Raw genomic sequence first — 144,179 nt, forward strand, 5'->3', positions numbered from 1 at the left:
GATAATGTTGACAAAGAAAAACCTTTGGAGTTAGGTCCATATTCAAATTTCAGCTTCACTTATATGACTTAAGAAAAATCATTAAGTACTTTAAGCTCCATGTTTCTCAATTATAGAATAAGAATATTAATAATGTCAATGGTATTAGACTATTTGGAGGATTTTAAAGTAGTAAGGGGGTCCTCAAAACAAGTAATTCTTTTCATCATCCTCTCCTTCTTATTATGTTTTAATCTGAATTTTAAAGAGCCTTTTTGAAACCACATCTTAGTGTCAATATTAGATGAGGATTTTACTGTTGGTCTTATTTTGTCTAATTAATCATGAGAAATATTTGGGAAAAAAATGAGAAAAAAAGTGAAGATACTTTGAATATCTAATATGTGGCAATGTTTTTTTCATGTATTATTTTAGCTGGCATATCTTGGGTCCTCATGTCTATTCAAAAATATATACACATATAGAATCAGTCTTAGAATCCTATCCTCTAATTACTGACAGCACCTAAACATAGTTAAATCTCAAAACATATTTATTCATGGGTAAATAAACTAGTTGCCTCATATATTCTTCAACAGCTCTGATAGGGAGACTGACCTTGCATTTTACCTATAAGGACTCTGAGCTAATAAGACCCCATCCAACCAAGGTCTGTCTGAGTCCATCCATGTGCCATTCATCTTCAACAGATTTTTTCTTTAAACTTTAGACATTTATTTCTCACCGTTCTGGAGGCCAGGAATCAAGGTTCTGTCAGACTTGGTTTTTAGTGAGGGCTCTCTTCCTGATTGCAGTTGGTCATCTTCTTGCTGTGTCCTCACATGGTGAAGAGGGAGAGCTCAGGACCTCATCTAGGCAATACTACCTGCTGAAGGGCTCCATCATATTATAGGTTAATACCTCAACATATGAATTACAGGTAGGAGGATGACTTTCAGTTCATAACATACCACTGACTAAAGTGGTAAAAAGGATTACTAACCCCCAAATGCTCTTCAATTAGATGACCTTTAAAGAATTTATTTATTTATTTATTTTTGCTAAGTGTCTCTCCATTTATCAGCCATACTTTTTCTTCCTTTTGGTGAATCTCCTCTTACACTTTCAGAAATTCTCATCTTGGCTCCAGGATGGAGAATGTCACCCAAGCCTAAGGCAATCATTAAAATATTGCAACCTCCCAAGTACAGCGATTGCTTATAGGTGCAGAAATCACAAAGAAAATTCAAATGAGTGGAAACAAGGAGACTTTGGCAGGAACTTCAAATGTAGAGACACATGCTTTTTCCCCTTCCTGCCCTCACCTGAACATAGGACGAAGACAGACTGTGGTCATAGCGGCTGTCTTACAATCGCCTCCACAGATCTTCATGCTCCTTAAGTCACTTCTTGTAGGTGTTGCCTACTTATCTATCTGCCTACCCTGTCAATCAGTTCGGAAATGTTTTTCAATTCCTCAGACTCTAAGTCATATTCTAGTCTTTTTCTTTCATAACCCAAATCCAGCCCACCACACACCCTTGGGTTGCTTTAGACCACAGCACCATTACCATGGTGGTCCATGTGAGCACCATCTTGTGCCAAAGTTATTGTGAGAGTCTCTCCTTTGGAAATGTAAATCAGGTCATTCCACCCTTCCCAGAAAAACTCTCCCAAAGTGTCTACAATGCTGACCACTCTCAACCTCCAAGCACAGTCTTTAAGGAGGTCTGCACTTGCCATTTCTTTGGTCAGGAACCGTCCTTCCCCGCATAATAACATGGGGCCTTTCCTTTATGCCTCTATTCAAGTTTTACTTTGTCAGTCAGGAAGGGCATCGTCACCTCATATAAAATAGCAAGTCCTTACTTTCTGGGAATTTTACATCCCTCCTTGATGCTTTGCTTTTCTCCTCCTTGCTCATCTGCATCTGATGTACACTATGCTTTAACTATTACTTGGTTATCATTTGACTTTCCTAAGTAGAATAAAACCATCATAGGACATATCTGATTTTTTTTCATTAATAAACTCTATCTCAAACAGTAGCATCCAAAAAGTTGACACTCAATACACATTTGTTGAGTAATGATTACCTCACAGAAAGATTAAATATTAAGTGATTTCAGCTTGTGGTTTTCCTCTGGCATTTATGAGTTTTTTATATTTGACTTACACAGAATCTCAAAATTTAAGTTAAAATTAAAAATGAATTTGAAATTACATAACGGCTGAAAAATAAGTGCTATCCCCCTACAAAATCCTTAATTTTAAAGTTTACTTAGATTAAAATTATTTCATTTTATTACCATTACTTAAAGAGTTTTATTTAAATACTTCTCTATACATATTTCTCTCTGCAAGTTGAAGTTAAAATTGTAATTTCCCACTTCCTATAGTGGCTACTTGTTTTTGATAATCAAATATCTTGTTGATATTAGAATCATAGTCATTAATTCACAGATTATCACTTTTCTTGAAAATATACTATAGCTGGGTATGACGGTTTCCACTTGGGAAGCTGAGGCAGGAGGATTGAGAGTTCAAAGACAGCCTTGCCACTTAGCAAGGCCCTAAGCAACTCAGTGAGACCCTGTCTATAAATAAAATACAAAAAAGGGCTGGGCATATGACTCAGTGGTTAAGTCCCCTGAGTTCAATCCTTGGTACCTCCCACCCCTCAAAAATTATAGACCACAATTGTAGTAATTGTAAATATTTGCTTTGGTGATTTATAAAACAACTTAAACCTCTTATTCCTTACAATGTCATCATAAACATCAAATTTATTATATGTCACATTCAATAACAACGTTGAACTAATAACAGAAATAAATAAGGTAAATAATAAAAAGCAAATTTTTAGTTTTATTCTGTATGTGTGTGTGCGTGCGTGTGTGCCACAGTTTCAGGTGCAGAAATCCTTTTTGGCCACCTCACTATTCTGATCTTACTCCATCGGACTCTTGTGGGCTCCCATCTAAATCATAGGGTTTGTATCCATATCTCATTTTTTTTGGATTATGTCATAGTTAAGATTACAAATAGAGTCCCTATTTTGTTGTCTGTCTAAATGGAGTCTAAATATTCACTACAGCAATTTGTAGCACAAGAGAATGGTTATGTTAAATTTTAGTGAGAAGCATATTAGTATTTAAAAATTCAATAAACTTTCTGATATTTTTTCTAAGTATAGTATTATACTTCTGAACTTATTAAAGCTTAAAATTATATAAAGATCTCTGGAACACCCTCTAAAGTTAAGTCTCTATCTATGCAAATTTAGTCAATAAACGAAATTACCTGAAGTGTTTATTACAAACACAAATCTTTGGGGGTTCCCATATTCTTCTTCCATTTCTATCAGAAATTCTCAGTCTTGTCAATCCTGATGGGACCCAACCAATCGTTTCTACATCTGTGTCAATGTTTATACCTGTGTCTAGATTTAGGTGCAAGATCTAGGTATCTCTCTCCCTATCTGTGTGTGAAGATATGTCAAGCTATAGAATCACATGAGCTACAGTAGCATTTCTTTTTTTTTTTTATTGGTTGCATTTCTTATAGTGTGTGTGAATGAACTAATCTCCCAATCAACTTTACAATGGAGAGCTCATAGTCAGATAAGATCATGTGTCCTGCATGCCTGTAATATTCAGCGCAAAGTAGTATATAGTTTAGGCTCTGAAAATTCCTGTCATTCATGAAATGGGAAACTTTGTTTAAAAGTTTATCAATCTGCTTCATCACGGAATCCCATTATCCCCGCCACAGCAGCTGCTAACATTCCTTGAAACCAAGGAACTGACATGTTACGTTCAGTCTTTGTTACACAACTGAAATTCATCAGACTATTCTCAAATAGAAGAGGAAGACTGTTTTTTATAGAAGACATGAGTTTTGAAATATTTCAATTCCTCCCCGAAGCCCAAATTTATTTGTATACTAAGGTAAAGTTCAATCATTATGGTTTTCTTAAAGTAAGCAAGAGGTTATTTTTTACTTTTTAAAAGAAACAGGTTATAATAATGCTTCATGGCCATAAAAGAATATTTGTAATGATTTATTCATGGAATTGGCACTTTGTTAGGATTTGGGGGGTGTTACCCTTTCCTGGGATCCACATCATTTTGTTTATCAGGTGCTCAGGGCTAGTTTTACTCCTAGTAAGTTTGTTTACTAATAGTAGCATAGAAAGCTTTATTTTAAAAGACGCTTAATTCAGCTATGGCAATAGCTTCTTATTCTTTGTCTGTTAATGGTTACAAGTATGGTAAAATGAATCTAAAGAGTACCATGTCCAAAGACTTCCCAACTTCTCGCCATTATCTTCACAATTAACAACAACAACAACAACAAAAAACAAAAAACAAAACAAAAAAATTCTTTCTCTTTCTACATTTCTAATTTTTTTGTGCTTACAACAGAGTGCAAAGATAGCAAGAAGGCAGTGTTTCTCTACCTCCTTTCCTTCCTTCCCTCCCTTCTTCTCCCCCCCTGTCTTTTTATTTGGTACTAGGATTGAATTTAGGGGTACTGACCACTGAGCCACATCCCCAGCCCTATCTCATATTTTATTTACAGACAGGGTCTCACTGAGTTTCTTAGTGCCTCCCTTTTGCTGAGGCTGGCTTTGAACTCATGGGCCTCAGCCTCCTGACCTGGGGGATTGCAAGAGTACGCCACCGCTCCCTGACCTTCTTTCCTCTTTTGCTTACACTTTCTCATTCTCTTTCTTTGATTATTTATTTACTTATTTATTTTTGGTACTTGGGATTGAACTTAGGGGCTGGGTTCAACTACTGAGTCACAAGGTGTTACTAAGTTGCTTAGGGCTTCAATAAATTTCTGAGGCTGGCTTTGAACCTGCTATGTCAACTTATATTTTTTTAAATTGTACAACCTAATGTTTTTTAGGCCTAAGTTTTAAGATATCTATTTTTATTGTCTGCCTTATATACAAATGCTGATTATATAGGCCTTTCCTTTTTCCATAATCTATTATAGAAATACCTATGCTACAAGAAAAATTCTTTGCAAATACAATGTAAAAGTCAGGTCTGTGGAGATACAGTATAGAAGGCTTTGTCTTTCTTTATTCTTCTGCCAATCAATGTGTTAGCATGTTTGTCACAAAAGAAAAATGTAATGGAAAATTAAGGTCAGTCTTGCCTGCTGCTGCAGAACTATAGTGAGCATTTGATACACACTTGTTGTAACAGAGGCACTATGATAACACTTTCTCAAAAGGGTTTCCCAAAATCATTCAGGGATGTGTGTTCCTGTATTCCTCAAGACTGATGCAGGCTCTAAGGACAACTTTTCCAGCCTCCTTAACTCATTGTGATTTCTCTGACTGAGGAAGGCTAACAGAAATGGAATTCAAAGATATGGAAGAAAGAAAAGGAATAATATCAGGTAACCACCTCCCACCCCCCACCACCCGCTTATTGTGGTCAAGCCTTGGGTTTCCAGATGTGGCAGAGCTGAAGGCAATCATGTTCAGATGGGATTCCTCAACACTGAATCTTTTGCTTCACACGCATTATTAATTTTATAAAGAAAACATTTTGCATGAAGTTTCTGTGGTTAGACCATACATCCAACATGAGTAGAACAATCTTTAGCCTCTGAGTTTCTGTTAAGATTTCTGGGGCTCATGGCCTTAGCACAAATTGTTTTGTTGTTTGTTTACTCTTAATTGTGGAAAAGATTAAGGATACAGCTTCTGCAATTCAAGTTGCTTATACATAATTGTTTGGGCATATTGAAATGCAGAGAAATGAAGCACCTTAGCAAGATTGTCAGGTGTCAATTCCAAACATAGTGAAGAGGAAAGACCACATCTCCTGAACCCCATCTCTGGCTCCGTTATCTGAAGCCTGCTTTCTCAGGACAAGTCAGTGACAGCTGGGTGTATGATCAAAGTACAAAACACAAAGCAAGGACAAGATGGGAGGGATAAGGATATAAGCTATAAGGATATAAGGGTGATATTTTCCGACCTGTTCCATTATCTTTGATTCTTAAGTTTTCATGCCTGATTTCATACAAATACTTAGAATCACATGAAAGAATATCCTATACTCACTTTGTTCTGGTATGTTCTTCTTAGCCTGTTTTAAAAGTTTGATTATCTCCTGTTCTCCAAACCACCAACTCTGCTTTTTCTTTTATTTTCTGTTTCAGCTTCTCTGTGGATGAAATTCTCAGTATTTCTTTTGCTCATTTGCTCTTTTCCTTGATGTGTTGCATCAGTCCTCAGCTATTTAAGCTTAATTAAGTATGATTCTATTGCTTCTCACCTGAAGTCACGTTCCCACTATTCAGAAAGAATCAGATAATTTTAAAACCAGGATTAAGAGTTCAGAAATATGGTCAAAGACTTAAACAGATATTTCAAAGAAGAAGATATGCAAATAGCCATTACACACTGAAAAAATGCTCAGTATTATTAGTCATCAGGAAGACACAAAATTAAAACCACAATGAGATACTACTATCTACCTATTCAAATGGCTGAATACAAAGATGGACAATACTAAGTACTGACAATGATGAACAGCAGATGACACTCTCATATATTGGTGGTGTCAGAATAACAGGACACAAACATTTGAGAACATTTCAAAAGTTTTATATGTAGTACAATATGTAGATACTACAGTGCACGTAATTTTTCTCCTAGTTATTTACTTAAGTGAAAGAAAAATTAGAACACAGAATTGCACAAGAATGTTCCTAACAGTTTTATTCACATGGCCTAAAACTAGAAGTGGTCCTGATGTTATTATAGGAGAATGGATGAGCCCATTGTTGTATATCCATACGATAGAATATCACTTAGCAGTAAAAATGAACAAAATTATTACAACAATATGGATGAATCTTAAAAATGCTATCCTGTACAAAGGAGAACAGCTACAAGAGTACACTATGTGATTGCAAATATATGAATTTATACAACAGGCTAATCTAGAGAGATAGAAAGCACATGGATTATTACAGGGTACTAAGGGTAGGGGAAATTACTACAAAAGTTACCAGAGAATTTTTTTGGGAAATGTCAGTGTTCACCTTGACTGTGAAAGGGGATACATGGATATACACATTTGTCAAAACTCATCAAAATGTATATTTAAAAATGGGTACATTCATTGTTTGTAAATTATAACCGAATATCAATTTAAAAATTAAATAAAACTCACTGGGGAAAGGGAAGCATCTAACAATGATAATAACCAAATCCTAATTAAGGAAGTGCAGGGATTTGAGCCAGTTTCCAAAAGATGCCATAGGAAAATGTATAGTGAATTCAGCTGTATTGTGACCAAAGCACACAGTCCTTGAAAAGCAGAATCAAATACCGTGTGTTATGTGCCTATTCTGTGTTTTGAATTCTTCAAAATACCCTGTGAGCATTTTCTTGTTCAATCATCAAAACATCCCTGTGAAGAGGACACTTTAAACAACATTTTAAAGATCGGACATTTCAAGGGGACAGATATTTTGTGGAAGATTACCCAGGCATAACATATATCATATAATTAAAGTACAGGAGGTTTTAATATTACATATTCACACAGGACTAGTACATTCTCCTTCCCCCCCCCTTATCAATAGAAAAAGTTTGATGAAGCAGGTAGAGCAGACCATTTATTTGTATTTTCCAGTAATATGATTTGAATCTGATTGCAAGAGTAATATTACTACAAAATGTTTAAAATGATTTTAGTAAGTTTGACTAATTTTTTTTATAGATAGGAATATAACACATTCACTACATTTTAGAACATTAACAAAAATGGTCAAATATACAATAAATGAAACCTCAAGATGACAAAAATAACTGAAATTCAACTTAAAGTATCTTAAGGATTTTTTACCTTTTGAAGAAAAAGATTAAAATATTACTCTTTTATTATATCCTCAAAGGACTTAAAAATCAGAAATATCATCTTGGTAGATTTCTCTGTGTTCTTGAGAGTAACTATCCAAACGGTTTAATTTTTTTTCTTTCTCAAATTCTTGTTTATTAAAAATAAGTTTGATATAAAAAAGTCAAGTTAACAGATCCTCCAGAAGCAGCAAATATCCATAGACTTCAGTGTCAAAATGTTGTGGATGCTCTCCCCTGTCTTCAGGGAAGTCCTGTGTTTTTTCTTAATTCTTACATTACCCGAATTGAACCCAGTTGCACTAAACCACTGAGCTACATCACCAGATAAAATACATATATATCATGTAAAGTACACACACGCACACACACACACATATATAATACATATATATAATTTTTAAATTTAGAGACAGGGTATTGCTAAGTTACCTAAGGCCTCACTCAGTTGCTGAGGCTGGCTTTAAGCCTATGATCCTCCTGCCTCAGCCTCCCTTTTTGTTTTTTTTTGTTTTTTTGTTTTTTTGTTTTTAGGACCTGGGATTGAACTCAGGGGCACTCAACCACTGAGCCACTTCCCCAGCCCTATTTTGTATTTTATTTAGAGACAAGGTCTCTGAATTGCTTAGTGCCTCACTTTTGCTAAGGCTGATTTTGAACTCACGATCCTCCTGCCTCAGCCTCCGGAGCCCCTGGAGTATAGGCATGCACCATTACCCTCATATAACATCGTCAATTTCTATAACTCTGGATGAGAGTGTGGAACTCACCTTCAGGTGTTGTGCACTTTGAAAGTTCTCCAATTTAACCCACATAACAATTTCCTCCTCTCTCCTTTTAATTCGCATATACCTTAATAAAATTGAAATTTGATTCAATATTTGACGACTAAATGAGAGAGACAATTTCACATATTGATGTATAAAAAGCAGTTCTAACTTTTGAGGTTAAAAATTTCTAGTCTTTAATTTTTCTTGCCTACATGTCTCCATTCGTTATGTTAGAAGAAACAAAAAGGATAAGATGAAAAATGTGATATTCAAAAATAGGAAGTCATGATTTTGGTATCCTCTTAAAGAAATGAGCCACATAGTGGATTAAACTTGTTGTACTGGGGAGGGGTAAATAAAAGACCGCAAGGACATTTTTGTTTTTTGTTTTGTTTTTTAATCCTAGTTTATTAGAATAAACATAATATTGTGTCTCTTGGTTACCCAATTCCTGTTTCCAGATACGACTGAGTTTTGGGCACAGCCTAGTTGGCTTGGTTCGTCACTTTTGATATAAGCAGGACAGTTTGTGTCCTGTGTTTACCCCATTTTCATGCATCTAGTTTAGAAAGTTTTCCATTAGGCATTTTTCCTCTGGATTCTGACTCATTAACTAGTTTTAATGCTTAATGGTCTCTCTTGTGGCTAATAGGACTTAGGTTCTGGGAAATAAACCTAAAGTCATATCACAAAGTGCTCTTATGTAACAGTGCCTAACACTTTACCAGTGATGAGCCCCTGATGTCTCTGATTATAACCTGTGATTTTCAATGGGAGATTTAAGATAATAAATTCTCTTCCTAAAATTATGAAAAAAGTAATGGTCAGATAATAGGGGGGAAATATATAAAAATGTCTATACTCATGTATATTCATATAAACACTGAATGGAAAGCTAAAGACAAAAATGAAAACCAGGTTTCACTAAAATGGTGAAATGGTAACATTATCACAATCGCTTACATTTTATTGTAGTATTAGAGCAACCTGTAAAGCCACCTTGCAGGTGAGATGCCTTTCGTTTTCAGAAGCTACATTTGATTTGATATTTTTAAAAACACAGCAGGAGAAGCATTGTTTTTACAACCCTCGATTGTTTCACCACTAGAACACTAGAGGTCACTGTAGCGAGTATTTGTGTCGCTGTCACTAGCTGATCTTTGTGTTGCAGTCTCAGTAATTTAAATTCCTTGCAGTTTTCTGTTTACTTCAGTAGCTGTTGGTTTAAAGGGAATCTGATCTTCCTGATCTCGTGGGTTGTATATCTCTACATCTCTCTATGGTTTTAGATAGGTCTAACTGCAGTTTTCTATTTCAGAAAGGCAATGTAAACCAGGAAAAATACATGATAGATGAGAAAGCTACATTACCCATTTCTACCCAAACTGGAAAGTATTTGCAGTTTTTTACTTTGCTCTGGATGTTCTTTGTCCTACAGTTGAGTTCCAATTTCAATTTCTAAAGTTGTTATCCCACGAAAAAATAAAGTTTAGGTGACAGATTAACATATCACTCCGATTCCTAATTGGTTCATTAAGGCCTGATGTGATTGCAAATGATGAAGAGAAGATGTTTGGGGAAGGCCAGGAGGTGGGGTGCTGTTTGCCAGCTCCTTCAAGTCATCATCTCAGTCAGGAGGGACCATTTGTGATCCAGAGGGGATCTTGGAAGCAGGGCCCTATGCCAGCCTCTTGAATGGCTCTAGGACACAGTCCAGTCTTCAGAAGTCAAAAGCTGGGTTTGTGGCTTTAACCTGTGGAAGGTAGTCTAGCAAAGGGCCGGGTTTAATTGGTATTTATTGTTGCTGGTGTTTTGGGTTCCAGACCTTTGATAAACCTTTCCCAGCACAGCAAACCCATGGTTAGCTCTGCAGCAGTGAGGAAGCTGTGGCAGCAGAACTACAATTACCCTTCACTGGCAAAACAAAACATAAAAAACTACGAGGAAAGCGAGCTCTCTACACATGCAATTTTTAATGACAGTTGGCAGGTGAAAACAATACCCCTCAAAATGAGAACGTATTCCTTGTTCCTTTACACTCACCAGGGAAGAGACATTTATCAAAAAGGGCTAATTATTCATACTGAAGTGAGGAGAATAAAAGGAAGAATGTAAAAGACAAAATATCATAATTAAAAAGTAGATCGTTTCAAATACTGGGATTCAAATGTAAGTGTTGTTGCTGTTTTTTTTTTTTTTGTTTGTTTTGTTTTTTAACAAGGGTACCAAATCCTAACTCAAAATTTTCTGTGTCATTATCTGGAAGAGATGGTGTCAGTAATGGTAAACACTCTGTCTTAAAAAGCTGCAGATTCTAGCTAATTGTAAACAGGCAAGACATTCACCTGTTCTAAGCCTCAATTTCTGAAAAATTCAGAGGCCCCTTAACAGTCTGTAAGCGGAGTGCTCTGTCACACTGTATTTTGAGACCCTTTGGGTCTCTAAGCTCTCTAATTACAGTAGAGCGTGTTTAGTAACTTATCCTTGAACATACTCTGCTTAACATGTTAGTAAAAACAGGAGACTGGGGAAAGTTCATTAGAAGAAGATTAAAGGGAATGAAAGTCTAGAGGCAAGAGTCCAGTTTTTAAACTAGAAAAATATAGTCTTTGGGAGAAGGACAACATGACATGGAAGACTTAGCCATATTCTGGAGAAAAGGCCGGATAAAGATAAAGAATGGAGGAGGAAGGGAACAGAAAAGTGATAAAGGCAAGAAGGGGCTTTGTGCATGAATTATCTAGGAAGACATCTTTAAGAGGTAGGATGAAGTATCCAAATTGACAGGTCAGCCTTGTGGGTAGGAGTGGGGTTGGCCAAGTCTCCCTCCTGCTCTTCCTTGATTAGTTACCATTGTTTGTGAATTATTGTGCCTCGTGCTTGAGGTTTGACATTTGCTGGTAAATATAGAGACTTATAAATTTGGACGGCAGATAGATCTTCCCATCTTTGTTCCAAAGCATTTTCCTTTCTCAGAAGTTATGCTTTGAATTTGGAGACTGCTATGAAGGGAAAACTCTCAAGAGAACCAAGGCATTGTTGTTTGTGGGACACGGTTGAAACCTGGGCCAAGGCCCAGAAATTCTGATGCTGTGAATCTCCAAGAGCCTGCCGGGAACCTCTGGGAGTTGCTCATATTGAAGACTCTCAGCTGGAATATATTCTGTATGTTAACATTTTTCATTGTGTCAGTTTCCATTTCGAATTACTTGTCAGGTTGGGAATACTCTGATATAGCCTTTTCCCCTGGTGTTACAGTATTTATTCTTCTTTTCTAAATCTGAAGCCACTAATGAAATGGTATGTGGGTTGAAGCCTTGCTTCTCTCTCCTCCCTTGTCATCTCTTTCCCCTGAAGTCTTGCCGTGTTTTTAAAGCTTCAGATGCTCTTGGAAACTTTATCTTGGGACTTTTGTTACTTGAAATTGATTTTCTATATAAGGAAAGTCCTCCTGGGTCCGACCTCTATCTTTCTTTCTTCTCATCTTTACATTGACACCAGCTGTTACCAGGTGGTGAAGATGATGGGATAATGAGCTTTTGCTGGAGATAATTCATTCCCTGCAGCCTTTTTTTGTCCTGAACTGTGCTGACATTCTCGGTGGCCACTGAGGGGAGCCACATACCCATATTCTGTCAGCCTGAACAGTGTCCCCTTTTAAGGAAGTTGAGACCATATTCAGCATGTACCAATATGAAAATTAAATTGCTAAATGCCTTCGGAAAGAAAACAGCGATTCACTTTGGCAAAATCTTGTGTTTAAGTTTGAAGCAGTAATTTAACTTGACTTTCTCTATTTCTATCTTCAGAGGATATGGAAACTCATGCAAAAGGGGCTGCATCTTTAAGAATATATGCAAACTACTCATATCTCTCCTTGAAAAAAAGCATCCTTCTTTCTTCCTTCTGAGGCTGCAAATGGCAAGCCAGTTAAAACTTCTATGAGCATACATTGTAGCTATTAGAGCACTATGTTCTCCAGGAAGGTTAGACAAACAGCATTAAAGGGGATGTCTTAAATTTCATTCTCTTTGATTTGCATCTCTTGGCTATCTCCAAATTGAGTTTGTTTTTAGTTCCATCACCAAAACCTGACCTTTACTCATAGTGTTAGGAGATTATTGAATCTATGGGAAACAGAAACATGAGTGGTGGGAAGAAATATCTGGGATATTGCTACTCACATCAATTTATAATAGTGGTAGTACTGTGTTTGAATACAGTGGTACAAAATAAAAAGTCCGAGAAGTAGTGATGAAATGAAATTTAAAAATGACATACTGAGCTGGGGTTGTAGCTCAGTGGTAGAGTGCTTGCCTAGCACACTTGTGGCACTGGGTTTGATCCTCAGCACCACATAAGAATAAATAAAATAAAATAAAGATATTGTGTCCATCTACAACTAAAAAAAATGGCATACTAACTCAGGAACTTATTCTAAGTGTCTTCTTTTGAGGAATGAGGTCAAGTTTATATTGAAAGATATTGGACATAGGATTTAAGGAGGTTGTAAACCCAGTGATTTGAAGCTTTGAAGAATATGATGCAAACAGAAAGACCTGTTGTTCTGATACCTTTGGTTTGACTCACCTGAGCAGGAACCATCATTTGATTAGACTGTGGTAGTGTCTCTTAATTTTCCTGTAAAGTACTTTTACTAATCTGGCTCCTTTTTTCATTTAATTGTGTTATAATCAACTACCTCTTTGGAGAATAATAATCTGGAATTTTAATCAGGTTAACTCTGTCCCACATTAATGTGAACTTTAGGTTAATGCCCATTATATTTGAAAAAAAAAATCTTCTTTGGAAAAAACACATTAAAATTTGATACTTTTAGAATTGTATAACCTAAAAGATTACTAATCCAAACTTTTCTGTTTTTCTTGATTAAAAACAATCATGTCCAGAATGTTTATAAATACGCTTAACTTTGGAAGATAATCCAGAAGTGATTGGCAAATTGTTTACTAATTAAGATATTATTGTATTATTGTATTAAGGAAACACAGTTGGTAAATCATTTCAAGGAAATAGTTTGGATGAAAACTTGCATTTGTTAAGGGTTTGCTCTGCACTAAGCACTTTATTTATACATTTATTCATTTACTCCTCACAATGCCAATGAAAATGATACATATTTGACAGAAAACTTAAATACAGATTTTAAATAACTTGCACAAGCACATCAGTTGATGTCAGAGGCATAGTTAACAGGACACTTACACCAACATTTATTCTTTTAATTTTAAAGAAAAAAAATTTCTTATTTTATTTCAGTACCATTCAAATTAAACTTTTATATGTGTTAATGTAATTTATGATTCTGTTAATTTTAGAGTGGTATCTTAAAATAGTTCAAACCAAATCCATGTTTTCTGCATATGTCGACTTCCATAGAGAAGCTTGCCCAGCTAGTCTCTAAAGGCAGTGCTGAGTAATTGTTCAATATTTCCCTTTCCCCAGAACTCAGACTTTTAAAGTTTATTAAAATTATAACAGTAAAAAATAATTGTAGGCATCTTGCTCAGGTATTCAATCCAACTTTACTGAATATTATGGATAATTAAATTTGATTCTAATAAGCTGCTTCTTCCAGTTTCAATGTTGAGTACTATTTTATGACTTAGAGGTAGAAGAGTATTAGAGAAATATTGGGGTATGTGTGATTTTATTTCTTAGGTACCTCCAATATTCAATTGAAGCAGACCTTTTATTAATAATAGAGAGAAGGTGGTCATAGTGGAGAAATTAACCAGAAGAGATACTGAGGAAATATTAATAAAAACCCAGAATATTATAGCAAGTGAAACATTATTCTTTTCTTAATTTATATTTTGGATCAATATCTAATGATATTTAGCAGAAAAGTTTAGCTTAACAAATGATGGTTTAGCAATAAGTACAAAGTAAAAGATATACCTTATGGTTAAGGGTAGTCCTTTTAAATGACAGTAGATTTTGTTTCAAATTTTCTGGACCAATATCACAGTCTAGTCAATAAAATAGCTAATATGCTATCTAAGTATAATAGACTGATTCATTTACTTTCTATCGTTCTTTCCTTCCTCCTTTCTCTCTGTCTCTCTCTCTCTCTGGTACTGAGGATTAAACCCAGAGGCACTTTACCATGGAACTACATTCTCAGCCCATTTTTTTTTAAATTTTAAAACAGGGTCTCACAGAGTTGCCTGGGTCTTGCTAAATTGCTGAGGCTGACATTGAACTTGGGATCCTCCTGCCTCAGACTCCAGAGCTACTGGGATTACAATTGTGTGCCAGTGTGTTAGGTTAATAGATTAAATTTTAGTCAAATACAAGAGCAAGTTCATTTTACCTACATAAACTTTCCCATGAGTATATTATTTTCCATGTCCCCATTTTAGTGGTCTAGGAAAAAACTTGTCTTGAGTAATATAACTTCTAAAGATCAATTATTTGTAGCCTCTAAGATAGTCTAGATCATGGATTTTTTTAAACTAGAAAAGAAAACCTACAAGGAACTAGAAAGCATATGTTCATATTGGTTGTAAATCCATTTCTACTTAAGATTTAAGACAAAAAAAGACAGTCCTAATTTCCTATAGCTTCTAATTTTGAAAAATTTAAAACTATGAAGAAATTCACCACATCAATAAACTTAAAGATAAGAACCATATGATCATCTCGATAGATGCGGAAAAAGCATTCGACAAAGTACAGCATCCCTTTATGTTCAAAACATTAGAAAAACTAGGAATAACAGGAACTTACCTCAACATTGTAAAAGCTATCTATGCTAAGCCTCAGGCTAGCATCATTCTGAATGGACAAAAGTTGAAGGCATTCCCTCTAAAATCTGGAACAAGAGAGGGATGCCCTCTATCACCACTTCTATTCAATATAGTTCTTGAAACACTGGCCAGAGCAATTAGACAGACAAAAGAAATTAAAGACATAAAAATAGGAAAAGAAGAACTTAAATTATTACTATTTGCGGGTGACATGATTCTATACCTAGAAGACCCAAAAGGGTCTACAAAAAAACTATTAGAACTAATAAATGAATTCAGCAAAGTGGCAGGATATAAAATCAACATGCATAAATCAAAGGCATTTCTGTATATCAGTGACAAAACTTCTGAAACAGAAATGAGGAAAAACACTCCATTCACAATATCCTCAAAAAATAAAATAAAATAAAATACTTGGGAATAAACCTAATGAAAGAGGTGAAAGATTTGTACAATGAAAACTACAGAACCCTAAAGAGAGAAATAGAAGAAGATCTTAGAAGATGGAAAAATATACCCTTTTCATGGATAGGCAGAACTAACATCATCAAAATGGCGATATTACCAAAAGTTCTCTATAAGTTTAATGCAATGCCAATCAAAATCCCAATGGCATTTCTTGTAGAAATAGATAAAGCAATCATGAAATTCATATAGAAAAATAAAAGACCCAGAATAGCAAAAGCAATTTTAAGCAGGAAGTGTGATCAGGTGGTATAGCGATACCAGATTTCAAACTATATTATAGAGCAATAGTAACAAAAATAGTCTTGCTAAATTGCTGAGGCTGACATTGAACTTGGGACAGCATGGAACTGGTACCAAAACAGGCGGGTGGACCAATGGTACAGAATAGAGGACACAGAGACTAATCCACAAAGTTACAACTATCTTATATTTGATAAAGGGGCTAAAAGCATGCAATGGAGGAAGGATAGCATCTTCATCAAATGGTGTTGGGAAAACTGGAAATCCATATGCAACAAAATGAAACTGAATCCCCTCCTCTCCCCATGCACAAAAGGTAACTCAAAATGAATCAAGGAGCTTGATATCCAATCAGAGACTCTGCATGTGATAGAAGAAAAAGTTGGCTCCGATCTACATATTGTGGGGTCGGGCTCCAAATTCCTCATTAGGACACCCATAGCACAAGAGTTAATAACAAGAATCAACAAATGGGACTTACTTAAACTAAAAAGTTTTTTCTCAGCAAGAGAAACAATAAGAGAGGTAAATAGGGAGCCTATATCATGAGAACAAACTTTTACTCCTCGCACTTCAGATAGAGCCCTAATATCCAGAGTACACAAAGAACTCAAAAAATTAAACAATAAGATAACACATAACCCAATCAACAAATGGGCCAATACCTAAACAGACACTTCTCAGAGGAGGACATACAATCAATCAACAAGTACATGAAAAAATGCTCACCATCTCTAGCAGTCAGAGAAATGCAAATCAAAACCACCCTAAGATACCATCTCACTCCAGTAAGATTGGCAGCCATTATGAAGTCAAACAACAACAAGTGCTGGCGAGGATGTGGGGAAAAGTGTACTCTTGTATATTGCTGGTGGGACTGCAAATTGGTGCGGCCAATTGGGAAAGCAGTAAGGAGATTCCTGGGAAAGCTGGAAATGGAACCACCATTGACCCAGCTATTGCCCTTCTCGGACTATTCCCTGAAGGCTTTAAAAGAGCGTACTACAAGGATACTGCCTCATTGATGTTCATAGCAGCACAATTCACAATAGCTAGACTGTGGAACCAACCCAGATGCCCTTCAATAGATGAATGGATAAAAAAATGTGGCATTTATACACCATGGAGTATTATGCAGCACTAAAAAATGACAAAATCATGGAATTTGCAGGGAAATGGATGGCACTAGAGCAGATTATGCTAAGTGAAGCTAGCCAATCCCTAAAAAACAAATGCCAAATGTCTTCTTTGATATAATGAGAGCAACTAAGAATAGAGCAGGGAAGAAGAGTAGGAGGAAAATATTAACATTAAACAGAGACATGAGGTGGGAGGGAAAGGGAGAAAAAAGGGAAATTGCATGGAAATGGAAGGAGACCCTCATTGTTATACAAAATTACATATAAGAGGTTGTGAGGGGAATGGGAAAAAAACAAAAAGAGAAATGAATTACAGTAGATGGGGTAGAGAGAGAAGATGGGAGAGGAGGGGAGGGGAGATAGTAGAGGATAGGAAAGGTAGCAGAATACAACAGTTACTAATATGGTATTATGTAAAAATGTAGATGTGTAACCGAAGTGATTCTGCAATCTGTATTTGGGGTAAAAATGGGAGTTCATAACCCACTTGAATCAAACATATGAAAGATGATATGTCATGAGCTTTGTAATGTTTTGAACAACCAATAAAAAAAAATTTAAACAGCACAACAAATACTCACATATCCTTCACTTATGTTCTGAAATTGCCAATATTTTGCCACATTTTATGTCTCTCTCTTTTAATATCTCTCTCTTCATACAATCCCTTTAAAAATCTATTTGAAAATAAATTGGAGGCATCAGGACACTTCTAGACATTCTAATATGTAACTCTCAAGAAGAAAAGAACTTTCTAATACATAACTGCAAAACCATCATCACACTTGAAAAAAATGTACAGTAATTTATCAATTTTATTGAATATCCAACACATTTTAAAATTTCTTCGATAGTTCCCTGATGGTTTTGGAGGTTCTTCTCAGTAATGCTTGCAGAGAAGTTTAAGTTAGCTCCATGGAACAGGAGGCTGATAAGAGCTACTGGACTCTGTTGCCTCCATATTTCTAGTGAGACCATTTGCTCAGTCTGGAAGACTTCAGTGCTGCTTAGTTGTACAGATCAACCTTGCCCAGCCTACACCCTGTGGATATGTAGAGAGCCTTATCAATGGTGAAGGGTCCTTCTCTCCTGGAACATTGGTCAGCCAACTTAGAGGTCATCTGTCACCAGTCTAAATTCTGAGATTATGAGAGTTATGCAGATGAATGCATTCTATTCTTTTTTTGCTTTAAGTCTGTTATTCATTATTTTATATCATGATATTGTTTGTCTGTCATCTCTTTGAATTGCATTACTGGAGACTTAAGCAATTCCTTTTTTTCCTATACATGATCCAATATTGGCTTACAGATTGCACTTGGTTTTAATCTCTTTAGTCATTTATAGAGCAGTCCTTTATCCTCGCCCCCCCCCACCCCAACAACAGGAACTTTAGAAGAATTGTGGGCAATTTTCTCTTAGAATGTAATACATTCTAGATTTGTCTGATTGCTTCCTCATGGATATAACTTGTTTCTCCATCCCACATATTTCTAGTGAATTGGATATTTGGTCTATATATAAATTTGATAAGCTTAAGTTTAAACATGTATGGCAAGAAGATTTCATAGATGATGCATACTGTGTATTATATTTTTATCAGGAGGCATAGAATATAAGGTCATCCCACTGTGATTGGTTAGACTGCTGACCACCAGAATTGATATTGAAAAAGGTATACCTTTCTGTTTTTTAAAAGCATTATTTAATCTGGTATATGACATGTTGGCACTACAAAGCTGTATTTCACCCATTGATCTTAGCTCCCTTTAATAATTCCTGCTTGAATCGTTTATTATATTGGGGGTGGGGGGAGTTAAATGGTGATTTCTAATTTGATTATCTTTTTCAACATTTATTATCTGGGATTCTTTTTATTAAAAAAGACTCTAATTCCCCTCCACTTCCCACCTTTTGAAAAATGCTACAGACTCATGCATTTAAGAAAATTCATTGCATTATAACCAATTGTTATAGTTATCCTTATTAATGACAATTGGTCTAAATAGTCAATTCAACCAAAGCCCACTCAAGTTGGTTCCATTAACCTTTGATATAATTCAGATGATAGGCAGTCACTGGAATGCCTCCTGACAATCCCTGCTTCTTCGTATGTAGTCTACCATTATCTGCAAGGCAGATGTTCCAGGAACCCCAGTGTTGGCCTGAAATCTTGGATGGCACTAAACATGACATAAACCATGTTTTGTACCACATATGCATGCCTATGATAAAGCTGAATGCTTAAGCACAGTACAAGATTAATAATAACAATAATAAAATAGAATAATTATGACAATGTACTGTAATAACAGTTATGTGCATGTGGTCTTTCTCTTTCTCTCAAGATGATCTGTACTGAATTTACTCTTCCTCTTTTTGCAAGATGATAGAATGTCTATGTTATGAGGAGAATGGAGATGAATGACTGAGCACTGACCATGCACTATGGCTAGAACTTTTGCATTTTGAGGTACAAAAGCAAAACTGGTATGAATTTCTTTTTTCTTTTGTGCAATATCTTGGATAAAAGATTTTCTTACCCTAGATCTTAGCAACTTCAACCTACCTTTTTTCCTCATAAATTGAGAACTTTCACCTTTTTACTTAAAGGAAGCACTTTGTGACTTCTCTTTGGCATATCTGGTGTCTTTGTCTTTTTTTACCTTACTATGACTGAATACTTGAGATTGGGTAATTTCTAAAGAATAGAGACTTATTTGGCTTATAATTCTGAGGGTTGGAAAGTATAAGAGCATGGTGCTGGTGAGGGACCTGTGCTATTTTCATGCATAACAGAATAGGGAAAAATAAGAGGATCCATATGAAAAAGAAAAGAGGTCCAAGTTCCTGTGATAGTTAATCCATTACTGTGAGGAGGTATTAAAACATTCATGAAAGCCCCGCCTCCATGGTCCAAATACCTCCTACTAGGAGGTCCCACTTCCCCACACTGCCACAGGGGAAACCAAATTTCAACCTGAGTTTTGGAGGGGACAAATCATATTTAAATAATAGACCTGAATTTTCAGCATCCCTATTTTTGTGCTTTGCAGATATTATTAAGTAAAGTGAGTGTTATTTGTACAAAAGTACTGCATTACCACAACAGTCAATCTGATAACCCAGGTGGCTACTAAGTGACTGATGGATGCATAGCATATATGTCATGGATATATTGGACAAAGGAATGATTCAGGTTCCAAACAGGACAGAGAAGGAAGAGTATGAGATTTCATCATGCCATTCAGAAGTTTTACATTGTGAAATGTAGAACTTATGAATTATTTATTTCTGCAATTTTGAATTCAATATTTTTGGATTGCTTTTGACTTTGGGCAGTTGAAACTGCAGAAAGTAGAATTGGGGGAAAAGGGGTCTACTGTATCCATACCATTATGTAATTCCTCTCCTGAGTAGGGCTGAATTTAGTGACTTCTAACCAATAGCACTGGGTAAAAGTAGAAGGTATGCCGTGTGTGAGATTAGGTTATTAGAAAGCCTATGCCTTCTGTTGTGCTTACTTTTTCTTACTCTTTTCTTCTTGCTAATGAAGGTCAGCTGCCATTTTAAATTTTCCTGTGAGGAAGCCACACAGCTAGACAGTGAGAGAACCTGTGATCGATATTCAGTAAGGAACTTAAGTTTTCAATTCACAGCCAATAAGGAAACAAACATTGTCAGCAGCCACATGAGTGAGCTCACAAGCAGATCCTCCCCAGATGACCCTGTAGCACACTGAGCCTGGTTGACAACTCCATTACAGTCTTGTTTGTTAGGGATTCTGATTCAGAGGACCCAGCCAAGATACCCTCATATTTTTAGTTCACAAAACTGAGATAATATTTGTTGTCCTAAGACCCAAAGTTTGGATGGTATTTTTCAGATTTTCCAGATTCACTTTGTATTTTCCTCAACCCATACATAGAATAAATGTTTTTCTAACTCCCTCAATTTATTTATTTATTAGTAGAGAACTGAGTTTAAAATATAAGATCTGAGCACAAAATATGCTAATTGCTAAAGAGAGGTCGTCGTTTCTACATCCATCAATGAATATAGCTGGAAACCACACATAAAAAGTCTGGTACTCATGTTGATATTTCTAATTCACACTTAGTATCCCATGGCTCTTATCTTCTATTACTATTCATTATGCCTCTTTTATGGTAGAAAACCTGTTTTCTTATTTCAGCAGCAGAGGATTCACATTATAAGGAAGTTGAGTACTAGGCATCATAATTTTAGCAATGACAGTAAGTTCTCTGGCTTTTAGGAATATTCCCTTTTGTAGTGCCTTTATTTCTACCATTTAAGATTTATTTGGGGAAGACCCATGCCAAAGGTGGCCCCCACCCAGGACTGCCCACCCCACCTGGGATCCCAGGCCCAGGTTAGGCCCAGAACCACCTCCTGGGCCCACATGAGATCCCAGGCATAGCCCACCTCCATCTTGGGACACTGCATTCATCACCATAGCCCTACCCATGCAGTAGCCTCCACCTTGCAACAACAGACAGCTGCATCTCAGAACAGGCAACCTAAAGCCATTATAAAGGCCCACCCTATCAGCTCCATCTCTGAAAATGGTTGCATCCATCTTGGGACACTCCCACTGCTATCTGAGTTACCTCCGCTATTGCTGCGACCACCTTTAATTGCAGTAGCATCCATCATGCAACACTGGCAGGGTCTGGAAGCCAGACACCAAGATGAAGTACAGATAATCTGCATGGTCACTATAAGATTATTAGAAACCTCTGATCCACACTGTAAGAACGGAAGATGCATAGGCAACATGAAGAAAGAAGGGAAGAAAGTGCCCCAAACAAACCAGGATACTACAATAATAGAATCCATGGATGGTGCAGTTGATGAAATGTTGGAGAAGGAGTTCAGAATATACATAATTAAGATGATCTGTGAATTAAAGAAAGACCTAAATAAGCAAATAGAGGCAACCATTGATCACACTAGCAAAGAGATAAGAGACAAATACAGGTAGGAAAATATTACTTCAAGAAAGAGAAATTAAAATAATAATCAGAAATCCTTGAAATAAAGGAAACAATAAACCAAATTAAAAAATTCAATAAAAAGCATAACCAACAGTCTAGATCTAGCTTGTAAGACAGAATGTCAGATAATGAAAACAAAGTATACAATCTTGAAAATAAAGTTGACCACATAGTAAAGATTATAAGAAACCATGAGCAGAACATCCAAGAATTATGGAATAGCATCAAAAGACCAAATATAAGAATTATTGGAATAGAGGAAGGCACAGAGATTCAAACCAAAGGAATGCACAATCTCTTCAATGATGATATGAGAAAATTTCCCAAACATGAAGAATGAATTGAAAAAATCAAATATAAGAGGCTTATAGGAGACTAAATATACAAAATTACAACAAGGCACATTATAATGAAAATGCCTAGCATACAGAATAAAGATAGAGTCTTAAAGGCTGCAAGAGAGAGGAATCAGATCACATATAGGGGGAGACCAATTTGTATCTCAGCAGATTTTTCAACCCAGATCCTCAAAGTCAGGAGATCCTGGAACAACATATTACAAGCTCTGAAAGAAAATGAATGCCAACCAAGAATCTTATATGCAGCAAAATTAAACTTCAGATTTGATGACAAAAGAGACACCTTTCATGATAAGCAAAAGTTAAAAGATTTTACAGTGAGAAAAGAGAAAACCTGCACTATAGAACATACTCAGCAAAATATTCTAGGAGGAGGAAATAAAAAACAACAGTGAAAACCAGCAAAGGGAGGAACTGTACTAAAAGAAAAGCCAATCAAAGGAGAAACAAAGTCAATTTAAAAACCAAAAATAAACCAAAATGTCTGGGAATACAAATCATATTTCAATGATAACCCTGAATATGAATGGCCTAAACTCATCAACTAAAAGACATAGACTGTCAGATTGGATTAAAAAAAAAGGAGACCCAACAATATGTTGCCTTCAAAGAGACTCATCTCACAGGAAAAGACATCCACAGACTGAAGGTGATAGGCTGGGAAAAAAACATACCTCTCACTTGAACCATATAAACAAGCAGATAAAGTGGAATATCAGATAAAGTGGAATTCAAACCAAAGCAAATGAAAAGGGATAAAGAAGGACATTTTGAACTGCTTAAGGGATTCATACATCAACAAGACATAACAATCATAAATATCTATGTGCTATTGGGGCATTTTTGTATGTCAAACAAACTCTTCTGGAATACAAGAACCAAATAAACCACAACACAATAATACTGGGTGACTTTAATATACCTCTCTCACTACTGGATACATCTTCCAAATAAAAAATAAACAAAGAAACTATGGAACTCAATAATACAATCAATAAATTGAACTTAACAGACAAATATAGGATATTCCATCCATCAAGGAGTGAATACATTTTTCTCAGCGGCTCATGGATACTTCTCCAAAATAGACCATAATATTATGCCACAAAGCAAGTCTTAGCAAATATGAAAATATAAAGAGGTACTACCCTGTATCCTATCAAAACATAATGGAATGAAATTAGAAATCAATGATAAAAGTAAAAAGAGAAGCTACTCCAATAACTGATGACTAAACTTACATTAGTGCCAAAGAAATTAATTCTGGGTATGTATAGCACAGGAAGTATATATAGGTATGTGTAGCACACTGCTTTAGGAAGCTCATCCTGGGCCAGTGGCACATCAGGCTTTGCAGAAGCCAAACATGTATGACTGGGTGAAAAAAGCCAATAATCATGGATTTTCATGGGTTATTTGCTACATATAAATGTTAATAAAATACTAATTAAATTAATTAAAATAATTTAGTAAGTTCTTTTTTTTTTTGCTTATGAACACAGTCACTGGCACAATGCATGTTATTCTTTCAGAGAAGATAGTTCTGATTTGCAAAGTTGAAATATAAACTAGAGATTGCTATCTGCTGATCACCTAAGGCACTATAGGCACAGAGAATGGAGGACAAAGCGTCTGCTGTCAAACAATTCTTAGCCTAAGCCCATCTGAGCCATTACCACGGACACAGGCATCAATAGCAGTGATGTTTTATACGGTAGTGTCAACCATGGGATATCACTGGAGAGTACCCATTTAGGAGACTACCTTGTGGACTATTTGAGTGCTTCAGTCTTTTGTAACACTTGAAGCAAAATGAATTTATATACTTACTGTCTTGTCATTGTGTGATAGATAACAGTGAAGTAAAGGACAGATGAAGCTAGCCTAGTTCCCAGGCCTTGTAAACAACAATCAATTTGATGAAGGTATCCTTGCAGAGCAGTTTGAGTCATGGTTAAGTGATTGTGACATGTCTGAAAGACAAACTGATGTCAAAGACGAGAAGAGCTCTCTGAATAGATGGTTACATATAGTTTTATAAAGACATCTGGAAACTTTGGTCTGGGAGAGATCACTTCACAGAGAAATTATTCCCATCTGAGAGCACACTGGTGATAAAAACTTTTAAATATCTTATAACTAAATCTTCTATGTGCTCAAATTGCCACCTGTTTTGTGATCACCAGAGTCTATAGTCTGCCAGACATAAGGCTAAGTGGATATCCTAGCAGGGAAATGCATGCTTCTTCCTCTCTGATATTTGACTTCAAGTTTGTTTCCAATATTCACTCAAAGTATGATAACACCATTAGATTTGAAAATTGTCATGTTGTGAGATTTTCTCCCATTAAAAAAAAACTATAATAATGGAGGTCAAAAAGAATGTGTTCAGGAAAGCTGCAAGAGAACACACTCTTTTATTTGACATAGGATGCAGAAGTCTGTGTGGTCTAGCTCTTGATTCTCTAGTCTGATTTCTTGCCACGTTCCAACATGTGTTTATTTCTTTTTTATTCACCTAAATCAACCAATTGACAATAGTCACCTAATGTTCTATATATGGCTTATATGCTGTCACTTCACTGTGTCCTTTGAGTGCCTGCAACACCCAATAGAACATTGCCAAGAAAATTACTTCACTATTGGCCCAGTTCGTCTTATGAGAGGCCAACATTTCTTTTTCTTTCTAGTTCTGTTTCATTTCTTTTTCTTTCTGATCCTGTTTTTTCCCCCTTCTCTTTATCTGTTCTTCTCTAAACCTTTTTGAATTTATCTCTCTTGTAATCATTGGGTTCTCCAGAAAGCGAATATAGAGATGAGTTAGGAGAGCAAAAGTTACAGGAAGCAGAAAAGGAGAGAGAAGTCATGAAACTTAATGCTGATGAAGTCAAAAGGAACGTGTGAAGCAATGGTCACCCTGTCACGTCCACAGCCCAGGTGTGCCAGGTCAGTGGGCTAGAGCACGGGAAAGCCAAAGAAAGTGCCCAGAGCATGAGAGACATATGGCTTATTGGAGAAAGCTTACAAGAGATCAATGACTGCTCCAAGAAGAGTTCAGGGGCAACAGGCTGACAGCACCTTGGTCCCTCACAGTGGCTTTCCAAGCAGGACCTCCTCTCCCTCATTTTTGTCCAGTGATGGCTGGCAAGATGAGTGATTCATATTGCTTCCATAGAGCCCTAAGTTCCATGCCCATCCCCACTCAGTGGATTTTTTATATTAGGCTGTAGAAGCAGCGACATGGTCAACATCAGCTTGCTAGTGACTTATATGAGCAGCATCTCAAGCAGCAACTGTCCAGTGTACATGCAAGAAAGTAGCTTTCTACATATAACATTAGGTGCCAAGTTCCCAGTGTGCATGGGAGAAAGTGAGGATAAAATGTGTGTGGATATTCCAAACCAGGCCTGCTCTCCTTGTTCCCCTAACTGGTCTAGGATTGGGGGAACAAAAGTGGGGCATGTGGGGACATGATGCTTTATTGACTCCCTCTATGTTGGGATATTACATCCCCTTTGAGGAGTCCACATTGGGTAGAAATAGCCAGCCCCCTGCCTCACTGTCTTGTTCAGTCATTGGCTTCCCTCTGGCCCCAGGAAAAAAACCTGACTTCAGCTGGACAGCGAGAGGAGACCTAGTTAGAGCTGATGTCTGGTGACTGCCAGTCTCAGGCTTTCCTCTTTGCAGCTAGACAACTTGTCCTTTCTTTAAGAGGATTTTTTCTCTGCCACATCCTGCCCCTCAGAATCCCAACTTCATGCATCAGAGTCTCCAACATTCCCAATTTCTGTTTCCATCATTTGGTATGTTCTTCCTGTATGCATTACAAAGGAGTCTTAAGATTTTCCATTTTTTAGAGTTAAGAGAGCAAAAGTAACCTTTTCTCTGGCTGATTTAAAAAATCCCTTGTAACATGACTTTGTTGCCCTATCTAAGGGCTTTGCATCTTTTCTCTGTCTCCTCAGTCTAACACATTTTGAGAAGAAGAAAGAGGAAGGGAGAAGAATGAGACAGATCAAAGGTCACTTTGTCCTTGGAAGACCTTCCAATCACCTTCCCTCCTCTCTCTAGACTGAATTTACCAGCTTCAACTCTATGTGCATTTGAATGGCTTATTTACAGCACTTGCACCTTGTGTTTTAATAGCTGACCAGACTGGACACTTCTCAGGGGCAAGAAAATTCACTGGCTGTCTCCAACACTTAGTTTTGCAATACATGCTTCCAATTTTGAGCTCTGTGCTACAATGCGGTGCCAAAGTCGCTGTGATACAAAGCTGTATTTTAATTATCTTCATTAGAGAGCACCAAATGGTTGAAATATAGTCAGGACACAATCTTTAAAAAGCTTTTTATAATGCATATGCATATGAAATAGAGAAAATATAGAACCATTTTAGGAGAAAATAACTTTTAGAATAGTATCATCTAAATATAATTAATATTTTTTATTTCCTTTGTGCCTTTTAATGTGATTTAGCATTTTATGAGTTGACATGCATTAATAAATCTAGTTTTCTACCTAATATTACATCATAACACCTTCCATATTGTTCAACATTCTTTAAAAATTATTTAATTAGTTTTCTAATATTCAAAATTAGGTTGTTTCTAATATTTGCTTTTATATGTAAGTGAACATTACCTAGTTATTTTCTAGAAACTTCATGCCAATTTATCTTTCCGCTAGCTATGTGTGAAAGACTTCCCAATACACTCGGCTGTACTGAACACGTTATTCTAAAACAAAATGACAAGTTAGATAATACATTATTCTCTCCTTGATTTAACTTGTATCACTATTTTTTAATAATGTGAGTATTTTTTCATATTTTATTAACTATCTTTATTCCATCTTCTATTTCTATGAACGAGGTTGGCTCTATTACCTATTTTCAATCTCAGTTTTAGTATTCTTATTATTGTTCTGCATGGGATTTTAATATGGTAAATATTATTAAATGCCTGCTATTGTTGGTATAAATTAAATTCTAAGTTTGGACTGTCTTAGAATTATTTGAAGTTTTGCTCTTAGAGGACTTTGAATTTTACATGGGTAAATTTCATATTTGCTAATGACACATTCCATTTGTTCCATATGTAGAAAGCTCTTATCCACTCTGAGCTCAGTTAAATAGTTGCTAATTTCCATATGTTTTCTTCTTTTATCTTTAGGTTAGATTTATTTTCACGGATGATGTCTTGAAATTCTGATCCAACTTAAGTCTTTTTCTCAGAAGCTGTGGATAATTTATCCATACAAATTAATTTGTGGTACTTCTTTTCCATCTGTTATGTTTTCATTTATTTTGTTGGTTTTAAAATGGTTTCTAATGTTCTGTTCATTCATTTGTCAGTTCTTGAAACAACATTAACAAATGTTTCATAGGTACTTGAAACCAAGGCGTATCCTCTGTTACTGGAAAAATAAACATGTGCACTCATACATTCAGTATTTGTTTCAGGTTAAATCCACATACCTCAGAAGTCAGAAGTCAGGTAATTGAAACAAATGCACTTAGTGGCCAGATGTGATTCCACAGAGAGTGGAGCCAATCAAGTAGCAGGAGAGCACTTACTTCATGTGGAGACATGAATCTCAATTCTCTCTCTCTCTCTCTCTCTCTCTCTCTCTCTCTCTCTCTCTCTCTCTCACACACACACACACACACACACACACACACACACACACAACACACACCTCACACAGAAGTATTGAGACAACTTCTTCCACCTGATCTCTGTTTACAGAGTATATTTTGCTTATTTTCTCTTTGTGTATTGGAGGGGAGATTTTATTTAAAACAAAACAAACTGCTTTTGCTTTCTGAGAGGAGGCAAGAATGATGTTTGTACACTTTATGGGGGAAAGAGACTGAAGGGAGAGGAAAGAGAGCAACTTGAACTTTCCAAGCTTCTATTAATTCTTCTATATTCAACTCAAAGTGTTGGGCTATTTGTTTGAGAGCATATTATCTAATATTTGCACTTGTTGATGGAGAAATTACCAGGGAAATAAATAGTGAGGTTATAGAGTGGCAATTGGAATGGAGGGAAGACTAGATAAGACCTTGTCTTTCTTGAGAAGAAATATAATAAGAAGCAAAATTTACAGCTATGTGCATTGAAGTTTAAATACCACCTAAAAATAAGTGGAATGTGATTTAATGGAAAAATACTTGCATTAAAGGGCAGAACAAAAGAACCCTTCCAGGACTCTAAGGATAAGGAAAGTAAATAAAATGAAATAAAGAAAAAGGATAGTACCAGTTAGCACTCACTTAGGTTTTCAACCATATGCATACAAAGTTTTAGGCTCTTTACATTATTTTTTTTCAAACATATACAACATCTTTTGCACAGATGTGGAAGTAAATCAGTTAAGATTGACTTTATCACTGAGGAATGATTGCAATAGGTGTCAGATGAAAGATTGCCTAGGACACCAAACCACTGATTATAGTTTAAGCAATGATTTAATCTCCATGGAGTAGTACTAAGCAGTAGGGTCTTCTAGGAGCTGATTAGCTCTCATGAATGGGATTAGGTGCCCTTAAAGAAGGCTTCAGAGAGTGGCCCTTCTACCTTCAGCTATATAAAGGCACAGAAGTCCCTTACCAGATAACAAATGCTGGCACCTTAATCTTGGACTTCCACCTTCCAGAACTGAGAAAGAAATTCTTTATAAATTACCCAATTTGGGGGATTCTCTTATAGAAGCACAAAGATACTATACTTACCAATATATAAAGACATGCCAGCAAAATGATCCAGAGCCTCAGCCTTGATCTACCACATGCCCTCTGTGAGAGACCAGCTCTTTCATTGTCTTTCATGAGAAAAGCCCACTCTCAGCAGCAACCTGTTGGGATAAACTGCAAGAATAGAATGAACCCCCACCAAACAATAGGAAGTCCTATCACAGGGACTGAGGGAGCACTGAAGGGGAATTGGGAGGAGAAAGAAAGGAGACAAAGGAAGAAGTTTTGTTGTTGTTCTGCTTTGTGGAAATCTAAATAAGCTGTGTTTATTAAGGGGAAGATCCAAACTAGGTGGAGTATAATAATGAAAAGTTTTCTCTTCTGTAATCACTGCCCTTCATTTATCAAACCCTCCATTCTCTAAGTGTTTGTAGACAGATTCTATGGCTTGGACGCTCTCAGATTTAAAAGCTCAACTCAGTCATGTTAAAAGTTCTCCTCTTACTTTATCTAAAGTGTTTCTAAATCTAATATCCTCTTAAAAATCAGGATTCAAGGTTCTTTCAGTGGGAGGTTGACTTGGTCTGTTCTTGAGCTCCCTTACATTCACCCCACATCCAGGTTCTAATTTCTTCAGTGTTGGGGGTCCAAGAGGAAGGAATAAAGGGCCCCAAATCAATCTGTTTTAATTTGGTATAGTTCTACTTCTTCCTTTGTCGGTTTGTAGTGGTTTATTCTGCTCTCATACTGATCCTGACAGGTTGCTGGTAGTGGTTTCTTAACTGTGAAAGATGTTGACAGAGTTGATCTTTCATGGAGAGTGTGCTAATGCTTTGCTTCATCCTACAAGAATTCCCTAGGGCACATGAATGGGACATCTTCTCTTGAAACAGGTTCTTTTAATTCCTTCTCCTCAGTTCTTATCCACAGTGGTATACCCAATATCCTCTCCCTGATGGAATGCCTTTGGCTGAGGATAGCCCTCTGGGTTGATATTATAGTAAAAGGGCTCAAGACTAGCTCCTTTTCTGTTGTTCCCTCATTTTACTGGAAATTGGCACACCCTTCCTACAGCAATGGATGAGTCTTGGCTTTTTCATTGTCACTCTTGCCATTATCTCTGTTTACCTCAAACTGACCGGTCAAGGAGTCTTAACAGACAGTTATTCTCTACATACAAGGCCAACTGCTCATCTTGGAGGCACTAAAATGTTCTATCTGATCTGTGAACCCCGCTTGACACCATAGTTTGAGGTCTGGGGAAGTACTTTTTGCATAACCCAGAAGCCCAATGACTTCAACATCCTTCCTTCTACCACATCTAGTCATCTCCTTACAAAGATGTCTGGGGAGGAGAGGGAGATGGGACCTAACTGGGAGTTGTAGGCTAAATTCTTCTGTGGTTCATTAGATTTTGTGAGAGATGCTGAATCCGCAGTCCAACTCTTTGGCATTTTGTATAGTAATTCATATTTTTCTTCAGGTTTGAACACTGATCAAGTGAACACTAAATCATATAGTTTCATATCCATGTTGCTTAACTGTTCTGGTCAATATTGTTGCATGAGAACAGCGTGGACTAGAATGACCAAGTTCCTGTGATTCATATGGAATCTAAGCACTGGAGTCATTCCATTTCTTAGAATCCTCACTCTGTTCTAACCACCACTCTGGAGAATTTGACTGAATCATCTGGAAAGGATATGAATCAACAGACTTGAATCTTCACTCATATATTAAAAACAGGATTTTCTTAAAGTCTATTTAATGTTAAGCTGTTAAATAGGCTCAACAAACAAACAACCCACAAAAATCCTCAACCCCAAACCAAACCACACCCCACAAATAATAATAATTAAAACAAAAACCAAACCAAACAACAACAAAAACACACTGGTATTTGTAATGTATGTTGACTTCTCTGGTTCTAAGTCTTCTCACTATGCAGATTTCAGCCTACTAATATGAAACTACTGCATGGACAGTAGGGATCTACATAATCCACTTTTATAAGCCAGTACAACCTGGCTGCAGCACACTATTGATTATAGTTTATTTGGCATGATTCTATGGAGCCTCATGGAATTATAGTATTAGTGTAGTCCCTCCAATCTATTGCTATCTGTAATGCTACCTCTAATATTTAAAAAAATAGAAATTTATTTCTGAGACATAGCTTAATGGAGTAGATCTGAAAATAGAGCATTAGGAAAAACATTGATATGGTATTCTTTAAGATAGCAGGAACAGGATAACAAGGCAAGAAGCTAGATTTTATTAGAGAAATGAGCAATAAATTCATAGTGGTGGGATATCCAAAGACTAAAGACTTTCAAGAATAGGTTGCCTACTGTGTGGTTGTAAGTAGTTTGCTTGTCAGGGCTGTAATATTAATCCATTTCCCCAAACTTTCACTTAAATCAACTATAAATGAAAAAGGCTCTGGTGAGCTGTTATTAGATAAATGTCAAATAATGGTTTGTGTCCCATGTCTGGGACTATGTGTGGTAGGTAAAAGAGAATTAAACATCGGGCAAGAAAATAATGAGATTCATGGAGCAAGGACAAGGCTAGAAGGAATCTTACGAATTAAAGACATGGAAATTCCCAGAAGTCTTGGGAATGTCATTGAACCTTGGCTAGATGTGTAACAGGGCATTTTCCAATTTTACTTTATATTTTTTAAAGAAAGATGACCTTGGCTTTCATCTGGATAGAATTTATTCTATAGTTAACAGTAATTATCACCTTATTTTTTTTTTGTTTGATCTTCCAAGGTTGATGTTTGCTACCAGAGGGTGTTTACTCACAAGTATAACAATTTTGTTCTTAATACCTTGATGTTATACTACTTAAGGAACAGAAACTCATGTTACTATAACTTATTTGTGGATTATCAAGTCAAAACCTCTCCTTGCCTCTCCAAGAATATGGTGTGCTTTTTCATGTGTTCAGATCTCATTTTGCATCTTTCTGGCAATTTAAGTGTATTTCTCAGCAGGTCTTACATATCTTATTAAACTTATTCCTAGGTCTGACAGATACTTTGAGTTTTCTACTAATACTATTTCTTCCCTTCTTTCCTTGTAGTGAAAGCACTGAATTTTAACTGGCACCTTGCCTCTCATAATAAAGGATATCTATTGTGCAGCTTCTCTTTCAGTTAATCCTGATCATATGACTAAATTTTGGACAAATGGATATAAGTAGAAGTGGGATGGGCAATTTTGAGGAGTGTTTTTTTAAGGAACAGGTGTGTTCCCTTCCCCTTTCTTGTGATGGGAATGGGGCATCATATTTAGAGAAGACAACTGGAAAGAATTGAGGATCTTTATGATCTGTACAATGGCTATTCCAGTCTTGAGTTCTTGATCACTGGACTTTTCTCTGAAACAATAACTACTTTTATGTCTAACCCATTGTTTATTTGGAGTTTCTGTTGCATGTATCTGGACCTAATGTTAATTTACATGCTAAGCACTTTTTTTAAAAGTCTCTTATTTGTATGGTAAATGAGATATTTTTCTCATTATCTCTTCTAATTCTTATTTCTATGTGTGAAATCTATTGATGTATTCCCTTTGTGCCTCACCACTTGACCGAATCTTCATATAATTGGCAATAGTGAGCAATAAAGATGGGATACAGGGTAAAGGAGAAGCACTGCTTTATTCAACAACCTAGCACTTGAAAGATGTAAGGTGCGAGGTTATGTCAACAATTTGAATTGATTTGTTTTAGTAACTGTTTAGAGTTTTATAGGAGAAGAACAATAGGCTCACTCAGCTAACTTAGCCTGCACTGTGAAAATCAGACAACTCACAGAGCTGCACTGAAATAAAACCACATCTCCTACAATTAGAGAGCCACCTGTATCAAAAATCAGGCTTCAAGTTAGATTGTAAGACTTGCAAGTTATCAAAGAGTGAATTCATAGCCTAACTAGTTTCAGATGCTAGAGTCAAAGACCTGTGACATTTGGGTAGATGCTCTTGAGAGCACAAGTGTTCTTGTAAAACCTCCTGGAAAGCTAAAGGGGCCTTCTTCTCTTTGCTAGGGAACAGTAGTCTCCTCTTGCCTGGAAGTAAAGATTTATTGTAAAAACAGCTTGTTTTATTCTCCTTTCCTTATTCTTTCCCAAGTCAACAAGGCCAGGTCTCAGCATGCTCTTTCTAGGCAATTACCACCTCTGCAAGAGATGTGTGATGCAGTATGTGTCCAATATTGACCAGGAGGAACCAGAACAACAAAACAAAACAAATCAAAACAACAACAACAAAAAACATGTTTGAGAATGGATCTTGAAGCTGCTGAACCAGGAGAGGAAGAATATAAAAGTCAAGTAGGAAAAAGTTTTGTCTTTTAACTTTTTTCTCCACTATAAAACATTTTGTTAGATGTATTATTTATTAACTTGAGTTTTCTTACTATTTTTCTTTTGTGTTTAAGAATATCTTTCCATATGATTTTGAACGAAGAATGCGTGTTTTTAATTCTACCAATATTTGGCTTCACAGTTGTTATGGTTTGGATATGAGGTATCCTTGAAAAGCTCATGTGTGGGTCAATGCAAAACAGTTTGGAAGTGTTTTGATTGGGTTATGAGACCCTTAACCTAATGAATGTGTTAATCCACTGATAAGGATTAACTGGGTGGTAACTGGAGGAAGTAGGTCCCTGGGAACATGCCTTTGGGGTATATATCTCATCTTTGTTGAGCAGAGATCTTTCTGTGCTTCCTGGTAGGAGATCCTGAGTTGCTCTCCACCACACTCATCCACCTCCACCATGATGTTCTTCCTTACCTTGAGCCTGAGAATTGGAGCTGGCTCTCTATAGACTGAGACCTCTGAAACTGTGAGTGCCAAATAAACTTTTCTTCCTTAAAATTGTGTTTGGTAGGTATTTTGGTCCAGAAGCAAAAACCAAACAAACAAACAAAACAAAACAAACAAAAAAAACTGACTAAAAAATAGCTTAAATAATTTCTCTTAAGTCTCAGCATAAATTCATTTGGGATCTTTGAGGGTTGTAATTGCTAAGGCAATGTCTCAGATCATCTTTTTTTTTTACTTCTAAATCTTAGATGCTTATAAAAATTTTAAATTATTCTTATGCTTTAAAAATTCTAACATGTATTAAGTATTTTAATGTATGATTTAAGGAAAAAATGAAAAAAGGAGAAAATAAGTGACTATTACAGTTTCCTAAGTAAGTAGGATAATCTATGATCCAAAGTTTATGTGGAAGGGCTGTCTATATCAGAGGCAAAAATCATACCTATTTCAACAAAAGACAAAAAGAGAGGATGAGTGAGTACATTGGTAGGTAATGTCTCTTTGGTGGTAAAATGGCAGAGAGTTCAGAAAGTTTCTGTCTGATGTCTTAAATTATTTTGGTGCAACAGGAGAAAGTTAATTTCCTGAGATTAACAGTGTATAGGGGTGGATGGTTGGGAGTTGGATGTTGTCGATTATTGGAAAAACCTGGAAATAGTTATTGCAGAGAGAACTGACCAGAGAAATAGGAATTTATCTTGGCAATGTTAAAGCTCTGTTTGTAGTAGATGATTCCGGCCACACACAAATGATACTTACTTGCATTTCCATTGGATTATTTTCACTAGTGGTAGGCTGTTTTCAGTGGAAAGGAAGAGAGAGTTAAGAGTAGGTAGTCTTTAGAGTTTGAAATTTCAGAAAAGGATGACGCACACACAAAAAAATCAAAGAATCAAAAGCATTAGGGTATTGGCAAGAGTGCTGTGCTTGGGGAATGAGAAAGTGAAGAAAGGAGAATACTTACATACTGGAAGAGCTGTGGTACAAGCATCTACAAGCTGGAGGGCCAATAAAGCCCAAGCACTGTTGGGGGAGGTTAATAAAGACAGCTGGAAGGTGAATCAGTTATAACTGGTGAGAAAACAGGATCCTTGAGTGGGTATTTTTGGAGGTAGAGGATTGTGATTGGTGACAAAAACTGGGGCATAAATCCCCTTGTGGGTGATTGTTGGATGTAGAGATGAAAATAACTTCATAGAAAGGTCTGGTAATTGAGTGTTGATGGAGTTCCTTTGGGCAATTGGTAGTGGAAAGGAAGAGTGTGGGCCAGATGACAAAGGGTATAATTTTATTTGGTTACAATAACAAAAAAGCTGTAGAGAATGGTAAAATTGCATGAGCCTCTAAGAGTGGGTTTTATATAAATGGTGGGGATAAAAATGGTTTGGAGTAATGATACAGTCCTAAGGGCTCTGAATTCATGGGAAAGGAATAGAGAGAAAATATTTTCTTTTTGTATTCGTTTGGGTAGGAAAATATTTTCCCCAAATTCAGTTAGATCAATCTTATTGTTTGTAGAAATTCCTCCAAAACTCTGACAATGTCATTATTGCTAGAATGAATGCATTTTACTGGGCACAGTGGCACACGCCTGTAATCCTAGGGAGGCTGAGGCAGGAGTATCCAAAGTTCAAGGCCAGTCTAAGCAATTTAGAGAGACCCTGTCTCAAAATAAAACATGAAAAAGGGGGCTGGGGATGTGGCTCAAGCAGTAGTATGCTCACCTGGCATGCGTGCCGCCCAGGTTCGATCCTCATACAAACAAAAGATGTTGTGTCCGCCAAAAACTAAAAAATAAATATTAAAATTCTCTCTCTCTCTCTTTTTAAAGAAAAAACATGAAAAAGGGCTGTGGATGTGGCTCAGTGGTTAATCCCTGGTACCAAATATAAATAATAAACAAATAAAATCATGTTCAAAAATTAATTAATTGATTAATAACAAATAAATAAATTAATAAATCAACAACAAATGAACGAATAAATAAATTAATAAATAGATTGTGTTCAATCCCTGGTACCAAAAATAAATAATAAATATATAAATAAAGAATGAATGCATTTCAAATGGGAAATTAAAAGAATTCAAGGAGCTGCCAACCCACCACCATTTTTAAATAGTAAGTTTAAAGAAAGTCTGTAATATATATGTCAATGAATTATGTACATCAGTAAAAATCCATTTTTAGTTTAAGATTTTTGTACTATTCTTCAGCTATTAATGATTTGTGATAAAATGATGTCAATGAAACTGGAAAATTCAATAAAATTCATAACCAATTTCTTTTTAAATACAAATCTGGCTATTAAAAGTGACCAATATGTTAATTTCAGTACTACTTTAAGAGCAAAATTGTTCAGCTTTTCAATTGCTGCTACAGCTGTTTTCTTTTATTTGATTCTATTTTTGCCTGTTATGCCATAGAGACAATAAATAGAAAATTCTAAAACACATGGCTACTATGTATTTTGTAGTCTATTTTAAAATACATAACCCACTGCATCAGATGTATTCTGGAACTAGTTTTCAGAAATAATTTTGAAGTGATGTTTAATATAGATGCAATTGGAAATGATACTGGTATAGATAAAAACTAGACAAACACTAAGGTGAGCAGCATGCTTTTCTGGAAGCATTTGAAGAGTTCCTGGGGCTTTATATAATTTTTTAGGTAAATTCTACCCTTTTGTCAATAATATTTTAAATTTCAACTCAGTCTCATGTTTTCATGTTTTCTTCCTGTAAAACCTCTATGTTTTCCCTCATTTTTTACCAGATCATACTTTATCTTATAGGTCTTATGATATTACAAGGCTGATTCTTGTTCTTTCTAAGTAAAACTAAGTATATCAAAATTTGACATAGGAACCTCATTAGGATAATCAGCAGGTATATTTAAGTAGCTACCTGCTTCAAAGTTTATTTCTTAATAAAATCCATGTTTGTTTCTAAGATTATAATGAAGAGTGCTAATATAGTGAGACATTTAGCCCATCATTTTAATACTTTCAGATTTAAAGTTTCTGTTGATGTTCTAGAAAACATGGAAAGCTTGAAAATCAGAGAATTGACTTACTTGTTTTTCTTTGTAAGAGTAACAATGTTAAAAGAAGATATTTAGTTAGGATTTTTAGCAAATATGCATGGCATTAGACTAATGCAGTTCATCAATCAAATACATGTACATGTTTTGATATTTTAAATTAATTGCTGTTTTTTAGCAAATATTTGTGGAATCCTTAATACATTACAGACACTGCGGAGGTATTAGACACGAACAAACCAGACAAACTTGCCTTCAAATGAGGAAGATAGATAATAAGCAAATAATAAATGTAAAATATTTTAATTTTAGAAAAAAGATAAAATTTAGACAAAGACAGAAAACAAATGCATAAATGTATAAAAAGCATAACTTTCAAAAATCATAAACACTAAGGAGAAGAAATAGCATAATAAGAAAATAGAAAATGACTGATAGGGTCATATTAGAGATATTATTTCTTCACTTCAAAAATATAAAATCAAATCTGTGATATTTCCTGCATAAAAATGTATGTAAATTTATTATGGTTGGTGTCCCACAAAGCTTATGTGTGAGGCAATGCAAGAAAGTTCAGAGAACAAGTGATTGGGTTAGAGCCTTACCCCAGTCAGTGAATTAATCACCCCATGGGATTAATTGAGTGTAACTGAAGGCAGGTGGGATGTGGCTGAAGGAGATGGGCATTGGGGGTGTGGCTTTGGGGTATGTATTTGTTTCTGGCAAGTGGAGATTTCTCTTTCTGCTCTCTGATCATCATGTGAGCTGCTTCCCTATGTCACATCTTTCCACCATGATGTTATGCCTCACTGCTAGTCCCAAGGAATGAAACCGGCTGTCTATGGACTGAGACCTCTGAAACCATGAGCCACCAAATAAACTTTTCCTCTTTTACAATTATTCTGGTTGTAAAGGTTCCTCCTTTACAATTAACTTTTCCTCCTTTACAATTATTTGCTCAGCAGTGAGAAAGCTGACTGAAACAAAGTTTTAAAAATCTTTTATCTCCAACTCTGATGGATATAAAAATGCTAATACCTATCATTTTCCCCTCTAATTATTATTGCTTGTAATTCTTTCTTAGAATTTTGCATTTGCATATTTTGACTATTTCTTTCTTATGTAACCATTTTGAACAGTATAGTAAGGGGCAGCCAGACACGTAGTTCCCATCTGGTACCTGAGAAGACATAAGAAAAATATGATTAAGTTGAATGTTCACATAGTTAGCAAAGAGTGTGTTACATAGATCTGTAGGAGACCTAGATTTTGAAGTACACTTTTTTCCTTCATTAATTTCTATTTATAATACTTTAGTCTCAGTTCCCTCATCTGCAAAACAAAGAAGATTTTCTAATTTTCTAAGATTTTCTACTACCGGTATAACAGGTGGTAGGGAGTACAGGACATTTTTTAGTAATTTTTCAGGTATATGCTGCATTAATTGGGAGGCAAAAACCATGCTAGTTATTTGAGCAAGGAAAAACTAATGTAGTGCTAAGATGTAGAGAGAACGCTAAATAGAAAAATAGAAGAGGGGAGCAGTCACAATCTCTAGTGCTGAGTAGAGTAGCCCAGGAGGGAAAATCCTTAGAAGAGGTCCCTAAGTCTGAGGGTCACAGTGTCTGACCATGGGTGTGTCCATGGGCAGTGGGAAGGTTTGCAGAGGTGTCACCTATTGGGTCCAGCAAGCAGGAAACTGTCCACTGGGGTTCTAGCTAACTTCATGAAGAAGCTGCCTGCTAGGCTGTTCAGAACTTTCTTGCCAGGTTGCCTGGGAGACCTACCAAGAGGGTGAATGCCACCAGGTGTTCTACATGCTGATATTTGAAAGAATCAATAGGAAACCCCACCTCAGAACCTGGAAGAGAAACCCCTGGCTCTCAGAGGGTTCCTCTAACAATTCCTGCTGACAAGTTTTAACCTAGCACTTAACTTGGTACAATCTGGCAAAGAAAAACTGTTTGTAGGATCCAGCTCTGCAGTAACAGAGCATGGCCCACAGGGGAGATTTGGAGCTAGGAGACAATAATTGGTAAACCAGCATGCTGAGCTCCTCTTCTTTTTGAGGTTCTTCCTTCCTTAGGAAAACCACCTACATTTACCCAGTGCTTGGCAAAAAGATGAAGTCTCGCTTTTCCTAAACTTCCTGAGAGAGTAGTCACTAGTCACATGACCTCACTAAATGCAAGAAAAATGAGAAATGTCTTCTACTGTGTACCCAGGAAGAGGAAAATTACAGAGGTCCAAGAGACTATAATCAGAATATTGTTGGCCTAGGAGAAGACAACTGGATCAGGCCAATAGGACAAAGAATAGATCAAATTGTATGTGTATGAATGTCACAATGAATCCCTCTATTATGTATAATACACCAATAAAAATCATGGAAAAGAATTGAACGTTGATAGAGCATGTGAAAGCTAAAGATAGGCATGTCCATCCACTCTTTGAAATGTAGCTCACAATAAGACATAAAAGCTCCATTATAAGAATGTATCTAGGCAATGCTATTAGTTTTAGGATTTCTTGGTAGTCATTAACAAAGACATAAAGCCCATGAATGGCCATGAAGAATTAAATAGTGGAATCAGTTATGCTGTATCATATTAGACAATATAAATTTATAATAAAAATGAATTAAATATTTGCTTATGAACTGGAAGAAATATCTTCAGTGAGAAATGTAATGTGTATTGTTTGATGCCAGTTTTGTAAAGCACAAACATCTAAGAATCTTATTTCTCTTATTCTAGTATAAATTTATATGATCAAAGGGAAGAATATTAACATTGATTACCCAGCATGGAGATGGAAGGAGGAGGAAAGAAATCATTAACTGTTTCTTTATGTATCTTAGCTTATTCCCTTAGACACAATATCATAAGATTATTTTCTAAGATTAAAAAAATAAGACATGAGTTGAAAGAGTAAACTTTTCTCTTTTTTTCAAATTCAAATAAATAAATGCCTTGGGTCTGAAATCCAGGCAACAATAAGCTGCCTCTTCCCATGTATCCACACCCACATTTGAACTGTGACTTTGGCTTGCCTATATTTTGTCTTACAGCAGCTTTCCACCTGCCTGTCTTTGAACCACCTATAAAAGGAAACTGACCTTAAGTTCAGTGGCATTGCATACATAGACCCATTTGCATAATAATAGTTTATGGCTGAAAATGTGCTTGTATGTTGATACTGAAGGTGTAGAGAGGTTGTGTTTCTGTATAGCTAGTGTGTAATATTCAGGCTATTCTGACATATAACAATTATATATATGCTTATTTGTGTGTGTGTGTGTGTATATATATATATATATATATATATATATATATATATATGATATCTCTCTGTATATTTCATGAATAAAAACACCCCAAAGAGGAAGAAAGATTTAATTAGATTATTAAAAATAAAAAATTAATATATAGTCTAGTATTTCTTATAGATTTCCCTAGAAATAATCCTAAAGAAGGACAAAAAAGTACACATAGTAGTGGGGAGGGAAATTCAGCCTATAGGATCCCTTTTATGTAGGAAATTTTTTTGGAAGCTCATTTTGTCTATTAAAAATTAACGAGAATTTTTCATTCTACTCCACAGTATATTCAAATTTACTTTGTCCACTTAATATTTTAAAGTATGTACAAATAAGTTAAACGTACATTTCTGACTCCAGTCCCCCAAACAGTTAGCTATTGCAGGAAAAGCATGATGTTTATCATGCAATTTTAGCCCAAATGAATAATTGGGTACCTACAAAGACAAATGTATCTTGTTTGCAAAGGGAGGCACCTAACAAGATGGTACCATCAAATGGTCAAGGAGGAAGTGCACTAATTGACTTCCTGTCTCCACCATCTTCCTGGTTGTGTTCTCTAAGGCTTGAGAGACAACTTTCTCCTAGGTCACATTTGTAGCAGAGACTGGCTGGATGCTCTCCAGCCTCATTTCCTCTTCTGGGGCAGAGGACTGTGTGCATCAGCTTCCCTTGCTGGTAGGTTGGAGACCCGGGATCAGGTGGTAGCCTGAGAGATGATCAGAGAGGAGTTGAACTGTCTGCGGATATGGCTGCAGTGGTTTTCCTTACTCTCATACATTTGTTTGAATGCAGAAGAGCCCACAAATGCCTCTGAAAGCTGTAGTAGATGGTAGTGCAATGAGAGCAGAGCAGCCAGCATCCTGAAAAGTCTGTGTGCACATCTTACCTGTGTTAAACCACTGACATTACCCTAATACATGTAGGCAAAGTATCTTACTTACAGCAGGCTTTATAGCAATCCAAAAGGTTAGTTTTTCCCCCCTTTTCTTTTTGGTACTGGGGATTGAACTCAGGAAACACTTACCACTGAGTTACATCCCCAGTCCTTTTTATTTTGAGATAAAAACTTGTATTTTTTTTTTACTTTATTTTTTACTGTAGTAAGCCATAGATAACATAAAATTGATTATTTTTTTTACCATTTTTAAGGGTATGACTTAGTGCCATTATGTACCTTCCCACTGCTCTGCACCACCCTGCATCTGCAGAATATGTTTTAAACTAAAACTTCCCAAACTGTAGCTCTGTATCTATTAAGTAATAACTCCTCATTATTCTCCCCACCCTCCAGCCTCTGGCAATCATCATTTTAATTTTTGTCTCTATTAATTTGACTACTCTTGGCACCTCATGTATTTGGAATCATAGACCAGATGTCATTTTGTGACTGACTTATTTTGCTTCATGGAGCATTTTCAGGTTTTGTCCTTCCTGTAGCATGTGTCAGGAATTTACTTTTTAAAGACTGAATACTATTCCATTTATGTGTACATCACATTTTATTTATTCATTCCTCTGTCCATTGACAAATTGAGCTGCTTCCACATTTTAGCTATTGTGAATAATGTGGATGTGAACAGCAAATTCTTGTTACTTGATATACTCATATGCTTTTAATTCTTTCGGTATATATTCAGAAATGAATTGCTGGTTCATATGGGGTGTTAGTCAGTTTTTCCCTGCTGTGAATAAAACACCCCAGAAGAACAATTAGAGGAGGAAAAGGTTCTATAAGTGTTCATGGCTTTAGAGGTCTCAGTCCATAAATGGCTGACTTTATTCCTCAAGGTGTGGGATGAGGCACAATATCAAGATGGAAGAGCACGTGGAAGAAAAGCGCTCAAGAAAGCAGCAGGAAGCAGGGAGCAAGAGAGCCCTGTTCAACAAGGACCAAAAATAAGCCCCAAAGACGTGCTGGAGGGATCCACCTCCTCCAGCTGCCCACCACTTGCCTAAAGTTACCATCCAGTTAATCCCCATCAGGAGATTGATGCATTGATTAGGTTAAGACTCTCATATCCCAATCATCTCACCTCTAAACTCTCTTGTATTGTTTCACACATGTGCTTTGGGGGGATACCTCATAAATTTTGGGGGAAAACTTGTGTTACCTCATAGCAGCCTCTCCATATTACATTCCCACCCTCAGTGTTCAAAAGCTCCAGTTTTTCCTTTTCCTCTTCAATACTTGCTATTTTCTGAGTTTTTTTTTTAATAATAGCCATCCTAATGTAGAAGTGATATTTCATTGTGGCTTTGGCTTGCATTTCCCTAATGAGCAGTTATATTGACCCTCTTTTCATGTACTCATTGATATATTCTTGAGAGAAATGTCTGTTCAAATTCTTTACTCATTTTTTTTAGTTATGGAATATTTGTTTTTTATTAAATTATTTACTCTAATTTGTTATACATGATGGCAAAATGCCATTCATTTTATATTACACATATAGAGCACAATTTCTCAAGTCATACAAAGTAGTTTCACACCATTCATGTCTTCATACATGTACTTAGGATAATGATGTCTTCATTCATTTTTTAAATCCAGTTGTTTTGTTCTTGTTGGGTTCTATAAGTTCCTTATAAATTCTGGCTACTGCTTCTTCATCAGATTTATGATTTGCAAATATTTTTTTCCATTCAGTGTGAATCCTTTTTTAGTCTGTTGATAGTGTCTTTTGTTGCACAAAAACTTTAATTTTGATAAAGTGTATTTATTCATTTGTTGCCTGTGCTAAGTGTTACATCTAAGGAATCACTGCCAAATCCAATGTCACAAAGCTTTTGCTCTTTGTTTTCTTAAGAGTTTCTTCTAAGTGCTCTACTACTAGGTCACCTCCCACATCTCTCTCTTTCTGTTTCAATACATCCTTTATCACAGCATTGAACTGAAACTAGAGGAAGAAAAGAAGTTGAAACCACAGTGTTCCCAGCTGAAGGTGGATAAATACAGGCTTTTTGCCTGATGTAGTTGATGGAGCTTTAGAAATACAGTCTTCAAACTTGCCTGCCAAGTGACCTTTTGTCAATGGCAGTCCTCGGTTTATCTCCAGCTCTTTAGGCACTAGGCACTATTTACAGGCAAATCAAAACAAAATGAGTGTTCTTGATTTTTCAAGGATGGGTACATTTAAATGATTCTTTAAAATTTGTTCTTATCGGTATACTATTGATAAAATTTTTTAAGAGGGAAAGCAACTTAAGCAAAGATTTTGGTATCAGTCTTTTTCTGAGTGTAGCATTTATGTCAATCTAAAGTGAAGAAATGGTCCAGAGACATGTCTTAAAAGGCTAGATAGGAGCCCTGTGCCATTTGGTGCTAGGCCCCACTGACAGATTTACTGCCAGTTCAGAGCCAGAGCTGAGGCTCTGAGTGATGGAAGCAGCAGGTGAGGGCTATAGCCTGGAGGACTCCCGGGCTCCACGCACATGTGCATTGGGCAGCATCCAGAGTCAGGGAGGGACTGACCTGTTTATGGTCAGGGTTTTGTTTTCTTTTATCCTTTATGTAAGAAGATATTCCAAAGTGACCAAACCAAGTATTGACATTTTAGAAGCAGTTCCATGATTATGCCTTATAAAAGTTCTGTAGCATGAAAAAAAGAATCACAAATGCCAAAAAAAAAAAAAAACTAACCTATTTGCACACTTTGTTAAATAATAAGCACTTCATTCAAACTAATGACAGGGCACGAACATGAGTGCTTTTGGTCTCCTTTATGCAAAATAGCACTGATAGTAAAATAAAATAGGCACAGTTTCGAATTTAACAGTTCATAATTGGTTAACTTTGAATTTAAAGACCATGCTAGTGTTTGTTAGAGATCTGCTTTTTTTTTGTGGTCTATATTTGAACTATTTTAAAGGTTGTGCACAACAGGAAGCAGCAATCTCGGGACCATTTTAAAATTCTGCCCACCACATTTCCTTTGAGATATATATTGTGTGTAATCAAACATGTTGGTAATTATGCAATTTGAAGATGTTTTAATGCTAGTATTTTGTTTTAATAACAATTATTAAACAATGCAATACTTTAGGTACCAACTGGTATTCACCCTTTCCTGATTCTGCAGTGCTTAACGCAGAGCCTGGCTCCTATCTCTAAGTGTTCAGTATGTCTCAAGTCTGTGTTTAAAGGGAAACTCCAGAGGCATTCATACCAATGCTTTTATTCTTTTGAGTCGAGAGCTCTTAATTCCATTCTCACTTTGTGACCCACTTAAAATGTTTATATTTGATGAGTGTGAAAAAGCAGCAGAACTAACTTTGCTTGCTGATAGGTTAATGTGTTGGTTGTTGGGACACTTTTGAAATCTGATGATGAACTTTTGCCAGGAATCAATGTTTGCAGATTGACTGAGTGAAAGCACCATGTAATTTTCTTATGGAATATTTGGAGTGTTTGGGTTGGCAGGGTATACCAGGGTGGCATCACAAGTTGACCAGCTACTAGGAAACTTCTAGACATGGAAGAAAAAAAAACCCCAGACATGCAGCTTTTAGTGAAATGCAACTGATCTGACTATTGTTTTGTTTCTGTGATAAAATGCAAAAATCTTTAATGTAGCACATCATAATACACTGTAAGTAGAGTTTTATGAGTCTGTCTCTCTTTGGATCACAAAGTGTGGTAAAACATCTAATATCTTTATCCAGTATTTAATGACTATGCTCCTGGGTTGTCAATAATTATTTATTAAACAAATAAGGCAAACACATGCAAATAAAGCCTTCTATATTGTGTCTGGAAAAACATGTATATGTGTGGTTTTACATATGTATAATTTTGTATACTTACATATATATATGTAAGTATACATATTTATATAATGCATTTTATATAGGTATATTTTTTTCCCTTTGGCACATAGTAGAATATCATCCAGTGTCATGGGCTATTTGAACTATTCAATGAAGATAAATTCAAGATTTAACAGTTCAAGAGCTTTGAGAGTTGCTGAGACTGATGCAGAGTAACCTGTCATAAATATTTTCATTCCCCTCTTTTTGGAATGTGTATCAATTCACGTTTTCTCCTATACTTTGAAAAGAGAATAGCAAAAAATCCAAACATTACTCATTGAGAATGACATTGTTATTCATGGAGGAAGGATGGGACTTAAATCCACTGATACACCTTATCATGAGAGGAAGGCTTGAACTTTCTTGTTTTATGTATCATGTGGCATCATGTTAGCTATCCTTCCAACCCATACACATGAAAAAAGAACTCCAAATTAGGGTACAGTAGGAAATTGTAGAGGAGCACACTAGGATACACCTTCTTAACAGGCTGCAACAGAAGTAAGTTTGTTTGAGATCCTTTCTTTCAGAACCTGGGAAGATGGGGTGGAAATATGAAGGGAACTTGCCTTGTCTCTCTTACTATGGACTTGGAGAGCACAGTCATCTATTCTTTGTGTCTTTTAAAATTTTTTTAGTTGTCAATGGATCTTTATTTATATGCAGTGCTGAGAATTGAACCCTACGCCTCATACATTCTAGGCAACCACTCTATCTCTGAGCCACGGCCCCAGCCCATAGTCACCTATTCTTAATTGTACTAGCTCTATGATTCAGTTGCCTTAATGCTTTATCTCTGTCCTGAGCAAACTTATGTATTTCCTAATGTGTATTTTTTTTATCACATTAGGTCATTTTTCATCATCAAACAGTTTATTGGAGATTTTAGCAGAATTATAAGTTGCTTAAGGATAAGTTGAATGGAAAGTTAATAATATATATAAAAATTGAAATCACAACACATACTTTTTGATAGAATTGTAAATTGTATACATACAACAAAATTAATTATTTTATTATAAACATGGGTGCATGTTAAGTTTTGGTATTTAGTATGGTCACTGTCAGTGATTAAAAGTCTTTTGACTATTTTTAAATACTCTATGCCTCCCCCATCGATACTGTGTAGATTTTGGAAATGAGAATTGAATCCTGTGTCACTCACAGCTATTTTTATCTCCCCTATTTTTATCTTCCCCTCTCTCAGGGAAGAACTAGTTTTTGAGTTCATTTATTGTCTTTAATTACGGCTATGATTAGTTTTAATTTTTTAGTAAGACATCAAATGAAGGTAAATGAGAACTCTCCTCCCTACATCTACTTATAAAGCTTTTGAGAGGACTACTAAAGGGCATTGTGGCTCCAGTCAGAATGACCACTATCAATAATAACAATAATAATCCATGCTGGCAATGCTGCAGGGAAAGGTGAACTCATATATTGTTGGTGGTACTGCAAATTAGAACTGGAAAGCAGTATGGAGATTCTGCAAAAAACTAAGAATAGAACCCCATATGACCCAGCTATCCCACTTCTTGAAATTGATCCAAAAGAGCTAAAATCAGCATACTATAGTGATACAGGCACTTCAGTGTTTACAGGAGCAAAATTCATAATGGTCAAGTTATAGAGTCAACTTGGCTAAATGAATAAATGCTGTAGATAGCAAGTGTATTTCTTAAAGCATCATATTTTCCATAGTTCTTGAAAATAAGTTTAACACAGAAATACATTTCCACAATATCCTTGAAAGTTTTAAATCAAATGTTTGAATTTTGTTTAACGATAAGGTTTCAGACTATAATTTTTGTGTTTTTATATTTAACGGTAGTGAACTAGATGAGAAGGAATGGGCTCCAAATTCACTACCACTGTCAAACCTTTAGTCCCTTATTTGTTCTTTTTTTTTTTCTTTTGGTACCAGGGATTGAACCCAGGGGAGCTTAACATCTCCAGCCCTTTATTATATTTTTATTTAGAGATAGAATCTCCACTGAGTTGCTTAGGGACTCACTAAATTGCTGAGGCTGCCTGGAAGTCCTCCTGCCTCAGGCTCCTGAGCCACTGGGATTACAGGTGTGTGCCACCATGCCCAGCCCAACTGATAGGATTTAAAAAGCAAAAACAAGTATAAAGTCAAGTTTCCAAGCAGAAAAAAAAAATTTATTTCTACTAGAAAGATGGTATTTGACGATTTAAAAAAAAATTGTTGAGCAGAGTGCTGGAGTTACATTTCCACTCTGTTAAATGTAACTCCAGCACTTGCAAGCCTCCTGTGATAATCCCTGTGGTGGTCTGAGGGGTTCTACTTCCTGGGTGGTATGCTGTGCTTAGCCTCGCCACATCCTTGTGTTGTATTTCAGAATATGTGTTTCTTCCAAGAACCATTTACTGGGGCACCTAGTACCATAAAAATGTGTTCACTTATATTTGAGTGATAATTTAGAGCCAGTTGTCTTCAAAATGAGGCCCCTCCTCTAGCAGAATCAGCATTATCTGGGAACTTGTCAGAAATGCACATTTCCTGACCCACCCAGGACTTAGTGAATCAGAAACTCCAGGGTGAGGCCCAGGCCTTGTATTAACAAGCCCTCAGGTGATTCTGATGCACACTGGGGTTAGACAACCATGCCTTGGAGTTCTCAGTGTTTTCATTTTGGCTTTAGGTAGAAGGGTACTAGGTTTGTTTTGTAAAGAAATCTAAAGCTTAGAGAAGTCAATTGAAGTGCTCAGTTTTACCCAGATCTTTTGCCCCAGTTCTTCTCATTCTTTCCATGTATATTGCCACCCTGGCTTGTGAAAGTAACTCAAACTACAAAAATTGAGCATCTGAGACCCAGGTGATTATTTCACAACCTCCTGATGGTGGATGCTGTCTGGATTTCAGGAGTAATCTGCTTCAAGGTACAAAATAATTTTGCTACTCTTCAGTGAACAGGCAGGAAGCATGAATCTTCGCATCACTGTGATTCCTGTCAAATCCAGGGAATCAAAACAGGGTCTTGGAGACAGCAGACTAGGGACCAGAGCCTTCTATGGAGATGTCCATTTTACCTGCCCCTTACTTTTGCCACCTTTAGGATTTTCTCATGGTGATGATGATAAGGTATAAGGTAATTTATGGTCCTACATGATACATATAAACTTACTGGAACCTAAGCAATTGGACATAGTGTAGGATAAGAATAGTGAAAATGAAGCTATGCGCTTTATGATATACAGCATTTATTTGGAAAGCTAGCCATGACTTGCTATCTGTGCTAATTCCACCTCAAAAACAGTCCTGCAAAGTTCTAATTCTAGACATGTTACCTTGCCCCTTGTGAAAAATACAACTTAAATACAAAGTGGAAAAGATAATCAAGTTTCTCCCCTTGTAGGACATCAATTAGTATAAAAGCACTTCCAGAAGAAAAAAATCTAAATTACATTCATGTAGTTGTCTCTTGCTATTTTGCCATGTATATATGAATGTAAATAAATATATAAGTATATGTACATGAAATGCTTGAATTGCTGAAAAATATAACTTGGGAATGGAAGAAGGCGACTGATTTTACTACATTTTAAGAATATGTACCTTAAAATACTTCAAAACTAGGTTTTAGCATTTTAACAGTAGCTTTTATCCCATCTCTTATTTTGTGACTTCCAATGTAATTTTAGAAAAGAATATATCATAACTCAGGAAGAGTAATTTCATATTTGTTTATTTTTTATAATATTGCATTTAAAATGATAAAATTAATAATTATATAATTTTGTATAATACTTTTTGATTATTTAATAAATGTATCTACATAGTTTTGTTTAATACTCAAAATAATTGCGACTTCAATTTTTTTCTTTTTTCCAACTTTATCAAAGAATTATCTACAAACAACAATTGTATGTATTTAAAATGCACATATAGTGTCTGGATATATTGCACATTATCCACAATCAGGCTAATTAACTTAACCATCACTTCATTGTTACATGTGTGTGTATGTGTGTGTGTGTGTGTGTGTGTGTGTGTGTGTACATTTAAGATTTACTCTCAGAAAATTTTAAGTATATAATGCAGTATATTTTTAACTGTAGTCCTCATGCTGTACCTTAGATCTCCAAAACTTATTCATCCTATGAAATCATGCAGCATTTGTCTTTCTCTGATTGGCTTATTTTACTTTAGTTTAATATCCTCCAGATTCATCCATGTTCTTCCAAATGACAGGTTTTCTTTCTTTTTTAAGGCCAAACAATATTTTATATTATATATATATGTATATATATATATATATACACACACACACACATATATAATTTCATGTATATATAACATTTCATATATATATATATAATTTATTCTTCTGGTTGCTAGACACTTAGGTTGATTCTGTATATCTTGGCCACTGTGTTTAATTCTGTAATGAACATGGGAGTTCAGATGTCTCTTTGAGATACAGATTTCATTTCCTTTGGTTATAAACTCAGTAGTGGGATTGTTGCACCTCTTGGTAATTTTATTTTTAATTTTTTAGAAACCTCTTTACTGTTTTTGCTAATGACTAGACCAATTTATATTCCCAGTAACAGTATACAAGGCTTTTTTTTTTCATCTTTGCCAACACTTGATTTATTTTACCTTTTTGACTGTGGCCATTCTGACAGGTACAAGGTGATATGTCATGGTTTTGATTTGTCTTTCTCAGATGATTAGTGAGGCTAAGCATTTCTCATATGCCTGTTGTATATGTATCCTTTGGAGAAACATCTGATAATATCCTCTGCCCTGTTTTTCAAATTGGGTTATTTGTTTTCTACTTTTTGAGTTGTCTGTGTTCCTTGTACATTTAGATCATTAATTGATTATCAGACGTGTGTCCTGCAAACATTATCTTCTATTCCATAGATTGTCTTTTTACTCTGTTGATTGTTTCCTGTTTTGTGTGGAAGTTTTTGATGTGATACCATCCCACGTGTCTGTTTTTTTACCTTTGTTGTCTGTGCTTTTGGAATTATATAAAAAATATTATTTAGAACACTAGGAGGAAACTTTTTCCCTATGTTCTTTTTAAGTTGTTTTACAGTTTCAGGTCTTACATTTCAAGACTTAACATTTAAGTATTTGATTCATTTTGAGTTTATTTTTGTGTATGCTATGCTATAAGAGTTCAAATTTGTTCTTCTTGTGTGTATATCCAACTTTCCCAACATGTTTTATTGAAAGACTCTTTTCTCCACTGTGTATTCTTGGCAATTTTTAAAAACAAGATTGACTGAAAATATGAAGATTTATTTCTGGGCTCTTACTCTATTGCATTGGTCTATATGTCTGTTTCATGCCATTACCATACTATTTTGATTACTATGCATAAAAGGAAAGAAAGGATCTGTTGCACATATACAATATATTTCTGAAAACTTGGCCTCCTAAATATATAAAATTCATACAAAATTATACACTAGACAATATAAGGAGAAATTGCCCTCCCTGATCCTTTTTTAATTCTGTGCAACAATGCCCAAGAACATCTTAAAGATCTTTACTAGCTCCACAGCCCAAAGTCCCAATTCTAGTACCCACAGCCCTTTTTGGATTTCCTATAAGTCCTTGTTCATAGTCAGGTTTAAAATGGTGTTTCCAAGAATACAACTAATCCCATAAAGTTCTTTGTAGAAGATTAGATCAGTGCTAAAAATCCTTGATGCAGCTCTGACCCAAATTGGACTAAGACAACCTGCTGAACTAAAAGGGGACTTTCCAAATGTCACCAAATTACTTAAATCAATCAACTAAGAAGTTTAGTTGATTTGGAAGCTTATTTTTCTTCTAAATGTAAAAACTTTATCACTAGGTGAACATCAATCACAATAGGAGTTAAAATGATTTTGAGGATTGAAAGTTTATTTATAGTGTCCAGAATAGACTCTGGCACATAGGAAACACTATCTGTATGTGATTACGATTATCAGTGTATTATTTATCAAATCTTTAAGACTGCATTAAGTGAGATGGTATAACATACTATCTAAATATTAAAATAATGCTCAGATGTGGTTGTTTGCTATGGATGAGAAGAAAATTAGGCAACAAAGTAGTACTTCTACCATTCAGCAGATAATTAAAAAATTATTATGTAAACTTTCCAAATAAATGAAAAATAATCCCAAGATCGGTTTTCTAAAGTTATGAAGCCCTGGTTTGCTGTTGCCACTGGAGCCACTGTCGACAGTAAGTCAATAATTCTGGAAAGCAGCATGCATTCTTTGTAGCCCCAGACTGGAAACATAGGAACCATCTAATTTAGGGCAGTTCTGTTGCTAATTTAATTTTCATGTTGCTGAGCCTGTGATGCTTAAAAAAAAAAAAAAAATATATATATATATATATATATATATATTTAAAATAGATATATACTATATGTACCTATATACATATATATTTTATTTTATTTGGGGGGGGGTACCAGAGATTGAACTCAGGGGCAATTGACCACTGAGCTACAACGCCAGCTCTATTTTTTGTATTTTATTTAGAGACAGGGTGTCACTGAGTTGCTTAGCGCTTTTGTGAGGCTGGCTTTGAACTTGTGACTCAGCCTCCTGAGCTGCTGGGATTACTGGCATGTGCCACCATGCCTGGCTTATTTACATATTTACTTTAAATATATGTATTTTACATTTTTTAAAAAAATATATATTCTCTCTATATAATATATAAGTATATACACACACACATACACACACATGCACACACAGTCTCTAAGACTGCATTCACTTTTGACACCATTTGCCAGGCTTGGGGGTTCCCAAGACCTTTGCAGTTTCACTAGAAGGACTCAGAACTTACAAAACTATTTTATTCACATTATATTTCATTACAAGGAAAGAATACAATAAAAAATCACCCAAAGGGAGATATTTGTGGGTGGAAAGTTCTAGACAAGGGGCTAGATGAGGCTTCCACCTATCCTGTCCTCATGGAGTCAGGTACAGCATGACTTTTCTGGCACTGATGAATGACAGTACAACTAGGGAAGTTCATCTGAACCTGGGGCTCATACTTTTTATCAGGGCCTAATCATATACTTGACACCTGACTATCTGACCTTTAACCTCCAGTTCATTCTGAAGTCAAGCAGATTCCTTTAGTCTCCAGGTCCTCTGAAGGTACAGGTGATACTATGTGGACCAAAGCACCCATCACAAGTCACACTGTTAGAATTTCTGGTGGAGCCCCAAGCTCCCAGGTTAACAAAGACACTCTTTCTAGAGATCACCTCTCAGGAGACAAGGACAAAGGACAGATCTTACTTTGGGTAATAGTATGTCTTTTCTACATATTCTGAGATTTAACTAGCTTAACTGACTGACTTTCTGATCCATTTCTTTTCCACACTCACTGGTAAGGAGGTGTATGCACACAGCCATCCCAAAGAATGTCACAAAATGTGTTTTAACTGTCTCTTCCTAAGGACTTTCACATTTTAATGTTAATTTCCAATGTTTTATCAGTAGTGGTATAATGGAACTAAGTGGCAGCTTTGGATCAGCTTTTATGTACATATTCAAAGGTACATGTTAACACAGCCATTAAATAGCAGAGCTTCTCCTTGTCATATACATTGCACTGGCTCGCTTCTGCCTCAACTGTTTCTTCTCTTTTGTAACTATCATCCATCTTTTTTTTTTTTTGATCTGCCAACCAAAAATAGGTGGAGGATACAAATGTTGATTGGAAAATAATTATCTATCCTATCTTATCTGCCTGTCTGTCCATCTATTCATCCATCCATCCATCCATCTATCTTTCCTTTGCTAAAATAGGCTTGATAAACAACTTGAAACTATTAGGCTTATAAACTATTGAAACTATTAGCTTATTTGAATGGAAAATTTTACTTTGCTGTGCTCCACTATTTATTCAGAGTTTATTCATCTTCTGCTATGTGTCAGGTACTGATGCGCACACAATATGCATGACACATATCGTCACCTCACAGGAATGTTGTAAAAATACACATGACCTCCCTTTATCCTCTGCTCTCCTCCTTGTGTTCTGTTGTAGTTTCAGAGTGGCAGTAAGTACTGGAAAGGTGAATGCATACATACAAAGAAGTCCATGAATGACCTGTTATGTTCTGTCCACCTACTATTAAGAGCTACTATTAGAAGTTTATGATATAAAGGAGACAGAGATGAATAAATAATTTAACTCTCTGGCTGAAATATTAATAGAGGAATATTCAAAATGCTGCTAAATATATTCAAGTGTTTGGCTAACATTGTTGGGTAGAGAAAGCAAGGTAGAGGAACAGATTCTCTACTACATTTTTCCAATAGGTAACAGATTTTCAGCAAAGATAATTTAAAAGATAACTGAAAGAAGAAAAAGAAGTATTCAGTTATTTATTTTTTTTTGTAAAGCTTACCCATTTTCTTTTTCTTTTGACCCCATGAATTGACGCCTGTCTGGAACTTGGCATGGTTCATTTTCCTGATTCAAATGAATGGTTTGACATTGAAGAGATGTATTTGAATTTAAGTATATTTAATTGTATATATAATTTCAGAGGAGAATAAAATTAGGCAGTTTCACAATAGTAGAAATTAAAAGGGATAATCATTAACTGTGTAACATCATGCACAAGCATTTTATTGTAGGAAGAAAGATAAGCCTTTTCTTTTTCATTAAAAAGAAATCTATATAGATGTAGCCTGGAGAGGATGAAAGTGTCGGTTTTTACATTTAAGGATTTGTGCTTTATGAGCCTTGATATGTTAACGCTTCCTCTGGGGCTCTTCTGATGAGCACATTGCACAGGTGGCCCACTGAATTTATAGACACAATAACCGAACGGGAGAAATAAGAGGCCAGAACATTTGTGGCACATGGGATGCAGCTGGCTGGGCCACTTAACAGCCGACATAAGTTTTATGTGACAGAGACACTTACTGAAACTCAGGAGACACTTTGTCCTGGGTCCCTGACCTGCTGCTTTTTGACTCTTCCCTTCCTCTAGCCCAGACCAGAGCAGGCTCTGAGAGCTGCCTTGTCAAACTCCAAAATGAGCAAATCAATTTACCATAATTTACAGTGTTCTGAAACTTCTTGAACATCTGCTAAATGCAGCTTCTCTTTGTAACACTCTAAAGCTTGGATGAGTTCAAGGGGTTGGAAACTTCAAAAAATTAAGTGCTTGTGTCTGAAGAAAGTTCCCAAAAGCCAAAGAGCTAGCTTTTGCAAATTAAAGTGGTAAATTTTTCATCTAAGTTATCAATAAACACTTACATGTTTGCTGCACTTGTAGGTATAAGGAGTTCTTTGAAATTCCATTAAGTCCATTGGTATAGTTATTGTCAAACGTAGCTGAAAATAGAATAAAAGTAATTTTGCACACACATATACACATTCAATACTTAAATCTTAAAAGATATAGATGTAGTGATTGGCAAGTACTTCCAAAGATTTAAGGTATTTCCCTGCTAGATTAATTTAAGCTAATTGTGTATCCAAGTTTGCTTGCTACTGAAGGGTCACACTTTGAAAATATTAGGATATACACAGGCAAGACAAACAATTGTCATACTCATGGCAAGTCCTGAACCTAGGTTCATTTAAGTTAGACTCCTAAAATTCCAAACAAAACACATTTTCTTATTACTACTCTATGTACCCAGAGAAACAAACCTACATTTCTTTGAAGTATTTTATAATTCAAATTATTTACTATTTCACATTGGTATTTCTCTAACCTATAGTGAAAAATCAGGTATGTTTATATAAGGAAAACACATGAGCATGGTATGTTTTGGCTTGCTATGTTCAAAAATATAAGTAGATTGAACTAAATTATTAACATAGCTCTTCCAGTTTTCCTGTTAGTTTGACGCAGTGACTGTGTGTGCATGTGTGTGTGCATGTGTGTGTGTGTGTGTGTGTGTGTTTGCTTGCTGGCACCCTGAGCATGTTCAGCTGCATTCATTCATGTACCTGAAGCAACCTGAAATTATTTAACTTCATTAGTTTAGTGGATTTTGATGTTATCACTATGACCCCATGAGCTCTGGGCTGCAATTAAAGAACTGAAGTCAGATTAACTGGAGAAAATGACAGAAATTAGATAAAGCATTTTTAGAGTATATTTTGCAATGTATAGCATATGCTGATAGAAACCATTTTTTCTTAGGGTGCATTCTATAAAGGTAATGCCTCCTTGATCTTTGTGGGCTTTGTTATCTTATTTTTTTAAATATTTATTTTATAGTTATAGTTGGACATAATACCTTTATTTCACTCATTGATTTTTTATGTGATGCCGAGGATTGAACCCAGGGTCCTATGTGTGCAAGACAAGCGCTCTACCACTGAGCCACAACCCCAGCCCCATGTTGTCTAATTTTTAAATATATCTTGATTTGAATAATAATATAACTTTTAACTTGTTTTAGTCCGCTTTTTCCACCACTCTGACCAAAAGACCCAAACAAGAAAAGTTTCTTTGGCACTCAGAGTTTCAGAAGTCTCAGTCCACAGACAGTGGATTCCATTGCTCTGTGCCCAAGCGGAGACAGAACAGGGCAGAAGGGTGTGACAGAGGAAAGCAGCTCAGGACACAGCAATCAGGAAGCAGAGAGAAAACTCTGCTCACCAGGGACAAAAATATGTACCCCAAAGTCATGCCCCCAGTGACCCACCTCCTCTAGTCACACCTACCTGCCTACAGTTACCACCCAGTTAATCCATATCAGTGGATTAATGCACTGATTAGGTTAAGGCGCTCATAACACCATCCTTTCACCTCAAAATTATTTTTGCATGATCTTGCATATGAGATTTTGGGGGTACCTCATATCTAAGCTATAACACACCTTTTCTGATTTCATTAGAAATATATTTCTTCTTGGGAATTTATTATAGCTTATGAAATGATTAGTTAGGAAGTAATTGAAACTGATGATTGAGAAATGTACATGGTTAACTGGCAGCTAATATGACCATATAGTCCACAAAATTAATACAAATAATAAGGTGTTTACAATGATCCTTCCTCATTAAAAATGGGTGGAACTCTTGGCCAGATGTGACTAGTGATATTGTCTTTTTATTATGGATCTGGCATTGGGATGTGGATTTTAATACAGACAATCAAGAATTATCAGTTTCTTTTCCTGGTAGTGATCAAATTTTTGTCATTAAGTTTCTCTTTTTTTTCCCCATTATCCTCTAGATCTATGCAAAAGTTAGACCATAATATTTGCTCTGATGACATGTGCTTTTTGTGAAACATCTCCTGTGTTGCTATGGATACTTCTTTGAGACATGATTGTATTTTCTTTTTAGAACTCTACTATACTGGTGTCAAGAACTCAGAATGTTGTAGATCTAGCTTTTTTTTTTTTTTTACAGGAAATGATACTTTTTTCTTGAAAAAGTCATAGAACAAGAAAAAGAGGGAATGCAGGGTCATAAAGTCAATTGTTTTAGTTGCAGAATGTCTCAAATATTTCCTTGAGGCTTCTAGGGGAGAATTAGTTCATAACAGTAGAATGAGTGACTCAGAACCCAGTAGTATTTTTAAAAGTGTTTTACTCCTTTAAGTAATACATTGTTCTATTCGTGGGAATATAGTGGCAAAGAATAATTCATTGTTTAAACTTGCCTTAAGAAGAGAGTTAGTCATTGAGCTAATGATAGACTTTTTTGATTTCTAAGAATTTATCCCTAAACCATGAGTAGTATCCACACAAACTTGACTAGAGGGGTAATCGTCTTAATGTGCATATTAATAGTAGAAAACCATTAGTATCTCTTGGTTCAATAATAAATTATTCTAACAAGCAAGATGGAACCCTGAAGTAGCATGTTATTATTGATATGGGATGTTCATTGTATAGTTTTACTCTTTAAATGACAGGACAGTAGTATAGTATAATTTCTATTTTGAAATTTTAGTATAGCTCTTTAATTAGTGATAGAATTAAGAATAATTTTAAATTTCTTCTATTTATTTCTAATTATCTGCAATTGACATGTATTGCATCAGAATGTTATGCACATAATTTTCAATCACACTTAGTGAACAGTAATATTTCAGTTAATAGAAAGTTATGAGGTAAATTACATATTGATTAATTTGCTTTTTCATTTAACTATACCTTATGGACATCTTTCTATGTCAGAACATGTTCACTAACCTCATTTATTAAAAATTGTATTCTGTTTTATTGCCTAAATATATTAGTTTTATCAATACTATATTGATGGACAAAATGGTTATTTTAGAGCTATATTAAAAACTATTTGTAGTTACACCTTTATATACTTGTAAGAGTATTTCAAAGGACAAATTTTCGGTAATGGAATTTCTAGACCAGAGAGAATGCCAATATACTAATATTAAAAATATTAAAGCTTTTATTTAGCAAATATCCTTTAAAAACCTATCACTTTACACTCAGACCATCAGGGTACCCTTGTTACCATTCCTCTAGAGCCTCAAACACTGGTTATTATCCATCATAGCTGTTGTTCACAATGAAGTCACTATCAAAATGTGTGATGATTTAAATTAACTAAAATTAAATAAAGTTAAAATTTCAGTTTTTCATTCTCAGGAGTCATCTTTCAAGCGCTTGGTAGCTACCTGTGGCTAGCTGCTATCATAGTAGACAGCCTATATGGAATATTTCCATCATCTTGGAAATTTCTATTGCACTTGTGCTATTAGAGTTTTGACCTTTGCTAACTTGGCAAATGAGAAATACCTTTAAAAATTTTTCATTTCTTATTTCTCAGTTAAGCATGATTGTTGATTTTGTTTCTTTTTCTGTGAATTGCCCTTTCTTGTCTTTTGCTTACTTATGTACTATATTCATGTACTATATTGGTATTACTTATTTTATAAGATCTTTTTGTTAAGAATGTTAACCCTTTACAAATCTTTTGCACAGTTTTCCTTACTGTTTACTTTTCATCTTTCAGCCAAGTTTACAGTGTCTTTCATTACAGAGATTCAAATACATATGTGGTCAAATGTGTGTTACTGTAACTGTCATATTCTATCACTTCCACCACATACTTTATTATTATTTATTTAAGTTGCCTTAAATATACAAGTAAGTTCAGAAGAAATAGATTCATATAATTTTGAAGTTTTCATTTAAGGATAGTGATTCAATGTAACTTGAAGTAAGTACATTAAAACTGGTAATATTCAATTTTATATTTGTGGTTTGGGCTCACATTTATGCCTATCACTTTTAATCTTGTTTTGGCTATCCAGCCTATAATCTAATCTGACTAGTTTTGTGTCATTCAAAATTTTGTTCCAGTGAGGAATCATTTACATTTTCAACAATATAATTATTAAAAATGCCAGCAGAAGGGCTGGGGTTAGAGTTCAGTAGTGGAGTACTTACCTAGCACACATGAGGTCCTGAGTTTAATCACTAACACATAGCACACAGACATGCACACACACATATGTGTACACGTATGTGCAAAGTGCTAGCAGGATAGAGTCAAGCCCATAATATGGTGAGCAAATTAAATAACATAGATTTGAGATCTATTCAAATAATTTAAGCAATCTCTAATTTTATTTAATATAAAAACTATATTTTAAGATAGACTTTAATTTTTAAATATTATTTAAGATTATTCAGGAAGTTGTTGAAGATCTTTATTATCTATATATCACTGATTCTTATACAATTTATATATAAAGGTATTGATTAGTGAGGTTGGTGATTGGCAAAACACTAATAACCTAATAACCAGACTTTCCATCATAATACAGCAAGAAATATCACCTTCTCCCCAATAAACTCCATATTCCTGTGCTCTCTTTTCAAAATCTTGCTCTCACTCAAAGGGTCAAAATGAATGTTTTCTATATGTCCACTTCTGCTTGCCCAATATTTGGCTTACTTGCTGAGACAATGAATGTCAGCTCTCACTCCCTATTAGAAACCTTTAAATCTTGCCACAACAAAGGGATAAGAATTCACTGTGCTGCCCTCAACTTGAGTCTGTTGTTTTTGGGTGACTCCTGATAAAGCCTCAGCTTGCCTTTTCTCCAGTCATCTCCACATGAATCCCACGATCAATAGCTTATATTCCAGACACCATCGAGAGTGAGATCCTACCCTGAACACCAGGCTGATTTGGGTCCTACTGTCTCCTTTTGTTCTGAAAAGCTGAATTCTATATTTAACTTCCACTCACTCTGGTTGAGGCATTGCTTCAGTCTATCTTTTACTGCTATCTCAGGTTCAAGATAACTATAGGCAGGTGTGACCACTTTCCAGATTCACATCATAATGACCTCATCTTATAGAATGCAAGACACAGAGGATTAAAAGCTTGAATGGGACCCAGTTCATAATCTTTCCCTAAGGTACTAAGGTTGAATTCTTGGTAATTTCATTTGGGTCCCATCCTAAAACCTTTTAACTGAGTCAGTATAATCCTAGTTCCAAATACTTGCTTTTTCCTGTCAGGTAGCTTCAGACATTTTGTCTGAGACTCTGAAATTTTTTTTTAAAGAGGAGAGAGAGAGAGAGAGAGAGAGAGAGAGAGAGAGAGAGAGAGTTTTTTAATATTTATTTTCTAGTTTTTGGCGGACACAACATCTTTGTTGGTATGTGGTGCTGAGGATGGATCCCGGGCCGCACGCATGCCAGGTGAGCGCGCTACCGCTTGAGCCACATCCCCAGCCCCAAGAGACTCTGAAAATTATGACATTATTATATCTTCCTTCACAAGTATAGAGTAATCATTAAATTATTTTTTTCATTCAATTTGTAATTTATTCCAAACTCCTAAAGAATGAAAAGTATACCTTGCTCCAACTATCATTATGGTAGTAGCCAAATTTTCTAGAAAAGGTCCAGATACATGATTTGATAAATTCAGTTATCTTTATAGGGTCAGAGTATGGATTATTTGAAATAAAATTTGACATTGTATTCTGACTATTGTGATTACTCTATATGTAGCAGAGTTTCTTGCATGTAATATTCAAAACATATTTCTTGGTTAATGTATATGAATGATATATGACATGCATTGGATGAAAAAGTATTTGTGACTGTGAAAAGTCATGATTATTATTATCAGGGACTTCTGAATATGTTTCTTAATTTTTTTTTTTTGAAAACTCTTAGCATTTACATATTATGTCAGGCAGATCCTTTCCTCTTGGTACATAGAATAGTTCTTTCAACATAGCACCTGAAGGGGTCACTCATGCACAGGACAAGTAACATTCTCTCCCTGGCATCTACTCTTGAATTTGGACAGAGCAGTTGAATTCTGTCTTGAAATAAATGTTGTTTTTTCCTAATTTATATGTTCAGACTTGGGAATTTAAGGAAATTTGAAAAATCATTTTTGAAAAGTTTTTAATTCTTTTGACATTTTTCTAGAAGCTTATTCTAAGGATAAGAATGAAGCCTGGAGCACATAAGCATTAGGGAGATTAGATTTTTTTTTCAAATATTTTGGATGGAAATAAGGATGAGGGAAATGTCTTGTCAGATTTTTTTTTCCTCTATATTTTTTTTCCCTAGAGAAAGGATCCTTTTTTATTAAGGAGTAGGCTAGGAAAAGTTACAATTACATAGGCATATTATTTTCAAAACTCAAATTCAGTTGTGTTTTTTCGAATCCAAAATATAGCTCAAGAAAGTATCCTCTTGCTTCATGGTTTATAACTGATTTCACTGTAGGCAAGAATACAGGAAAATAAGCAGCTCTTGGCAATTAGATACTGCTGAGATAAACTCTTTTAATAATACTGAGATGACTCTTTCCCCATTAAAAACTGGGACAGATTAACTTCACCCAGAAAGCCAACTTGGAAATTCAGATATTTGTCTGATTATCATATATCTGGCTTTTTAATTTAAAAAGTATCTGCTTCTTATATAATAATGCAATGATTCTATGATAAAATTTGATATTGCTTTTGCAAATGCTTTATGTCCCTCTGTGAGAGAAAATGAGGAAGGCCCTTTTTCCACCCGTCCTCTGAGTCATCTTTTTTTTTATTTCTAAATTTAGTTGGGTTGACATCTTAAATAGTTTTATCGAGGAAAGTACAATCTCTTTTCTCGGTTCCTGGTGTTTGACACTTGCGTTTTCTTAAGCAATACTCATCGATTACCTAGAAAGTTTCTTTATGCTTTGTTAATTTGAGAGACCAGGCAATTTATTAGGTGTTTCCTGTTTTTAACTGCAGTCTGATTCTGAAGGAAATGAGGAGAGTCTGTGGCACAGCAGATGAGTCTGTGTCTGATGAGAGCCATGTGGGCCAAACACTCATTTTTCATAAGTGCTGTCATTTTACAGATGTATGACCTTTTTCTTCTTTCTCTGGAGGAGGAGGGGTTGGGGGAAGATAATGCACAGGGTTCATTTGAGAAACTCTTGTAGGCAGATACACAAATCATGTCATGTAAACCAGAACAGGCTAAGGAAACCTCACATCTCTTTTCGGAAGACAATAACAGATAGGACAGAGAAAGATGGAGTCGGCGATGATTAGGAAAACAGGAATGGTTAATGGATAACAGCAACGTGGCGCCAAGCTGTTCATTCCATGTCATAAAGATATGAAGCCACACAAACAGAGGCCAGGTAAAAGGTCTCTGACTGGATATCCAATCAATGCAGATGTAGATTTTTGCTCTGAGACTCTTTGGTGCAGTGTAATAGGAAGCACGGGGAAGTCACTTATACTAAATTCAGCTATTCCTAACTTAGAAGTTTCAGCATACCTAGGGTTGGCTTTATAGGTGTGTGGTGTGACCAGTGCAATCACACCAGGCCCTGAGTCAGATGCCTCAATCCTTGGTCTCATGTTCATTGTTGCCCTGCATTTTCATTACCCACTGGGTCCTGAAGATTATGTAGCCAGTCCTGAGAATGCCTACTAAATTGTGTTTTTAGTACACAGTACTTTGTTTTTAAATTCTGAAACCCTAGGTTCATATGGTCCTTGAAACCAATGGTGGTTCAAATGATCATCAGAGTAAGTCCATAAGGAGAGGTATCTTATGTTCTCATTGTACCCAATGCCCAAACCACTTGCCTTAGGACCTGGGTGTTTATTTAAGCAAGGCCAAAATGGATGAAAAGATCATATCTTGTTTTAGATGGGATGAAGAAAAAAATTATTCTCAGATTGTTTTCCTAAGTAGAACCCAAAGATTATGTTCTCCAAAGTCCATCAACCAATGTGTGCACTTGTGCGCACACGTGAACACAAAGCTAGGAATAAGTTCAATGTTAAAAATTACATATTATGTTAAAAACAAACTTCTATTTTATAATCTGAAGTGTATCTGAATGAAGTATGAGGTTTTCATGCATATGAAGAGAGATTACTTCATAGCCTGTCCTTGTGAAAATAAACCTTCAACCAACCAGGTATTCTTTGGAATAAACATTCTATGATATTATCATCACATCTTTTAAAAGTGTTCATTAAGAATACTATTATTTTTTCCCATAACTCTTGCTAAATTATTTTCTAACATTGAATAGGTTTTTTTTTTTTTGTATTCCCTAAGCATTTATACGAGGTCTGTCAGGACTGTATTATAAAGTCAGACCTCATTTGATTTTGAAGAACGTCTTTGTTTGATTCACTACTTTACTTTGTCCTCTAATAAAATCTCATGAGACGTGAGTGTAACTGATGAAAGCCAAGTGAATTATCTCATCTGGGGTTTATTTGACTTCATTATTAAAGGGAATTTTCTAATCTGAGCTTCCCAGTAGCTGTCTCCACCTCATGTACACTATAAACTGTGTTGGGAGCCTTCCCTCCTCCTGCTGTCTCTGATGCAGGAGTTAATGTTTATTTTGGGGGAACTACAAAGGAAGAAACTCTTTCACTTCAGTTGATCTTTTGCAAAAAGACAATAATGTGCTATCCAGCTTCACATCTTGTATCTAATGATAAATGTCCAGAGTGGCTCTGATATCAATTAAATCAAGTTCATGCATTCATCTTAAAGGACAATCAATCTAAATGCTTTCCGGCAAGGTCCAAGTGGACCATTAAATGACAGTTGCCAAGCAATTTCTATTTTACAAATCAATTCCATACTTGGATTGAGATATAAGTTTAAAATATCTAATCTATTACATAGTGATTTTTTTTAAAAAGACCCTGCCCCAAACCCAAACTGTTAATTATTGCATAGTCAACCCTGCAATTAAAGTCTGGATAGATTTGTGCAGTGAGATAACAGAGGAAAACGAGGGATAGTATCTCTCTATGGAACAGTTGCATCACACTTGATAGCCCTCTCATGGATGCTGCTGTTTGTTCCTTAGCAGAATGTCCTGGTCAATAGATATGCAAAAGTAAAGAGCAATTGAGATGAGCATCTGACTGATTATTGGAAAGAATACACCTCTATGAAAGGCCTGAAAGATTCTCCTCTATCCTAACATCTCAATACGCCCTATCTCTAGTTAATTTGTCAGGAAAATGTCATTGATGACCATATAACTATCCAATCATTTATTTACTCAAAGATAAGGGACCATGCGTAAACTTACTTATGATAGACAGTGATTCTTTTAAGAAACGAGATTTCTTTAAAGATTTGGTTTATCTAACAAAACAGAGCGAAGACTATAGAAAGATATTTAAAAGTGAAGATACGTGTCTTAGTATTATTCTGTTTTCATAACCAAACTTGAAGTCTCTACAGTTACTTCTAAGGTGACTTGGATTTGTTTTCAGCATTGTTTTGAAATCTTTTGCCTAATATATAAAAAGGTTTGTTCATTTAATTTTTATTTTTTCTACTTTTCAGTTTTTAAATCATCTACTTCTGGAAGTAATTGTCTTCATCCATTTACTCCACACTCCCCACCACTTTTAATAAATGATAGTCAGGGGCTGAGGTTGTGGCTCAACAGTAGAGTGCTCGCCTGGCATGTGTGAGGCCCTGGGTTCCATCCTCAGCACCACATATAAATAAATAAGTTAAACAAAGGTATTATGTCCAACTACAGCTAAAAACTAAATATTAAAAAAAAAGATAGTCAGCTCTTGTTTTAGTCTCTAAAGCCCATGCTTTTGAATCTGGAAAGATGTTCTAATTCATTTTTTTTGCTTTCCTTTTGAATTATCCCTCATTCATGTAATGCCTTATTGTATTTTCTATTGTATATTTAACTCAGGGACACTTGCCTGTATCTTTCGGCAACATTTTATTCAACTTAATACAAGGGGCATTGATCAAAATCTATGTATAAATTCTTTCTCCTTTATTTAATAAATCTACTGTATTGTAATTTCTATATGTGACAGAAATAAGGAAACATATGTTCATCTATTTGAATCTCAACAAATATACATAGAAATGTAATGACCCAACCATGGTGTTGCTTTGAATAGAATCCCACAATTGATCAAAAAGATGCTTAACTGCTTTTTGGGATACATGATTGTCATAACTGCATTCTTGAATAGTTTTTGACATGAAGGAAACATTTTTCTTTGCTACAAAGATTGAAGATCTAAGGAAAATATCCACAAAATAAAATGTGGAGGAGTGGAGCTTATGAGAGATTGGAGCATGTGCCTAACTCTTGCTTGTAACATTTCACTGATTTAATTATGTTGAGAGTCATAATAATATTTCCCCCTTTACAACTTCACAATAATGACAAATAATTGTAAAAAAACTGGCCAGGGAATTTAATGAAAGGTGAACCTTCCCCCACTCCTTTGGTACCAGAAATTGAATCCAGGGGCACTCAACCACTGAGCCACATCCCAGTCCTTTTTATGTTTTGGTTTTGAGACAAGGTCTTGTTAAGTTGCCTCACTAAGTTGCTGAGGCTGGTTTTGAACTTGGGATTCTTCTGCCTCAGACGTCTGAGCCACTGGGATTACAGTCACATGCCCCAGAACTTCATGAGAATCATAAAACCTTCTTTGTGAACCCTACAATGGAGTAGATCCTACCCAAGTTTTCAAACTTTTCATTAGCTCTGATGTGCATGCATATAAATTTGTATGAAACTTGAGATCACTGGGCTCTCCTAATGTTCTGACTATTCTTGAGTGATTTTCATATGACTCATTTAATCTTCCATTTCTATTGCATCTTCAGAAAGGCCTGTAGATCCCTATTTAAGGTTTCAATTGCTGCCCATGCTGTTTTGAGTATTAGGAAGCTCAATATTGTCATTGTGATAGAGCATATTCTGGCTTTTCCTTCTTAAAAAAAGGCAATGATATAATCTAACAGGATATTGAAAGCTGATTTCTCATTTTGTGCAATATCTACTAGGCAGCAATTCTGAATTGAAACAATATAGCAAACTTTTTACACTGAGCAGCAATATTTGTAAGTTTTATATTTTAGACTCTTTGGGAAATTGAAAATACAAAATAGTATGTCTGTTTTGCTTAATTGTACCATTGTAAGATTTAATCTTCAAGCAACATGCAAATCAGAAAGCAACATCCAGGAAAGAGTCAATCAAAAAATACCATGATTAAACAATTCATTTGGTAACCATTCAAAGGGACGCCCCAGCCCCTCATATTCTTTTTATTTTTCAGAGTAGTTGTTTTCTCTCTTATTTCCTCAGGTCTATGGCATCTTATTTGCATTTGATTTGCATTTTGTTCTTAATGGGAAAAAAGAGAAAGCGGGGAGATAAGAGGAGAGAAGAAAAAACAGTTCCAGATATCTAGCAGTAACCAATTCCTTAGTGTTAGCCTGTGCTTTTGAATATTTTATAATTTATAAACTGAAAACACATTATGCTCTGCTTTTTAAACAGGCTTTGTCACATGCCTTTCCTAAACCTTTTAAGACATTAGGCTTGTGACTGGGATAAAAAAATCTGCGTTCTTTATTTCTCCATATCTTTTGCATTGCTACACTGTGGGAATGGAAGAACAGAGGAGGTTAGAAGGAGATCCCAGTGCCTGCTAATCAGTTACAGAGGCAAACTGATTTTTAACGTTTTATTTTTATTGAAAAAATACATGTTGATACTTTAGAAATATCCAGAGAATAGCTGCTAGCTAAAGAATGCCTGATTTCTTAACCATCATCTGGACACAATATTTTGGGAGATGCTACTGAGAGATTTGTTGAACCCTCATTGAATTAAGGTCAACTCATCAATTCTTAACAAGAATATAAGTTGAAGCTGATTCCTAATAGCTTCTGGAATGTAAAAGAAATTCCGACCTTTAGTCTAGATGTCAATGGAAGCAGAGTCAAGAGTCAGAGAGTTTGGATAGGAAATTTATACATTGCTGATAAGAGGTGCAGATTGTCTGTGTTTCATGTGCTGGAATCCAGAAGGGACGATTCTACTTCTGCTCTTTAAAACCAGGACCAGTCATTTAAGCACTCTTTTATTTTCTTGTGCTAATGAGAAATTTTTTATGTTGGCAAATTGCTTTCTGGAGAGAAAATGAAAACTAACCAATGTAGATATTCAATAATTGCAACTTGTGTAATATCAGTGATTTGAATTTTGTGAGAATAAAGTCTCCAGTTAGCTGAAGTCCAGATCTGGGAGCAGCGGAAACATGGAAGAGAAGGGCAGAGGCTGTCTGTTCTTGGAAAAGGATGGTCATGTGCCCTGCGGCTTCCAGACAGCTGCCCAAGAGCCAGGCAGTGCAGGGATCCTGTAAAACTTCAGCCCTTGAATTCTGTAGCGATAAGGGAGGCTGTTTGGATTAACAACCCTGTCAAGGGGATCCCTCTGAAGTGCTTATTTGTTTAGAAAAAGAATCTCATTCATCATCAGGGAGTGACAGAAATGGGGGCTCTCTGACACTATATCTGAAGGCTACCTGGATGTATGGGCTCTTTTGGCACCTTCCATCATAAGGAAGAAAAAGGAAAAGACACTCTTGCTATTCAGTTTCAACTGAGTGTTAAAGGGAAATGTATTTATACATGTTCAAAGTTGCTATTTTTTATGATGCCAATTTCATCCTTTTCCTTATAAACCACTTTGGGGGAAAATTTGTCTTAAGTAAAAATCAGAGATGACAATCATAGCTATGTTGTTAAGTAGCATAAGATGGTCCCCCATCCTCCCAAAAGTAAAGTAAATCTGAAAGTGGAATCACAGTTTGCCTCTTAATTACTTTATTATTAGATCTTTTGAAACCTCTTTTATCAATTCCCCTAGTCTAGCATGTGGCTCTGGTATTTATTTGCTATAATAAAGAGATTATAAGCCCCAAATGTTTTTGTTTTAAAATGTTATTGCTGAAATAGTGACTCAAAAAGATTTGGGATAATTTCAAAGTTTTTGATAGTCTAGTATTTATAATGTTATTAATGTTATTAAAATAAAGTTCAAAAGCAAATGAATAACAAAATTAATATTGTTAAAATTAATTCATCTGAGAAAATGAATAACAAAAATTAATATTAAAATCAGTACCCTAAGTATAAATAAGAATATAATTACTTGCTAGGTAGGCAAAATTTTAGGTACAATACTTTATCAGTTATGTTTTGCAATAAAAACTTAATTCTAGGGCTGGGGATGTGGCTCAGTGGTAGAGTACTTGCCTGGCTTGTCCAAGGCCTGGATTCAATCTTTGGTACCACGGGGAAAAAGAAGAAACAAAAAACAGAACTAAATTCTGTAATATTTAGAATATGTATAATGATTAATAAGAGATTTCAGATTTATTTAAAACAAGAAATGACCTATTTCAATTAGCAAATTATAATATAAATCACAACTACTATGTCATGATAGTTTCATATATTACAAATAAGACTATATATTACATATTATATATATATATATACTTATTATATATTATCTGTAGAGAGAACCTGTAAAATTCAAAGCACATCTGCACTCTCTATTATAGCTATAATTTTAAAAGAAATATTATTTGCCAATAGTTATCCCTTTTTAAATGCATTTCTGCAGGCGGATATTATGATTTTAGTTTATATGTGAGGAAAGTGAAGTTAGGGCAGATTAAATGACATCTGCAAGACCAGACAACTAGTGAGTGCTAGAAACAGGCTTTGAAGGCCAGTTCACCTTGTACCAAGGCCCCTGCTTACCCTTTGTCCTGAGCCTTCCATACAGCCTTCCTTTAACAACTCTGTCTACATGTTCTGCAAATGTCACTGTTATTTCTAATAAAACCATGAGAAATGTATTTCTGAAAGGATGTAACAGCTACAAAGGAAAAAACAAAACCAACTACAATGCCTGATACTTACTGTCATCTAAGAATCAGACCCAGCATACACAGTAGGTTGGAAGAGCAGGCTGTTGTTAGAAGAAAACATGGTGCAATAGGCAGATTGTTTCTGATATCATCTTGCTGCTTCTTCTAATTTTTTCCAGTGCTGTGGGAATCCTCCCCATGACTGCTTTACTCAGATCTCACATCCCAAGAACTTCCTTCATTTTGTCTGATTTCTGAAGGTTTTGATATCTCCTAGATGACTATGGATAAAAATAGATTATCCTAGAAATCTGGTTAATGTATAGTAAGCTAACCTGGGTCTATTTAGAGAAATAAAATTATAACAATACCAAGAAGAGGAATAAAATAAGCAATAATGACAACTAAACAATCTAATAAAACCATGAGAAACGTATTTCTGAAATGCAAGCCTTGACACTACTACCTCCCCTACTCCTCCACACCAAACAAAATTTGCTGTCTACATTGACTTGAGCGCTATTTCATGATTTTGCTCAGGCAAGTGGCTTGGTTGTTCATTATAAGATCTTCTCTAAAGACTGACCGACTCTGAAGGCGAGAACCAAATGGCAATTAGGGATGTACAAATACACATGATCTTCACCTAATTCTAATCGAGGTCCCTAACAGAGAAAGCCATCATAAATCAAACTTCCAGTTCTTGAAAATGTTGACCTTGCTTTCTTCTGTTCAGGATATACTTGACCTCACCATAGTAAGAAACGGGTCATTTCAGGTGGTTAGTAATATTAGGGGGACTGGCATTAAACAATAATATCAACTATATTTGCATAGTACAGTATATAAATGTGTCAGGTCCTTTAAGTGCATATGTGTAACACACACACACACACATCACATAATAGTTTTAACAAGAATTGTCATTAGAATTGTCATGGCCATATTATATATGAAGGAACTGAGGCCCAAAGAAGTGTTATGTAGCTTACCTAGATGATACGGCTTCTTAAATGACCTTCTAGACTGTCTCTTGGAGTCCACCACCATCAGAGAAATGTGTCTTCAGGAGGCCTCTATGAGAGCCACTGTTAAGTGGACTTATGGAACTCTGATAGGCCTAAGGTATATAGACAGCTGTCACTGAGTATGTTTCTAGTGAGACCAGCTGCTCTCATTGTCTGCAGGGGGTACCAGTCTTGCACGTTGAGTCAGTCAGTTTGAAGGAATTAGTGTGGCATATTGGTTGAGGCAGGAAGATACCAGGGGCATTAGCATAGGTGACTGTCCATGATGGCTGGTTTCTCACATAAACTCTATCTACTTTCTCAGATCAGACTTACATTCACCAGGAAGCTCTGCTGTGCTTTATTCCAACCAAGAGAGGACGTCCTCATGAGGTCAGGACAGAGGAAACGAAGCTGCAGATAAAAAGCTCAGCAACTCACACTCCCTGGATCAAACTCAGTGCCATGACAATAAATCATCATTAGGCTTCATTAGCACCAGGAATGATGAGGTCAAATTCTCTGCTTGATAGTCTACCAATTCTCTACCAATAAACTTTAGGCAATGGGACTGGTTGGATTCCCCACACCACTGTCTCTCTTACCAGTGTTGTAGAATAGTGCAAACATCCCTTGCCATCAGAGCTTATCAAGTTCCTGAATTTGGATAGGCAGAATTTGGATAATAGGGGATACCTGTGTTTCCCGGTCCTCTTTTTTTCATATATTTTTTTCTCTCTGTCTTCATCTTTCTTGCAAATTCTTCCCAAGAAAATTCTCTCCATCCTGTTTCTCTGATGCTGTCACAGTTCTGCATTAGGTTTCTGTAGGTGGTGACTAGGTCGACATGTGTTTTGTGACCTCATCATCTGAGGAGTGAATTACTGTTTGATAAAAGGCTGCCTGAGAATTGCACTCCTGGGATCATTTTACTTCCTGGAAACTAAGAGCAGGGAGCCCTGATACTCTTTAGGAATTAGTAAAAAAGAAAATATGGGATTAAGTATGACACATTTAAATACTTCTTAAATCCTTTATCCTACATGACTCTCAAGTGAACAACTAAATAGGATTCTAATTGTTTTTGTGATATATGTATCTATGCACATGTGTATATGTGCATGTATGTATATACAGATATAGATATGTAACTCTTTAATTTGCAGTATTATAGTCTTCTTTCTAAAGTAACTTCCCTGTTTCAAGTCTTTATCTTCATCTACAAAATGGAATATTAACTGTATTCTATAGCTTATGGTTCTATCGTGTAAGCTATAGAACATGTAAGCTATATGTTCTATAGCTTATACTTACCTACTGTAGTTTTCTAGAGAAGGGCGTCTCAAATGTTAAAGTGTACATGAATCACTGGGGATCTAGTTACAATGCAGATTCCCTTTCAGCAGATCTAGGTTGAAGCCCAAGATACTGCAGTCTTACATATGCACAAGTGAGACTCCTGATACTTATCCCTGATCTACTTTAGAATAGGGGTGATTCTAGATTCCAGATCCTGGATCCTTCAGTAATAAGCCATTTTTTCCTACTCATTACCACTTTTGATGATGTTTTACTCTTCCTGTCCATGTGCATCGTGCAGATTGTTTCAGGTCAGCCTCTATTCTCCTGGTATTTTCTCCAGAAATAAAAATGAATGGGATAGCCTCTCATTGGCAGAACATGTCTTTTCAAAAGCCACATTTTCATGCCTGTGAAGGAAGTCCTTTGCACCCCGTTTTCCTGGGAGAATACATATCTTTGAACCACCCTTTATATCCCCTCAAACACCCAAGGAAATGGAGAGCCCCTGCCTCACACAACACTATAAGTCACAGGGGACACTGGCACAGACTGGAATACAGGCTTAGGATATAGAAATAGCATTTTCTCTCAAAACATTACAAAATCTACCATGAACTGTTCTTCTCTTTCTCTACCACTAGGAAAAACATGGCAGACTCAGGATGATGAAAGCAAATAATACTGGCCTTTAAGACACAAGGTGAAGTACAGAGCGCTCTAGCCGGCTCTGTAAATTAGAAACCTCCTGGATTCTGGGACTCTTGTGAGCACGTGCCTTTCTTTGAAAGGAGTTTGCAGTGATTATCTCACAAGAGTTAATGACAGTCTCCCCTGGAAAGTGCTAATTAATAACACAGGACCATCTCATCCAGTATTTATACTGCTGAAGTTGGTCACCTGCCTCCTTGGCAGGAGGACACTGGTGTGGCAGAGCAGGCACAGGAGCAGCAGTCAATCCCTCCTGATGAGTGCCAACCCCTCCGCACCCATTCGGAAGGCACTGCTCTCAGGACACAGACAGCCCTTCAGCCTCACAGCCTGATCTCCCCAAAGTGAAATCCTCCGTTCACCTGGTTAAGCTGGCTAATCCTAAATCAGCTTTTAGATAGTCACTTAACAACTCGGAGGCCCTCCAGCCGGATCCTGTGCAAATCCCGAGGTAAATGAGGCCCAGGGGGAGTGAAATGAATCAACACAAAGGATTTAAAATGAACAAATTCTCTACCTAATTGCGTTTTATTTCTTTTGTCTGAGAATTAGGTACAGTTGCCATCTTCTAACGATGTTGTATGATCTTCAGATTTATCCCATCAATGCTACATGACTAAATTTAAGAACCAGGTAATAGAAGAAAAGCTACATTTTCTATTAAATTTCTTGGTTGCATTGTATAACCCGCAGAATTTCAAAATCTGCTTGAGGCTGGATATCCTTGCTTGTAATTTGTTCATGCAGTTGAGGAAGTGCACACTTTTCAAAATATATGTGTTTTGTTATGGAAAGGACTGTGTGTCCTTTTGAGAGTGTTTTCCTCATTCTCAGGATGTCATAAAAATATTAGTGCTCCAATGAGAAGTTCTCAAATTTGAAATGCAAATCCCTTATAATAAACCTATTCATGTTCTCATTTAATAATTCAAGAATGAAGCCAGGAATCTGTATTTTTATCATGCCTACCAGGTAATTCTAATGCACACTTAAGTAGGTTCGATATTTCTTAAGGAAAGTGTCTTTTTAATTTGTAAATTTCTCATCCAAAAGTTAAAAGAGTAAAATTCAGGCATGAAGCACAACTTTTTTTTTTTTTTTTTTTTTTTTTTGGTGGGGCGATGGTTGCCTTGTAGTGCTGTCTCAGGGAGGAAAGAAACCACCTAGATGCTGTGGGAATCCACCACCCTGGATGAGAACTGCTGGCACAGGGCTAGTCCTAGCAGGAACAGATCCATGCAGAAAGATCCAAGGGAAGAGGGCATTTGGGAGCTCTGATGAGTGATTTTGAAAGGAAGGAATGATTTGAGTAGAGGCCACATGGTTTAACTTACAATGAACCTGCAGGTTTTGAAAATTGCAAGCTGGATTTCCTCATAAACATACATCAATCTCAGAGAACAGGAGGCTCTGCTCTTTGTATGCAATCTTTTGGGAGTTTTTCCTCATTCGGTACAAAAACACAGAAAATATGGAGTTGAGAATTTAAAAATGTAGAGAAATAGAAAAAGCTTTCGATAATTTAATAAAAAGCACGTGGGCAAATGCAAGCTCCAGTCACTTTCTATTTAAACTATGAAAGCTTAGAATTTGCTTTTAGGAGGGTAAGCACCATGTCCTTTGGCATTATTTTTTTTCTCTATTTTTTTTTTAAACCTGCACGTCATTTTGGAATGAAGTGGTAGCAATTATTGTCAGGGACCCAGGCAAGCAGTAGCACTTCAGAAGAATGACACATGATACAGAGTGAAATTGGGGTGCCACCTGCCACCGATCTTAAGCACTTATCTTTTCTGATAGACAATTATACAGGAAAAAAGAGAGAAATATGAACACACAGAGATATTAAAGTATTATTTTACTGTTCTTTTGGAATTAATAGAATATAAAAAAAAATCTCTGGTTGTCTTGTAGGAAGTTTAGTAAGTTTCCAGGATTAAATGGCTTTCCTCTTCTGTGAAGGGTCTGATGTAAACCCTTGTACCAAGGCTTAAAGTCTTAGGTCTGTTAGAAGTTTCCATCAGTCAGTCTGTATGTCAGTGGATAAAGTCGGTTGCTGATATAGCCTATTCATTGCTTTCTGGAAAAATGCATCAAACTACAGATATATTTTTTAATGATGAAGGAAGGCTGGGGAAATGTCGACTCATCCAAAGATAAAATGCATTTTCTAACTGGCAACATTTTGGAGCCGTGTTTTACCACAATGCTTTTCTAAGAAATTCTAAGTGCTGTATTTGATAGAAGTGGTGATAAAAAAGGCATGAGTTGTCTTTGGTAATCTATCTTTAGTTGCTTTCATGAAGTTGAAAGTATCTGTCATTTCCATGGTTAGAAAAATTTGTGTTCTATGTGTATTCTGCTTGGAATAATTTATTTTACACATTCAGTATCAGACAGATTAAGTGAGAGGGAATTTGTTTTACCCCTATTCTCTTTTATCTTAATTTGATGTACACTGTAATACTTAAAATACCTGCATTTTACAACAACATTATATTATGTGTAGTGGGATGCATGTAGTCTGTTGGTCAACTTACTTTGTGCTGAATTGTGTACTGTGCTCGTTCAAGTATTAAAAGCGGACAGAGAAGGGATAGAACACAGATCAAATGTGTCTGGTCTGGGCTTTGGCCCTCAGGAGTTGGTTAGTATATAGTATTTGAAAACATGTGATGGGAACTGTTCATAAACTTGGCTGAATACATATAAGTATCCACATGCTTTTTATGCCAGTGAATCCTTAATAGGCTTCTCTTATAGTTCATGTTACAAAGTTCACCAAAGGAATTTGCTAATGATTTAACATTGTTGAAAGTACTGGGTTACTTTTCAGTCCAGCTAGACTGGTAAACTTTCTATGAAGCATTTTAAATCAACCTTATTACATTGTGTTCCAATAATGGGGGGGGCAGTTCCCAAAAGACTTGTCAACTTCTCTTTTGTTATCCTGTTTTTACGATTACTTCTGAAGTTATATTACATTTATCAGATAGTCTTAGCACCAAATTATCACAATAGACAATGAGTGGATTCACAGGGACCTAAGGTGAATTTTGAAATTTTTCCTTCAGGTAAAACAACTATATTCAGAACTGATTTAGTCTATTCAGCTAGGCAGATACACTGTAACATTATTCATGTTTTAAAATATTATACCTAAGTCTTTGACTTAAGCACATTGCAATTGATCAACAAATATATGAAGAAATGTTCAACTTCTACTCGTAAGTTTCATGTCACTCCAGTCAGAATGGCACTTATAAAAAAATACAAGCAATAATAAGTGTTGGTGAGAATGTGGGGAAAAAGGTACACTCATACATTGCCAGTGGCAGTGCAATTTGGTGCAACCACTCCGGAAAGCAATATGGAGATTTCTTAGAAAACTTGGAATGGACTCACCATTTGACCCAGCTATCCCACTCCTCCGTCAATACCCAAAGGACTTAAAATAAGCATACTCTAGTGATGCAGCCACATCAATGTTCATAGAAGCTCAATTCACAATAGCTAAACTGTGGAAGCAACCTAGATGCCCTTAAATAAATGAATGAATAAAAAATGTGGTATATATACACAATGGAATATTCCTCAGCATTAAAAGAGAATAAAATATGGCATTTGCAGGTAAATGGATGGAGTTGGAGAATATCATGCTAAGCAAAGTAAGCCAATTCCAAAAAATCAAAGGCTGAATATTCTCTCAGATAAGTGGATTCTGATCCATAATGAGGGCGGGTATCTGTGGGAAGAATGGAGGAACTTTGGGCAAAGAGGAGGGAGGGGGGCAGTAAAGATGGTGGAATGAAACAGACATTATTACCCTGGGTATATGTATGACTGCACATATGGTTCAACTCTACATCCTGTACAACCAGAGAAATGGAAAGTTGAGATCCATTTGTGTACAATGAATCAAAATGCATTCTGCTGCCATGTATAACTAATTAGAACAAATAAAAAAGAAAGAAAAGCACATTGCAATAAAGTTATGTCCTATTGAGAGCTATAGAATAATATTTTTGTACACGAGCAAAAAACAATGATGGAAAAGTGACAAACTTGAAATTTCCCAAGAGATATCTATTGATTGGAAGAAGTTTCATTGCTTTCAACAAATATAAAACAGAAACATGGTGTTTTTTTTTTTTTTTTTTTTTGCAAGTCTAAAATTTTTGTAAGCCAAATTCTGTGGAATACATCAGCCACTATGAGTTCCAGGCTGGGATTTTAGGAAGGGGATCAACTCTGTTGGGGCCATGTGGATATCCAGCACTTCCTAGGAGAGAGGTTCATTCATAAGTAGCATCTGGCTCGAGGTTAGCTTTGTTATATTTGCATTTTCCCCCTTTACAACCTGGTATTCATTTCCTGCTGCTACTTTCTATCTCAGTTTAGATGATTTTTGGAGTTGGAATATTGTATCTACTTTCTTCCTTCTCTCTTCACCAACTGCCAACCCAGATGTCTAAAAAATTCTTGATTTGAATATAGAAAAGCTCAAAAAATTTTCCTTAAAAGGAGATTTGGTTTAAAAAAAAACAGTGAAAAGTACATGGAGAAAAATTAAAATAAAAGCTCACTTGAGTTTCTCAACAAATTTTTAATTTTAGATCACTATAAAAATAATCTTAGCAGAGTTTAAAACAAAAACGGTTAACCCCGATTCTAAGCAATAGAATAATTCTTACCCTATCATCATAGGTGAGAGATGTTTTCTCATTTACTTCTTAAACAATCCCTTGAGAGCAGTCCTTTCCACACATTTCAGTCACTCCTGTCACGCAACATAACTTGGTGGTCCAGGGGTTCAGGGGAGCGCCATGTTGGTCGTCTAAGAAAACAAGCCAATAAAAGTTAGCTGGGTTAATTTTTTATAACTGATAATATTAGGAGAATGCAGAGTTTATCAATTGGGAGGGAGAAAATCAGGATAGAAAACAAACATTAAACTCACATAGCACAGAAACAAACAAAACAAAACTTTGGTCAGTCACAGAAAATAAGGTCATGAAACAAGTCTTGAGTAAGGACAAATTTGCTTCGCTTTGTAAAAAGCTGACCATTCTTTTTATGATAATTTATCCTTGTTAACTTTCTGTAAATTTTCACCTTGAAATTCTCTGGATAGTTTTTATTTTAATCAGTAATATTTAATTGAAATTTTTTTTTGGATAGAGTAACTATTGAAGGTTTAAGATATATTTTATATGCTAAACTCTCATATGCAGAGGACATCAGATCTTTACCATCCAAACCTGAATGTCTTAGAACTGAGGAGATTGTTCCTAAGATTTCAGTCGCAAACTAACCCACAACTATCTTACAGACCAAACCAGAATTTCATCTGGTTATTTTTATTTATCATAAAATTGGCTTTTGGTTAAAGTGCCTGAATTATTACAAAGGAAAAAAAAAGAACAAACCTTCAAATCTATGAATAATTACCAAAAAATAGTCCCTTTGTGCTTTGCATGAAAAAAAAAACACATCCTGATTTTATCAAAATTTTCCCCAATAAAAGTTTGTTATTATAACGCAAAGTAGCAGTAACAGATGTTATAATTTTTAAGATTAAATGCTGTTGATATAACTTCAATAATCATAATCTTCCAATAATGGAATGTTTTTTTTTTCCAGAATCTCAAGCTTTTTGGAGAATTAGGGTCCCATATCACATCTTATCACATGTATTATTTTGGCGAGGAACGTGATCTTTTTTAGCATCGATTTCCTTATTTTTGAACCAGGGACTAATAATAATATAAAATATTTACTGATCCACTTTTCTGTGTCAAGTGCTATGTTAAGTCCTTTAATCACTCTTCAGAACAATCCTATGCTACCAGTGTACTATTATTCCCTTTTAAAGATGAAGAGACTGAGGCAAAAAAAAAAATAAACTTATCCACAGATCAGACAATAAATAGCAAAGCCAGGATTTATACCCAGGAAATATTGCTTCAATATTATTTATTTTCAGTTCTTCTATAGATCCTAATCAGTAAACCACTCTACCTTTGTGTTATTTTAAGTGTGAATTAAATATTAGAATATCCCTATAGAAGTAGAGGCTTCATAATTATATATTGGTTCAGAAAAATTTATAAACTTTCATAATGTTCTTTAGCCCTTTAGAGTTATAGTAAAAATATTTATATATTATATCATGTTAATCCTGGTGAATTTTAAAGTTGTGAAAAACAATTGAGTCCTTCTGAGTTGAATAGAAATTCAAGTTTATTTTCATCTGGCATAATTTATTTTAGACTTTCACATTTTGAATCTAAATCAATATGTGTAGAAATATTAAACAGAAATAAAAAAGGGATGTTGAAGAGAAAATGTGAATTTAGTTGTAAATTTTATATCAGGATATTACCATTTAATTACATCATTGCTCCTTGGGTTAATATAAAACCAGATGGATATCAATAGTAGGCAGGCATGATGGCCAATTAAGTTCAGATATTAAGATGTTCATTTAATAGCTTTTCATTGAGAAATATATGGATGTATGATTTTTGAAGTCCCTGACATGGGTAGTTCATAATTTGCATTTTATGATTATTTTTATAAGAATACTAATGCATATCACCTCAAATTTTAAAACTTCATTGAATACAAAATATGGGTAGAGGCAAGAAATTTATTCTATGCCATGTATTTAGGTTGTACTTTATTTAAATTGTGAAATAGGCAAGTACCTTTTTATATGATAATTTATTTAAAAAACAGTGTTAGAAGAGACCCTGTGCTTCAGCTTCATTCGCCTTTCGCACCATTTGCCTCCCTTTCTGGTTCCCAATGTTACTGGAACTCATAGAATTCCATTAATACCTGTGGAAAATTTAAGTATACATAACTTCAAATTTATAATTTTCTGTGTACCAGTTGGATAAAATATGCATAAATTAAAATTTACAATTTTTCAGTGTACTATTCATTCAGTGATATCACGTATATTCACAGTGTCATATGACTATTGCCTCTATATAAACTTTTTCATTATCCCATATAGAAACTTTGTACTTGCTAAATAATATTTCCCCCACTCTTCTTTCCCCTTACACTCCAGTAATTTCTATTTTATTTTCCATCTCTGTGAACTTTCTGAATTACCTATCTCATATAACTGCAATCATGCAATATGGACCTTTTTGTGCCTGGTTTATTTCACTTAACATAATGTTTTGAAGCCATCCATATTTTGGCATGTATCAGAATATCATTCTTTTTAAGGCTGAATAATATTCCATTGTCTGGATATACCATATTGTTTATCCATTTTTCTGATGATAGATCTTTGAGTTGTTTCCACTTTAGGCTATTGTAAATAATGCTGCTATAAACATTGGTTCAAATGTTTTTTTGCTTGGGTCTCTGCTTTGACTTCTTTTAGATATGTATTAGAAGTGGAATTGCTGGATCATAAGATGATTCTATATGCACATAACTTTTTGAGGAAATGACAAAATTGTTTTCCATTGTGATTTCATCATTTTACATTTTTATTAGTACTGAAAAAGGCTCCGATTTTTCATCTCTTCATCAACATTTTCCATTTCCTTCTTTTCCATCCTTCCTCTCTTCCTCTTTCCTTCCATTCTTTCTTTCTTTCCACCTCCCACCCAATTATATATAGCCATCCTAATGGACATGAAATGGCATTTCATCATCATTTTGATTTGCAACCCTTAATGACTAGTGATGTTGCCTGTGAAGGATTTAAGTGTTTTCCAAAAACTTTCCAAGAATTATATTGATATGCACCTTGTATGGCTACACAAATCATTGGAAAACCAAAATTTATTTCTTATAGCTTTCATCAGAGGAGGAAAAGTTGACTAAATGGGAACCAATACAATGTGATTTAAAAATGTGATTTATAAATAAGCAGAGACTGAAATAAAAATCTACTGCCTCACTTGTAAATAATAAGGTCTTGGACAAATTTTTCAAAATTGGGAAGCACTTACTGCCCTTGGGATATTATGAACCTTACATTGAGCAGTGTACCTGTGTTTATTCATTGCTATACTCCCACATTTATTGTAGTTTCTGGGTTATAATAGGTGCTTGCTAAGTATTTCCTGAGTGAATGGATAATACTGGTAATATTAAATCAAGAAAACTGTTGCTATTCTTATTATCCAATTAGCAGAGGCATTAGACCTTCTATTTAAGTAAATTAAAGAGGGCAGATCTCAATGTATACGCATTTTTATGATTTGAAAAATATCATGATATGTACATGTATAATATGAATATATTATCAATATATATCTCACATAAATATACAGCTCAGAATCACTTAGAATTTACAATATAATATTAAATTTCAAAACTTTCACAGAAATAAATTTTGAGTAGCTGAAATGGAAAGGAGTATATCCTCCTCAGTTGATGCTGCTTGGATTGTAAAATGATTTAGGATCTCTCTTAGAGAAGAATTTAATTGTTTTCTAGTAATGTAGGCCACAAGAGTTAGTAGAGTGTTTTGGGAACATAGCTAACCGAATAGATTCAGGTAATGCTATCTCAGTGTGCACTATTCATTTTTGAAATATGAGTTGTTCAAATGATTGCACATATAATATATAGAGACAAGTTAGATCCCTGCCTTTTCCCTTGGTTTTTCAAGCATTTTTAGCAGTTCCTTTGTGTTTGTCTGTTTGATTTTTTTTTCAATTTATACTGTTTTAAATCTACACAGAGTTCCCAGTATGTCCTTGTACCATGAAAATAAGGTAAACTGACCAGTCTACTACAGATAATTCCAACTTTTATGACTTTGCTTAAACAAGAGAAATTTAAAAATGAAGCTATTTGTTATTTACATTTTAGACAAGTAAAACAATTAGTTGAGATGCAGTTATTTTACATAGCCTTAGGAAAATTACCTTTAAAGTTTCCTGTGTACAATTTTAAGAAGAAGATCTTTCATAGGTTCTCCATTCCACAGAATCATTAATCAAATAAGCTTTCTTCTCAAATTAGATGAATTCTTCCTGGCATCTTCTTATGAAATGCTGATGTTTTATAAGCGATGATATTTTCTTCGAAGAATTCCTCACTCATCAGCTGAGGGTTTTTATTTTTATTTTTTCAATTTTTATTTGGAAAATTACTCCTCTCATGATGTTCTCCTCTCTGTCTCTCTAGATGGCAGCATTTGCCTTATGGACTGTCTCCTGTTCTTTTCTGGATCACCTTCTTCAAGAAAGTGCTGCATGAGGACAATCCAAAAGCTGGCTGCTAAGGTCTAACTGATACAGAATGATTGAGTGGCTTGTGGGTAAGAGTAGAGTTTGTTACTATGTGAACCTGGTTTGTTTCTCAGCAAAAATACTGTAGCTCACCTAAATCAATTCATGTGAACTGGCATATGGGAAAGCATTCCAAATGGAATGAGTAACTTCCGAATCTGAAGGCTTTACTTCAACCCCATTCCCAATATGTTCACATGGGGGACTGACATTCTTCTGTTTTAAAATAATATCATTGAGGTTTTTAACAACCTGGCAGAAAACCAAACACTAAAGAAACGTAAAAAAACAAAACAAAAACCTAAAAAAACCAACCAAACAAACAAACAAACAATAACCAAGTTTCCTTGTTAAAGTAATCTGGGAATGAACATGTGTATTCACTTGTTATATGGAAATAGAAATAAGAGGCCCCAAATTTTTGAGATTGGTAGGAAATGTGGTTCTAGAATTATGACTTAGAAGAAACTGATATAAACTAGCAAAAGAGCCAACTTCTGTGGATGTCTGCCCTAGACTGTTGCATAGGGCCACACATTTAGAAGGACTCAAATTTGGCTTAATGCTCTGCTATAATTGTTATAAAATTCTTAATAACATTGAACAAGAGGCCCTCCATTTTTGTTTTGCACTGGCCCCATAAATTAGGTAGTCATTCTTGCTATACTTTTAAATATTTAGGTATGATACATTTTAAAGAAGGGTAAGTGTCTGAAATTGACAATATCTACATAAAATAATAACAGGGGCTGGTAGCATAGCTCAGTGATAGACCCTTGCCTAGAATGTGTTAGGCTTTGAGTTCAATTTCCAGCACTGAAGAAAAAAGTAATAACAGATCATTGCTGAGATTTGATGTAATGTAAAATAAAGCAGATGTACGATAACTAAGACCTTTAGGTATAATAGAAAATACTTATCTAGGTCTCACGAATGTTGAGATTGCAATTTTCCAAAATTAATAAGGTTTTCTAAATTTATGTCAACTGTGAAAAAGATGACATTCAGAATGGAGAATGGAGTATTTTTTCTCTTTTTAAAAACTGGATGTATTTGCACACTTCTATTCCCGTGGTTCCAACTGGAATCCAGAAATCTAGTAGCACGTATAAATGAAGGAAGACAGACAGAACCAAATGTACTTCATGTATGTTTTGTAGATGAAGCATCTAATGAGCTGTTAGAAGGGCTGGAAAAATAAAATGAGGATTTGGTGCTACTCTACGAACAAAAATATTGGGCAGTCAGTTTTTAACAGTGTGAGAGAGTATAAAAGAGAAAAAATAAATTAGAATGTTGAGACTCTTTTTCTCATATACTTTTTAAGGGAAAAAAACAGCATTAATTTACAGTCACAATGGGGGAATAAACAACAAACAAAATTTATACTCATTTTCCTCCTGTAGTAGTAATGTAAGGCAGAACAGGTGCTGACAACTTTCATGCCTGAACAAAGTAGTTGTATAAACCACTTTAAAAAGCTAAGGTTAGAGTTGCCAGGTTAATTTTATGGCTCCATGTATCCAGCTTACTTCATTGACATCTAATTAAACATATCTTGTAATAGTGGCTCACTTTTTGGATGTTGAAGAAGTAAAGAGCATGTAAACAACCCAGTAACCTCCATCAATCAAAGGGGAATGCAAATAATGTCCAGTCTCCTGTTTATCTCATTGGTACCTTCCTAGATGCCAGAGGAGAAGTCAGAATGGTCCTGGAAAGCCATGTGATCTCCACAGAAGTTTATTTGTACAAGAACTTATGTAGAAATATCATGATATATGAAGGAAGGAAGGAAGGGAGGGAGGGAGAAATGAAGGGGGGAAAAAGGGGCGGGGGAAGAGAGAAGAAAAGATCAAAGGAGGGAGGGAAAAAAGAAGGTAGAAAAAAATTTTCTATGTGTACATGAGCTATGAAATTAGTAGGAGTAAAAGAAAATCAGGTTTGCAATATTAGAAAAAAGAAGATGTTAAAATTTTTAATTTCTAGGACATATATGGTCTGCTCCAAACTTACAGAGCGTGTGGAACTTTCTGAATGTACTAGAGGGAAGTTTCATACTTAGAAATGTTGGTAAATGGGACAATAACATTCACACAATCCTTTCCCAGTCTGTAATATAAAGAAAACCACAATCCTAGGGTCAGGGACAAGGATACAACATTCTCATTTTATATTGTTGGGTATCTTTGATCCTATTTTTAAGTGTAAAAACTTTCATTCAGCAGGTCAGTGATAAACTCCAAACTTACACCTAAACATAAGAAGCAATAACAGTACTTTCTCATATCATAAGCTCATAGGTCACTTATTCAGTGGAAAATATTGTCTGAAGGCATTCAAATACTCTCAAAATAAGAGACAGTCATAAATTGGAAGGTCGTAAAGAACATGCCAAAGGGAGAAAATGGTATTAAAATAAAAAAAGAAATGACTTTCTTTAGAGACTTTCCTAACTACATGGTTTGGAGAGAGGTAAGAGAGTGGTATGAATCACTACCGGTATCAGAATAACTCAAGGAGATAAACAGAGAAGTTATCTAAACAAACAAGTTATAATTCTACTCCATGATGACATTTATAGGAGCAGTCATTTTTTTCTCAAGCCGATAGAATATCAAACGATACATAAACATCGAAATAAATTGCATATTCTAGATATATGTGAAAGGAAAGGCACTGTAGATTAATCAGGCACATATGTATCACACATAGTTTCTTTCTGAGCCACAACTCTGTCTCTTATTTTTTTTCCCAGTTGGGAAAATACATCTGTTTCTTCTCCCTCATTTGATATGATCCAGTAAAATCCAAGCTTTGGAGACATTTGCCTGGAACATCAATGATTAACTCGATTTCTCAGCACATAAATCTAATTGCAGTCCTTGTTGGACAGATATTAGGTATGAGGTAACTCGGTCTATGTCATCATCTGCTCTTTGTTTCTCTCCACCAGGAGACTCCTTGTAACCCACCACTCCAACACTGTCAAGGCTGATGTCAATTATTTTCCCAGTTCCTCAAGATGGAAAAAGACATGCTGTTTAAAGAAAGACAAAAAAAAAATGCTTATGGAGTTATGAAGTATTTCTGGATATCGGCACCGTGAACACTGAATTCCAAACTTGTAGTTAAATTATAAAACATGATGTCCTGAAAGACTCAGTGGGAACCAGGAAGATAATTCACTGTTAAATTGTCTTCTCCCATGCCCCATGTATGCTCTTTTGTCTCACTGCTGCTTTTCATTTTAAAACTTAAAAAAATAGATTCACAGCTCCTTCTTTTTAACAGAATACAACACATTCATAATTATATTTTTAAAATTCTTATTTTAGTTTCAGAATATTCACCAGCCTTGCCAGCAGGGCAGGGATGTCAGTTATCTGAAGATGAATTCTGTTGTAAGCTGTTTGTTTCTTGGTTGGTAAATTTGGTGTGAAGATCTGTTTGTTTTGCTGATTTGACAAGGAAGGGCTGAAAACAGGCTACTTTGATTTATGAAAACTTGTGTATCTATCAATGCTATGGAGCATATATATTTAAATGCTTTTCATTTAATATTAATATTGCATTTTAGATTTCTGGTGTGGCCAGCTGTATGGATGTGACACATATCATTTCACAAAAGTCTGCACTCATTGAGGCCCCTAGTTTATTTTATGCCTACTGTTGTCTTGAAATTCTTAATAATGCTCAATAATTTTTAGAGACAGAGCTGAGAATTGCCATGTTGTCTTGAGTCCCGTGTCTTGTTTTGCTAGTCTTGACTTCTAATAATAATTTCTTTCTGATTCTAAGCCTCCAGGTACATTGTTACTGGACAGATATTAGGTATGAGGTAATTCAGTCTATGTCCTCATCTGCTCCTGGTACATTGTTACTGGTGAGGAGGACTAGTTTATATCGCTCAGGAAAACATACTAAGTATTGAATAAATTGTTGGTTTAGACATAGTGCAGATCTTGAAAAAACAACATAGGTGTCTGATGATTTTACAGGATTGTTTATAAAGAATAATTATATATATTTTTTCATCATCATTCATGGTAAAAAACAAAGATTTGTTCTTAGGGATCATTCTGTCATTGCACAGAGTTGATATCCTTTGATGATAGGAGTTTGCCTCAGTCTCCATGGATTCTCTGGGCAAGGCAGAACCGATTGCTGAGGAAGAAGCAAAGCATCTAGTTAATGAGGACTCCAGGTAGACTGTCTCAAAACTGAAAAAGGAAGTGACAAGTGCAGGGATCACGTAAAGTTAAAATTTGTCTGTACAATGTATTGTGTTGCTGATGCTCAAGAAAACTTCTATAGAAATTTTCTGAGCAGATAGGAAAGCTGGGGCATCGCCTGGAGCCTCAGAGTTTTACAATGCAGCTGAGGAGGACTAGACATTTGCTCTTTGGTAAAATGTAATACAATTATGTGCTGCCTAATATACTGCATTATGGCAAATAAGGGTCCCATAAGACTATAAAAATTCCTATCACCTAGTGATGTCATGGTTGTCAGAATGTGACAGTGCAACACAGTTCTCATGTTGCTGTGGTGATGCTGGTATAAACAAATCTACTGTAGTGCCAGTGGTACAAAAGCATAGCACATACCATTGGCTCATGTATTTACCAGACTATACTTGTATGGTTATTTTTAAAGTCTACTCCTACTTATTAAAAAAAAGTTACTGTAAAGGAGTGGACTGTGTTATGCTGCAGAAGATTGTCTCAAGAGGCTATTTCTAGTGACTGATCTAGGTTTTTAAGGATACTCTATGAAGTTCCTATGATAACAAAATTGTCTATTGACACAGTTCTTAGAACATATTCCTGTTGTTAAGTGACACATGACTGTATTATTTTTTATAAAAGATGATAGGCTGTTGAAGGAAGTAAGAGATTGTGTTTACATAATTACAATGAAGACTTCTCCTTTCTGTTCAATGAATACTTTGGGGGAAAGTTACATTTATTGTTGTAATAATTGGCTAGTCTGTGATCTCTATCTAAGCTTCTTCAACGTACAGCTTCTACACTCCTACAATTAACTTTTTGTTATATCTTCCAAATTACTGGGTGCTTTTATGGCCTGTGGTCCTGTGAGTGAAGATTATAAAGTCTTTTAGAACAACAGAGATCATGTTTAAACCCTAGCCATGGTACAGCGATGGGTTTAATCTCTGACTACAATAAAGCCAGGCATTTTGACATTTCATCGAGGTAGCAGGAACACTTGGCTTTGTTTTCTGCAGACTGGCATTGTGCCATCACTTTATATCCCCCTGAAATAGCACTTCTTATACCCGTGCCTCCTTCCAAGGCTCTTGCACTGGTTCAAGGCTAAGAAGAAGTGGCGCAGTGCCAGGTCTAATTAAGCAATAAGACACTCCAGGCGGTACATTTCTGGGGATTACTGCATGCCTGCCTTAAGTGCGTCACTACTCAAGAAGGGCAATCATCCTTTAGAAAATGCATTCTCTGGAGTGACTTATTGCCATTTGGAAGGGGAACTTCTATAAACTGGAAAGAAGAGAGGAGGAGAGGTATTTCCCAAGTACTGGATGGTATTCTGTGTGTGGCTTTTTTATTCCTTTGCCAGAGGGGAGCAATGAGAACATCATAGCATGTAGATGTTCCACCCAGACCAGATCTGATTACAGACACACACTTTTTCTGTTGGTTTCTCACTACTGGACAGTATACACAATGAATATAATCTTTAATAGGAAGTGGTTTTGCTTGCGTGTTGATGGAACAGATTAACTTTAAAATAGCACCAGAACTCTCTTGTTTCAAGTTTTGATGAGTTAAAATAAATTTTGATGAATTTAAGAAAACCATTTGGCTTTAGTTCCCTCCATCCCCTGGAACTGGGGATTTGAATACATGGGTGTTCTACCACTTAGCTACATCCCCAGTCCTTTTTGAATTTTGAGACAGGGTCTGGCTAAGTTGCTGAGACTGACCTTGAACTTGAGATTCTCCTGCCTCAGTCTCCTGAGTAGCTGGGCTAAGAGGCATACAGTAGAGAGTGCTGGTTTTGAGAGCAACCACTCAAGCCAGACTGATAACTTGGAAGGTCATCCCTGACACTTTTTTTTTTTTTTTTTTTTGCTGTGTGACATTTATTTTCATTTTTTCTTATTTGTAAAATGTGTATCATAAGAATAGAATTGTTTTCTGGATTAAGTGTGATGATGACCTATATAAAGTGATTAAGTTGTACCTGTTATCTAGAGAGGTAAAAATGTATTTCTTGATTTTTGTTTTTGAAAATAATAATTATTATAATTTAATTTTATCAATAATCCTGAAAAGATGCTGAGCAGGCATTCAGGATTTCTTTATTGCCCTTTGACTATGTAACTTGGGAAAAATTGACATCTTTAGGTTTCAACTCCTGTATCTATAAAATGATCAGTACTTTTAGCCAGCCTCTGATGGCCTCCTGGGATCCCAGCCTCTTGCTAGTCACACCTGCATAATCTCCCCTTGGATGCGAGATGGTCTAAAATGCCACTTCTGAGATTAGTCTATAAAAGATTGTGGCTTCTGTCTTGGAAGTTTTCTCTAGCTCTCTTTATCTATTTATAAGGCTCCAAAAGTTATGACTAATTAATTCTACTGCCTTTCTATTCCCGCATCATAAGGACACTCAGGCAGCCCATGTGATCAGGAACCCAGGCCAGCCAGCAACTACATGAGTGAACCTGAAAGTAGATTCCTCAGCCCCAGGAGAGCCTTAGATGGCTGCAGACCCAGCCATGGATTTGACTGCACCCTCATGGGAAATGTGGCAAGAGGTGTAGAACCAGGGCACCAACTAGTTGCACCCTAATTCCTCATCATAGAGACTGGGATACCAAACATTTGTTACATTTAGCCACTAAGTTTTGAAGTAACTTGTTACGTGGCAACAAATAATTAGTACACTCAAAAGCTAGTGGGTATGGAAGATGCCAGAAGAGCACAATGCTTACAAAATTGAGCAGTTAATATTATTCATGGCTATCCTAAAGTAATATAGGCCAAAAAAGACTTAAACTCTTAATATAATCACTTCACTGCCTTGATTGTATCTGTATAATTCCTTTATTTTAAAAATACCTCAGTATTTATCCAGAAGAATTAAAGTCAGCATACTATAGAGATACATGCATACCCATGTTTATAGCAGCATAAATCACACTAGCCAAGTTATGGAACCAGCCTAGCTGTCTGTCAACAAATGAATGGATAAAGAAAATGTGGCATGTGTACACAATGGAGTTTTAATTTCATTTTCAGGACAATGGATGGAACTTGGAACTTGAGGGCATTATTGTAAATGCTCTCAAAACATTCAAAGTCAAGGGTCATATGTTTTTCCTTATATGTGGAAGCTGAGAAGGAAAAGGGAAAAAGGAATCTCATTAAAATAAAGGGTGTCTAGTAAAGAAAGGGGACCAGAGGAGGCAGAAGGGAAGAAAAAGAAGGTACTGTAAAATTAAAGTTGACCAAATTATATTATGTGCATACATGAATGTCACAATGAATCACACTATTATGTATAATTATAATGCAATAATAAAAATTTAAAAGTTGAAAATGCTTCACAAATTAAAATATGTATGCAATATCTAGAGAGTACCTCCAACATGCCAGGCACCATCACAGGACTGGTGATTTAGCAGGGTGCAACACAGGCAAGCATTGACCTTTTAAAACTTGGATATGGGTAAATATATAAAATACATAGTATATTAGATACTGGTAAGTGCCCATGAGAAGAATTAAGTAAGGTAAGGTATAGGGATTGCTTGCATTTTTTTTTTTACTTTTAAAACAGATTGACTATGAAAAGACTCTATGAGAAGATAGTATTTAGATCAAGATCTAAGGAGAGGGTGATAAGCCTTGAGTATTCTAGGGGAAAATGTCCCAAGCAGAGGCAAAAGGAGGTGCAGATGCCCTGAGGCTAAGGTTGTGAGGAGCAGCAGGTAAATTTTTAAGTTATATAATATATGATAGTAGAAAGTATTTTGGTAGAATGTCCATACTCAGAGTATAACTTATTCTATTTAGGTTCCCACTCATGGTCGTACATGATGTGGAGTTTCCCTGGTTGTGTATACAAATATAAGGCTCCAAAAGTTATGACCAATTAGTTTTACTGTCTTTCTATTCCCTTCCTCCCTCCCTTCCCTTCATTTCCCTGTGTGTAATCCAGTGGTCTCTATTTTTCCCCTCTCCATTCTCCCTTGTTATGAGTTAGCATCTACAAATCAAGAGAGAACATTTTTGCCTTTGGTTTTTTGGGGATTTGCTTATTTCAGTTAACATGATATTCTCCAGTTCCATCTATTTACCTTCAAATGCCATACTTTTCACTCTTCTTTGTGGCTGAGTAATACTCCATTGTGTATATATACCTCATTTTCTTTATCCATTCATCTGTTGAAGGACACCTAGGCTGTTTCCATAGATTGGCTATTGTGAGTTGAGCTGCTATAAACATCCACATGGCTACATCACTATAGTAAGCAGCACATGATGTTAAAGGAGTCCAAGGAATAAGTGGAGTTTCTGATAGCCTGTTTAAGAAAGTAGTATAGCGCTTAAGTGAGATAGGAAATCATGGAGTGTTCTCAGCAGACAATGGCAAGATCCAATTCTAGTTCGACTTGATTTTTGTCTGCAAGAGGAGAATAAGTTTGGGGTTGGGGAACAGGGGAAGGGAGGGAAGAGATGGCTGTCTGGAGGCCAATTATTAACATTAGATTAAGTAAAATACTAAAATGTGATTTGACTTTGTGGTAATTGAGGAAAAGATGTTAAAATTTCCTTTTATTTCTAAATATTATATTGTACAAACTTTGTTAAACTTTCACGAGAAAGGCAATGTATTTAAGTATTAAAATAGAAGTAAAAATGTTATTTTGCACATGCCACTAGACAAGGCCTAGCCTGAGGAATAAGATTATGAATGTACATCTCATTAATTCTCAAATGATTCAGCTACAAATGCACATGTACGTGTTCATGGCTATTATAAATATATATGTATATATAAACATATACATACAAGCCCATATATGTATATATAGTTGCAGACGTATATATTGTCTATGTGACTGTACACACATAAAAACAGACACATGCAGATACATACATGAGTATGCAAATGTGACCAAAAAGAAGTGTTGGCAATTGGTAAATCCAGGCAATGATGTTATATGGGTGCTTACTTCCGACTCTTGCGAATGTTCTGCAAGTTTAAAGAGTTTCAAAACAAAGTGTTAAAGGATAAATGCCTCATTATCATGTATTCATTCAAAATTGAGTTTTCACTATATACATAAATTTATTATGATAGGAAAACAGAATTATGACCTTGACATTCTCATTCAAGTGTTCAAATACTACCAAACTAAACAGTATAGACTTAATTCAAATGATCAGTGCTTGAGTCTCTGGTCATTTTTCCATATAATTATTTTATAACACTACCCATAAAGACTTGAAGAAAACCTCATTTACTCGTGAAAATAATTAACTTCTGAGCCTTTGCTAAGGAGAAGTGGACATATCTAAATGAACAGATAGAATGTGGCAGCTGTGGAGAAGCTGACTCTGACCAATATGTGCACTGCTTAGAAGAGTGATTCATGTATGCATTGTAGACAAGAAACATCGATTGTCCCAGAAACACAGTCAACTAAAGGATGTATGTGGACAGTAATGCTTTAGGAGTTTAATGCATGAAGAGTGCTGTCGGTCTGCTACCACTAATTCTATCACAATGATATCTGTTCTTGCCTTTGTCTATCAAAACTGCTGTTTATGCATTAACATTTTTTTTCAGTTTTATTTATAAAGTCAAAGCAAGTAAAATGAATGAAAGGTAAAGGCTAATTTTAAATCACACAAAAGAGATAATTCTTATATCCAAAATAATAATAATAATTGCAACTATATATATGTATTAACTATATATATTATCTTCTATATGTATATATGTATTTATGTGTGTATATATATTAAACCAAAAGTTGCTGGAAAAACATTCATGTTATTCATTAACTTATAGTTTTTAATTGTCTATTGGGGCCCTCCCCCCAAATCATACCATAGTTCTACAGACTATATTAGTCATGAGCAAATGTTGGACTTAATTTCCAAGATATTTTGGACAATAGTCAAAAGTTGGCAGGAATCCAAAACAAATCAAATTACTGTTGAAGTTAAAAGAATTCAGACTATATTTCAAATATAGTCTCTGAAATTTTATGACATTTATTAAAAAGAAGCATTTTAAGTTATTGTTGCCTTTACTATGTTAAGAGACTTAAATTGTGGGACATTTACTTCTATATACTGTCATTCCTAGAACTGAGATATGGTAATGATTTATGTTCTTGGTATAATATCAATAACAATAATTATGGAGTAATAATGCAAAATTGTTTTTCTATACCACTTCATGAGAAAACACACAGAGCCCAGCTAAACTTTTTGCTTCAATGAAAATGAAACATTTTTACTTTTATAAGGATTATGTGGGAGAACTAATTTACTCTGTTTAAATTCAAATGTTATAATTGTAATATTAATCATAAGTAATAACAATGACCTTTAATCTCTTCCCATATTATTCTATTTTAAAGACAGATATAAGTCATTTGTTTTACATATACACATTTGTTATGTTTTAGACATGAAGTGTACCCCTAAAGCTCATGTGTGAAACAATACAAGAAAGTTTAGAGATGAAATTATTGGGCAAATGAAACTCTTAACTTAGTGCATTTATCCCCTGATAGGGATTAACAGGCTGGCAGGATATGGCTGGCTGTGGTCCGTCATTGGGGGCTACTGTTTTCCTCAACCACATCCATCCATCATGATGTGCTGCCTCATCTTGGGCCAGGAGCAATGGAGTTGGCCATCTATGGACTGAGACCTCTGAAACCATGAGCCCTAGATAAATGTCTTCCTCCTCTGAATTTTTTCTTGTCAGGTATTTTGGTCACAGAGGTGAAAAAACTAACTGAAACAACATTTAACAAATTTTAAAAACGTTACATATTTTTATCAATTCACTCTGCACATACCTTATCCTCCCCACACTTTGCTCCACGTGGTCTGCAGTAACAATATGTCTGAGGAAGCGGAAGCCAAGACATTTGACACTCTAGTTTTAGAAGGCTTCTGTCAGGAAGGCCTGATGAGAAGGTGGATTTGTACTCAGTTTCATAGTTAAATTCTTTGCATTTAGTTTCTGATCCAAGGGTCATTTTTAATACCACAAGTATCCCTATCTTATACAGCAAAAAGTTCCTTTGACAAGAGATAACTCTCTGACATAATTCTTGTCTAAAGAATTTATACAAATTGACTTTTTCTTGGCCACGATGTAGACTTTCATTAGTTACCATTTATAAATCTGGTTGCCAGGAATAAGCACTTTACTTCAGGAGAAATGATGGTGAGCTGGACAAGGAGGTATGTAAATGAAGTTATAAAAAGTAGCGAGGAGAAAACTGGAAGAATTGGGTCATCTTATTCGACAAAACAGTAATTATTGGCCTAATCATTCCCAGGTTTTGAAATTTCACAAAATAGTAACCCACATACATATTTTATGTGGGGGCCTCTCATGTGGTTAGCCATTTTGGAGGGGGGGTCAGGTGGGATTTTAACAAAAATTTGAGAGGAAAAATAAGGCTCTTACCTAACCTTATCATAATTACATAAAAATAGAATTTTAATATAAAGAGGAATAGAACATGATCCTACATTAGATCAATTGAAGTATTACCACCTAAGAGAGGAATTCAAGGTTATAATCTCTTTCTACTAATGATCTTATCAAGTAGCCTGAGGGTGAGGGGGACTTATTTTAATCCCAACATGCTTTATTTTATCCGGCTTTATTAAGATATAATTGACAAAAAAGAAATTCTTTGGCAATGCTGGAGATTGAACCCAGGCCCTTGTGCATGTAAAGCGCTCAGTCTATTGCTGAGCTACATACTCTCTTAGCGCCCATATTATGTATTTTCAAAGAGACATTTTTTTTAAAACTTCAGGTTTATGAAGTACACACATTATTTTCTTTTATAATAAACTTAAAACCTGGAATATGTCTTTATTTTGATTTAGTTAATTTTTCTGAGAGACATTGTGCTATCTTTATGTTTCTATTTCTACAACTGAACACTTTGTGATAGTTCACCACTGAGCTTGTTCCCCTCAGCAGTATTCCTGTCTGAGGTGCTCTGCCACCTCTTCCCTGCTCCTATCACATACTCTCAGTCTCCGAGGAAGCAGCCCATGCAACATAGAATAGTGACAAATCAGGAAAATGTAGGGTTTATTTTAGAAGGAAGGTTACTGTCCATAGTCTTCAATGGAAGGAGCAAACATCTTTGAATAAGTCACCTCTGAACACCAATACAGCCATATTTTGGTTTGTCCTTAAGGTCAAATAGGCCAAATAATTGAGACATGTATCTATATGAATAATTTATGTGAATTTCTCATGCAGAAGAACTACAAATCTACTTCAGTCTATTCCTTCTTGTTTTTCTACCTTCTGGTTAATATTCTTTTTAACAGATTCTCTTTAAGGAAGATCCTTCTTATAATTTAAATTTTAAAATTTGGAACTGCCAATTTTCCCTAGTCTCTTGCTGAATCTCAATTACTATAGACCACTAAGAATAGCCAATTATGCTTCCAAATGTATTTATGAGGACAAAGCATTATAAAGACTACATGTTGTCAAATTAGTATGCAGGTATTCTTGGGGCTGGTTATTTGATTAATATGATGTCAGGACCCTGAGAAATCTCAAAAACCAATGATGGAGCTGTGCATAGTGGCATGAACTTATAATCCCAGGAGGCTGAAGCAAGAGGATACCAAGTTTAAAGCCAGCCAGAATAACTTAGTAAGGCCCTATGCAACTTGGTGAGAACTTGTCTTAAAATATAAAAATAAAAAGGACTAAGGATGTGGTTCATTGGGTTCAATCCTCATACCAAAAATAAATAAAATAATAAAATAAATAAAAGCAAAAAATTGTAATTTGCATTAGTGTTCTAGGGCCCTGTGACACATGACCAAAAATTTAGCAACTTGCCAGCTGCTGGCCAGCTCACAGTTCTGTAGTTCTTGGCTATGGAGTAGCTGGACTCTCCTCATGGTGTCACCAGCCTGCAGTCAAGGATTGCCTGGGACTGTGGTTCTCATCCAGGTCTCAGAATCATCTCCCAAGTTCAGGAGCTATGAACAGAGTTCAGTTCTTCTTAACGGTAGGACCAAGGTCTCTGTTTCCTTGTTGGTTGTCAGCTGGGGCTGCTCTCACCTCCAGGAGGCTGCCCACCTTCCTTAGGGTGCCACCTTCATTCTGAGCCAGCAATTCTGCAACAGCATGAATCTTCAAACCTCTGACTTCCTTTTTCCTCAACCAACTAGAGAAAATGTCCTATATTTAAAGGGCTCATGTGATTAGGATAAGTCCAACCAGATAATCTCTTTGTCTCAAGGTCAATTGATTTGGTACCTTAATTACATCTGCAAAAATCTCTTCACAGCAGTGTCTAGATTAGTGTTTGATTGAATAATTGGGAGAAACTATGTGTATACCAGAGGTCAAAATCTTGGGGGAGTGCTTTTATTAGAATTGTGATAACCACAGATCTTACTGCTTAAACTGTCTTGCATATGAACGATGTCAATTTCCTGTAAACTGTCTTCAATTCATTTACTAATGTGGATCAATAGCTGGGCCTTTCCAACCTCATTCCCTTATTTTGAGTCAGCTGTTGAAATGCTACTTCTTTTTCTGAAGGAAAAAGTGCAAAATAATTTGTTTTAATATATTTTCCTAGTTACAATTACACAGGTAACTAACGTGCCTATTCAGAAGAGGGGAAAACTGAAAAAGAATTCTGTAGAAATTCAGGTTTTCCAATTGTCACATATATTTTTTCAATGTTATATTCATTGAGATGCCAGAGATGGAGATGTTGGATGAAGCATAAATAACTCAGTCTGCAATTCTTATGTGAGGTGTAGTGGTGTGTATGTGTAGGGCTGGGGCATATGAGTAAGATATGGAAAAGTAATGGCATCATTGAAAGCTTTGCTCAAGTTCCTCATGCTGCTATTCACTTTGTGTTAACATAAGTTATAGAAGATGATGTTAATTCCCCAAAGCTGAAACATTTTGAATAATGGCTGCTGATTCCATGTCATGATTTTTGGCACTATTTTGGATATATTCCTTCATATTCCATAATACTTCCTGTGCCCTCACTGAGCTTTCTCACCTCGTGATTGGATTACTATTTTAGCCTTCATCCTCACCCTCTCTGCAGGGCTCTTGTCCTTCAATTCAGCCTGCATGTGGCTGTGCAATCAATCTTCCTGAAACATTGCTGTCATCACATTATCCCTGATTTGGCAGGTAGAATGGATCAGAGAGAGATAAAATGGGAGCCAGCGACTTGGACTGGGTTCCTGGGTTCAGCCTCTACCAGTTGAGTGACTTTGGATGTGTCTTTTTCCTTCTAGGCAGAATTAGTCTGGTTAAGTCTTAAGACCCCCTCCAACTCTACAATCCCACATACCTGTGGAAAATAACATCTTTAGCCTCATAGATAAGTTTATGCAAATTTGATCTGTATAACCCTGCTGCCATTCCCCCCCTCCCTGCCTTACCTGAGCAACCCACAGAATCTTATCTTCCCTCTTTGCAGAGATCATAAAACTTTTGGTGAGTGAGAAGTTAATTATTTGAATTATTACATATGACACTTGCCCAGGTGGATCCAGAGCAAGCTACTTTTAAGGTGTGTTCAAGGGTCTAATTCACTGCAACTTTTTAGATAAAATTCGATTTTCCAGTTTGGCATCACCTGATGCTTTAGTTTAACAGATTTTTCTTTCTGGACAATGTTTCCCCATAGCCTCACGATATGACCACATCTACCTCTCCTGGCATCTCCATAGTTCCTTTGGCTTCTGTTCTCCACCTTGAAAAGGATTCCTTCCTGTCCCTCTATTCATCCACTCCATCCTGCAAATTTCACCTAGTACCTTACTTTTATGAAGTTTTTCTAAAGGTCTTTAGTTTATACACTACAGTTCATATATTTAGAATCCTTGCCTTTATCTCACAACTTAGCTCTCACAGATGGTCTAAATATGGTGACAATAATATTAGCTCTATCTTATTAAACACTTAGCAAGAATCAGTACTTCATCAAATGCTTTATTTACCTTATCTCATTTATTCCTACAACAGGATACTATCATTATTCTTGCTTTATGAATTAGGAAAACAAGGCATAGAGAGTATACCAAACTTCCAAAGAGAATTAAGGGCATGTTATCTAGACACACGTGAATCCAAGCTCTTAACCACCAAACCATGATATCAGTGCTGCTGTCTCTGTTTTGTTTGTATTTGTTTCTCTTGACAATTGAAATATATAATCAAGAACTTTTGTGTTATACTTCTCATTGAATACCACACAAGTCTGATCCTGGGAATCGACAGCGGCACATAAGTTCTCAGTGAGAAGTTATTGATTAATAGAGACAAAGAGGCATTTGCTTAGGGCAAGTAGTTTCTAATTGTGTTATTAAACATAATGAGTTAGATCTATATGTTATGAAGAGAAAAGAAGTTTACAGGTTGTATTAGTTTAAAAAAATACTCCATTTGTGTATAATAATTCAAAGAACATTCTGCTGTTATGTAGAACTGATTCAAACGAATAAATAAAAAAGAATAAACAATACTATATAAAAATACTGTGATAAAAACCATGTGTACTTTTATGTATTTAAAACTTGAGGACAATCTTATTTTTATATACTTTAAATTAAAAATTAAAAGAAAGCCATGAATATGTATGCAAATACTTACAATAAATATTTAAATTAGCATGGAAGAAAATGTGAAAGCTATACACCAAAATTTAATATTAATTTTTAATATTACTTCTGGTGTGTAAGGTTAAAGGGAAAGAAGATCATTTATTATAACTATTATTTGAATTGATACAAGGGATATGTAAGCTTTTTTAGAATTTCAGAATGAAATATTAAAAGTTGAAATTTAGTTTTTAAACTTTCTTAAAAATAGACTTTTATTATTTGGATTAAAGCCATACAACATGACGTATGGATACATAATAGTAAAAAGATTACCATAGTGAAGTAAATGAACATATCCAACATATCACATACTACCCATTTTTTTTTTTTGCAGGATCAGCACAAGGGTCACCCATTTAGCATAGACCTCAAGACAGAAGGATTCTCTTAGTTTTATCCTTGAGATAGCTTTACAGTGCCCTTTCCTGAAATATTTGTTTCATTTATGTTTATCATGCCCTTAGCTGACTTTTAAAAAATTAATGCAAGTTTTTCTTACCTTTACTGGGAGAAGAACATAACCCTGTAATAATAGGAAAACTAAAGAATTCTATGGTGTGTTTCTTCAACACAATTTGTCTCAACCTCACAGGACTGTGAACTCTACCTTCAAATGCAGGCATCCATACTCTTTGTAGAGTGCTGATACTGAAATTATTGTTGATTTATTCTTCACATAAAGATTTGATTTTTTGTCTTTAATAATTCAGAAGACGAGTCATGAAAATATTTCTGGATCTTTTTACTTATCATTTCTCACTAATATTATATGTCAGAAAACCAATATTTGAAGACAAGAGCTAAAATTTTGAGATAATATTCTCAAACATTGTCTGTGAAATTCCTATAATTAGCATGACCCTTGGAGAATGTCATTGTATATTTGATGAAACAGGGCATGAACTCTGTCTTGGGGGTGGGAGTGTAAAACTACCCAGAATGATGCCTGGGAATTTTAAACTACCAGATAGTTCTTATCTAAGAAACTCAGAGAGAAAGGTGTTTGTCCACTCTAATGACTTCTGTTAGCAGATTTATGTCACTTGGATCAATTTATTTCCACCTTCCCACCCACTAAATTCTGCTTTTTAGATTCAAAAAGGGTGAGGGGTGGGGGTTGTGGAAGAAGACAAACTCAATCCCAATTTTCATAAGTGAAAAAAATGATGATAACATTAAAAACGACTCTAATTCCTACTTCTCGTTACAATATTTTTAAACATACTTAGAGATACAAAGAAGTAAACAGACAGGAAGCTATTAATGGTCCTTGTAGGACTAATTATCCATTTTAAGAGAACAAGCAGAATTAAATTGAAGTAAGAGGCCAGAGAATGAAATACTCTATCAAAACCATTTCAATCAGAAGTCATCTCTTAATCAGCTTTTCAAAATGGTCATTGTTTCAGTAATTATAAGACCATTATCCTTTATCCCAAATCAGTCTTGACTAAAGATCAATAAAAAGAATAAATGTCTCTTTTATAAAGATAAATATTGTTGGAGAAAGGGAGATTTTTTTTAAAGGTGTGCAATAGTTTCAGAAGTAAAAAAAAATTGCCTATTGTAACCAAGGGTTTGCTCTTTGATTAAAAGTATTTCTAGAGCAAATAACCTGCATGTGTATATGTGTGTGTAACTAATACAATTAATCTTCATGCTAGATTAACTTGATAAAATATTGACCTAATTTGGGATTAAAAGATTACCAGTAACATTTTGCGCTGAAGGCTGCAACATGCTTCATGTCAACGCAGTAATGACAGAATTAACCTCCCAAGCCCTCTTCAATTGGGGCATTTCTGAGCAGCTACTTGAGCAGTGTTTAGATGACCTACAATGACGGGGGCACAAAAGGCCCCAAGATGCTGTTTTCCCTGCCAGCTGAGCAGGCTTCATGGTTCAGGATCCTACAAAGGGAAAATATTTAGAAGGTAGTCTAGAAATCCAGCTTCTGCTTGTCCAGTGACTATTTTAATTTCCTAGTCAAACAACTTGTCTGGAAGTACTTAAAACATTTTTTATTATAAGTATAAAAATGTCCTTTGTAAACATTGTATAATTGCTTACAAGCATCATTTGGTTATTAAATATAAAACCCTGAAGCTAGAAAAATTTTACTCTGATATTTAATTCTTTTTCTCTGATTTTGGTTATAGTTTTCTGACAATTAGGAATGACTTCTTATTGACTGATTACTGTGGACAGATAAGATTGACTCCTTTTTCTCATTAGGCTTAACTGAATGATACATTACAGTTAACTCTCCTTTACCCTTTGGAATTGGGAATGAGGTTTCATGACAAATGAAATGCATAAATGATTTGAAAAGATTTTATGCAAATACAGTTGTGAAAGTGAAAGAAAAACAGCCTTAATTTAAATTTCACTTATTGATTAAAACAGACAATGGCCAACAAGACTTGCTTTCTTGAATTGACTCTATCTTCCTTTAATAGGATTTTGAATTATCTGATTTTCCCGGCCTGTATAAGTGCACTAAATTATATGGAAGGGAGTTAGGAAAATCCTAATTCTGTTAGCCTGTAAATTAATAAAAAAATTTCATATATGGAAGTATGTGAAAGAAGAATATCTTAGGCAGGGCCAATCTTGCAGATAGGGACAATGATGCTTATAGTGAGCCTTGAAGAAATTATAGGTCAAACCTTCATAAAATAAAATGAAGATGGACACGGTGGCACACGCCTGTAATCCTGACAGCTTGGGAGACTGACACAGGAGAGATCGCAAGTTCAAAGCCAGCCTCAGCAAAAGTGAGGTGCTAAGCAACTCAGTGAGACCCTGTCTCTAAATGAATATAAAAAAGGGAATGTGATTCAGTGGGTAAGTGGCCCTGGGTTCAATCCCTGGCACCAAAAATTTTAAAAATAAAAATAAAAAAAAATAGCACATGATCAACTCCTAATCTTTCTGCCATGAAAGTCTCCTTCTTTTAGGTTTGAAGGCATTTGAAAAGACTCGGGTAATGATTATTTGAATTTATAACACCTCCCATCATGTTTCTTTTACTTTACAGTTACATTTGTAATATTTAGTTATGGCCCTTGAAATCAGTCAATTTGCTGGGTCACTGTCAAGATATGTATAGATTTTTCACATCTTTCTTTGTTTGAGAAATGACTTTTGAGTTCCTATAATGTACTGTATCCTACGCTGGATGTTGGGGCTACGATGAAAAAAGATATTTTGGAAGGTTCTAGCAAAAATGTGCTCTGCCTTTACTGAAAAGAAGTTGACATGTTAAAAATGTTTTAAAGACACATGTTGTAGAAATTTTTAAAGTTCACAAAAATTAAAGAGGAATTAAAATGAGAATACTGGATCATGGTGTGACTGAAAGATCACCATGTCCTTTACTCCATCCATTTACTTTCCCCCTGCTGAACAAGTGCAGCTGAGACTTTTTATATACAAAAATATCTGAAGTATATAAGCTCTCAAATAGGTCTTATTCAATGGATTGCGTGAGTGAAATCTCTAATAAAATAATAATTTTGTCCATTTCTTTTCTATTCATTTATCTAAAACTGTTCCTAGAAATTCTAAGGAACCAAGAAATAACATTCGAGCACACATAATTTAAACTCTGGAGGACACAAAATATCCAATAGTGTTTCTTAGTAGATGGCAGGGGTTTTAGCTTTTCTGCAATCTTTCATTTTCTTCTTTTTATATCTTTTTACTTATTGTTTCTGATAGTTCCTATTTTATTTGATAAGAGAGTCAACATATGGTAGTAGATAGAATAAAAATTTTTTCCAGATCAAGAGAAACAATACAATAAACCTTATAAAATAAAGAACTGTATATATATGGGACAACTACAATGAAACATTTGATTTCTTATTGCATTTTTATTATAACTCTTTGTTCATATGAGTTAAAGTTCCTATAATTCATAGGAGTTGTATTTCTTATTAAGTAATAATGTTCAGTTTCCATAATTATGTATTTTGAAGGGACTGCAAATTTCAATATTTTCACACAGTTGTTAGTAAGGATGTGATTACTACCTGTCTCAGAAGACAATTATAATGATCCATTTATGTTTTATTTTTGCCTGCTAAAACTGATTTTAAAATATACATTTTGATTTGCTGCAGTTTAACTATCTTCAATTTAAAATGGCACCGTGGTATTGTGGAAAGCGTGGCAAATGGAAACCACACACTTTACCTGGGCCCACAGGGGCTGTGAGGATGCCACACCTTTCTTTCTTCTAGGATATAATGGCGAAGAAGAAAGGCATAGATTCTGCTTTCAGGGTTTTAACTAAATTTTGTGGTCCTAGAAAACTGACTTCTCTACTGACTGGATTTTCTCATCTGGAAACAAATAAACAGAAAACGTTGTGATAGATAAATGTCAAATTATTCCAATTTGGTGCAGTAATGAAATACATTTTGCAGTGCCTCACAAACATTAAGTACTTAATAAATGGAAGGTATTTTAACACTTTATGTTATTCCTATTATTTATAAAACTAGAATCTTGGTATCTAAGCTTTTTTGAATGTATCTACTACACAGTTCATCTGAAAAAATACTTGATGAATTCATGAATTTAAATTTTATCCCATCTCTCACCTCCATTTTGACGATGCACAAGGACATCTATTTTTCTTTTAAGAACCAATGACTAAAATGCACACACACACACACACACACACACACACATACACACACAGTATTTATCAATTTTATAGTTAAAATGATGGGATTTTATGTCAACTTTTAATGGCTTTCATCAGTAATTCAATACATATTCAAAAATACTTTAAAAAATTATCACCAGGGGTTCTGGATAATTCTAAATGAAGGGTCAGAGACAACTCTTTCAGCAGTCTCTTGCCTGCCATTCTTTCTGTACATTACTCATTTCCTCTCCTTGTCCTTTGGTGTTTTTTATTCAAAAGTAACTCAAAATATTTTTGAAGTCTACATAGTTCTGCCATTTTATCTCCACAAGTGTTTAGCACATGGAGCCAGTCTTCATTGTTTTCAAGTATAGAAACTCAAAATGCAAAGAAGAAATAACAGAAGAAAGTGCTATTTTGTCAGAGATCCCATTAGTCCAATCCATTGACTGTGGCATATATGGCAGCTTAGACTTCAGATGTTTTTATAGATAAAGACTCTCAGCCACTCTTGCCTTTCAGCAGGGCCAAAATAAATTAAAAGGTAAAAGAGGTTGTAATCTTTCTGTCAATGGGTGCAATTGTCTTCATGAAATGATTAGTGCTTGCTATATAAAAAAAAAAAAAAAGTAGACAAGCACAAAGTTGTAATTTGTCCTGGTACAAAGTTCTACTTTTGTACAAAGCACAAAATTACTAGTGCGTGCCAAAGCAAAGAACAGAAAACTTGTTTTTCCTGACTGAACTTGTTCCTTTATACTATTAATATTATTTAATTCAGCAGAATTTATTGGGTAAGTGGTCCATGATGTTTATACTAGTTACATACGATGAAGATTAAGAAAGAGTTGTGCGAAAAGTAATCCCATTGACCTTTTCTGTCCATGTCCACTGTTTTGATTGTGAATTATTTCTGATTCTGTACTTATACCTCTGTCTTAGAATTCTTATCCTTCAGCTTCCAGAGATGTGATTGTTCCAATTCTATTTGTATTGTGGTGATATTTTCTCCAGTCTTTCTGTTCATAGATCTTGTTTTTGTATTCCTTCAGTTCTTCCCTTTTACTTCTTTTATACCTCTCCCTTAGTGAGCTCATTTATTCTCTTGGCCTCACCTATCAAATTTAGGTCAGTAACATCAGCATTCCATCTAGATATTTTCAATTTGTCATGTTTGCTGAGCTCAGAAAAATTGTTCACTGGAGACAGACACCAGGACAGATTTCCCCTTTTACCACATCTCTCAGTTTCAGGGCAGTGTCTGACTGTGAAAAGACAGCAAGATTTTGTGGGTACACTCTGTTAGCCAATGGGACTCAAGCCCATCACAGTGTCCGTGCTTATCATTATCCTCTACCAACAATCAAAACCACGATTCACACCGTCAACTACACAGTCCTTGATCTCAAGGCATTTTTGTTTCTCTCTGTAGATATGAGTTCAGGCATAAGAATAGAGGAATATGATTGTAAGACCTTGTAATTATATGTTATGAAAATTTAAGTTGAGAATGTTTTCAAAATATACATGATTATTTTAAGCTTTGCAATGTTTGCTAGCACATATATTAAGAGAAAATAATGAACATGAAATATTAGCAAATACATGTTCTGTGCATATAAGTGAAAAGAATGAATAATAGAAACTACAGTTTCTTTGGCTTTTTATTCTCAGACCCTAATGCTGTGCCTGCCCCACAGCAGGAGATCCCATATTTTGTCCTTAGCCTCTCTATTCCATGAGTCATAACACATAAGGGATTTGGATGGGCTGGTTTGCTGTGGCTTCTGTTTCTTTTTATTTTCTGTTGCTTTCCAGGTGCAAATTGGATACCTCAGTAGGACTTTCTATAAGGGAGTCCAGAATAAAAGGAAAAATCATCTTATATTAAACCATGAGAATTTATTCCATTCTTAGGAAAAAGCAGTAGGAAATTAATACATGTTTTGGCTCATATGTCTTATTATTTCTCTTATTTCAAATACATTAAAGTATTAATCTCCTTAGAAACTAATTTCATCACTATGATTTAAAAAATATTTTAAATTTCCTCTAAGAAATATTGACAATAATTTTCTTAGTTTGGTCATAAATCAGTAAAAATTCTCTATGTCTGGAAGTAACTCCTGTAAGCAGAAACCAGAGTATGAAGCAGAACTTGGGGAAAATCAGATTGTATGTGTGCACATATTTCACATAGAACATGTGGGGATTTGGGTTGCTGAAATCTAGTGTTTCTTTCCAAGGAATGCCATTACAGGGGACTTTATATAATCTCTTTAATATTGGAATTTTTAACAAATAATAATTATGACTTTTAAAATAAAAGATAATGATCGTGTTCTCATATCATCTTTGAATGGCTTACACCAATGGCTCAGGCCCTAATTCTTTGAACACATAAGTTTTTAACAGTTTTACTTTTCTTATTTTCCTTTCGTCCCTCCGAGTCAAAATGTAGCTCAACATACCCAGTCATACCACAGCTCCAACGGTCTTGGAAGTGAGTCCCAAGTTATTCCCATGGATATATCATTATTTATGAAGATCTCTCCATTTCTGAGGTTTTAGACTCCCTTTGTGCGTTCTAATGTCCCACTTAAGATACTTCCAAGTTACTTCACTATTATTTAAAATTTTTAATCTGATTTGCAAATTACCTAAGGTTTACAAATTGTAGTGAGAATATTCATGATAAAACCTAAACCAGATTAATTGTCTTACTAAATACTAAGGGCTCTAAAGAAAAATAAAGCAAGAGTAGGTGACTTGTGTGTGTGTGGGGGGGTATGTTGTTGTTGAATATGGATGATGATATATGAGAAAAACCATCATGATTGTGCAACTTATCTCTGTACAACATATGCTGCTATACTTATTCAGTTGGGACTACCTCATTAAGGGAATCTGTCTCTCTCTCACACACACACACACATCTTTTCTTCACTTGAGTTTTTGGAAACAAGTCTTTGAAAATGGTAAAACATACACATCAACATTTGCATAAGCATTGCATCTGTTCCAGCTTCTTTTAGCTGTTACTGTATTGCTCTGCCAAGAGCCTTTTAGCAAGAGGGAAAATATGGTTTCCTTGCACTGTGTATGTATATTTTCCTAAGTCAGCCCTCTTCTTTCTGATTCATTCTCTGTGATATTTATGGCCTTCTGTGGCACATTAAAGCCTGGGTTTATTATGGTTTGAATCTATAAAAATTTTCCCCTTTGTATGACTCCTAACACTTTCTTCAGTGTATAAAACACAAGTTTTTTCCTCAGTAAATGTTTTTTTTTTTTAATTGAACTGAATCCATAATTTGAAGGTTTCATTCTACATGCTAGGAAGGGTTGGAATTTCATAATTTTTTTAATTCAGAGATTTCAGTAATACTTTTCTTCCTAAGATTATTATAGTTATACAAGATAGTACTTTCATGTGTTCCAGCTTACAGAGGTTTGGAAGCTAAAAGAAATGTCCCTTGGAAAGTTGGTTACTTTTTGCTCATTTGTCACTGCTCATGAAAATACCTGTCCCTATACACACGAGAGCCTGGATTGTCCCCTCTCTGTCCAGAAGATCATCCTTTCCCTTCCAGGAATCATGATCTTTCAAATGTGGCTGTGGGGGTCAATTTGGAGGTCAGGTGTTTACATTTTTTTTTATTTCAGGGAAAATTTCCATGAAAACTCTGAACATACTTTTGCTCAAAGAATAAGTCACTTTACCTTCAGCATATGCCTTGATTTTGACCTCATGAAGTCATGACGTAAACCTAGAAGTCATGAATTAACTTAAAAGTTTGCTCAGAAGCTGAATAATTTTGTTTATAGAATTAGAAAATTATTTCCAAGTTAATCAGATTCTCCCACATAATTATTTCAAATTGTGGCCAAACTTTTGGGAGTTTCTCTATATGGGTTCATCAAACTTTGCCTTTTAGAATTATATTGAAAAATTTAAAAATTTCTTCTGATACCTCCATATAGAACAGAAAATGAACTGGTTTGTTCTTCAAATTCTAGAATTCCCATATTTTGTCCTTAGCCTATCTATTCCACAACCCATCTCATATACACCTAAATTTAAATAGTTTCTATGGCTTTTGCTAATTGTGCTAATTTCCTTGATTTGTACCTGTTCCTAGTCACTGGGTTCCTCCTCTTCTCTACCTTCAGTGGACCTCATGGCTGGTCACCTGAATTACTCTGTCACCAACATCCTTGACTCTTGGGTATGTCTATTCATCTACTACCTACCAAATCCTGAATCTGGATTATTGCCACAATTTATTTTCTCCAATTCCATATCCAGGCAGCTGAACCTACAGAAGAATAATCACACAAAATTGTAGATTCTGTTACAAAAAGGTAGTCTCTAATTTGGCCATTCATTCTACTAACTCCCTCTTTTAGCAACTCCTTTCAATTTGTTCAATGAATGACATAAAGTTCTACAATCTTTCTCATGTGCCCTATTCAAACTTTTCCTTCTAAGAAATAGTGATCTCTATATTTTTTCAGAAAATTTTCTCTACCATAACTTCATTGCAAATTAATTATAATTGCTACCTATCATAAACTCTCTCTCCAGACCAAAGTCTTCCCACTAAACTTGGAAAATGTATCCATTCACTCTGTTGGGTGATTCCATAGAAGATGTATCCATTCACCCTATTGGGTAGCTTCATGGTCTCCTTATTTTCCTAAATTTTCCTCCCTTTTTCAGGCTCTCATCTCACCTCGAATGCACTGCCTTTGATGACTCCTTCTCATGGACCTAAAATGATGCTCATTTCTTTTACTCTAATAAAATGTTCCTTAATTCTGACTTTGCCTCATTATCATTCTTTTGTTTTTCTTTCTCTTCTTCTCAGCCAAACTTTACAAAAGAATGATCTTCACACTAATTTACATTTATTAGTTCCTTAAAATGATTTATTTCCATGAGACTTTATTTTAACGTCTTTCATTAGTTTTTATTTAATTAACACTAATAATTTTAATTTTCCATACTCAGTCATCCCTTTTTATCCTCATTTTACTGGACCAGACATTGAACATAAAAATGCAGGCATTATATAATTGCTGAATTGTTTGACTTTTAATGAGATTTTATTTTATACTGTAAAATCCACAACAATCTAAGCATTACTACAATTTGATGTTCTTATTTAGGTTTTCAAGGATAAAAAAAACAAGGCTTTCAAAGATGCAAAACAATAAGTTCATCTACAATAAAAACTACAAAACTGATTAGTCCACGGAATGATCTGAACCTGGTCTCTTTAGAAGTTTTGTGGAGATTATTGTCATTTTTGAAAAGAAGATCAATAAAGTAATGCAATAGTTTTATTCTATTAAGAAAGCCAGCCTTCTGGTTTAAAGTGTCATAGGAGTCTTTAAATGCACAATAATTCTAATTTCCCTTCCATCCCTTCATCTTTCTTTATTTGGTGCATATAGTTTATTCAAACTTGTATCATATCAATTATCACAGTCATGAAAAAGACAGAAATTCTTTGTCCTAAAAAGCTTGGTGGTCTCTTATCTTTGAGAAAATGGGAAAGGATAGAGGTTTGCTTGGAACCCTGCCCTGCAGGTGGTTTCACTGCAGTGACTCAATAATTACCACCCATATAATATCTGTAAAACCTTTCCTTCCTCTGACAATCTTTTAGCATATTTAAAATTGTAAATATTTGGAGTTTTTATATAACTCCAAATCATAGCCCATTTGTTTGTCTTTCCACTGATTCTTCTATGTACATAACATGAATGGCAGTTAAATAAAGTTCTCTTATTCTATAAACATCCTTTGAGGATGATGTTTTTCATAAGCTTCATTTTTATTTCAAAATGTTTTCTAAGTGGTTATATTATTCATGACGTTATTTTCATTGCTATTTTACTATTTAAAATGAAGAAATATATTTTAACTCCCATCATTTGTTAGTGCATATATGCTTCAGAAACAAGGAAAAAAACCAGCCAATGTTTCTCTTCTTTCACAACTAAATTTGTGACGTGCTTGTCCTAAGATTTTTAAAAAAAAAAAAAAATGAGTCTAGGACCTTAGAAATTTGAACTCAGAGTGCCAATGCACAGTGGCTTCTTGCCCTGTGGTTTAAATGTATTCAGAAAAATTGAGGTCTATAGCTTCAGGAAGCAGGGTGGACTCCAGACAATAGCAGTTTTCTCCATCAAACCAGTGCCCAAGAAAGTACTATCCTTTCCTTTGTACATTACAATATGAAAATAATCAGGAAGTACAACTTCACAGTAAAGCAGAATTTATCCTTAAGGGTATTATAGTAGAAAATCAACACTCTGATGCTCATTTATGTAGTTGTTTATATTATTACAAATACAATAAAATAAATATTATTTTATTAGAAACTAAGAAATCCCCAAAAGGTCTTTAATGATTATTAACTAGTGAGAAAAAGCTGTATATATAATATATAAATATGCAAACAGTTTCATGTTCACTATTAAAAGTGAGAATCATGATATAATTGGTTGTTATTTTTAAATAATATTATCTATAGTGATGGTCTATTGTCAAACTGGTTTGTAAGTAAGCATAGATTTGAAAGTTTGTTCATACCCATAACATTGGATTAATTGACTCTAGTTAAAAAAATATATCACATCGCTTCAAGACAAAGAAATTTTATTTGCTCTAATTCCAAATAAACAATTGCATCTATGTTTTTTATTCATTATTCTTACTCTTTATGCTCCATGTGTTAAGATCACCCAATAGAGCAATGTTGTCAAAAATAAAATTTCTAAGAAGCAATTTTTTTTTTAGCCTCTTGTGGAACAAAGTAAATTCAATACATTTTGTGTCAAACATGTTTTACTGATTTATCTGTCTTGTCATCACATGTTTATTGTGTGCCTACTATGGGCCAGACACAGTGAGATGACAGAGCAATGGGTAGGCAAGATGAATTCATCCCAGGCTCAAAATGTTAATTTGGGACTGTTAATTCCTCCTCTCCTAATTATATATAGTAAAGTACCATACCTGAGGAATTGAGACTTAATTCATACTATTTCCTGAGGAGAAAACAGCTCTTCTTCTTAGAAAATGAGAGAATTGGTTTCTAAAATCAACGAGCAGAACATAAACATCCTGCTATTTTATTTTTAGAGTCTGTGATTGTTAACCCCCTTAAATGTCAAAGCTCCATTTTAAAAACTAGTATAAAGTTATAGGGAAAATTTAGCTAAAACTGAAGATATCTGAATATTCTAATTTTTGATATTTTAGAACTATTTAGAAAATATATGCTAGTTTCTCCTTAGTCTCATCTGAGAGCCCGTGATGAGAGGTACTTTTCACTTTATGAAGCACAATTTGCTGAGAGAAAATACAAGCCCTAAGTTATTTTAGATTGTAAGATATATGAGCAAATGGAAACTTTGCCATCAAAACTATTTCACAACCATTCTTTAAGAATTTTAGTAACTCTTATTTTTGAGGAACTATCCCTTCTGTGTATTCTTACCTCTTAACTCTCTCAGGTGGTTTCTGGAACTGATGTCCAAGTGCTTTTATGAAAAAAAGAAAGAAAGAAAGAGACAGGGAGGGCGGAAGGAAGAATCATGTACTCATTTTGTTATAATAACAAATGAATAAATATTATCATGATTATTTACTTCGTTTCAGCTTAAATTTCATTACATAATACCATCATATTAAAATTTATTACGAAGGCGAGAGAGAACACGTGTATTTGGCTATGTCACCAATGTCAACCTTTTTCTTTCATCATGGGGGGAGGGAGTAGGGGAGGCCAAGCGTCGTTAGGAGAATAACATCTCTATCTTTCTTGGAGGTGGGGGTATTATTTTATGAATCCAATTTCATATCTATCTTGCCATCTGTCACTAGGCAGAAGAGATATAGGACAGTGGCAAACTCATGTTAAAAATGCTGTCTTGGGATAACAAAGAAAAAAGTTAATGGACATGGCTTTACAAATTATTAATGATTTTTCTTGTCATTTCTTGAAAAATGAAAGCTATGCACGCTGCCTCTCTCCCCAAACAGATTGCATTTTATTCCTCTGCAGTTTGTCCATCAGCCTTCACTCTGACAACATAATCCAGAACTAATCCAGAGCATTCAGTTTTCCTTGTTGGCTCTCAGGCAGCCTGCTTAGACAAATCCTGCTACCTGTCAGCCCTCCTGTGGGTGCCAAACCGGCTGCCAGGTTAACCTCTGGGGAAGCAGCAAGACCTGCTGGTTTAACCCCTGCTTCCCTTCCAGTAATCCACAGTAAATAGGGGGGATGTGAACAGGCTAACTGTTTTAATCAGGCCTGGATCCCTTAAAATCTGTTTCATACACAGCTTTAAGAACTCAGGTCATGAACATCCCTATGTGAAATCACATGGCACTTCCTCCAAAATGTGGGCCCTAAAGAAACAGATGGATCAGATACATTGAAAGGTCTTAATCCTTTAAAGTCGCCTGGTAAAAATTATATACTACTTCCCTGAGTCACATCATTGCTAATGAATACTTCCTAATTGTCAGGGAGAGGTCAAAACTAACGTAGGGACAAAAGATGAAAGGGGAAAATAAAAACCCAATTTGGTTATTATAAAGGCTCGCATTTTGTTAATTCCTAATACGACTGCCATAATTTACCTTCTCTTTATCCCCTACCTCTCCCAATACATGTATATGCACACACGTTAATTCTCGTTGCATGACAGTGAATTTGAATATTGTTTACAGATAGGTCTCCAATGATTCCAATATGAGCAAATAACTAGACAAAGTTTTCAAATGAGTAAATATAAATTAATGTTGCCTGGCATTTAAATGACTCACATCGAATTGATCAAGAATAAAAATGGAACACAGTAAGGTAAAAAGCCTCTCAAAGGTATGCACTCTTTATTCAAAAAGAACAGCAGCACACTACCTTCTCCTTGTTGGAATTCAAGGCACATCAGTCTATCTGCTCCTGCAGCATCAACAATCCACAGCAGAAAAACCTTGCATGAGCACGTCGTTCCAAGGCAAAAACTTTAAAGTTCCCTAAGTTTAGCCTCCTGCAAAATGTAATGAAATGAAATGTCACTCAGCTCTTTAGTGATAGGCAGGTACGATATCCAGGTTAGTACAGGGGGAGCTGAGCTTCCATCAGTCCCTGGGGAGGGAATCTGAGCTCCACCACAAACAAGTGGTGAGAATCACTATGACTTCTAATGAGTATCTTTAGTTTTCGTCCATTTAATCACAGGCTTTTCTCTAAGAGCAAGAAGGACAAGTTTACCCCCTCCCTACGAATTCCCTCCCACAGAGCAGAAGATGAAAGATGAGGAATGTTCATTATGCAAAGCAAACACCCTATGTGGGCTCAGTGCAGCCAGCAGACTTATACATACATAAACACCCTCACCTACACCCACTTGATGGCTTCTGACCTAACCAGTTTTGAAATGAAAAATTTTACTCAAATTTAATTATTGTGGTGGTGGATATATTTTTGTGTCAAAAAGTTGTATCTTAAATTTTTTATTCAATAAAAATGAAAACAAGAACTTGGCTTCTTAAGTAAATAGATCTTTAAATAAATGTTCGACTCTTTTTTTTTCCCCTATTAAGTAAGTAATAAATATTTATAGTTACTTGAAGAGAGATTTTTTTTTCCAAACTCTTCTCGTTTAGTTTTTGGTAGCATCCTTTCACCTATTCCTTTTGCTCTTTTTCTGGTTCATGTTCTCTTGTTTACTTCTTTTAATTCGTACAGTATTTGTTTTATTGGTGTTAAAGTTCACTAGCCAGTATTTATCACAGAGTTATCAGACTTGCATGGTTAAGGTGAGAACAGGGATTAATTGTCAAACAACACCATAGAAGATAAAGTTTGTTTTAAAGCAAACCAATTTGTGTATATTCTGTTTGATAATGAAGCGGTTATTAAACTGAACTCTAAAAATAAAATTCAAAATCAGAAAGACAAGATGAATTTTAAAAATTTAACCATTAGAGTAAGAGTCTTTAAAGTCTTCTGTAAGATCATTTTTATTCATTATTTGTAATGATTCCCTGTGATTATATTGCTCATTATTTGAAAAACAACTTTATTACAGCAATGACTGTAAATTCATTCCTGGTAAGATGCTCTGCGGCTAATATGTTAGAATGGCCGTGGATGATAACTGAGGCCTGGAAATGAGGTGGTCAAAGGGAGGTGGACAGGGTGTAGAGGTCAGAGGAACCCAGCGGCTCCAGAGAGAAGACAGAGCGAAACTTTTGGGAGAAAAGCAACTTCAGGAATCAGTGTAAATAAGTTGAGAGGTGAAGGAAAATGGATAACAAAGGGAGATAAAGAAAGAAAGAAAAAAGTGTGTGGCAATAGGTTTAAATACGAATATGCCACATGAGTGAAAATAATCACAAAGCTTTTCAAAAAGTTTGGCGAGTTAATGCAACTTTTGTGTTGCATTTAAAACTTGTGGCTTGGTGGTAGAGCGCTTGTGTGAGGCACTGGGTTTGATTCTCAGCACCACATTAAAAATAAATAAATTGTGTTCGTTTACAGCACATCTATATGTGAAGAATTTTAAAGATACATAACTTAATGCCTACAAACAAAATATAAGAAAAAACTTCTCAATTCTATGATAGCACAGAGTTAGGAGCATGAACTGCAGAGCTGGACTGTCTGTCTAGGTCTGAAACTCAGCTCTACCTTTCACTAAGTGGATAACTAAGGCAGATTCAGTTTCTTTATGCTTTGATGCCCCTCCCCTTTAAGATGCAGAGTACGGACCAGATGGTGGTGGGGTGGGTATTACATGGAATAGTGTCTGTGTGATGCTTAGGGTGGAGCCTGATGTGTAGAAGGAGTACAAATGCACTTAAACCTCATTTAAATTTCACTGTTAGAACTCTTTAGTCAGGAATCATAGGTTAGTGTTTGTTAAAGGAATGTATCAAGTTGTTTAAGGTTTATATTAGAAAGAATATTTAGAATCTCCGTATCAGAATTATATCCAGGGCTTTAGAGCTTTAAAACAGAGCTTTGATCCTTTGGGATATTGAGTAAATTGATTTAAAAATACTCATACTCTCCTTTGCTCTGAGATATTTCAAGGCTTAAGCTGACCTACTTTTTGTTTGTATTTGACATATTTACTTAGTGAAGAACACATTATTTACAGGGTGGTTGCAAGAAAAGTGGCAACCCGCATCAACAAGGTTATCTATTAAAGAGAAATACAAAATATCTGTAGTCACACTTGGGTTGCATTTTGGTAATGATATAAGGGAACTTTGGTGCGAGCAGTCATGCTGTTTAGAATACACTGACTGTTGTACAATTGATCAATATGGTATAAACACACGCTGAAAATGTTGGGTTGGTTTTGATCATCTTCTCTTTCTAAAGCACCGGCTGTGAGGTGCTATCTGGTTATTGATCATGTTTCTTATCTGCTCTGCACAGTATGGTATGTTTGCGGTTGGTGCATAATCTAAACAACACTGCCCTAATTCATCGACCTTTGAAATCTGGGTTCAAATGGCAGTAAAACAAGAAGACTGATCACACTCAAAGAAGTATTTAACTGTGTCTCACTGTCCAGTGAAATTTGAAATGTTCACAGTCCAGAAAGTAAGCTGGAGAATATAATTTATCCCAGGAATAAAGAATGTTCAAATCAACAGATGAAAATTGAATTTGAACTTTAAATTTTAAGTCATTGTTGTTCTTTTTTTTTTTTTTTTTTTTTTTGAGAAGGGGAAACTATGCTCATTTATTTATTTGTTAAAACATAACTAACCCGATCTCTATTAGAATTTTGCCTCCTCTTTCTGCCAAGGGATAATAGGACGACCCTTGAATAGGTCTCAATAAAACATAGATGGTTCTAATTTGAAATGAAATATTACTAATGAAGTTTTGTGGTCTAGAGCTTTTTAGACACAATTTGCCTACCACTTAGGGCACATATTATTCAGTGAGCGAAAACATAAATCTCTTTACTAAATGGATTCTAAGTTCACATTTAAAAATAAAAATGTGGCCATAAATTAAAAACAGAAGAGGGAAAGGTTTAAATTAAATAGAGTTAGTAGATAAATGGGAAACTTTAATTAATAGGTTCCCTCATCCTTGACCAAATCCCACTAGTTTGATACATATGTACTCTGACTTTTTAAATGGGATCATTCAGGACTTATGAATGCTCCTCAAAACTTCTTCTGAATGTCATTACTTACCTGAATATTATTACTCTTTGATTATGAAAATAATGATACCCAGGATAACTTTTAATTGTCTTTGTTTATTTATTTGGGTACTGGGAACTGAGTACGGGGTGCTTAACCACTAAGCAACATCCCCAGTTTTTTCATTTGTACACAGGATCTTGCTAAGTTGCTGAGGCTGGCATTGAACTTGCAATTCCCCTGCCTCATTCTTCTGAGCTGCTGGGATTACAGGTGTGCACCACCATGCCAAACAATACTCCCCTTTAATAAGTTTGTTTTTAAGTTTTCACTATTTTGATCATTATGGAATACAACATATTTGTCTGCTCTCACACTGTTTTTTTTCCCTTGGGATAAATTTTTAAAGATGAAATGAATGGGTTAGATAGTATCCATGTTGAAAACTTCAAATATATTTCTGTTACCTTTTAGAAAGAGTGCTTCAATTTATACTTTCACTTTCTTTCCCATCATTAGTGCCTTCCACATTCCATTAACACTCTTTTGGATTCATTTTGTTGCTTTCTGAACTGACCAATAAAAATATCTTATTTGAAGTTTGCATTTTCATTTGTTTGGTTATGATAGTGAACAACTTTTCAGGTTGTTGGCCTTTTATTACTTTTTTTTCCGACTTCTCTATTTGCTGTTGTACACTTTTCCATTGAGTTGTAAAACTTTTTCTTATTTATTTATGAAATATAGTTCCTTTATAAATTTATAAATATAGTTCCTTTGCATAGGAACTATATTCTTTTTTATTATACATAAGAATATATTTATGTGATAGATGTATTTCTTCTAGGTATTACAAATATTCCTCTTGTATTTTAATCATTAATGTTTCTTATCTCTAAGTTTGTTACATTGTGGCAGAAGAAAAATGGTGTATGGAATATACTTTTGGGATTTTCTTCCTTCTTTGTGATTTCACATGCAATCATTGGTTAATAAATATTTCATGAATACTTACAGGAATACTGCAAAGAAGATATGTTCTCTGCTATGTATTAGACTTAATCTGATTAATACATAGAATGAGGAGTAGCTTAGTTTGCTCAAACCTTAAATAATAATGTTGAGAAAATGAAGTTGAACATGAATGGTCAAAAGAACCTAATATGCTCCTAAATGTTATATTACTTACAAATAAACAGTAGTTTGTATGCTCCTTGGCAAATTAATTGCTTTGTTAAAGATAATTCTCATAAAATCCTAAGATCTGTTTAATATACAAAATGGTTCTAAAATTTAACTAGAATAAAAAAAATTATTAATAAAAATTTGGAAAAAAATGAAACTGAACACAGATTCAATAATTTAAACTTTCAATAAAGATGTTAAGAATAGGCAGATAGATAGATTTATAAGGGTCCTGACATAGACTTGTTGAGCTGCAGGAGACACTAAAGGTGCCTTATGAAGGGAAGGATTGGTCTTGGTATTAGTTGACCATTTGAAGCTAGCATTTCATATCTTGTATTTAAAAAAAACATCAAATCACATAATTTTAAAATATAAAAACATGTAAAATTAAGTAGAATAGAATACTTCCTAAACTTTTATTATGGAGAGAAAGAGAAAGCACAAGACTGACAAATTTTAGAAACAATTGAATCCAACTTGGAGTTGAATGTCTATGGTTGATACAAATATAATTAATATGAATAAATAGGGTGTGAATAGATGTAAAGAAGTGGGAATCTGAAGGAAGGAGAGTTCATGTTGGATTGCAGCAGTTGCTGGGAACATATTAGCAGTAAAATGAGGCTTTATGAGAAGGATTGGATTGTTCAGAGTAGGACAAGCAGACAGGAGTGTGAGTGTAAGGAGACCTGGAGCTGGGAACTCCAGCTGGGAAGACATGTGTAGGGCACAATTATCAGACTGTCTTATTTCTGGAGCAGAATGTGCTTCTGGGAAGAGCTGAGAGGTCGTATTAAGAAAGGCCTTAAGAATCAGTGTCAGCAGCCCCATGGATATTCATAGCAGCTCAATTCACAACAGCTAAACTGTGGAACCAACCTAGATGCCCTTCAATAGATGAATGGATAAAGAAACCGTGGGTCATATACACAATAGAATATTCCTCAGTATTAAATGAAAATAAAATCATGGCATTTGCAGGTAAACAGATGGAGTTGGAGAATATCATGCTAAGTAAGCCAATCCCCCAAAACTGAAGGACAAATATTCTTTCTGATAAGTGGATGCTGATCCATAATGGGGTGTGTGTGTGTGTGTGTGTGTGTGTGTGTGTGGGAAGAATGGAGGAACTTTGATTGGGCCAAGAGGAGGGAGGGAAGGGGAGAGGATGTGGTGGCAGGAAAGATGGTGGAATGAGATGAACGTCATTATCCTAGGTACATGTATGATTGATTGCACATATGATGCGACACTACATTGTGTACAACAAGAGAAATGTAAAACTGTGCTCCATGTGTGTACAAAAAAAAAGAATCAGTGTCAGGAGCATGGATACATGGCACAAAATGATTTATTTGTGGGAAGTATGAAATAAAGAAACTTGCTTTATTTTTATTTTCAATTATTTTCTTTCTATTTGCTTATTTAATGTTTTGCCTTTTCAACATAAATCTCCAGAGAGGGAAGAAATCCAAAACTTTGTTCCCATTAAGATCTCTTTGTCACCTCTTGTTCTAAGTGGGGAAGATGGAATATATTCATAGTATTGAAGTCACCTTTAGAGCCAAATGGCACATGAGGAAGCAAATGGTATACAATTTTTGTGTCATCAGAAGCTTCTATTTCTAACTAATGCATTTTCAAAGAATGATTTCATCATTGTACAAGATTATTTTGCCACATCTTGTAATTTCTAAAATAGCAAGATATTCTGAAGTGTTAACAAGCCATGGCGTATCACTTAGCATTTACTTTGGTTGATAACAATGTTCATCTCCTTTGCTCTTTCGTTGGTGACTCTGGATGAAGGTCTGATAACTTACTCTTGGCAGTTGCCCTACAACACAATAGTGAGGAATGGTGAAACCTGGGGTGGAATTTCATAGGATGATTTGCTAAGTTCTAGAAAGAATCAATAAAAATAGTTGACATGGATAGCTCTGCATATAAGTAGAAAAGTTTAACGAGTAATGTACAAGCATTGTGTCATTGAGTCTTTTGAACAACTCAATCGAGTAAGTACCCATCTTACATATGAGGAAACTAAGGCTTATAGAAGTTAAGTGACTTGCTGGAATCATAGAACTGGTGAACACCACAGCCAGCATTTGGATCCAGGCATCTTCTTCTAAATCCCAGGGTCTTAGCAACTATATCCTATTGCCTCCAACATTCCCTGTGTGTGGAGTTCTGTTCGTTTGTCAAGGTTCGATGAAACCTTACTTTCCCTCTGAATACTTCTCCAATCCCTCACCTGGATTTGCTCACTAGGTTTTTTAGGTGCTCAGTAAATTTTGCTTGTGCCCTTAGAAAGTTATCATGCAAAAATTTGTCTTATATATTTTTAAAAACAAGGATTGCAAATTGCAGACTAAATTGGGCCATTTTGATTTATTGGTGCAATGATTTTTTCTTTTTTTGATGCCTGTTGGGGAATGGGGCATGAGCTCCACAGTCAGAGATTCTACCATTTCCTAATGTCTTAACACTTAACTAGTTCACGAGTTACCACTTCCTGCCTGTCCTCTTAAAAGGTTTTGCTTCTGAGCTCTGCATCATGGGTTCAGTTTACCCTCAGAATTGTGTTCAGTTCTCCTCTGTATTTGTCCTCCTTCACCCGTTTCCCTCACACACCACTAGCATAAAAGCTCTTGGAAGACAGTTTTGTTTTGTTTTGTTTTGTTTTACTTCCATCACTGTATGCCCCAGTGCCTGGCATATAGTTAGTATTACATAAAAGGTGACTTTTTAAACATCTTCACTTGCTCTTCTTGATGCTTAGGATTATATTAAACTTCCATAAAAATAGAAGTGCTCTAATTAAATATTCCCAAGAAAATTTTGAAAGGGCGTTATTACCATTAACCTTGACATAAACCATTTTTAGATGTCTTAAATAATGCTTATAAATCATTCCCTTTGAACTAGTACTATTGCTTTTGTTTAAAAACACATAAACAAACCCTTTTCCCTCAACAAAAATGTTTAAATTTAGTCAAATGTCTGATAATAATCTCACCAAATAGCTCTTTGAGGAGCAATCTTTTTTTTTTTTTTTTAACAGCACTTCATGAGTCTAGATATAGTCATAATGGCTAGGAGTCATTATTTCCTATCTGACAACATGTTATTTTCCTAATCTATAGCAACACTAACACTCCACTTGGAAGGGAATCTGCACTAATGCCACTTGTTATCTGTGAATTACAAATCAAGTTCAATCTTTTAAAAGATTATGCAATAACTGTCACTTTTTTTTCGTTTTTTGGAGACAAAGCCTATGTTTTTAATTTGAAAGTTTAATATCACCCCAGGTCCCTTGCATCTATGTGAAGGGCAGAATTAGAAAAGATTATACAGTTAAATTGTTTATAATAATTTGTTTGAAAAAAATTACTAACCGAAGCATCAATATTTACAATATTCTAATGATAATTGTTCTCTGAAGTGGGTTTACCAAATAAAGTATGGTTATAATACAGCTATACTAGAATATAAAACTACTTCAGTTAAATTTAATATATTTTGAATGTGTTAATTCTAATGATCATTATTGGGTTCAAATTATTTTTAAATTATTAGACTGAACTTGTCAAGACATAATGAGGACAATATACTGACATAGAAGAAACAGAGAATATTATAAGGAATATGGTAGATGGGTTTAAACAAATTTTATGTATAATTTAGAATCAAGATTTGTTTTAAATTGCTCTGTGACATCTGTTCTTAGTGTCTGGTACTACCAGCTTCATGTACTGTAAACATTTCATAAGTTGTTCCTTGAAAGATAACCTGTCCTCTGTAGGAATGTTGCAAAATTTTTAATTCTAAAGGGGGAAAACGTAAAATCGCAAGGCCAGTACCTTGGACATAACTTTTAACAGTTTAAGTTTAAATGAGACCTATTTTGCTGTACTTATGGATAGAAATGCATCAGAATTTTTCTTTAAATCTTGGGGCAAACCATTTAAAAAATATGAAATTAAAGCTGCACAGTAATTGTCATGCATGGCTGGAAGCGGTAACCACTTCAGGCTTCGGAATACACTGCGATTGGTGTTCATGTGGATTACATTTTAATATTATACGGGAAGCTTAATTATAAAGGATTATTAGCAGATCATAAGAGGACTACAATGAAATGGGGTCGTGCAGAGTGGAATATTATTAGCTGTCTAATCCTCAAGTCACATCTTCCTTACAGGTTGCCATCTTTCTTCTCTGTGAACTGTGGACCAGTTTAAAAGGGCTGATAGCTTTACCCACCCCAGACATATTAGCAAAATGCCTGTTTCTGCATTGTTATTGGTGGGAATTTTTAGTTGGTTGGTTTGATTCCTGCTCATAGTTGATGACCTTGGAAACCGAACTTCATCCTTTGGTCCCCCAAAAGCTACTTGACTGCATTGGCTAATGAATGTCAGTTGAGAAAAGAGGAACAGGATATAGGAAAAGCAGCTCTTCACTTTATTTCTTTGTCAAAGTTAACACATGAAATAAATGAATGCATTAAAGTACATAGTTGAGCTCCACATTTAAAATCTTGCTAATCTCCCAGCAAAACTGCAATTAGGTAAAGATTCGGTGCTGCCTGTTAAACTTTTCAACAGATGGCAGGGGTGGTCAGGCATAAGGAACTCTGTCTTTCATAATGTGGGTGCAGCATTGTCTTAAAATAGCACTTATGTTGACTTTGTCATGTTAACTGTGGGAACTTTGGAGGAAATACATTTAGGCACTTGAAGACTATAAGTTAAAAGATAAGGCCAACTGATATGGTGAACAGTGTGCCTGAGAGGTAAATTGCATGGAGAAACTAAACATGACAGGCTTAGATAAAACACTTATTATGATTAATACCAGAAGTAGTAACAAGCTCATTTCTTTCTGCAGCCCCAGGAAACCTCACTTTTACCTGATAATGTTTATGGCTCCAGCTCACTGACCTGATGCCCCACACTTTCTTAATGGCAGGCTACTAATCTGTGAAACATCAGGACTTTAGGAATTCTTGCTTCTCTGATTTTCACCTTTCTTTAGAAGATTTACAAATCGTTACTCCAATTCCCACATCAAAAGCTTAAAGAAGGTAGGCCAGAAGCCCAATATTTATTGAGATGAACGAATTGACTATCATGTATTTTCCTTTATATAGTTAGCTATCAACTGCTGTTGATTCTTGGAGCATGTGGAGGAACACAGTAGATTTCACCTGACTTGTTGCAGAGGGGAACAATGAGTGGATGAACTAGACCAATACTTGGAAAGTTACTTTGGGCAAATATGAGAGGAAGCAAGAGATGCAAACACATGGCACTTTAATATCGACAGAAGGCAAACTTATCTGCTTTTATTTTTAACATTCATAAAGTCATCTACATCTTAGAACTGTAAAATTTTGATATTTGTAGAAAATGCACAGATCTTTCTATCTGACCCATTACTAATCTATTATATCCCTGACATTTTTTACCCAGCACATTATTATTCTCAGAAGCACTTTGGTTTTCTGAATAGCTCTATTTCTGTCCCATTCTAACTAACATTGATCAGAGCTATTTCTATTACTTTGGCTTGCTTCTTCAAGTTTAGCATCTTGGCATTGTGCATAAAAGATGGAATTCTTCTTTAACAAGGTGATTTTTCAAAACATAGCATAATTTCTCTAAGATCCATGTTCTACTCGCAGAAAGTTTATACATCCTTCAACCATTCCTCAAATGAAATATTTTTTGGACAACTCAATTATTATTATTATTATTTTCATGCTAACGATTGAACTCAGGGACACTTAACCCCTGAGTCACATCCTCAGCCATTTTTTTTTGTATTTTTTTTTTGACAGGGCTTCACTGAGTTGCTTAGGGCCTCACTAAGTTGCTGTGGCTGGCTTTGAACTTGCAATCCCCCTGCCTCAGCCTCCCGAGCCACTGGGATTACAGGGATGCAGCACAGTGCCCTGCTGGACAACTCAATTCTTTATGACCATGAACCATAAAGAATTGAGTTGTCCAGCAGTATTCAAAGTTGAATATTTTGCTTTTGATGTGTGATCAGCTCATAATGAAGTTGATTACTTATACTGTAGAACACTCCTTAAACTAATGAACTTTAAATTGTACATTACATTTTTGGGAAGTCATTTCTTGGTAGACTCATACAATCAAGTAGAGAGATATCAAATAAGCCCTAAGTCTTGTTTTTTTCCCTCTCTCTTTCTCTCTTTCTTTTTCTGTTTGTTGTAACATGTATTGACATATACTGCTGTTAAACAGGCCTCCAATTGAGTTGCTGATTTTTAAAAAATCTATATGTAAGACTTTAAAACTCCCCTCATTAGTATAATCCAAATGTCCCAATAGCTAGAATCTTATTTAAAGTCTTCCCCTAAATTCACATTAATCCATAAGTCAGTAGTCTTTGGCTTTAATTGCACATCTATATAATCTTATTGAGTATATAAACTTCACATAACGTTGGTGAATATTGTATGCAAGCTTCATGAGACTAAAGGAACCTTATTGGTCTTTTTATAAAAGGCTATATTTTTAGTTCTTAGAAAAACACAGATGTACTGGCACATAGTAAGCATCAAATAAATGAATAAATGAAGAAATCCATGAAAACTAATGTCATTACTACGTAATGTGGGGATATAAACTTTAAAATAGTGTTATAGGTAGAAGGTGCTAAGACCTAGAAAGTTGATGTGCACTTGGGTGTTGGTATAAATTCTTCCATTTCTAATGACATCAATTGACTTGAAAGATGGCAGCTCACAGACATGGTTTACATCAGAAAAGTCAAGGGGGAGATTGTAGGAATTTTCTTCCTGTCCACTCTCTTTCAACCAATCATGGCATGGAAGGGCCATTAGTCTAACCTCTCTTCATAATTTCCCCTGGCTCAGGCATAGTAGGAAAATTCTATATGGACAACAGGGACTAGAGGCCTTAGAGGGGATCTTGAGGACGGAAATGATGACAGAGTTGACAGCAACCAGTTTGGACCTGTTTCCCAGGACCAGGAGTGGTCACACATACAAATTCTTTCAAGTTCATGAAAAAGTAAGGTTATATTTTTTGCACACTGAGCTCATGGATGAAACTTGATGTCTGTGAAACAATTCCAGGGAAGCAGTTTTAAATATGCATGATATCACGGTGAGCCAACCCTGGAAACTGGGTTATAACAGTGAAGAAACTGGAGTCTTAAACCAGGACTCAAGCTTTATGAAGTGTTAGTGATTATCAACAATATTTATTGTGTGGCAAATTTATTTCAGAATCATCTTTCACTGATATAGAAATATCAAGGGTTCTTGGGCTTTATCAAGGGTTCTTGGTTTCAAACAATGAAACATATTCTAGACAGTTTAAACAGAAAAGGAATATATTATAAGGATCATGGCCATTTCACAGAATTATTAGTGAGGTTTAAGGGTGAATTCACATTCTACCTCATGTTCAGAATTATGTCTACTGCCATTGATGCCAGAAAGAATTGGGTGGCATGACCACAAGCTTACTGCAGGGGGCACAATTGCAAGCACTGATGTCCATTTTCCATTATGCACATGAGCATTCTCCCTTAAGGCAGGGAAGCCTTCACTGCCATCTGTGCCTTCAAGTTGAAGCCTCCCACAGAGCCTCTATGCTCAAGGTGCTCATTCCTAAATCAGTTTTAAGAAGTTGAGAGATGGGCAGAGAGAGGCAAGATGGCATGTCTATATCTCAGCCATAGGAAAGGCTGAGATTCTCCATTTTGACTTCTACCCTAGAAAAAGAGATGCAAGATCTAGAAATTTTCTCTAATCCAGAAACTATATTTAACATCTGATGAACAGACATGAACTCATGCATTCAATGCATACTTATTAAGTGACAAAATTGAACAAAAGTCAAATGAAACCAAATGTCAGGTATTGTGCAGTTTATATTCTGGGAAGCTAGATGAGTTCTAAGATGAGAATCCCTTTGCCTACATTTCTGCCAATTCCATTTTATTTTCCTGTTCCTTATAATGCTCATTTCTTCACTCACCTAACACCTATTGGGTAGTAGTTTTGTGTATATGCTAGAAGCTACCAGGACACACACACAAAATTGAATCAAATATAGATCTTACCCATGTATAAATAAACACTGTAAATTGCACAACATTATAGTTTAATTATCTGTGAAAATAAAGCATTGTAAAAGTTGCAGTGGGGCTGGGCGTGGTGGCACATGCCTGTAATCCCAGCAGCTTCAGAGGCTGAGACAGGAGGATCCCTTGTTTGAAGCCAGCCTCAGCAATGGTGAGGCACTAAGAAACTCAGTGAGAATCTGTCTCTAAGTAAAGTATAAAAATGGAGTGGGGATGTGGCTCAGTGGTCAAAATGCCCCTGAGTTCAATCCCAGGTACTCCCCTCAACAACAATAACAAAAAGTTGCAGTGGGTACAGAACTATTGAAGCCCATGAAGAAGATTGTGTTTGAAGTGGCTGGTGAAATGTTTGGACAGAGAAGGAGTTGCATTCCATCTCTAACCAACAGCAGGAGGGGAAAACAGGAGTGTGAAAATGTGTCCAGTATTCAGAGGACAACAAATTGTTCATTTTGGCTGGATTAGAGAGTGAATAAAAAGAAGTTGCAAGAAAACAATTTGCAAAAAAAATCAGTTGGAATCAAGGAAAATCGTGTCCTAGTGTTTGGGCTAAGGATGTTGAGTTTTATATTGATGACAATAGAGAAATATTGAAGATTTTAACTATGGGAGTGTTAAAGTCGAATTCTTTAATTTGAAGAAGATAATGGATTAGAAAAAGGATATTAGAGACTAGAAAAGAGTTGAAATGCTTCATGGGAAGAAAGTGTTAAGACTCATGGTTTAGATAAGGTTGTTTAGGCTATTTAACATTTAGGCTCAGAAATAAAGAAATAGTAATGGAGTATAGAAGGGAACAAATCCAAGAGATTAAATTGATATCAGGAAGAATTACAAACAAAGCTGATATACAGCAGATTTACAAAATTACTGATACACTATTGCTACAGTATTGGATTACTAGTTGATAGGCCCCATTTTCTTGAGACACCCGCGTACCCCCCACCTCAACTCACTGAATGCTTAGGCTTCTCTCCAGTTCTGGGACCCCTTCAATGTACTAGCAGAAGGACTAACTGGTAGAGCACTGAGAACTGACTGGTTGGTGCCTGCTCAGAACTGCTTATTAAATAGCTTGAATATTACCCTTAACACACGGATTTAGGAACATCAGGTTCAAAATACCATTTCTCCTCTCTTGCCTCCTTTGCCTCTAGGAAATGAAATTATCAGCAAGTCAAAGCAAGGCAAGGCAGGATTTATCAGGTGCTCTGCTTTTAGAGAATGAGGCTTCTGAGTCATGTCCAGGAGGCTGAGTTTTTCAAACATACATATACTTACTGCCTGTGTCAGCTTTGTAATTAAGATTAGGAAAATATCAATTATATTTTCTGTGCAGTCAGCTCTGCTGATAATTGTAGCAGTTCAGTCATTATAATATTAAGTAAATCTTTGTATTCCCTATAATGTACTCTTGCCTTTGAGAAGAAAACTCTAGAAGAAGAAAACAGTCATACATCTAAATTATTATAATGACCCCATCAATTAAAATCCAATTATTTATATTATTTGTTGCTAATTTAGTTACAATAATTATCAGAAGATACTTAAGGCTCAGTGGACTCAAAACTAAACATTAGAAGTTGTTTTCTAATTTCAGAATATCTTCAAATTCTTTATTTCATTTTATTTTTTATTCTCTTTGGGTCCTAATGGAAATATAAGTGCCAAATAATTGTGTATATTGATAGAGAAAAGTATGATGTTTAATCTATGTATAGATTATTGAGAGATTAAATTGAACTAATTAATACACTCATTACATCATCAGCTTATTTGTGTGTGTGTGTGTGTGTGTGTGTGTGTGTGTGTGTGTGTGTTGAGAGTTTTAAAAATCTATTTGTAATTTTGAGAGCAGGGAGCTGCCACTGACTGACTGGATGACGTCATCGGCTATCTCAGGAGCACCAAGCCCTTGAAGGTGGTCAAGAGGTGGGCACGCAGCATGGCCAAGATCCACATCAAAGGTGAAGGGAGTTACTGCCCAGTTGATCCAAATAGCATGGCACAACCCAGAAGCCGGCAAACGCCAAGGTCTCACTGTACGACTGCCCAGTCGTTGTGGGTGTCAGTGGGTATCAGCTCAGCAGAGACCATCAGAGCCATCGGGAGCTGCGGAGGGTTCTAGAGACCAAGAAGACAGCGGCACCACACCCCATCCCAGCAGCAGCAGCAGCAGGTTGTCCCTTCTGTCTCACCTCGATCCAGAGCATCACTTGTTACAAGGTTTCCACTGAATCCTACAGACACCTCCAGGAAATTAAATTTATTCTTTAAAAAGACAGGGGTGCACTTTTGTCCTCTTGCCTTCTCAAGGAAGGAACTTCAGCCTCCTTGAGAGCCAGTGACAGCTGGTGCTGTGATTCTGAGAACCCATGGACTCCGGGGTGGCCTTGCAGGTTCTGGCTTTCACCCACCCAGGCTGGATCTATTAGGCTGAGAGGACCCAAGGCAGCTTCATCCTCCCCTAACTCAGCTCAGCTGAGTCAGCAGGTGATGGGCAAGGACTCCTTTAGCCAGCAGCAGCACCTGGCCCTAACAAGGTAGACAGCGCCACTGTGATGCCCTCCAGACCTACTTCTCCAGCCAGTAGCACCAGGGGCAGAATGTGGATTGCAGCCTCACTAGAGCAGAATTCCTCAAGTTGCTGGAAGAGGAGGGCATCTTGCTTTCAGAGCTGATGCCTGCCTCTCTGCACCACCTGGCATGCAGCACATCTGTGGGATTCCACCAGCCACAGAGGCATGGGCTTGGGGCTGCCTCGGGCATGTGTTCCAGCTTGCAGCCAGAAAGCTCTTCAGAGTTCACATGGATGAGGTCATGAACAGGCTGAGGAACAGTGTTTCCAGTAGGTGTCATGAGGTAAGGTCAGGTGCTTTTGTACTTTTCTGGGGCTTACAGCTTCTACGACATCCAGGACCTGGGGCAGAAACTCAAAGGGGATTCTGGCCCTACCATGGCCTGCCTCTCAGGATGCTTGAATAGCAGAGCCCAGCTCAAGGCCCTGGGCATGCCCACCAGGGACTTTTCTCCAGCAGGTGGACAGATGGTACAGCATAGTCAGGGTAGAGATACCCCAGGATGCACCAGGAGTCCAGGAGCTGTACCAGTGCTGGCTGCAGAGTGAGTGCCTGCCACCTGCAGCACATACCACTGGGTAGAGAAGGCCAGCTTGGGCCTTGGGGTCAGGAGTGGCAGGAGGCCTTGGGGTCAGCCAGGGCCGGCACCAGGACTCCCAGCAAGGACCAGATGGTGCCCATCAGCAAAGCTACACACCTCAGACCTCAGGGCTCTGCCCCATAATTCAGGATGAATTGCAGTGACATGTTAGAACCTGTGTCAGATGGATTCAGTCACATTGGGATACACACAGGGCTTTACTGGTCAGGTAGTGTGACCTGTGCCAGCAAGCCATGGGACTAAGCACTGGCTTTGCTGTAGGGTAGGGGATGGTGAAGAAGATGGAAGTTTTTCTCAGGTTCTAGAACCTCTTCCACTGTCCCTTCCTGACCATACTGGCCCTGTGTGTGGGCCTCCATAGCTTCTGGAGATACTGTCCTTGGAGTCTGGAGTCACCAGAAGCTGCAGGGTGACAGGGCTGGTCCTGCTGAGTGTGGGGACTGCCTTCAGGACAGGGCATCTGGATCCCTGGAAACCAGGGTGACCAAGATGTGAGCTTAAGATCACCCCTGGGTCTTGGATTGTGTCTCTGCACAAAGCCTCTCTGGCCATTGTCTCCTCAGGGCTAGGTTCCTACCAGGTCTGTCTCTGGCGTAGTATCCCCTTTAATAAAGGGATGTGCCTAGAAACCTCAGAAAAAAAAAATACAAGTAATTTGGAAATATACAAAGTATTATTATTAACTGTGTTAACCACACTGCTGAGAGCCACAGCTGAGTCGGAATGGCCCCTGACATTTTGCCAATAGTATTGATCGACAGGCGAGGCATTACTATCCACCTCGGCCCTACTTTGCAGTTCTCGTGGAGATTCCCGGGGAATTCCCAGAGAGTTCCCATTGGTTGGGGAAGTGCAGAAGGAGGGATTTCCGGAGGATTTTTCTGGCTGCTGGTTCCTGGAGGAGCCCTGTGGTGTTCGTTCGGGAGGAGTTCCTGGGAAGCGTGTGTGGAGCGTGCTGGTGGAGTTCAGAAATAAAGTTTGTTCCTACTTCAGTGGCTTGTGATTCGTGCTTGCCAGACTGCGGCACCACATAGTGCAATAGATCACTAAGAATCAATTCCTCCCCATCATCCCCAATTTTGGTAACCACCTTTCTATTCTCTGTTTCTTAGATCAATGTTTTTAGATTTCATATAGTTGTCATATCTTACAGTATTTGTCTTTGTGTGTCTGGCTTATTTTACTTATCTTAATGTCCTCTAGTTTCATCCATGTTGTGTGAATAGCAATTTCCTTTTTAAAGGCTGTTTACTATTCCACATTTTCTTTATCCATTCATCCATCCATAGGCACTCAGGCTGTTTCCATACCTTGGAAGCACTGTTGTGCACAGTGTTGCAGTAAATATAGGAGTGCAAGTACTTCTTTAATACATGGATTACATTTCCTTTGAAGATATATCCAAAAGTGGGATTATTGGTAATACTATTATTAGTTGCTTTTTTTTAAAAAAAGAAACCTCCATGTTATTTTCCAAAATGGTGTATTAATTTATAGTTTCACCAGCAATGTTCCTTTTTCTCTACATCCTCTGCTGTGATTATTTTCATTCAGTCTTTGACAGACATTATTGCTTGGGACTAAGTGATATCTGAAGTCATTTGTACTTTTAATTTGCATTTCCCTGATGATTCAACATTTAGCTTTTTACATAAGTCTTTTGACCATTTCTCTCTCTTCTCTTGAAAAACCTCTGTTCAGATCATTTGCTCATCTTCTAATTGGATTATTTGTTTTCATGCTATTGAGTTGTTTGAGTTCCTTACATATTTTAAATATTAGTTTCTTACCAGATGGATGTTGTACAAATGTATTTTTCCCAGTCTGTGGATTATCTCTTTATTATTGTTTTCTTTCTGTGCAGAATTTTTGCTTGTTTTGGCCATGCTTTTGGAGCCTTATCCAAGTTATAACTGCCCAGTTCAATATCATGGAGATTTTCTTTCGTGCTTTCTTTTAGTAGTTTAACAGTTTGGGGTCTTATGTTTAAATTTTTTATTCATATTGAGCTAATTTTTGTGTATGGTATGAGAAAAGGATACAATCCACATTTCTGCAGGTGGACGTTAACTTTTTACAACACCATTTACTAAAGGGACTGTCTTGTCCTTATTATGTATTCTTGGCATCTTTGCCAAAACCCAATAGACTAAAAACACCTGGGTTTTTCTGTCCTATACACTTGCTCAAAGTGCCTGATTTATGCCACCACCATGCTATTTTATAATAGTTTTATTATAATACATTATAATGGTTTTGCCTATTAAACTATTATATAAGATTATAATAGTTTTATCACATATAATTTGAAATTAGGAGATGTGAAGCCCCCAGTTTTATTCTTTTTGCTCAAGATTTCTTTGATAGCTCAAAGTCCATTTCCATTCCATATTATGTTATTGACCTTTTATAACATTTTCATGAGGTATGTACAGCCATATCACTATTTATAAGTGAAATAACTAAATCTTGGAGAAATAAGCTTACTTACCTAAAGTTGCCTCTGTAGTATTCAGAAGAATCAAGATTCAAACCTAGGTAATATGTCTAGGCCCAAGCTATTTTTCAATGTATTCTCTTACCTACAGTCAAGTATCAGAAGGTACATCTGGAATAAGTCATGTTCATTATCCCATATATATAATACAAATTTTCAAGCACCATGCCTGTCACTTTGTTAAACTATCTCACTAAGATGAAGCATATTAGAAAAATGAGATTGTTGTTTTTTTATTTGATTCCATATTCAATTATTTTTGTATCTGAAATAAAGTTTAGAGATATTGAAAACTTACAGGTCAACTAGAATAAAAACTAAGATTTCCTAGCACTTATCTTTATTAAGCTGAGTTGCCAGAAGTAAGAAAGAGATAAAGAGTCTTAAAATCATTTTCATATCACTGGCCTGGGTAGTAGAGTTCAATTTTTTAATAGGACCCAATTGATAAAGACTACATGAAAACAAAGAACAGGCAGGAAGCTTGAAGAAGTTAAAATTTTAGACTTCTTTCTAAAATAATTATTAAGTACAGCATAGTTAAAACAATGCAGAACCAACTTGTATGAAAGAAGAAAAATGGGGCAATTCATCGAATTTTTTTTCATATGAGTTGATTTTCAAGAAAATGGAAAATAATTTCATTAGAAAAAGACATATTGTTAGATGAAAAATAAGAAAATACTCAAAAGCTTCCCTGCACTGTATTAAATGGAGGAAAGCATAGTTTATTTTTCAGTGTTAATCTGTTAATGGATTCAAGCTGTGAATATTAGTTGAGTATTGTTCATGTGCCAAGAACTGTTTTAGTCAACAGAGCTGGAAGAGCAAACAACATAGGCACAATGCTTGGCCTCTTGAAGTTTATATGAATACATATAACTGAACACAGATACATAAATCACCATCATGCCAGATGGTGTGAGTGCTACAGAAAAAAAATTTAAGCTGGGCCAACGGGAATGAAGAATAACTGCTTCAAATATACACGGAGGGGAATGGTGACTAGAGACCTTGAAATTCTAAGCTGACTGGTGATCATGCTATTTTTTGCTTCTCTGTGTCCTCACACATTCCTTGATAAGATATGTGACCAAGAAACCATCAGGATTCGAGGACAGAAGGAGCCATTTGCCTTAGGGGCATGGGATTATGTGATTTCACAGTTATTATGTCACTAACACTGTCAGATTTGGTTGTGTCCAGATCAACTGGGCTACAGGGCATTAAATCCATCCATTTTCTTGTAATGGAGGAATTTATAATTTTTTTTTTTAGTCCATTAGTTCTTAGCTGAAGGACTTAACTGTTACTATCAAGAGAAAACACTTTGTGCTGCATATGGGTAATAAGAATTGTAATGCATTCCGCTGTCATTTATTTTTTAAAAATCAATAAAAAAGATTAATTATTAACTAAAAAAAGAGAAAATACTTTAAATGACAGCAGCACAGAGTGAGATTAATATTTAGTATCATCAACTAGAAAGAAAATTGGGGAAAAAGTAAGCAGAGGCATCAGAAAATTATTAGTAAAAATTATAAATAATTTAGTTAATGTTTTATCTAGTTAAACTAACTTTAAATATCTGGTGGCAACAAATTTTCTATAACCACTGTCAATTTGAAGAGACCAGGTTTTGTTTGGAAGGTATCACTGGAAAAATCCTTAAGATCCTTAGATTTTGGATATAGCATCATCAATGGGCATCAAAAATAAAATAATATATCCAATGGTAATATTGCTGATAAAAACAGCAGCAGAAAAACATCAGACTTTTGTATAGAAATGGGGTTATTTCATAGAGTTGGTCATAGAGTCAATTGATGGAAGGATAGAATAACTGAAAAAATTCTATGACAGAACATTTTTTGAAGTAGATATTTATTTCTAGAATAGAATAAAAAAATTTCTTATTCTTGCTGCTCGTAAGAAAGGAAGCACATTAACTAAAGGAAAAGGATAATTAAAAATATGAAAGAGTAGAGCTTTAGAGCAAGTAGTTGACAGATGCTGGGCATCTAAGTGGGCATGATTAGGGAAAAGAAACCTCACAGAGATCTGAGTTCCTCCTGATGATTTGTCTTGGTCCAAGAGCTCCCAGCTGATTGGTGGCCAATCTTGCATGCATGAGAGCCAGTGCAGGAAAAAGAAGCTATTTCTGGTGGAGCTATTTAAATATATTAATTTTTTCATAAAAATGCACTATCTGCAACTATGCATTACTTTTATTTTTTAATGCCTTAATATCTTTGAATAGAATATCAGAAATCATGAACTATTAAATTATAATCATGTGCTTTTAGGAATAAAATTCAGTAAGATGCTTGGAAACCTGGATTTTTTTTTTAAATTATTATTTAGTTTCAAAAGTGATTTGCCTACCAATAAAAAGATCTTATTTCATGTTACCTCTCATTACTATGCTCTTTAAATAAAGAAATATTTCTATTTCAAAGGAAAGAACAGTTTATTGAACATAAAAACGACTCCTAAAATGACTTAATTGAAATAAAATTCTCATCAACCTTTTATTTTCTGGGTAATAGCTGTAGGGAATACATTTTATTTAGAAAATGAATATGTATCAAAATCAGTTGCTTAGCTAGGCACAGGGGAGCATGCCTGTAATCCCAATGGTTCAGGAGGCTGAGGCAGGAGGATTGCAAGTTCAAAACCAGTCTCAGCAATGGCGAGGTGCTAAGCAACTCAGTGAGACCCTGTCTCTAAATAAAATATAAAATAGGACTGGGGATGTGGCTTAGTGGTTGAGTGCCCTTGAGTTCAATCTCTAGTTTAAAAAAAAAATCAGTTGCTTTGTTGGGACAATTTCTGTAATAGGCAAACCCAAGCTATGTATTCCTCTGAACTTGGGTGGTCCCATGGAACAGTGGTCTCCAAAGCACATGTTTATTCTTGGGGTATTTAATACATGATCCACTTGGGCAGGAGAAAACAAGATTATGATTCTGCTTATGCTGATTTTCACCTACAATGGGAAAGGCTGAAAATTAATAATATTTGGTGTCTGTTCCAACACTTTGGCTCTCCCGGGTCTGGATTTCACACGTGCTACCTGCATGTTCTGAGAAGGGTGTGTGCATGTTGGCAGTAGCCCACTCACATGTTCATTTGCTTGCAGCTTATTGTGGGGTATTGTAGTTTATGTGTTTGAAGGTGTCATTGATGTTGTTATGATCAAACCAAGATTTTAAAATAGTGGAATCTTCAGTATTATGTGGAATGGCCATGAAAAACTCTTGTACCTCACAGAATTCATGGGTTATCTTGTGAATTGTCAAAGATGAGTTACACACATTCTTTTCTAAAGTGAAAATAAAAGTGATCTAATTTTTCCTGACCGCTTCCCTGATATCAGCTGGGTGATGATAAGGTGCTACCTAATGGGTATTATCAAAATATTATACATGATGAAGTTAAAGGTTTAAACAGTGCTTGAGAGATGAAGTGCTGCTCAAAATAAACTTGTGATTCTGGAGAAAGTATCTTGGAAGTTTGATTTAAAAAAATTTAGGCATTGTGTGATTTAATTGTTAAAATATAATCGCAACCTATAAAAATTCCTGTGGTTGCCTACTTTTTAATTTTTCAAGCTTGGAAGTGGGGATTCCAAACAATTTAAAACTACCAGTAAAGAGTTTTAATAGGTTTTGAATATAAGTTTAAAAATATAAAAAGGCAAAATCTTCCATATAGATTGTAAGAACATCTGATTGACTCAAGAGACATTAGAAATTTCCTAGCAAAGTTTAAATAATTATTCTGAAAGTCTATACTATGCAAACTATATAATGATGATAGATTATTGCTATAAATTAATACTATGGAGTAGTCCTTATATATGCTATAGAATATGAGATATATAATAATATATATTTTATTGTTCTATTAAGGGGTTATAGAAATAGGCATCATAATTCAGTAAATGCAGTAAATGTACTTTGGTAAATGCCCATCTGGATTGACTTATCTTTGTGAAGCACCTCTTTTAGCAATGATTGCTATTAAAAGCAAAGATCAATTGATCTTGATTATAAAGAAATATTCAATGATATGTCTGCTTAAAAATATTATCATTAATCAAGATTTTTGTGAGAGTAAATCAGCAGCCTTTAGAATTGTTGATAAATATATAAAAGAATGCTTATTTCACATTGAGATCATTCTAATTTCTATTGTATTTATGTTTAATAATGCATATTAGATGCATATGATTTAAATATGTACACTTAAAGTTTTATAATAATTTATTGATGACATTCATATAGCATAAGCCTTTTTTAAGTGAATGATTCAGTGCCATTTAATAGATCTTTAATGTTGTGCAAACACCACATCTATCTAGTTCAAATCATTTTTGAAACCCATCATTCGTAAAGCAGTTAGTTGTTCCCTATTCTTATCTTTGTACAGTTCCTGACAACCACCAGTCTGCATTCTGTCTGTACTGGTTTATCTGTTTTTGATATTTCAGGTAAATGGAATCCTGCAATATGTAACCTTTGTATCTGACTTCTTTACTTAGCATTCTTTGGAGATTAATTCTTGCTGCAGTGTAGAGTGGTACTTTGTTCCTTTATATGTCTGGATAACATTTTGTTGCGTGATCATACCATAACTTATTTATCCATCAATGGGCATGAGCTGTTTTTTCCTTTTGGCTTTTGGGATAGTGCTGCTGTGAACACTTGTGTGTTCACATTTGGCCACTTATTTTTGGTTCTTTTGTGGATACAATTAGTAGTGAAATTGTGAGACTATCGGTGATAAAAGGTATATTGAGTTTTTGACTGAAAGGCCACGGTACTTTCCTTAACTGCTGTTATGTATGAGGGCTTCAATTTCAACGAATATACGTTTAAAATTAATAAATTATTCATATGCTTGCCCAAATGTTTGCTGAGTAGTGATAAAAATACAAAAAAAGTTCAGATCCTACTTCTGGAGAGCAGTTTGATCCCATGAGAGATGGGTATATGATCAGGGTATTTTGGGGATGTTGGGCTGGAACACTGCAGTAGTAAGGGTCTGGGTCTGACTGTCTTTCTCCTTGACTTCTCCATCTGTCAGTGGAAAGTTTCTGTAATGGGGCTGGAGAGTGCCCTTCATCAGCCTATGGTGTGTGTTGTGGTTGTGTTATTGTAGGCGCCTTTTTTGCTACTGCAGCCTCTTTTTTTTAAGACATCATAAAATAACATTAATGAAAACAACATGAATAAGATGTCTTGTGTAGAACACACAATACATTATTTGCAAACAGAAGCTCCCTACCTAAAGTATGGTTAATACCATGACCATACAGTCATTACATTCTCTTTCTTGAAAAAAAAAAGTTATGAATTTAAAAGAGGTTAACCAGCTTGTCTAAAGCAAAAATGAAAGAACTTGAGTTGGAATCAAATTGGACTGATCTCAACATAATTTTTCTCTTTTTTGTATTTTGTCTGGAAAGTAAAAAAAAAATGTTTTAATGTTTCTTCTGAATATTTTAGCCAGTCACTTAGCCAACAACACCTATCTTGGCTTGATTGAGCTTCACTACACATAGGCACTAATGAGTTGTCAAACAACATTAGCCCTATAATAGAAGGTTCTTTAAAACAAATCATTAATAACAGTGACTAAGATGATGTCAGATCGGCTAAGGAGATCCAGTTTCTCTACGCCCCTTCTCCCCTGAGGCAGGTAGGTTAGAATTTGTTTATTGCTTTTTCCTTCAAATCCTTTCCTCTGTATGTTGGTACATCTACATCTGGTCCAGGAAAACAGATGCTTTAAGACAGTAAGTCTCAGGAGCCTAAACTCAAATGCCAAGACTCATCATTCTTCATTATAAAAAAAGCCGTGTTCCTATTATATAACCATTCTACATTTCCCATGCTTCATTCAATCAAAGATTTACAAAGATCAGGAAGTCCTTTGTGGGGATGTAGAAGTACAGATCAAGGGGAAGAACAGTAAAGCTCTACTGTAAAGTCATCTTGATCAAGAAAGTTGAGGGCTTTGGAATTCTGCAAGGGCTTGGGAATTCTGAGCACCACGTTTTAACATGATATCTGCACAGAAGAACTATATATTTTTATTTAACACAAATGCCACTATCCAAGCATTGGAGTCATAGGTTAAAAAATCCAAAGCTAAAAGAGATAAAGCAACTAGTTCTTTTCAGTAATGCAGGAAGTCACACAAAGGTCCTTAACTCTGTTGTACTCGTTTTTCTAGTCATCATTGTAATAATTTGTCTATTGAACTAAATTTTTCCTTTGCAATGTGAGTTCTAGAAAACAAGTATTACTTCTCATATCTGCTGCCCAGTACCATACCTGGCAGAGAGGAAATGCTCAAAACAGATATGAGAAAGCAAAATGAAAAAAGAAGCAGAGATAAAATTGTCTCAAGGTAAAAGTTATTTTATTACCTATGTTTAAACTTAAAATATAGATTTTAATATATAGTGAATTTTCCAGAATGCTACAAATATAACTACATATATATAATTCTAAGAAGAAGGAAGCCCTAGAAAAATAGAAGATATGAATAAATGACGCTTCTCTTAGTCACCTTCCATCTGTAGCCTTCTCAAGTACATTCTCACCTTCTCCCTGTTGTCACAGGCGAAGAGACCAGAGGGGTAGAGAGTGAGGTCAGATTATCCACTTCCTTACTTCCCCTACCTCCTTTTTCAGATAGACTTTGCCAGACCCACCACTGTCTCCAGGTTCTCAAAACTGCTCTTTCTGGTCTCTCCTTCAGGCCTAGGGGCTTTATAATCTGTGGAGGACATAGTAAATACTATTCAGGCTGATTTCTCAATCTTGATGAATGAATTCATTATTTTGGAATTTTAATGATATAATGAACTAGAAGCTCTTTATAATAACTCTTTCTATTATATTTCTTAAGGAAAAAATAACATGGTTACTGCTAATCTGAAATCCTCAAATACAATATTTATCCTTCATTTGTTTTCATGTCTTTACAAGGCATTTTTTTTAAAACTATAAGATCCATTGGAATACAATGATTTACCAGTAAGACATAATGTATTATTTCTACATAATTCTTAGTTCTATTGTTCTTGTAAGCATATGCACAGTGTAATTATGAAGAAGCCAAAGTTGTTCATTTTGATTGGAGACTCAAAGTTCTGTAGCCAAACTACCTAAACTCCAGGTATTGACTCCACTACTCACTTGAAATGTTTATAAATTTACTTAAATGTCTCAGTTTCTCCATCGGCAATATAAAAATGACAATTGTTTTTATTGTTGAGTGTTGAGAAAGCTAAATGTAAATGGCTTAGCCAAGCACCTGGTAAGAGGAAGAATACACCTGTGTATATGCTCTGCTACTACAATTACTATCAGTGTTCCCTTATTATCTAGGAGTGTCAATTATGTGTATTTGTTAAAACTCCAATTTTTAAAAACAATTATTTTAATAATTTTTTTCAAAAGTGTGCCCTATTCTCTGAGTTCTTTTTTCTTTGTTAAAGATTACCTGTCTTCATGACAAGGCTTATTTTATAGACATTAATGATGATAGATTTATGATACCATTGGTGAATATTAAAGTATTTTGTTATGTTCACTTATTTACTATATTGGTAAGCTTCCTGTCAGAACAAAATATGTGAGACAATTAACTTACAAATAGAAAAAATTATTTTGGCTTATAGTTTTGGAAGTTCAAGTTCAATATCAGGCAGACCCATATTTAGGCCTTCCGTGCTTGGATGGCTATGGTGGGAAGTATGTGGTAAAGTAAACTTCTGACCTGTTGACCAGGGAGCAAAAAAGAGGAAGAGATAGGGGTCCTAAAATCCCTTTTTAGAGCATGCCTGCCAACAATTTAAGGATATCTACCTCCTAAAGGGCCACATTAGCTCCCAACAATGCTACCCTAAGTATCAAGCCTTTAGCACATGGGTCTTTGAGGGACATTCAACAACTAGACTATCACATAGTAAATAGTATGGTATTTCATTTTGTTCACTTTTTTTACTAAATGTCAAAAAGAGAGAGAAATTGCTTTGCAACCACAAAAGCATTTAAGTAACCAGTTCTAAAAATATTTCCAGGTTCTCTATGAATTATACAGACAATAAATACCATGGGATTGCTGTGGATTTGAATGATTAAAGAAGGCTTCATAAATGGGATTTCAGCTGGACCTGGAAAAAATAGACTTGTTTTTACTAATCCTCAGATGAAGTGAATCCATTTACACTGCAGGCTCAGGCAGTTTCAGGTGAATGCTCCCCGACAGTCACCTGGGGATCAGTCTATCATGCTAGAGAAATGGAGGCCAGGAGAGTTTCCTAACAATATCAAGAACAAATTGTGCAGCACCTAAACTGACCCCTGGGACTTGGACAGAGGACACATGTTTAGAAGTTGCAAACTTCCCCTCCAAAGAAAGCAAGTGATTCCTTCTTCTACTATATTAAAGGACAATATGCTAATCAACTGGAAAAGGAAGAAACATTCTTTTATATTTTAAGCATGTCAAGCAGGCCTAAGGCTTCTGAACTTGCAGGATGAAGTTGCAGTTCTCTTTTTTTCAGACTAACCTTGAAATAGATCGTGTATTTAAGAGTGAGGAGATATTGAAATGACCCTGCCTTGTTAAAAATTTGTTTTGTACAGATCAGAAACAGAGGAGTTGGGCAAAAACATCAGCTATGAATGACATATACTTCAGAAATAAGTGACTGTTGGGGTATGTAATATAAAAAAAGGAGAGGAAGGAGGAAACCGAGAGTTGGAAGAGCAAAGACATCTCTGAGTAATATGCATGTGCAGACAAAGGCTCTGTACTTTCATGGTGGGGATAGCAAGGGAACCTCTAAAGTTCCTATGGTGTTTGGAGAGAAATTCTAAAAATCATATTTCTAAATTCAGGTTGACTTGTGAGAGGATTTAACTGGGTCTCTATCAAAAGGGCTTTCATTGACATGGCAGTTTTAGAGCACTTGAAATAATCCCTATATAGCAGATGAAAAAATCATATTCTTAGGAGATATTGATGAAATGAGAGAATATTAAGGAACAACATATAGATATTGCTTGACTTATTACATCTATACTAAAATCATTTGCTTAGCAAAATTACATAATACCTCTCGAAAGCAGCCCTATTTATATAAACTTCTTCCAAATATTGATGTACCATTTATCTCAGCATATTATTTACAGTTTTTTAAATGTCACTGTGTATTTTAAATATCTATCTCTGCCTCTGATTTCTTCTCCCTTGACTATGTAGGAGAGAAAAATAAAAAGTAAGAGCTGGTGATGCAATCAGGTAGATCTAGATTCTAATTTAGCCTTGGGCTACTTATTCCTTGTGTGCTTTTTGGCATATTAGTGAGCTACTTGGAGCCTCAGTTACTCGATTCCTAAACTGAAAATAACTCACACAAACCTCACTGTCTTGGTAAAAATTCAATGTGGTAATATATTCAAAGTGCTTAGCTCAGTATATGACACGCAGACATCATGGATAAATGAAGTATCACTTCTTTAACTCTTCAAATGAGATTTTATGATGATTATGCTGGTGGTTCCCACTATATATTTATTGTACAAGTAAGTTTATGTTTATTGTCTCATTTTCTATCTCAGTTTGGTAGGGCTTGTTGTTGTTGTTATTATTAGTATTATTATTCCAAGTGTACAGAACAGAAAGCTGTACCTCAGAGATTTTTAAGTCATTTCCAGTTACTGAGTAGGAGAATTAAGATTGGAATAAATCATCTAATTGTAAGTAACAGAATATTCCGTCAGTGGTATATAGAGTGATATGTATGGAGAATGAAATTGATGCATTTTTTTCTTTTTTAAATGATGTCTTCCTTTTTAGTTCATGTCCCTGATTCTTTAGATCTGTCGTCAGATGACTGAAACATCTTCCTCTTGTCTCAGTGGGCTCATAGACAGCAACAGAAGAAATATTCTTATGCTGCCTGTGTAGGGGAAATGGGCAAGCACCCTTCATGCTGTCCTATTTTAAGGCATGAGAATTTTTTACTGTTACCCAGATAGTTTTTAAAACACAGGGACATGCCATATAAAATATAATTTAAAGGAGCTATCCAGTTCCTCTGAGATAAGCAAATGGCTATAGGGATTTCAGTCAGCTTACAAAGTGAGACCAAGACACCTTTGGTCTCATTTATATCCTTGAAAAGAAATGTAGAATAGGATATTTTATTTGGCTTCATTTCTACTGGCAAGAAAAGAAAAAGAAACATTATCAACTCAAAAGGATTTTTTCAGGTCTCACAGATTAGCCACTGAAAACACAAGACAATTTTATTAAAAGTTCTTCACCTTAACCATCTAAAAAGATTGATCTGAACTATAGATTCCAAGAGGTTTTACATTAGATGACAGAATCATTCATCTTTACAATATCAACCAGTCAGGGCATGAAAGTCTAGAGTCCTTAGGGAAAATAATGTTATATTACTTTTGGTTGAGTGTTTCCATACTAAGAACATAAGCAGAACTTATACGATTAGAAAAAATAAAATGCTAATTTTTAAACTTCATTTGCACAATGTTACTTACCCTTTATTTTTTTCTATATCTGCTTTGAGTATGTTTGTTTGTCTGTCTGTCTGTTTTTGCAGTGCTGGGATTGAATTCAGGGCCTAATGTATGGTATGTAAATATTTCTAAGTTATATCCCCAGGCCTGTCTTGAGTATTTCCTCCTCCTCCTACTCCTCTTCCTCCTTTTCCTCCTCCTCCTCCTTCTTCTTCTTATTTATTTATTTTTTTTACAAAAAAATGGGATAAAGATTTTATTATTTTATTTTATTTAATAGTTTTCAAAAATGAGTTAGGTTCCTAGCATTCTTCAAATGTGATCAGTATATATAAATTTAAACAGGCAGTCTGTTGTAGTTATTTTCCATATAGATGTTAATATTGTCCCATCTTTGGCTAATGAGAGCCTCTTGTGTCTCCTTGTAATGTACCTTTAATAATTTTTGACAGCTTCTATTTTACCTAGATTTGCATCATGGTGACCAAAAGACCTGACAAGAACAACTTGTCAGGAGGAAAGGTTTATTTTGACTCACAGTGTCAGAGGTTCAGTTCACAGGCACCCAACTCCATATCTCTGGGCCTAAAGTGAGGCAGAACCACATGGCAGAAGGGGGTAAGGAAGGGAAGCAGTTTAGGACATGGAAACCAGGAAGCAGAGAGGTGGGCAAGGGTCATAGGGAAGATTCACCAGGGCTTGTCCCCATCCACCAACATCTTCTATCCACACTCCCCCGACTACAGTTACCATCTAGACTGTCCATTCAAACTAGGATGGAGACTACTGAACATTCCTTCATTGTCAGGAGCTCTGGGGAACATCTCCAATCCAGCCATAATAGTTTCCTCATTTTATACCAGATTTATCATACATGTTTTCCACTGAAGACCTGATACCAGTCTTTGCTTCAAGGGATCCCTGTTTCTTTTTAGTGGGCAACCATTTTTGGAAATCACATTCTGGATTTTAGTTACGGAAACCAAACATTTCCTAGAAGATTTAACATCATAGCTTAATTCAAAAATTTTTAAATTATTACAATTGATAGTACTTCAGTACCAAACAAGAGTACTTTCACCAATGATTTTCAATTATTTTTAGTTATATACACCTTTAAATAAAATGTGCTCTGGGTATTCTCTTATTATAAGTAAACTTACTTTTGTACTACTAAAAATTATTATTATATTAATTTACTTTTTTAAAAAGCCAAAAATGAGAAATAGGACTTTTATAATATTTTCTAGTCACACTCCAGTGTGAGGGATATGCAGGCATAGCCCCTAATCAGAGAAGACTAATCTAAATGAGGAAGATCAAATATCACATGTTATAGTTTACAGAATACTAAATCTTTTTACTTGTGTGATTTCCTCTTGCCTGTTTTGAAAGTTAAATCAAGACAATGATAATCCGTTTTTGCTTCATAAAATTGTGAGGTGCTTGAGATTTAGACAAAATGAATTCTGAATGTTCCTGTTTAATGTTTTCTTTTGACTCATAAGTCCATTTATACTCCTCCCTCTTGCTGGTGATTTAACCGTTTTGCTCAAGTACTTGCCTGTGTATAATAAATAAGAGGCTATTGTCTGCTATTTTCTATTTAGTAAGCATTGTTAAATTTGTAAGTAGAGTCCTCTTACCATTTAAAATGGTAGTGCTTATCTTTTGCTGAAATCAGTGGTTTTTATTGTCTTGGGAATTTAATAAAATATCACTTGATCAACATTAAATTTTAGTGTATCTTGAATTTTTTTCTTATGAAGATGAACTGACAGCATGTAGAAAAAAGTGCTTGCTATTTGATAAAATTTGACATCCTTTCCTTCCCTAACAAATTATAAGGATGATACTTCAACATAATAAAGACTACATTGACAAACTCACAACCAGCACCATTCTGAATGGGAACAAGCTGAAAGCATGTCTTCTAAGTTTATGGACAAAATAAGGTACCAATTATTACCACTCTCATTTAATACAGTACTAGAAATTTTTCCCAAAGCAATTAGGCAAGAAAAAGAAATAAAACTAATACAAACAGGAATCAAGGATTATACTTGTTTGCAGGTGATATGATTTTATACATAGAAAACACTAAAGAATTCACCAAAAGACTATTACAAGTGATAAATGAATTCAGTAAAGTAGCACAATATAAAATAAATATATAAAATATTTAGTAACTTTTTATGTTTTCTAATAATGATTTTGATGAGAAAAAATAATTTTAAAAATTCCATTCATAATATCTACAAAAATTTACCTAAGGATAAACTTAACCAAGGATGTCAAAGAAATCTATAATGAAAATTACATAACACTAATGAAGGAATTTGAAAAAGACATACACACACAAATAGAAAGAACTTCCATGTTCATAAATCAGGAGAATTTATACTGTAAAAATGGCCATATTACCTAAAGTGTTCTACAGATTCAAAGCAATTCCCATCAAAATAAGAGTGACATTATCTAGTCAGCTGCCCACAATTATGAGATGAGCTGAGTTCAAAAGAGCTGGCTGCAACATTAAGATAAGAAAATGTCGAAGAAATCACTCAACACACAAGTAGTTTTCATGTCCAGGGCAGGACTTCTCTGTGACCTTAAGGGTCAGCTGGGAAAAAAAGAGAGCATGCACCCAGAATCTCATTATCTTTATAGGAGGGGACCCACAAAGGAGATTTGATGGAATGTTCTTAACTAAATAAAGCAGGGGAAAATATTTCAAAGGTGGAGTCTTGCTTGGTGATGTCTTGTGGTCAGCAGATTGATTGACATCTTGGCAAGTCACATCCATCTCAGGTGCTGTGTGGGATCACAGGCAGAGTAAGAGGAAAGGCACACTTATGTCGCACAGCCCAATCAGTGTGGAATGCCTCCTATAGCTCCAATGTGCATAGCTCACACACATAGCCCATGGATGGCTTGCGACAACATTATTCACAGAACTAGGAAAAAAATCCTAAAGTTCATATGAAATCCCCAAGGACAACAAATAGCCAAAGCAATACTGAATCAAAAGAATAAAACTGGAAGCATCACAAAATCAGATTTCAAACCATACTGCAGAGTCATGGTAACTAAAATTGAATGGTATTAGCAAAGACACACAGATAAATGCAACTGAGACCCCAGAGACCCCAGAAATAAACCTATTCATTATTCATTTACAACCAAATGATCTAGACATATGTGCTAAAAGTATGCATTGAAGAAAGGACAATCTTCTCAATAACAAATGCTGGGAAAACTACATATTTACATGCAGAAAATTGAAGCTTGGCTCCTCTTTCACTATCTACAAAAGTCAACTCAAAACGGATCAGTAACTTTAGTGTAAGACTTGAAATTCTGAAACTACTAGAACATAGACAATGATTTCCTAGATAGAATCCCAATAGCCCAGGAAACAAAAGCAAAAATTGACAAATGGGATTACGCCAAACTGAAAAGCTTTTTCATAGTAAAGAAAACAATCAGAAGAGTGAAGAGACTACCTAGAGAATGGGAGAAAATATGTGCAACTATTTTTCCAATACAGGGTTAATATCCAGGCTATAATAAAAACATTAACAATGGAAAATATGTGATCCAATTAAAAATGAACAAGTGATCTGAACAGACATTTCTCAAAATAATACAAATGGCTGCTGTGTTGTGGCTCAGTGGTAGAGCACTTGATTAGCATGTATGAGGCACTAGGTTCAATTCTCAGCACCACATAAAAATAAATAAAATAAAGATATAAAAAATACAAATGGCCAACAAATATATGAAAAAATTCTTAATATTGTTAGCCATAAGGAAAATGTGATTTGAAACTATGATGAGATATTATCTTACTCTAGTTAGAATTGCTATTATCAAAATAATAATAAAAAATAATAAGCAATACTGGTGAAAATGTGAAGAAAAGGAAAGTCATACACTGTGGATGAAAATCTAATACTACAGCCACTATGGAGAACAATATGGAGGTTCCTCAAAAAACTAAAAATAGAATGACCATATGTTCCAGTTATCCCACTGGAATATATCCAAAGGAAATGAAATGAGCATACCAAAGAGATACATGCATGCCCATGTTTATTGCAGCACTTTTCCTAAGAGCTAAGATGTGGAATCAATCTAGGTGCCTGTCAACAGATAAATGGAAAAGGAAATATGTTATGTATACTAATGAAGTATTATTCAACCATCAAGAAGAATGAAATCTTGTCATTTGCAGCAAAATGTATGGAATAGGAGAACATTATGTTAAGTGAAATAAGCCAGACACAAAAAGACAAGTTCATTCTTATATGTAGAAACTTTACAAAGTTCTTCTGAAATCAGAATAGCAATTACGAGAGATGAGGAAGGGTACAGAGATGTGGGGTAGAAAATGGTTGTTAAATCTGATCATGCATGCTGCATGAATGTATGGAAAGTATCACACTCAAACCCATTAGCATATAAAAGTAATACATTTTAATTGTTAAAAAAAAGTTTAAAGAAGACAAGTAAGTGAAAATAAAACAGTGGTGTTTTATTTTAAGTTGGCATTCATTACCCAATAATAATGATGATAATAAAATATCTAACTAATTTTATTGCCCACATGTATGCTATAAAGTATTACGGGTGAATGAATAAAAATGGATATTATCATGCTAAGTGAAATAAGCTAATCTTAAATAAAAACAAAGGTCGAATGTTCTTTCTGATATATGGATGCTAACACAAAACAAGGAGGGAGGGAGGAATAGAAGTTCAGTGGATTAGACAAAAGGGAATGAAGGAAAGGGAGGAAATATAGGAAAGACATTAGAATGAATCTGACATGACTTTCCTATGTTCATATATGAATTCGAACAATGAAACTACACATCATGTAAAACCACAAGACTGAAATCCTAATTAGAATAATATATATTTCATGTATGTATAATATGTCAAAATAGACTC

At 35.4% G+C, this 144,179-nt stretch overlaps 1 long non-coding RNA gene across 2 annotated transcripts; it reads right to left on the reverse strand.

The window, feature by feature from the left end:
• Window positions 1–37,512: 37,512 nt before the first annotated feature.
• Window positions 37,513–94,306, reverse strand: LOC144366871 (uncharacterized). Of its 2 annotated transcripts, XR_013426015.1 has the most exons (8): window positions 91,935–94,306; window positions 89,993–90,088; window positions 80,477–85,009; window positions 76,265–76,407; window positions 68,606–68,834; window positions 54,633–54,710; window positions 53,773–53,837; window positions 37,513–38,404 (listed from the first exon to the last, which is right to left on the reverse strand). It is a non-coding gene; the product is annotated as an uncharacterized LOC144366871 (long non-coding RNA). The 2 variants fall into 2 exon arrangements; XR_013426016.1 differs by lacking the exon at window positions 53,773–53,837.
• Window positions 94,307–144,179: the final 49,873 nt, after the last annotated feature.

The sequence above is a fragment of the Ictidomys tridecemlineatus genome, chromosome 9, assembly GCF_052094955.1.
Source record: "Ictidomys tridecemlineatus isolate mIctTri1 chromosome 9, mIctTri1.hap1, whole genome shotgun sequence".
In the NCBI taxonomy this organism is placed as follows: domain Eukaryota; kingdom Metazoa; phylum Chordata; class Mammalia; order Rodentia; family Sciuridae; genus Ictidomys; species Ictidomys tridecemlineatus.